At 48.4% G+C, this 133,090-nt stretch overlaps 22 protein-coding genes and 2 pseudogenes across 39 annotated transcripts in view; 14 read left to right on the forward strand and 10 right to left on the reverse strand.

Annotated features, from left to right (window-relative positions):
- The first annotated feature begins 25,944 nt into the window (after positions 1-25,944).
- On the forward strand, positions 25,945-26,502 carry LOC112881207 (annotated as a pseudogene).
- A 3,156-nt stretch (positions 26,503-29,658) lies between these two features.
- On the forward strand, positions 29,659-33,639 carry LOC112879361 (NEP1-interacting protein-like 1). Its single transcript, XM_025943598.1, has 5 exons — positions 29,659-30,122; positions 30,725-30,903; positions 31,200-31,283; positions 33,003-33,170; positions 33,272-33,639. Exons 1-5 carry the CDS (start codon positions 29,963-29,965, stop codon positions 33,413-33,415), a joined length of 735 nt encoding a protein of 244 aa, XP_025799383.1. The 5' UTR covers positions 29,659-29,962; the 3' UTR covers positions 33,416-33,639.
- A 1,939-nt stretch (positions 33,640-35,578) lies between these two features.
- LOC112883056 (mannose-P-dolichol utilization defect 1 protein homolog 2) lies at positions 35,579-39,576 on the forward strand. Its single transcript, XM_025948274.1, has 8 exons — positions 35,579-35,824; positions 37,398-37,551; positions 37,671-37,743; positions 37,904-37,970; positions 38,061-38,120; positions 38,521-38,581; positions 38,829-38,870; positions 39,210-39,576. The coding sequence occupies exons 1-8, from the start codon at positions 35,663-35,665 to the stop codon at positions 39,311-39,313; spliced, it is 723 nt and encodes a 240-aa protein (XP_025804059.1). The 5' UTR covers positions 35,579-35,662; the 3' UTR covers positions 39,314-39,576.
- Positions 39,577-39,991: 415 nt separating this feature from the next.
- Positions 39,992-43,701, reverse strand: LOC112882098 (serine carboxypeptidase-like). The gene is made up of 9 exons (XM_025947082.1): positions 43,290-43,701; positions 43,014-43,182; positions 42,746-42,865; positions 42,200-42,343; positions 41,953-42,103; positions 41,630-41,718; positions 41,292-41,550; positions 40,684-40,817; positions 39,992-40,416 (listed from the first exon to the last, which is right to left on the reverse strand). The coding sequence occupies exons 1-9, from the start codon at positions 43,643-43,645 to the stop codon at positions 40,288-40,290; spliced, it is 1,551 nt and encodes a 516-aa protein (XP_025802867.1). The 5' UTR covers positions 43,646-43,701; the 3' UTR covers positions 39,992-40,287.
- Positions 43,702-44,415: 714 nt separating this feature from the next.
- On the forward strand, positions 44,416-47,616 carry LOC112879591. 14 transcript variants are annotated; one of them, XR_003226112.1, is made up of 4 exons: positions 45,201-46,121; positions 46,210-46,266; positions 46,361-46,401; positions 46,713-47,550. XR_003226112.1 is itself a non-coding variant. In XM_025943927.1 (3 exons), exons 1-3 carry the CDS (start codon positions 46,606-46,608, stop codon positions 47,350-47,352), a joined length of 474 nt encoding a protein of 157 aa, XP_025799712.1. In that variant the 5' UTR covers positions 45,260-46,605; the 3' UTR covers positions 47,353-47,550. The 14 variants fall into 14 exon arrangements, 2 of the variants coding, with proteins under 2 accessions (XP_025799712.1, XP_025799711.1); XR_003226114.1 differs by lacking the exons at positions 45,201-46,121; positions 46,210-46,266; positions 46,361-46,401 and adding exons at positions 44,416-44,824; positions 45,026-45,190; XR_003226111.1 differs by lacking the exons at positions 45,201-46,121; positions 46,210-46,266; positions 46,361-46,401 and adding exons at positions 44,416-44,824; positions 45,055-45,190.
- Positions 47,617-47,923: 307 nt separating this feature from the next.
- On the reverse strand, positions 47,924-51,797 carry LOC112883190 (protein FAR1-RELATED SEQUENCE 5-like). Its single transcript, XM_025948451.1, has 6 exons — positions 51,692-51,797; positions 50,711-51,161; positions 50,353-50,575; positions 50,199-50,266; positions 48,441-50,119; positions 47,924-48,353 (listed from the first exon to the last, which is right to left on the reverse strand). The coding sequence occupies exons 3-5, from the start codon at positions 50,573-50,575 to the stop codon at positions 48,956-48,958; spliced, it is 1,455 nt and encodes a 484-aa protein (XP_025804236.1). The 5' UTR covers positions 50,711-51,161; positions 51,692-51,797; the 3' UTR covers positions 47,924-48,353; positions 48,441-48,955.
- Positions 51,798-51,868: 71 nt separating this feature from the next.
- On the reverse strand, positions 51,869-55,415 carry LOC112883191 (vacuolar protein sorting-associated protein 24 homolog 1). The gene is made up of 6 exons (XM_025948453.1): positions 55,092-55,415; positions 54,676-54,752; positions 53,339-53,441; positions 52,623-52,744; positions 52,275-52,466; positions 51,869-52,190 (listed from the first exon to the last, which is right to left on the reverse strand). The coding sequence occupies exons 1-6, from the start codon at positions 55,201-55,203 to the stop codon at positions 52,107-52,109; spliced, it is 690 nt and encodes a 229-aa protein (XP_025804238.1). The 5' UTR covers positions 55,204-55,415; the 3' UTR covers positions 51,869-52,106.
- A 647-nt stretch (positions 55,416-56,062) lies between these two features.
- Positions 56,063-60,233, reverse strand: LOC112882734. Of its 2 annotated transcripts, none has more exons than XM_025947861.1 (6): positions 59,935-60,233; positions 58,164-58,290; positions 57,746-58,001; positions 57,097-57,184; positions 56,537-56,603; positions 56,063-56,461 (listed from the first exon to the last, which is right to left on the reverse strand). In XM_025947861.1, exons 2-6 carry the CDS (start codon positions 58,188-58,190, stop codon positions 56,408-56,410), a joined length of 492 nt encoding a protein of 163 aa, XP_025803646.1. In that variant the 5' UTR covers positions 58,191-58,290; positions 59,935-60,233; the 3' UTR covers positions 56,063-56,407. The 2 variants fall into 2 exon arrangements, with proteins under 2 accessions (XP_025803646.1, XP_025803647.1); XM_025947862.1 differs by having other exon boundaries at positions 57,746-57,996; positions 59,935-60,232.
- Positions 60,234-60,484: 251 nt separating this feature from the next.
- Positions 60,485-62,945, reverse strand: LOC112881457 (probable amidase At4g34880). The gene is made up of 5 exons (XM_025946154.1): positions 62,369-62,945; positions 62,003-62,217; positions 61,685-61,921; positions 61,149-61,338; positions 60,485-60,989 (listed from the first exon to the last, which is right to left on the reverse strand). The coding sequence occupies exons 1-5, from the start codon at positions 62,885-62,887 to the stop codon at positions 60,633-60,635; spliced, it is 1,518 nt and encodes a 505-aa protein (XP_025801939.1). The 5' UTR covers positions 62,888-62,945; the 3' UTR covers positions 60,485-60,632.
- Positions 62,946-64,336: 1,391 nt separating this feature from the next.
- On the forward strand, positions 64,337-65,185 carry LOC112881208 (FBD-associated F-box protein At4g10400-like). The gene has a single exon (XM_025945890.1). The coding sequence runs from the start codon at positions 64,337-64,339 to the stop codon at positions 65,183-65,185; it is 849 nt and encodes a 282-aa protein (XP_025801675.1).
- A 2,566-nt stretch (positions 65,186-67,751) lies between these two features.
- LOC112879497 (probable amidase At4g34880) lies at positions 67,752-70,019 on the forward strand. Of its 2 annotated transcripts, XR_003226087.1 has the most exons (6): positions 67,752-68,312; positions 68,400-68,614; positions 68,695-68,931; positions 69,077-69,266; positions 69,392-69,799; positions 69,883-70,019. XR_003226087.1 is itself a non-coding variant. In XM_025943759.1 (5 exons), exons 1-5 carry the CDS (start codon positions 67,794-67,796, stop codon positions 69,746-69,748), a joined length of 1,518 nt encoding a protein of 505 aa, XP_025799544.1. In that variant the 5' UTR covers positions 67,754-67,793; the 3' UTR covers positions 69,749-69,909. The 2 variants fall into 2 exon arrangements, 1 of the variants encoding a protein (XP_025799544.1); XM_025943759.1 differs by having other exon boundaries at positions 67,754-68,312; positions 69,392-69,909.
- Positions 70,020-70,086: 67 nt separating this feature from the next.
- LOC112879498 lies at positions 70,087-70,914 on the forward strand. Its single transcript, XM_025943761.1, has 2 exons — positions 70,087-70,380; positions 70,460-70,914. The coding sequence occupies exons 1-2, from the start codon at positions 70,115-70,117 to the stop codon at positions 70,587-70,589; spliced, it is 396 nt and encodes a 131-aa protein (XP_025799546.1). The 5' UTR covers positions 70,087-70,114; the 3' UTR covers positions 70,590-70,914.
- A 7,098-nt stretch (positions 70,915-78,012) lies between these two features.
- On the forward strand, positions 78,013-80,135 carry LOC112881655 (xyloglucan endotransglucosylase/hydrolase protein 31-like). Its single transcript, XM_025946444.1, has 3 exons — positions 78,013-78,423; positions 78,856-78,956; positions 79,078-80,135. Exons 1-3 carry the CDS (start codon positions 78,159-78,161, stop codon positions 79,651-79,653), a joined length of 942 nt encoding a protein of 313 aa, XP_025802229.1. The 5' UTR covers positions 78,013-78,158; the 3' UTR covers positions 79,654-80,135.
- A 218-nt stretch (positions 80,136-80,353) lies between these two features.
- On the forward strand, positions 80,354-85,559 carry LOC112881209 (translation initiation factor IF-2-like). Its single transcript, XM_025945891.1, has 6 exons — positions 80,354-80,370; positions 81,386-82,391; positions 82,473-83,166; positions 83,259-83,444; positions 83,567-85,099; positions 85,206-85,559. The coding sequence occupies exons 1-2, from the start codon at positions 80,354-80,356 to the stop codon at positions 82,311-82,313; spliced, it is 945 nt and encodes a 314-aa protein (XP_025801676.1). The 3' UTR covers positions 82,314-82,391; positions 82,473-83,166; positions 83,259-83,444; positions 83,567-85,099; positions 85,206-85,559.
- A 2,416-nt stretch (positions 85,560-87,975) lies between these two features.
- On the forward strand, positions 87,976-93,386 carry LOC112881210 (putative F-box/LRR-repeat protein At5g02700). The gene is made up of 5 exons (XM_025945892.1): positions 87,976-88,298; positions 91,434-91,512; positions 91,614-92,573; positions 92,676-92,855; positions 92,957-93,386. Exons 1-5 carry the CDS (start codon positions 87,976-87,978, stop codon positions 93,254-93,256), a joined length of 1,842 nt encoding a protein of 613 aa, XP_025801677.1. The 3' UTR covers positions 93,257-93,386.
- Positions 93,387-94,521: 1,135 nt separating this feature from the next.
- LOC112882935 (probable cysteine protease RD19D) lies at positions 94,522-95,705 on the forward strand. The gene is made up of 2 exons (XM_025948134.1): positions 94,522-95,103; positions 95,184-95,705. The coding sequence occupies exons 1-2, from the start codon at positions 94,522-94,524 to the stop codon at positions 95,703-95,705; spliced, it is 1,104 nt and encodes a 367-aa protein (XP_025803919.1).
- Positions 95,706-97,512: 1,807 nt separating this feature from the next.
- On the reverse strand, positions 97,513-99,443 carry LOC112882155 (F-box only protein 7-like). The gene is made up of 2 exons (XM_025947142.1): positions 99,344-99,443; positions 97,513-99,080 (listed from the first exon to the last, which is right to left on the reverse strand). The coding sequence occupies exon 2, from the start codon at positions 99,068-99,070 to the stop codon at positions 97,859-97,861; it is 1,212 nt and encodes a 403-aa protein (XP_025802927.1). The 5' UTR covers positions 99,071-99,080; positions 99,344-99,443; the 3' UTR covers positions 97,513-97,858.
- A 3,681-nt stretch (positions 99,444-103,124) lies between these two features.
- LOC112881990 (G-type lectin S-receptor-like serine/threonine-protein kinase At2g19130) lies at positions 103,125-106,083 on the forward strand. The gene has a single exon (XM_025946930.1). It carries the CDS (start codon positions 103,238-103,240, stop codon positions 105,650-105,652), a length of 2,415 nt encoding a protein of 804 aa, XP_025802715.1. The 5' UTR covers positions 103,125-103,237; the 3' UTR covers positions 105,653-106,083.
- Positions 106,084-108,494: 2,411 nt separating this feature from the next.
- On the reverse strand, positions 108,495-110,213 carry LOC112882557 (F-box protein At2g26160-like). Its single transcript, XM_025947638.1, has 2 exons — positions 110,181-110,213; positions 108,495-109,914 (listed from the first exon to the last, which is right to left on the reverse strand). The coding sequence occupies exon 2, from the start codon at positions 109,891-109,893 to the stop codon at positions 108,679-108,681; it is 1,215 nt and encodes a 404-aa protein (XP_025803423.1). The 5' UTR covers positions 109,894-109,914; positions 110,181-110,213; the 3' UTR covers positions 108,495-108,678.
- A 937-nt stretch (positions 110,214-111,150) lies between these two features.
- On the reverse strand, positions 111,151-114,242 carry LOC112883441. 2 transcript variants are annotated; one of them, XM_025948739.1, is made up of 6 exons: positions 113,850-114,242; positions 112,690-112,747; positions 112,488-112,605; positions 112,249-112,366; positions 111,552-111,624; positions 111,151-111,464 (listed from the first exon to the last, which is right to left on the reverse strand). In XM_025948739.1, the coding sequence occupies exons 1-5, from the start codon at positions 114,240-114,242 to the stop codon at positions 111,589-111,591; spliced, it is 723 nt and encodes a 240-aa protein (XP_025804524.1). In that variant the 3' UTR covers positions 111,151-111,464; positions 111,552-111,588. The 2 variants fall into 2 exon arrangements, with proteins under 2 accessions (XP_025804524.1, XP_025804523.1); XM_025948738.1 differs by having other exon boundaries at positions 111,151-111,624.
- A 1,480-nt stretch (positions 114,243-115,722) lies between these two features.
- On the forward strand, positions 115,723-118,577 carry LOC112881211 (annotated as a pseudogene).
- A 4,086-nt stretch (positions 118,578-122,663) lies between these two features.
- Positions 122,664-124,354, reverse strand: LOC112882345. The gene is made up of 3 exons (XM_025947373.1): positions 123,559-124,354; positions 123,273-123,455; positions 122,664-123,142 (listed from the first exon to the last, which is right to left on the reverse strand). Exons 1-3 carry the CDS (start codon positions 123,838-123,840, stop codon positions 122,912-122,914), a joined length of 696 nt encoding a protein of 231 aa, XP_025803158.1. The 5' UTR covers positions 123,841-124,354; the 3' UTR covers positions 122,664-122,911.
- A 294-nt stretch (positions 124,355-124,648) lies between these two features.
- LOC112882344 (zinc finger MYND domain-containing protein 15) lies at positions 124,649-130,837 on the forward strand. Its single transcript, XM_025947372.1, has 11 exons — positions 124,649-124,832; positions 125,742-125,852; positions 126,131-126,249; positions 127,116-127,162; positions 127,239-127,339; positions 127,411-127,498; positions 128,466-128,574; positions 128,923-129,079; positions 129,655-129,726; positions 130,086-130,199; positions 130,290-130,837. The coding sequence occupies exons 1-11, from the start codon at positions 124,725-124,727 to the stop codon at positions 130,380-130,382; spliced, it is 1,119 nt and encodes a 372-aa protein (XP_025803157.1). The 5' UTR covers positions 124,649-124,724; the 3' UTR covers positions 130,383-130,837.
- A 261-nt stretch (positions 130,838-131,098) lies between these two features.
- Positions 131,099-133,090, reverse strand: part of LOC112882343 (rop guanine nucleotide exchange factor 3-like) — a 2,293-nt gene continuing 301 nt past the window's right edge. Inside the window, exons 2-7 of one of the 2 annotated variants that reach the window (XM_025947370.1) lie at positions 132,935-133,051; positions 132,685-132,839; positions 132,509-132,583; positions 132,147-132,422; positions 131,704-132,039; positions 131,099-131,457 (exon numbers count right to left, since the gene is read on the reverse strand). In XM_025947370.1, the coding sequence (XP_025803155.1) occupies positions 131,290-131,457; positions 131,704-132,039; positions 132,147-132,422; positions 132,509-132,583; positions 132,685-132,839; positions 132,935-133,051 (1,127 nt within the window). In that variant the 3' untranslated portion in view covers positions 131,099-131,289. Of the gene's footprint in view, positions 131,458-131,703; positions 132,040-132,146; positions 132,423-132,508; positions 132,584-132,684; positions 132,859-132,934; positions 133,052-133,090 lie in introns of those variants that run through there. The other variant, XM_025947371.1, reaches the window with a different exon arrangement.

The following is a 133,090-nucleotide window of genomic DNA, read 5'->3' on the forward strand; positions in this document are numbered from 1 at the left end:
GCGGAAATGGAGGCGTCGGCGGCGGCTGCCGCAGCTATGCCTGAACCCTGGAGTGGAAGGCGCGGTCTTTCAATTTTTTCTGACCGTATGGGCCCACTGAGTGCTGGTTCTCTCTGCTGCCTGAGCGTGCAAAAATTACAGTTTCAACGGTCAAATCATTTTTACCGTAAAGGAAAGAAGATCATTGAAGCTTCTTCTTCTAGAGATTTGATTTGATTTTTTTAGCATAATCGACACGCATAACTTTGAAATACCAAAACTTTGAATGGGTAGTGACATACTCAACGAGTGCGTTTCTATTGATATAGCAGAAAAATACAATTTGGGAGGTCATTTCTAGGCAAAAAAAATGAAAATTATAGAACCAACACCGGTGGATTGAATTGGGGCATCAACACGCGCTGAACTCAAACACTACTCAATAACTCAGGCCGATCGAACTGGGGCATCGATACAAGCCGCACAACTCGTCTCCAAAGGCAACTCTGCCCGGTTGTAGAATACTCCACGCGACAACCGTAGCAGAAACCGGAGCTCGCGGCACCCACCAACTCATTTAGTCGCCCAGAACCTCCAAGCGTGACCCTGCGTCGATAGGGACCCGAAAGATGCAAAACGCACCGCACCGGGAAGACCACCGACATGCGGAACCCTCCGCCGCCGTGCCGCTGCAACACCACCCTCCACCTGACGGAGTGCTACCACCGAAACTGAACCTCTAGAAGGCTGCCTCGTAGTCGCCACCACGATAACACAACACGCGGGGGCCTTGCCACTTCCGCCGTTGGACCTCGCTCTCGTCGCCTCAAAGAATCACCACACGCGGAGGCCTCGCCACGCCCGCCACGGTACTCCACGCCACGGTTCCGTTTCTTTTGTCGCCATCGGGGTAGTGAGCAATGTTGCCCCACGTCCCTAGATCTCCATCAATGCCGAGCCACCACTGCAGGCCGACCTCACCTACATGCTTCACCCGCACACATTACCTCCACCGCCGTGCCAGCAAGCCGAAGAAGTCACTTGCGCCGTCTTCCAACAATGTACCGCACTGGAAAGCCCAGCCAAGCTGAGCAGCCCACCGCGGTCCGCTACAAGCCAAGTCGCCCCATGATGCTGATGCCGCAAGCACTGTCCTTTGACGCAGTCTCGCGCTGCACTGACAGTTGCCAAGCAACACCAGCCCCCGCAGTCCGCTGCAAGCCAAGTCGCCCCATGATGCCGATACCGCAAGCGCCGTCCTTTGACGCAGTCTCGCACTACACTGACAGTTGCCAAGCAACACCAGCCCCCGCGGTCCGCTGCAAGCAGCCACAATCGATAGACATGCGACAACCTTCGGCCGCCACCATGGCTGGGAATGGCATCGCGAGTGCTCGGCAACACCCGTTCAGCTTGCCCGACGGAATAGCCAAACCACCTGATGCCGCCCATGACCAATAGACCAGAAATACCTCAAGCTAGATGGGTCTCAAGAGATGACGCCTCCAAGGAGGACATAATGCTAAAAGGCGCCACCGTCGCTCGTCCAGGATCTGGACAGGGTTTTTACCTAGAGAGCCCCGTGCAACAAGGTTTTAGATGCAAGATGATGCCCCCAACAGGAAAGCGACGCCCTAGAGCGCCGCCGTCAACTCTACCAGCAAGAATGCTAGCAAGGGCTTTCACCCAACCCCTCGCTACACGCACACAGCTTGGCACCCCTGGACCACAGCAACGGTAGCCCATCCAGCAGTCCAGCTATACCAGAATTATCACCATGTTTCACCTGGATAAAAACAGCTACTGCTATTTTGTAGAACCCAAACAATAATATATAAAAGCCCTTGGCCGGATGGATTCACAAAGTAGTTGTGACAAGACATTCATTAGCATTCTAAAGTCTCATTATATTGGTGCGTATTTTTCCGAGCGTGAACTGTAAAAAATTGACCGATTTTCCACTTCACAACAGCATTCCAAAATATCTCACCAAAGTATTGACGAGGGGGCTAAGTACAATGTTGTAAATAGCGAGTTATAAAGTTTAACGGCAGCCTTCTCTAAAAGCTTAAAGCTATAGAAAGCTATAGCGGACTATAGCGAAAGCTAAATTATTTAGCGGAATAATAAAATAATCAATAATCAAATATAAAATTATAAGCATTATCGGTCTAACATAAAAAAATAAACTCTAACATGTCTCTTAACTGCCCAACGATGCCTATGCTACGTTTTCTAGGGTCCACACTACATTTATTTAGTTGTATCGATTCTTTGGACTGCGTCTTTGAGCGAATGACACCACTAAAATCTACTAGCAAGTTGACATTTAGCGCTGCTAAATCTCGCAAAAGCTACTTTAGCGGACATTTAAGGGCTGTTTGGATCCCTGCCTTGCACGCCGTGCCACGCCACGCCACACGCGCCGCAGGTGTGGCGGCCAAATCGGCCGCCGCACCTTAGACGCGGTGTGGCGGCGTCGGCGGGCAAACAGCCCTTTAGAACTGCAAAATCTCGTAAAACCCCTTTAGCGGACGTAGCGGATAAATGTTGTATAGCGTAGCGGTAGATCTCCTTAAAAGCTAACAGCGGGCTATAGCTAAACTATAGCTGGCTATTTCCAACATCGGCTAACAGAAGATTACTATCCATGTGATTCCATGCGATAATTACCATTGACAACTTAGAAAACCAGCAAAGCAACATAGCAATCCAGCATGATAGTACGTATGCAACATGATCAATGCTTAACAAAGAAAATAAGAAATACATTTAAAGCAATGCTTTTGATGTTTCTTCAACATGAATTTTTCAAATTCATAAAGTAGATAAAAAGAGAGTTTCGGCCTCCGTACATGCTGGTTCTCGACCATTGCAAATCAATATCATTGCAGATTCCTAAATAGTACTGCAGGGGGACTGTATCACAGAGGCACTGTCGACAGAAGCATGAAATATCTCAACTTTTTTTTTCTAGCAACATTCGAACAGCGGTGCTGATATGATGGCATCTTGTTACTTGAGTTCCTAAGCATTCCTTTTCAGAGGTCCAGGGCGATGTCCATCCAAATAATTTTGCATCACCTGATGAGCTGCCCCCAAAACTGAAGTGAATAGCATCAAACAATTAGTCTAGCGCACATATAATATCCTGTGTACAAATGACACATTTCAAAAAGAGTATACTGCAAAAATAATTATGAAAATGAACCAGTAAATTACACGAGCCATCTTATACCTACCTCAATGTTCTTACGCGTCCTCGCCGGTGGTAAGGTCAACAATGTCGCGGTGCTCGGAACTCTGCGCAGGGCTGCCTCCTCGCAGAGGGCTTGGCGCTCCTTGTTGGCCATCGGTGTCATGGTTCTCGGTTGCATTCATGGCGCGGGCCTTGGCTACCCTGCCTCTCAATTCTACGATCCAGGGCTCGTCGTCCGCTTCGATTCCACGGCGAAGGCTAGCCACAACGTCGTCGTCCTCGGTGGTCGCACATTCACCTGCTGCGCTAACACTGCTGGCCATACCTTTGCGCCTGCTGATCGCATCGCTCAGGCGCTCCCTGGTTTCAGCAAGGATGCGCTGGAGGGCCGCAACCTGAGCCCGATGGCCGGCCTCGACCCCGGCAGCCACACGCGCTCCCTCGCTAGCAATGGCCTCCAGGCGATCCTGGAAGTCTCTGGCCATGCGATCACGATGGCCAATCTCATCCCCAAGGTTGAACTCGAGTTCAGTGACTCTACGCTCTAGGGACTCGATCTGAAGGCGATGGCTGATCTCTAGCTTCACAGCCGCGTACTCTGCGTCATTAATGGTGGCCCCTAGGTGTACCTGGAAATGCGCGGCCATTTTGTGGCGCCTGATGATCTCGCCGCTGAGGTCCGCCTCGGCTCTGGCAGCGCCGCGCTTGAGGGCCTCAGTCTCAGCCCGGTGGTTGGCCTCGACCACGGCGGCCTTGCGCTCCAACTCCTGGATCTTGTTCTGCAGCAGCGCCTCCATCCCGGAAGCCCGATGGGACTGAGCTTCAGTCCGGAGAGCTTCCAGCGCAGCCTGATGGCTGGCCTTGGCCCCGGCCGCCTTGTGCTTCAGCACACTGATCTCCGCCCGCAGCCGGGCGTCGGTCTCCAACGCCCGGCGGGATTCCGCGTGAGCCGCGGTGGCGCTGCGCTCGAGAACCTTGATCCTGTCCCGCATGGTGCGCGCGACCTCGTCGGCCGCGCGGTGCCGGTCCTCGGCCTCGTCCAGCCTGCGCTCGAGCTCCGCGAGCACGGGGGCGCCCGCGTCCCCCGAGCCGGACGTGCCGAGGAGGCGCCTGAGGCGCGCCAGCAGGTCCGCCGCCGGCAGGTTCGCGAGCCGGGGGTCGGGCACGGGGAGGGCGACGTCGTCGTCGTCGTCTGGAGGGGCCCCGCCGGCTCGCATGCGCAAGCTGCGAGGGCGGTAGCCGCGGCCGCGGGATCCGGAGGCCATGGTCACTCGGCGGGGTGCGGCGCGCGCGGCGAGAAGCTAGCCGACCCTAGCTGCTGCGCCTGCGGCGGCGCAGGCGGCGACTGGGTAGGTGGGTAGGGAGCGGGCGCGGTACTCAGGCGGGGTAGACATGTAGAGTATATAGCCGGCTGGAGGGGGGATGGGGAGTTGAAACCAGAGACGGGCTAGGGTTTGCCTGCAGGAGTGGGGATTTGGCCATTTCGGGCAAGCCGGAGGAGCGCAACGGCTGAAATGGAGGCGGCGCACGAGGGGCCGAGCTAGGGTTCCTCCGCTGCGGCGCCTTTCGCCGTTTTGCTCTGGTCTGCTGCCTGAGCCCTGGACAGCGTGTCCTAGGAGTGAGCGCCGTCTCTGTCTGTTCCATTTTTCCTTGGGCCGATGGGCCTGCCCTTGGGCCGTTCATTTTTTTCATCCTTTAAGGCCCAGAACAGATAAGCTGCCGACCTGCCTGTCGTCCGCCCAGTGTACAATGACGGCCGGCATTCCCTGCTTAGAAGTCGACCATGTCAAGGCCACGCATTGAGGCCGGCCGGCTCTAGCAGTAGCACGTGTACATATATGTACGCGCTGAATCCCGAGTAAAGGCAACGATCGGAACACGCACATGTACCTGTCAGTTTAGCAGTTTTGTATGTTGTGTTTTTTTTGTGTGTGTGTGAATAGGAAGAATACATATCATCGTCCGTTTTCTTATGACGTTCAGATATACAGAGCTAAGATAGATCATAGGAACATGGCGTATAGTTTTAGTTGCAGCGACCAGCGAAGGACGCCTCCATCACAAAGACAGAACTGCAACACTAGCCGTAAACCCGTGTGAGAATGCGAGGGCTAGTTTACTCTTTACAAGCTCAGTGATTCCATGTATATGTAGTGGAACATGAAATGTAAATGACACATTGCAAAAAGATATCAATAATAGCTGGAATAAGCGTTTCCTTTTTTCTAAAAAACTTTATATTCATGATATATATGAAAACAATGGCACGGGACAAAGAGATGAGAGAACTATAATTAAACAGGTACATCCTAGCAATGCTTGAGTAGAATACATACAAATACAATCTATTCAACATTGCATGCACGCACGCACACGCCAAAATATAGTTTTCTGTGAATCATGGAACACACACAAAAAGTTTTCCCTAAATCACCTAACATGTGTGCGTGACATGCATAAAGTTCTGCCTCAATTATTGAACACAATCACGAACACACATAAATATGGTACTTGAATCCAATATTCTAAATTTTTTATTTTAGCAGCCATATTATAATACATTTCATTAATTATGAAAATTAATCAGTAAATTACATGTATCATATTTAAGAGATAAACAATTTATATACCTCAATGTTTTTACACATACTCACCGGTCGCAAGATTAACAAAGTCGCCATACGGTGCTAAGAAGTTTGTGCAGGACTGCCCCTCAGCGTGCCTTGCAAGGGGCTTGGCATTTGTTGTGCCCATCCTCCAAGTCGGACGAGCTCAAGAGGCACGTGAGGTGCGCCAGCAGGTCCGCGGCTGCCAGATTCACAAGCTAGGGGTGGGCTCAGGGAGATTGTCTTTGTCATATGAGCACCAGTGCGTCGGCTCAGATGCGCAAGGTGCAAGGGTGATAGCCGCAACCACACAATCCAGAGGCCATGCTTTCATGGCTATAGCTATGGCCACACGATCCGGAGACCATGCTCTCACAGACTCCATTGTGAGAAGCTAATCAACTCTAGCTGTTGCGGCAGCACAGGCGATGACTGGGTAGGTGGGTGAACGGTCGCGACGCTCAGGCAGGGTGGAAATGTAGAGTATATAGCCGGACGTAGTCGATCGATGACGGTTGGAGGGGAATGAGGACTTGGAAACTAGAGACGGGCTAGGGTTTGCCAGCTGGGTTGGGGATATGGCCATTTGGGAAAGCTGGAGGAGCGCGACAGCTGAAATGGAGGCGGCACGTAAGAGGGGCAGAGCTAGGATTTCTCCACTGCGGCGCCTTTCGACCGTTTCGCTCTTATCTGCTGCCAGGAGCCCACCGCATGCGCGCACACCACACACACTTACTTGTTGGCCTCTATTGCTGAAACTCCAAGGCCATAGCTTTGCGCTTGTTGATCTCATCATTCAGGCGTTCCTTGGTTTCAGTAACTATGTGCTGGAGGGCCTCAATCTGAACACGATGGCCGGCCTCGACCCTTAGCCACAAGCGCTCCTTCATTAACGATGGCCTCTAGGCGCGATCATGGAAGTCTCTGGCCATGCGATCACTATAGCTAATCTCATCCCCAAGGTGTCTCTCTCTCCCTCTCTCTCTAAATGCCTGAGTAGAATAAATACAAATACAATATATTCAAATACATACAAATATGATATATTCAACATTGCGTAGGCGCCCGCGCACAAAAACACAATTTTCTATGAATCATGGAACACACACAAAAAGTTTTCTCCAAACCATCGAACGTGTGTGCGTGACACACACAAAGTTCTCCCTAAATCATTGAACACAATCGCACACACATAAATATGGTATTTGAATCCAATATTATAAATCTTTTATTTTAGCAGCCATATTGTACTGCATCATTAATTATGAAAATTAATCAGTAAATTACATGAACCGTATTTAAGAGATGAACAATACATATACCTTAGTATTCTTACACATCCTCACCGGTGTCAAGATTAACAAAGTCGCCATACGGTGCTAAGAAGTCTGTGCAGGACCGCCTCTTAATTAGCTGCCTTGCAAGGGGCTCGGCGCTTGTTGCTTCCCATCCTCCGAGTCGGACCAGCTCAGAAGTCGCCTGAGGAGCGCCAGCAGGTCTGCGGCCGGCAGATCCACGAGCTTGGGGGTTGGGCTCATGGAGATTGCCTTCATCATCTGAGCACTTGTGCGTCGGCTCACATGTTGCAAGGGTGATAGCCGCGAGCACACAATCCGGAGACCATGCTTTAGCGGCTATAGCCACGGCCACATGATCCGGAGGCCATGCTCTCACAGCGGGGACTGACGTGGCGAGAAGCTAGCCGACCCTAGCTGTCATGGAAGCACAGGCGGTGACAGGGTAGGTGAGTGGGGAACGGGCGTGGCGCTTAGGCCGGGTGGAAATATAGAGTATATAGCCAGACATATTCGATCGACGACAGCTGGAGGGGAATGAGAAGTTGGAAACAAGAGATGGGCTAGGGTTTGCCTGCTAGCTTGGGAATTTGGCCATTTAGGAAAAGCTGGAGGAGCGCGACGGCTGAAATGGAGGCGGCGCGTAAGAGGGGCAGAGCTAGGATTTCTCCACTGCGGCGCCTTTCGACCATTTCGCTCTTATCTGCTGCCTGGAGTCCACCGCGTGTGCGCACACCACACACACACACACACATACTTGTTGGCCTCTATTGCGGAAACTCCAAGGCTATAGCTTTGCACTTGCTGATCTCATCATTCAGGCTCTCCTTGGTTTCAGTAACTATATGCTGGAGGGCCTCAATCTCAACCCGATGGTCGGCCTCGACCCTTAGCCACAAGCGCTCCTTCATTAATGATGGCCTCTAGGCGCGATCATGGAAGTCTCTGGCTATGCGATCACTATGGCTAATCTCATCCCCAAGGTGTCTCTCTCTCTCCCCCTCTCTCACTCTCTAAATGCTTGAGTAGAATACATACAAATACGATATATTCAACATTGCGTAGGCGCGCGCGCACAAAAACACAATTTTCTGTGAATCATGGTACACACACTCTCCAAACCATCGAACATGTGTGCGTGACACACACAAAGTTCTCTCTAAATCATTGAACACAATCGCACACACATAAATATGGTATTTGAATCCAAAATTCTAAATCTTTTATTTTAGCAGCCATATTATGCTGCATCATTAATTATGAAAGTTAATCAGTAAATTACATGAGCTGTATTTAAGAGATAAACAATACATATGCCTTAGTATTCTTACACATCCTCACCGGTGTCAAGATCAACAAAGTCGCCATACGGTGCTAAGAAGTTTGTGCAGGACCGCCTCTTAATTAGCTGCCTTGCAAGGGGCTTGGCGCTTGTTGCTTCCCATCCTCCGAGTCGGACCAGCTCAGAAGGCACCTGAGGAGCGCCACCAGGTCTGCGGCCGGCAGATCCACGAGCTTGGGGGTTGGGCTCATGGAGACTGCCTTCATCATCTGAGCACTTGTGCGTCGGCTCACATGCTGCAAGGGTGATAGCCACAAGCACACAATCCGGAGACCATGCTTTAGCGGCTATAGCCACGGCCACATGATTTGGAGGCCATGCTCTCACAGCGGGGACTGACGTGGTGAGAAGCTAGCCGACCCTAGCTGTCACGGAAGCGCAGGCGGTGACTGGGTAGGTGGGTGGGGAACAGGCGTGGCGCTTAGGCCGGGTGGAAATGTAGAGTATATAGCCGGACATAGTCGATCGATGACAGCTGGAGGGGAATGAGGAGTTGGAAACAAGAGATGGGCTAGGGTTTGCCTGCTGGGTTGGGAATCTAGCCATTTGGGGAAAGTTGGAGAAGCGCGACGGCTGAAATGGAGGTGGCACCTTTCGACCATTTCGCTCTTATCTGCTGCTTGGAGCCCACCGCGTGTGCGCACACACCACACACACACACACACACACACACACCCCACACACTTACTTGTTGGCCTCTATTGCTGAAACTCCAAGACCATAGCTTTGCGCTTGCTAATCTTATCATTCAAGCGCTTCTTGATTTCGGTAACTATGCGCTGGGGCCTCAATCTGAACCCGATGGCCGGCCTCGACCCTTAGCCACAAGCGCTCCTTTATTAGCAATGGCCTCTAGGCGCGATCATGGAAGTCTCTGGCCATGCGATCACTATGGCTAATCTCATCCCCAAGGTGTCCCCCCCCCCTCTCTCTAAATGCTTGAGTAGAATACATACAAATACGATATATTCAACAGTGCGTAGGCGCATGCACAAAAACACAATTTTCTGTGAATCATGGTACACACACTCTCCAAACCACCGAACATGTGTGCCTGACACACGCAAAGTTCTTTAAATCATTGACAATCGCACACACATAAATATGGTATTTGAATCCAATATTCTAAATCTTTTATTTTAGCAGCCATATTATGCTGCATCATTAATTATGAAAATTAATCAGTAAATTATATGAGCCGTATTTAAGAGATAAACAATACATATACCTTAGTATTCTTACACATCCTCACCAGTGTCAAGATCAACAAAGTCGCATACGGTGCTAAGAAGTCTGTGCAAGACTGCCTCTTAATTACCTGCCTTGCAAGGGGCTTGGCGCTTGTTGCTTCCCATCATCCGAGTCGCACCAGCTTAGAAGGCACCTAAGGAGCGCCCTGCGGCCAGCAGATCCATGAGTTAGGGGTTGGGCTCTTGGAGATTGCCTTCATCATCTAAGCACCGGTGCATCGGCTCACATGCTGCAATGAGCACACAATCCGGAGACCATGCTTTCACGGCTATAGTCACAGCCACATGATTTGGAGGCCATGCTCTCACAGCAGGGATTGACGTGGCAAGAAGCTACCCGACCATAGCTGTCGCGGAAGCGCAGGCGGTGACTGGGTAGGTGGGTGGAGAACGGGTGCGGCGCTTAGGCGGGGTGGAAATGTAGAGTATATAGCTGGACGGAGTCGATCGACGGTGGCCGAAGGGGAATGAGGAGTTGGAAACCAGAGAAGGTCTAGGGTTTGCCTACTGGGTTGGGGATTTGGCCATTTGAGGAAAGCCGGAGCAACGCGACGGCTGAAATGGAGACAGCGCGCAAGAGGGGCAGAGCTAGGGTTTCTCCACTACGGTGCTTTTCGACCGTTTCGCTCTTATCTACCGCCTGGAGCCCACCGCGCACACCACACACACACACTTACTTGTTGGCCTCTATTGCTGAAACTCCAAGGCCATAGCTCTGCACTTGCTGATCTCATCATTCAGGAGCTCCTTGGTTTAAGTAACTATGCGCTGGAGGGCCATCTGAACCTGATGGCCGACCTCGACCCTGGTAGCCACACGCGCTCCTTCATTTAACAATGGCCTCTAGGCGATCCTCGAAAGTCTCTGGCCATGCGATCATGATGGCTAGTCTCATCCCCGAGGTCTCTCTCTCTCTCATGAAAACACAAATAAAATTTTCTCTAAATTATGGAACACACACATATACACACAAAGTTTTCTATAAATCATGGGACACACACAAAAAATACATTTCTCTAATGGAACACACGTGCGCGCGCGCACACGTAAGGATTTTCTCTAAATCATGGAACATACATGCACACACACAAAGTTTTCTCTAAATCATGAAATACAGGCACACAAGGTTTTCTCTAAACTCATGGCGGCTCAAAGTTAGACATGCCGCGGTGGCACTTGAGGTTAGTTTCAAGAGCAGCAAGCTTGTCACAAAGACTATTAAGTTGCAAATTTCTTTATTGCGATGGAAGCATGAAACATCTTAACTCCAGCAACTGCTGATGGCATCATGTTTCCCGAGCTATTAAGCAGCCCTTTTTTAGAAGTCCAGGAGAATTGCATCCAAAAATTTTTTTCCACCAACTGAGCTGCCCAAAATTAAAATATAATGAACAATATCAAATAATTACGGACATCTAGTGCACATATAATACTGTATTAGATTGGCACTGCAAAAAATAACAACTAGAAACTCTAGCGCGGCTTTGCCACGCCGCGCCCTTCCTGAGTTGTGGCCAGTGTAATGGCTACCTTCTGCGTATTGTTCCCTGGTTATTTAGTTGCAATCTTCCAGAGGATACGGAGTTGCCAATGCATTTGAGAGTAGCTAATGCAACTGCAGGAGATATAAGAGTTTGAATTAAAGATATATAACTTAACAAATCACCTTTTTATATGTACAATCCCTGCTCACACAAATAAAATTGCACAATTGAAGAAGTTGCTTCATAAGTTAGCACAATGCCCGTGCGTTGCTACGGGTAATAGAAATTTTACTCCGACCTACGTCAGACCACCAATTTTACGCTCTTTCACTCAGTGTACAGGCTGTACCGTGACCACGTGAGGCATTGATCGTCCGGGTTCCGATCCCGTTTACGATTGGGATTCCAATTAATTTGTCCGGATTCCGATTAGGATTCCGATTGATTTGTCCGGATTCTGATTAGGATTTCAATTGACGGACCAAGGAATCATTGCTTATTTTAAAAATAGTAGAGATATTGTATAAATTATCAAAGAGCAACGTAGATCATTGATAAATGTTGTCTTGCATACGTTAGCTCTTATTAAATATTACCACACCAGACAAAAAATAGGTCCGGTAAGCAAAGATGTACGGGTACTTTGTCGATGTTTTACCGCTACGCCCACCGAGGGATACCTCCAAAGTGGTAAGTTTGTAGGTAGAGTGTCACCAAGATCAGGAACTTGAAGGTGAAAAAACACAAAGTTTAGACAGATTCGGGCCGCCGAGAGCGTAATACCCTACGTCCTGTGTGTGGTTTGTATCGCCTTAAGTGTTGATTGGGTTTATCTTATTTGGAGGGGGTCCCTGCCACCCTTATATAGTTTGGGGGGTCAGGGTTACATGAAAATCCTAGCCAAATACGAGCTCAGGAGTCCTTTTCGGGTAGTTTCTTTCCGTTCCAATTTTCTGTTCCGACTAGTTCTACTGCAGTGCGAGTAGTTCTATATAGTACGAGTAGTTACCACTGAGGGCATGGGCTATGTCCAGTCCCTTATCCTAGAATATATACGCCCTGTGCGCAGTCCCGGGGCCATGGGTCTGATATAGTTGATGATAAAGCTGAAGTTGATTTAAAGCTAAAATATCAATCACATTAGGTAATGATATATTGATAATGTATTTTTTTAACAATACAAATATGAAGTTATGAGCTATTAGCATGTTAATCTAATACTAAATGTATTGTTGGATAATCACCGTCTATTAAATTTGAGGGCAAATAAAAATGGTTTGATTATTCTTTGCTATTTTACCTGTGATGATGGTTGGGTACGATGACAATGTGTTAATGTGATATGCAAATGCATAGATGTTAATTTAAATCCAGAACTATCTTATAGCTATATGTCTCATTAATAATTATTTCAGATACAGCTTCTTTGGTCTGTAACTAAACAGCAATGGCACAAACTGTCATTAAGAAATTCTCATTGCAAACATATCCATATGATGAATGGGTTTAGTTATGCATCTTCTCAACTCATGCTTAGCAAATTGATCAAGGTAATAACATGGTAGAAAAGAAGTGATTATATATAGCAATAATTTCTCTTGATTATATAGACTCTAGTATCTGTCCTTCTATAGTGAAAAGTAAAACCACGCATGATTTCAATTCGATGTTCTGTCAAGATGAACAAAGCTTCATTGCAATATGATCAGCAATAATTTCTCTTGGTTCATTCCAAGAAGCACATTTCAATTGTATAGACTCTACTCTCTGTCCTTCTATAGTGAAAAGTAAAATCAAATATGATTTCAAGTCAATGTTATGTCAAGATGAGCAAAGCTTCATTGCAACATGATTACACATGAAAAAACTGAGCTATGCAATTAATAGGAACATTATTACCTCTAGGATAGAAGCAAGGAAAAATTATCAGCGTGACTGGTCACACTGCTTATGCATTCGAACAGATGAGTGGCTAGTGTGATTAGAGAAAATATGCTACCATAACATGAATGACCATATAGAGGAAGCAGGTCACGCTCATCTTGTCCGGTGGTTACCCTAGGAAATCCCAAAATAACTATTGTTACTTTTAATATATACCCATCAACGAGCTAGTATAGAGAACTCCATCTCTTACACCAGGCTCGCAAAAATGAACTTTTGTTGACATCATTTGCGAAACAGGAATAGAAGAAGACAGGTATCTTCATGAAGGACCAGAATCTCATGCTAGTAGTACCAATGGTGGTGAATGTTACGCTACGCTTAAATTAGAGTTGCTATACGTATGGGAGCTTGTAATTTATGAAGTGCAGTGCCAGCATATTTGTGATTATCAGATGGCACTGTAAAATACGTTAGAATAGGTTGGGCATTTTATCGAGCACGTTGCACAGGAGCCATGGCTGGAGCTGCTGCTCATACCACCGTCACGTCGACTTGCAGCGGTGCGAGCTGCTCGTGAGGTCACCTTCCGTCGCTGCAGGCTGCAGCTGCACTACAGGAAATTCGACAATTTGGCAGCGAGGCTGGCAGAGGAAGGTGAGGAGATCTTACTTAGCGCCGTCATCGCGTCGATCTGCAGCCCGCGTGGCTCCGTGGCCGCGGGATGGAGAGACAGAGCTGCCTGGGAGGCGGAGCGGCACACCGGCGTCCCGTCCGTGAGACGGGATCCATGGAAAGCACGGCTCGAGCTTCGGCAGGCGGCGAGCTACCAGCCTAACCAAGGCCCGGCGTTGCCCCAAGTGCAGGCCCGCGACCTCCAACCACTGTAAAGCGGCTCTTACCTGTCAACCACTGTAAAGCGGCTCTTACCATACGTATGCAGTATCACTACTAGCCTACTACTAATGTGTCAAAAATCTTGTCTTGATCCTTAGAGACAGATCACGAAACTCGCCCAATAAAAAGATGCCTCTGCTCTTAAGAAGGTAAAAATACGCTGCCTTACTTAGACAATTGATATTGTGCATGAGGAATTTACTAAACAATTTAGCAAAAAAAAAGAATATACGAAATAATCAATGGCTGAGAAAATATTATTTGAGCATAAATCCCTTTTACAGCACATGGATATGACAGATTGCACCAATTCAACGACTTTCATTATTTCTTCATAAAAGTCAAAACCATTTGGTTTAAATCCTAAAATACATGGGAGAAAAAAAACAATTGCAAACGGTTTGCAGCCAGCCACAGCTGTAAACAAAAACAACACGCCATATACCGATACGAATCACTGTTGCGGTGCGTCCTTGTGATCATCATCGTCAGGACCCTCCTCCACGGCCACCGACTCTTTGGGCAGAGGCGCGTGCAGCCAGCACCTGAGGCTCGGCTCCGAGGCCGCGGCTGGCTTGGCAAGAGCTGCCTGCCTCTCTTTCTCCTTGAGAGCTTTGAAAACCATCTTGTAAAACATTCCCTTCTTGCGCGTTGGCCCGTTCGCGGCTATCGCAGTCACTGTGCTTTTCTCGCTTGCTTCAAGTTCAGGGATAAGACCTCCAATGGCTCCAGTGTGGGTAGCGGCAGGATCAGGAGAGCCTCCCATGTCGAGGACTCCGTTCTCCGGCTCGTCACCACTGTCTCCCCTGGCCTGTGCATAGGCTGATGCTGCCGTCCTGGCCACCTCAGGCTTCTGCCCGCCTGCTTCCTGCACTCCTCTTGCTTCAACGCCACCGTCCGGTGGCAGCTCATGTCCTGGAGCCACAACAGCAAGCGCGACTAGGTTTTCAGGTTCATGGTTCCCTTCCACAGACATGTCGGTGCCACAATGCTTGGGTTCAGTGCGGGTTCCTGGGGCATCCCCAATCTCCGGTGAAACTTCCGGCAGGTCACACCCGTCAGGTACAATGGTAAGCGCATATTGATCGTCCCACGCATCTTCAGCTTCAGATTCAGATTCAGATTCATCTCTGGTGTTGGCTTCCGATTCCGATACCGCATTTGAGCACCTACCTCTCCCGGCCCGCAGCTTGAGCTTCTTCGAGCGCTTGCCCTCAGACGAAGCCGCTGCGGACTCCTTCCTCTTGCCGGAGGCGACGTGTAAAGGGGCCTCCTCTCGGCGGCGACCCTTTTTCTTCGCCTGTGCTTCCTCCTCGTGGCCGGTGAGATCGGCAATGCCTACGATCCCCCCCTCTGTTCCCTCGCCGTGCAGCTCGGCCTGGAGCACAGGAGGCGGGAGTGCCGGGCCAGCGATACTCTTCGATGAGCTAGGCGCTCCGATCCCGGCGCCCTCGAGCCCATGCTGCTCGTCCTCCCTGACCACCTCGCGGTGGTCGTCGCGCCCGCCGGCAAAGGCCTTGAGGCGCGCCTCGGCCTCGGTGGCCCTGCGTTGCAACGCGCGGATCTCGGCCTGCAGCCGCGCCTCCGTAGTGGCGACGAGGCGGCGGATCTCGGCCTCCGCCTCGGCAGCGGCCCGCGACCGCGCCGCGGCCTCGTCCCGCAGGCGGGCTGCGGCCTGCTCGGCCTCGGCGAGCCGGCGCTCGCGCGCGGCGAGCACGAGCGCCACGTCCACGAAGTCGGACGCGCGGCGGTTGCGGCGGATAAGGTGGCCCACGAGGTCCGCGGCCGGCAGCCCCGCGAGCCGGCGGGCGCCGGGGACGCCGTCCTCCGGAGCCGGAGCCGGAGCCGCGGCGCTGGCTGCGGCTCCACCGCCGCCGCGGGCGCGCGAGCCGCGGCCACGGGATCCGTAGTAGGCCATGCTCTCGTGCCGACGCGCGCGGCGAGGGGAGAACGGGACCCTAGCTACGTACCCGGGCGGCCGGAGCCGGACAGAGAGACGGTCAGACGGCGATCGTCGATCGAGCACGTGTAGCCGGGCCAGCGCGCTCGGCGGATGGATCGATGGATGGGCCGCGCCGGAGGGGGAAGCTCAGCTCTGAGAACCTGGCTGCGGGGTAGCTTGGGGGTGGTGGGCGGCGGCTGGGGATTTGGGCAGGGAGGGCAGCGGGAGTGCGAAATGGAGGCGGCACGGACGGCGAGAGGCTTGCGGCCGCGGCGACGTCAGGAGTGAACTGAAGTCAAGGTCAGTCTTGCTATAAGCGTGACCGGCGGGGCCCGCAGGATGACCTGCGTTTGGCAACCGTTTTCCCTGTCTGGGTCTCTGCTGGCCTGCACGGCGTGACCGAGTGAGCTGGCCCGGCCAGGTGTCCCGTGCTCCCTCCTGGAGACCACCTGTTTTCCTTTTTTTTCCCCGCTCCTGTTTCACAAAACAAGAGATCCAAACAACCCCGACGGGACTATGCCTAGTTCAGATAATAATTTTTTAAAAAAAAATTGAAGATACCAAATTTTCATTCCCGTTTTCCATGGATCCATTATATTGTCATCATGTTTGAAATAGCTTGCTATAACCAGGTGCGCCCAAAAAATCTATGCTAACAATGGGCCTTACCTTCTTCTTGAAAGAAATCTTTAAGTTGGTAATCGTACATGCTGAATTTTGTTGATGAGCTCCATTGGCGGAAGTTACAGACTCGCGGTTTGAATGAATTCATCTGGGCACGCCATGTACCTTACTGCTAGTCACTGATTCCCGGGTGCTTTCTCATCAAAGAGTATGCTAGAAATCCGGAGGCACTACAGCATGCTGAATATTAGGGGAGAAAAAATATAAAAATGGAATGGGGAAATCACATCCAATCCATTTTGTTACCTCTTTATGCTTGCCATTTCAATCAAAATCGAAAATCACTCAAAATCTAAACCCAGATCGCAATCCTAGAATCGGCACTGGAAATAATTTCCTCTCAGAATCAGCGTCGAAAATGATTTCAGGCTTTCACGATGACAGTTTCCACATTTATTTCGGAATAATCCATGTCTCTAGCTACTGCCAGCCCAGAATTAGGAATGAAGCGAAACGGCCCACAAAATTACACAGGCCTCCCCCCAGGCGGCTGTGCTTTGCTGATTGGGCCGATGTAGCATCCGAAGTCCAGATCAGATGGAAAAGGAGGATTGCGCACTGGCTGCTTGCGGCCCGCCCCGTCCAGAAACAACGACGCACAGCATTGATGAGTCTTTTGCCAGGTGGGCCGACTTTGGCTGTTTTCTTACTGTTGTTGCATAGTTTAATTTCTTTTTGAGTAAATTGCACCCACCGGTATAACAACTTGTATAGTTGTATTATTTTAGTCCAACAAATTGCAAAACATGCAAATTGGTACATAATCTTGTCATATTTGTGCGTGTACAGTCACATATACGCTTATGAGAGTATTCTGCCACAGTAGGTTAGATAATTGCACTAAATCATAAGTATTAATTTTGAGAAGAAGGAAGGCAAAAATATAAAATGTTAATAAACACATATTTCAAATCAATCAACATGGAGCGATATCAGCACACTATAGAAATAATTCGGTGTGGCAGGTATCGTATCGGTATGTAGTGTATGATAAGCTCTACACCTTTCTGAAAAATATTTTTCAAATTTAGTGTATGGTTCACATGGAGCATCTTGGAAATATCACGTGAGCTAGCTGCTCTTCGAGCCGTGAACCCAACTGGTTAACATATACATGTGCAGCATTAGAGCGTTATAAAATTTTAAAAATTAGTCAGAATCTGTTAATTATTGTGGACAACAACAATTTTTTGCCCTTCTTCAAATTAATATTTGCATCTTAAGTTAAAGCCACGTAGCCTTGTAAACATGATAAAATACGCTCGATGACGTATATGTGACCATACATGCACATATCTAATAAGTTTATGTATCTATTTGCTTGTTTTGCCACTTGTTTGACTAAAATGATACAGCCATACAAGTTATTGCATGGTGGGTTAATTTACTTTTTTTTTTCTTCTAGAGTGTCGAACTACTGAAGTAGTATGCTTTTTGATAATTTATCTTTGGCCTTCCATGTATGCCATTTTCCTTTTGCATACGTCTTTCTTCAACCACAATTTTTAGCAGCACTTGGATCATGCTCAGCAGCTCATGGGCTGAATAATGTCTGATAGATAGACGTGCCTTTCCACAATCATTTTCCAGAAATTGATACATGACGCACATTGCAAGTTTGCAACACTTACATGCGGATACCTAGTGGTCCTGCCCCATCAGTCTAATCAGGTCATCAACTCATCTTGCATTTAGTACATCCCCTGGGTGTATATGCTTGCATAGTTGCATTCCCTTCCCTCCCCCGTGTGCTCATAATCATATAATCCTGAACAGATATTATGACCCCGAGTCTCCGACCATGGGAGTGTGGTATGCCTATTTGAAACTTGTGAATTTCAGGTTGAACTGGAACATTCGGCACGCTTTGCGCGTCCTATCACAACCTTAAAATTTTGGGCTATGTAGAATATGTCAAAGAGCAAGGAAATAAATAGATATTCTATATTCTAAAATGATGTTAAGTTGATGCATGATCACCTATGAAAGGATCCACTTAACTTCATATATTATTCCACCGGTTAATTCAAGATTGTATATAAACAACATTGTTTAGGTTGGGTATATAACATAGATAAATAAAAAGAAGCTGCACAACCTAAAGCACACTCATCTATCAGGTCTGGTGGACGGTGAAAACTGAAGACACAATGAGAGAAAGGCCGATCACATTTATCTTCCTTATAGACACAAAACCTTCACAATAGCATCATAGGTGGATGCAAATGTGTTGGCTACACGCTATGGCCACTCAGAAGTCAGAACACTCTATTTGGCTTTCTCGATATACATGCATTTCACCTGCAAAAAATAAACATCAAAGCACAAATCAACCTTTCTGGGAAATGATCTTCTGCTTATTAGTTCATATTACACATCATAAGAAGCAACCAAAGAGACATGGGGGAGAGGATACGTAAATCAGGATTGGCGTTGTACTAGTTCATCGGCAATGGAAGCAGAAACATTTCAGAAGCAGAAATTTACATAGCTCTGATTTTAATTGCCCAACCTTGCTTCTAAATTTATATTTTATCAGTAAGTTGAACTTCAGAAACAGAATCATTATTTGCTAAACAGCTTACTGCATGAATCTAGAGCACTTTCATATCTTAGGGGTCAATATAAACTTCACTGTACAGCATATGTATACTCCATACAAATTTGTCTACATACATATCAACGTGCAACATAAAGTGATGCATGCCAAGACATATCTACCACAACCATAGAAATTAACTTAGTTCTATGGAATTCATCAGACTGATAAGATATTGTTCCTACACATTATTTAGGTCCTGCCATACAAGTTTAGAAAAATGATTAAATCAATAAACTTTACTCATTGCAGGGGGGCAAGTGAAAAGAAATCTATTCACTATAAGAACATGTTGGCAATTTCTAGTTTTGAAGTTCCAATAAGCATGTAAAAATAAAACTATTATACAGGAAAGAAACAACTGTGAAGAAAAACTTTAAGATAAGCATGCAGGTAATGTCTAAGGAATTACCATAATACATGCATGTTTGAAGAAATATTTACAACACAATATATAGGAGGGCTCTCATCTCTACAGTGGAATACTAAGCTTCACAGCTTCGTAAAAAGTAATATAATCCATCAGTACAGAAAAAAGGAAATATAAAATCTAAAGCAAAATAGCAAGAGAGAGATTTTATCTTTTCAATGTACATAGTAAAAAGGAACACTCAGACCAAAACCAAGCTGGACTAGAGAAAGGAAAGTTCTAAGCAATACAATTGTCAGTGTAAGTTTATCACTACATGAGTAGAACAAATTGCCTCTATAAAAATTATTCAGTAAAAATCAGTCAAAGGTAGAACAAATTGCTTCCAGGATCACACTATAAATATGAATGAACTACTACTCTTGATCTCTCTAACTCCAAACAACTGGACATATACATGAATTTCATTCTTCACCTCAATCTGATAAGAACTCAAAGGTGCAAAATTAGATGTTGTGTTGATATTGATAAGCACTTGATTTTGTGAGCAACCAGCTGTGCAAGTTTGGTTAATTCAGTTAGCAGCAATTAACTAAGGTGCAGAGTATGCCAACATTGACGTTTTGTTCTAACAAGTCATACCAACTATATCTAGTGAGTTTCAGTAGAAATCAAATGGTGTCGTTGAGTAACCATAAATGGTTCACTCCAATAAAAATATCATGAACTTTTCTGTTATGAAAACTTCAACTCATACACAGACATGATTTATTAAGTATACCAAACAAATTTCAGTAGTTGAGACCTTAATGATCAGACTATTCAAAAAGCTTACGCTTTGTTACTGCAATCACCATAGCTCTGGATCAGGCATCATCAATCATGAAAGTATTTGTGGGTGGGCAGACTGCAGCATGTAATATGTTCGAAACAATCAACAGGAACATAGAGATTGATGCATACGGAGTACAGTAGGAAGCTGGATGACATTTAGTGGGACATTGAGTTCAAAGATGAGGCTTCTCCTCCCTTGCCATACAGACCTGGAGGAGACGGCTCCAGGAGGATTGAAGGGAGGCCGGCCACGGCTGCCCATTGCGAAGGGGGAGCACGGTCCCATCCTCATGGGAGCACCCTCACCAGCGCTCCGCAGCGGCCATGGTCTGCGGTGAAGGAGGAAGCGCCTGTCCTCATCACCATTCTCCCTGTTCGTGCCTCCCTCAAGGTGGGCACACAAGTGTTGCACCCCGCTAGCGCGCCGGGGCTGAGGGAGCGGAGGGCAGCTCGGGGCTTTACCCTCAACGCATGTCCCATGGGTGCTACGAAGGCCAGCGAGCTCCGCTTGATCATCACGCCGCCAGATGTCACAGCGAGTTGCGCCTCCTCCTCCACATCCAAGGTGATCGGGACACGGCCTGCGGCTTAGCGGGGCCAGCCTAGGCACATGGCGGCCGTCGCTTTGCTCCATGCGCTGGAGCAGCCGCGCCGTGGCCGGCCGACTCGCACCCCCTCCCTCCGAGCCGCACCTTGCGCTGGATTCGGATCCCGCGGGAGCGAGCGGTAGCGGCGGCGAGTAGGAGGAGCGGCGGCAGGGAGGGGCGACGGAGGCAGGTGGAGAGGGAGAAAGGGAGGGAAGGCGGTGATGGGGAGGCAGAGAGCAGAGAGGGAGAGAGATGGCAGCTGCGGGGAGCAGGAGAGGGAGGGAGGGGGCGGTGAGGAGATGGAGAGGAGGGAGAGGGGTTAGGGTTCTGGACTGCTGGAGGGGGTTATTAAAAAATTGTATAGTATGGTTTTTTTAAACACGACGACATTATCGATTTTTTCATTCTTTGTGTCGAAATAAACATTAGTCTGAGGATCTACTTGGAAAACATATGAACGGGTTGTGCGGTCCGGATGGGCTGGATTTAGTTGGATTTAGTTGTAATTATTAGAAAATATGAGGATTTTTTTCAAAAATAGCAAGGGCTCACGGGGATCGACACGCGTCCAGTTTTTGCCGTCGAACGCGGAGAGAAGCCCAAATAGAGGGTCTTTTAATCAATCTGATCTTTAGAAACACAAGAAGATGATAGTTCATTCAACTTTCAATCTCGTATTAAAAATGCAGGAATTTCTGGTGTTCTGAACAAGGATTTATTTCCTTGCATAAAAATATATACGAAACGAATACAGAGTAAAACTGAGGAAGAATTAATATCTTTTCCTGTTCAAGCATGTAGTGCACTGACCAGAAATTATTTGTCGCCATAAACAGTTGCACGTCACGCGTCCGTGTAGCTAAGAACTCCGCGCTTCCCTCTCTGAACCCTGATGGGCTCTCTGCTCGTTGATGTGTACATGTTCTTCCCGGAGCCGCCGAACTGGGAGATTCTTAATGCTGATGGTTGGACTTCAATGGATCTAGTTGCCATCACCACTTTGGAAAACCTTCAGCTACTACCATAATGATGATTTCGCGATCAAGGCCCATGAAAGCCTATTAGCTTGCCCGTTATTAACTCTAACTCACGCGTTGGTTGGATGATGTGTCCATCTCCCCTGGCCTTTTTTTCACATATCGACAGAACGCTTATTGACTAAGGTTTCTCCAGGAGATCGGCCGGCCCGGCCATGATGGTATTGAGCTAATAAGCAAAGGCTTCAATGCCCAGCTGCAGGACATCACTATCACGTCGAGCTCAATCTTCAGTGCTGGGTATGCACGCGGTTGTGCCCATCTTGATTATACATCCACACATATGCTGGTGTGAGCTACTCAGCTCTGAGTTGCTGAATGATGCCGATGCATGGTTGGCGAAACTTGCTTCCCGGCTAAGGTCTCTTCACTCTTGAGGAGGATGACAACAATACCGACGGTTTTGTACTAAGCAAAGATACTTGAATGCCAACCGCTGAAGTGCAGGGCTTCGTTGTCACTTAACGGATCAGTATGTATCTCCAAGTCCGATTCAATACTCATTGTGACAAGGGTATTCATCAAGTTCTTGGTTGTTTATGGTGCCGGTTCAACATCATAGAGACACATAGCTTCAGATATTCTTGCATTGCCTTTCACAAGCATGCATGTTGCTGCTCAACATTTCGCCATTTCGGCATATATGGAAAGTAGTTGTCCATCCACATCACTGTGGCTCTACATCTAGAGTTCTAGACACTGCACCAAATTTCGAGCTACTTTTTTATAAAAATAATGGCCTTAGTGCCTGTAGCCCCTGTAAACCCGGAGCCTTGCAGTGAGCAGCGTAGAAGGACCGGCGATCAGGGGCTGCTTTTCCTGTGCGGGCAACAGGGGCGTTCGACGTTCCTTTCAGCTGATTGCACTTCAAATCCAGCAGCTAGCTGTGGTCCTAAACAGTGCTCGTGATTGCTTAGCCGTGTGTACAAGGAGGATTGCTTTGGGGCACATTCTATATGTGTACATGCTCGGAACCCCACTTGAATTTAATGCTCACAAAACATGTTGTCTGAATATTTATTTGATGATTTTGATGTATGAGATTGTTACTAAAGAAATGTTTGTAATTAAGAAATATTGTCGCATGTTACGCTTTGTAATTTCTCCTAAATATATGGGACGAAACTACTTCACTATATATTCAAGGTGCAGTGGTTTATAGTATGAAGAATGAAACATTTCTTTTTTTTTCTTTTAGGAGCCAAGCGAGCATAAAATTCTTGATTCCTGCACTGTACGAGGTTATTCTTTTTCTTTAAGTGGAAGTCAAATTTCTGATCCATTGGATCAACATCCAATCTAAAAATATTAACTTAAAGACTCAAGAAACTTGAAAAAATTGCAAATCAACCTCCAGTAAAAATACAGGAACTTGTTTTTTAAAATGAACCAGGCAGGAGAGCTGCCGATTATATTAAAAATAAATAAATCCAGACCGGGTAGAACAACCAACAACACCAGGCGGTTGGATTGGGACATCACCAAGCGCCGCTACACTCAACTCTACAACACCTGCCAGTTAGATTGGGATATTAATATGTGCCACACAACACATGCCACTCAATTCCACTCCACAGATACTATCGTACAGTTGGATTGAGACATCAACAAGCGTCGCTACACTCAATTCTACAACATCGGCCGGTTGAATTGGAATATCAACGTATGCCGCACAACATATACCACTCAATTCCACTCTAGGTATATTGTCGGACGGTTGGATTAAAATATCAACATGTACCGTACAACGCTCACGCTCTGTCACGGCTCCACCGGAATGCCACCATCGCAGCACTGCCACTCGCAACCAACACCACCAACAATACAGGAACTTCATTTCACCCTAGAAAAAATATTTTTTTTCACTTTCTCGTGGATTTATCTCGATCGAATCATGTACCATTACATTTAGACTGAACACAAATATCGTAATCAATCGAATCTCTCTTTTTGGTAGCCATTTTAAAGGTCACAAACACTAGTGTACTCAGCGTGCAAACATTTGTTTCTGGAGTTGCCTTCGGCGGCTAGTCAAAATCTTGAAAATAGTGATGCTGACAGAACTGATTGTTCCGATGATATCATGCACAGTGATTGATTCAGAAACGTCTGGCGAATTCGTTAGAAGAAGCTACCTGATGATGTACGGGTTCGTTCGATCATCCCTGGCTCCCACACAAGATTTGCTCTTCCCTTTTCCTCCTTTTTTTTTCTCTTCAGGTCACCAAACGATCCGAAAATCGAGCGACCTGCCTTCTGTGAGGGGGGCAAATATTCCAGCCCGATTTGCCCATTCTGTTCAGAACTCCTGACGGCTCCTCTCCTTGGCTTTCTGATTAAACCAGGGTAATTAAATTCCAACCGGTAAGTTTGCTGTAGGTGCACCTTATGGGAAACTAACACATAGTCCATTTTTTTCTTACTCGTTCAGTCTGAAAACCCTCTTTCAACTCCAAATTGTCCATTTTTAGGTGTACTTTGGGATGCAAGTGGATACCCAAAGATGTTTTATGGGTCAACTAGATAATTACGATAGCATGCTATCCTAATTAATTTCTCATCCTAAATTAATTGTGTATAGTGCCATTCTAGTTTATATTATCAAGTTTTGGATCGATCGAATGATTCAAAATAAATATAACTTGCATCCCTAGGTGCACAGTACCATCCTATCTCACCATATTATAAATGTTCATTTATGGATAGTTCGGCCAGGATTAAATTTAGATAAAAAATCGACCTACTGTATATATATTAAAGTGAGAAAATATGCTTGGATCTTAGAAAATGGTGAGACAGGTACAACTGCTGACGATTAGATGCAAATTGTCCAACCGGACAGTATTTTGTTATAGTAACCGTGCTCAAAGCGTAGGACAATAGCTCTCTTGGAAACTCAAGTAGGTTATGGATTGATCGAGAAGAAATCCAAGAATTCTAATTTGGTGCGTGGTTCATACTCTAACCTCTTTTGGCAAACATAAGAGCAAATACTATGAGATGATATAGACGGGCTAAATAAAGTGACATATTATATTTATGCTGAGTTTGAGGTGAGAGAATGGGACAGAGAAGAGAAGCAGGTTGCAAGTTTACAGTCTGCTCTCAGCTGGCTGTAACACATACTCCAGTAAATCCTATGAGAGAATGAGAGAAGAAAGATGAATTAAGTATTAATGGTGCAGTCCAACTATATAGCCAATTTATTATATGAGTTGACTATTAGATTGGCTTAAGGTGTGTTCGTTTCCTGAGGTCTAAAATTTAGAGGGGTCACATCAAAGAGAATCTTGTCATTTAGAAGTATTAAATAAAGTCTAATTACAAAACTAATTGCAGAACCCCAGTGCTAATTCGCGAGACGAATCTAATGAGGTATATTAGTCCATGATTAGCGGATGATTACTGTAGCATCACTGTGGCAAATTATGGATTAATTAGGCTCATTAAATTTGTCTCGCGAATTAGCACCCAGCTGTGCAAAAAGTTTTATAAACAGATTTTATTTAATACTTTTAAATAGCAACATTCTCTTTGATGTGAGGCCCTTAAGATGGCATGGCAACAATATATAGCCAACAGCTAGCTAAATTATTAACCTTGCTCTTACGACACTCCAAGACATCTCGAAATGGAAGTGCGTCTGTTCACTCTGCATTACTAAGGGCCCGTTCGTTTCCGGCCTCTAAAGCCCGAAACCTCTAAACTTTAGAGGCCGGGATCCGAACGGCCTACTAGACGCGCTCCGATGGCCAGTTTAGAGGTGGAGAAACTTTAGAGCCCGCGAGCACTCTAACGGCCTCTAATCCGCTTGCTGCAGCTTGCCTTTCCCAGCGCTGCCCCCCACCCCCCCCCCCGCGCCGCCGCCCCTGCTCCTCCCCGCGTGCTCCTCCCCCCCGCGCCGCCGCCCCCTGCTCCTCCCCGCGCGCCGCCGCCCTTGCTCCCTCCGCGTGAAGCTACCACTAGTCCGTCCCCAACCGGATCCCCCGATTCCCCCCGCAACCGCGTCGGCGATGGCATCCACGGCGTCCACCGGCGCCGGCGCCGGCGACGGCGAGAAGCCCTACCCGCACCTCGCGAGCCCGCTCCTCGCGCCGCCCCAGCCCCCGCAGCAGCCGCCTCCGCCGGTGCTCGTCCGCCTCCGCCGCCTGCGCCCGCGCCGCGCGCGGGGCCTCTGTCGCGCCTGCGCCCGGACCCTCCTGCTCCTCCTCGCCCTCGCGCTCCTAGCCAGCGCCGCCTTCCTCCTCTACCCCTCGGCCCCCGCCGCGCGCGTCGAGGGCCTCCGCGTCGACCGCTTCCGCGCCGACCCGCCCGCGCTCGACCTTGGCCTCGCGCTGCGGCTCCGCGTCCGCAACACGGGCTTCGTCCTCCCGCTCCGCTACCGCGCGGTCTCCGCCGCCGTCTCGTACCGCGGCCACCTGCTCGGGTCCGCCCAGGCGCGGCCAGGTCCGGCGAGCTCACGGGCAGGGGCGAGGTGTACGCGGATGCCGAGGTGTGGGTGGATAGGGGGTAAAACTGTAAATTTACTCACTTTATAGGGCTGTAATGAACACCCCTCTAAATATTAGACCTCTAAAATATTTAGACCTAATTTATAGATATGTGTTTTGGACCCCTCTAATACGAAACGAACACCTCCTAAATAGGCAAATCTCAAGCGGATGCTGGCTCGGCCAATTTTCCTTCCATTCCGCTCGCTGTCCAATCGTGTAACAGCACCAGCAGCATGGAACTAACTGCATCGGGATCGAGGATTTCTCCTGATTGGATGAGGTAAATTAGGTCAGAATTCAGGTCAAATCGTCAGCAGTGATCGATGTCGCACATCCAGAAATACCATACCAAAAAACAAATAGAATTATATACTAGTTTCGGTTTCAGGAATAATCTGAACCGTGCACTGTGCCGGTACAGTGGACGTACTCGCAGATTCTTCGGGCCTCCTCATCCGTTGACCATTGATTCACGAGCTCAACTTTCTGGACCCGGCCAAGACCTGTGTAGAAATCGACCGATGCGTCGGGGACGACGATGGGCGGCGGCGCCGGTGTCTGGTTCCGGCTGGCTTAGCAGCCTCCGGAAGAAGAGGAGAGACCCTGCTGCTAGCCGGAGCCGGGGACCCCCTTCTCCCGTGTATACTAGTAGGCTGGAACTGGAACAGAGCAGAGCATGAGCATATGCACTCCATCTAAAACCTGGGCTGGGCTCCCGGACAGATCCAACCGCAGCTACGCCAGCCGTCCGATCGAGAACGGACGGACGGTTTGGCTGGTCATCGCTTGAGCAGGACACGGCGTCGGTTGCTGCTGTTTCGTTCAGCGACGGTGACTTATCAGTGATGGATCAGTGAGTGATGGAGAAGTACTTCCGGCCTCTTGGCCATCCCATCTGAGACGTGCATGCCGTGGCTTGATGAAGGATCGCTCTCGTACGTATGAGAGAGAGAGAGAGAGAGAGAGAGAGAGAGAGAGAGAGAGACCTATCTAGCTTATTAGATATCGCCGCCTCAACCATTAGTTAGTATCTGGGGAAACAGTACGGTGAGCCATCGTCATGTCTTTTTCGTGTAGTGTAAGGCTCCCAATTGGGATACAGAATTTTCCCAGGAACTCCATAGCAAGCAGTTCAGTTGGAGTATTTGGGGAAAATGCATGCCACTGGTTTCGTTCAACAGCATAGCATAGCAAGACATCAGCAGGCAGCACAAGAACACGCTCCCTGCCCAGTGGCGGATAAGAACTCTCCGGCCGGTTCCCAAGGAGGTGGCGGCTAGCATATGAGATGAGGTTGGCGCACGCACGCATGATCGCGTCGCATCCTGGGCATGGATTCCTGGCGTATACGGGGGAGGTCGAGGAGCACGTATATGCATCTGCCGATCCATCGGACGGCGGCGGCGATCCAACGAGATGTGACGCGCGCGGGGCCAAGAAAATCCGTTGCCCGGATGGATGCCGTGGATCGGACGTACAGGGGCGCGCGTGAAGCCATGTGCGCCTGCTGCTCCGATCCCACCGCTCGCTTGCGTACCGTGCCCCGACGACGACCGGCACGCCATGCCAGCCGCATCAGGCACAGCACGCAAGCTTCAGGATGAGATAAGATGAGATGAGAGATGACCATTGCAGACGGCAGCCGGCGGCTCCATCTGCCGTCGCGTCGTGCGAGCTCGTCGTCGTCGAGCGATCCAGGCGCGTGAGCCGGCTGGCCTGGCACACGTCGTCGGCGTGCGTCCGCATGTCGTTTATCCAACGCAATTTATAATGCGAGCTTGCATTGTCAAAATCTGGACTTCTCCCTCCGTCACCACTGCATGATGATGGTTGTAGGCTGGCTATAAACACCGGCGAAGCCCAAGGCTGCAGCTGTCGTTCACTTCACCGTCAACGGTCACCTAATTTTGCATGCGGCGGCGGCGCACGTCCCTCCGATCCGCCGGCCGGACGTGTCCGAGGAGGATGCAGAGCAGAGGATGGCATGGCTGCATTGGATTCTCTTGCGCTTCCATCTTTAGGGAATGCTAGTTAGCTGCTAGCTCTTGAAGGGCCAACCGCCAACGCCAACGGCCAACCTAGATACCCACCACATTCCATACGGTTCCATTTTTTTGTTTCCTTGGCCACGGGAGCAAAATGTTCAACAAACATCGTATAAAACATTTATTCTAGAGGGTGTTCCAAAGGATTTGTGGGTTGACATGAAAAAACGTGGAGGGGGAAGGGAGCAGAGATTGGCAAAAGATCGTGGAGATCGCAAAACCATCCATCAATGATTGACTATCATTTACTTTCATGTTTCGTCACACGCCCATGAAATCAATCCTGCCACGCTGTAACTGTTGCAGTGTCACCCTTTCAAAAAAAAAACTGTTGCAGTGTCTGCCATCGTATCAGCAGTGGATTTCACGTTGCAGCAAACAATGACGGCATGGCATTGGAGAGGGAGGGCTCCATTTCCTCAAATAATTAATTAAGGCGGGAGTAAGCAAGATTCCTGATAATAAATGAAATCGTGAGAAAAGATTGGAATGACATAGAAAAGTTCACCGCCATCCTCTTTATTAGAAAAAATTCGCAGAGAAAAATCGTCGATGATGTTCAATTCAAACAAAACATGCGGATCCATCCTCTTTATTACTATTTGACTTGTTCTTTTCAAGCTTCTTCGGTCGCGCCAAAATTTCCTGACCCAGGAAAAATAAGCGAGCATCCAAAAGGTTTCAGACTTTCAGCTTCAACGTGAAGCTGTACACCATACTCTGTTTTCTCTTTTATCGCCGTGCATGAGCCTAGACAGGCTAGTATCTGAAGCCGGAGGGAGTAAGGGATGAGAGCGTTAGAGTAGAGCTAATTTAATAAAAAAATGCCATGCATACAATTATTTGCGTACAGTTCAAGCATAATGAAGAACTAACCACCTCAATATATCTTATTTTTGGCGCGAACCAACTCATTCCTTCTCGAGTAGCACATACTTCGTAAATGAAAAGGTTGGATTTTTTTTAAAAAAAAGAAAAGAAAAGAAAAGAAAAGAGAGAGAGAAAAGGTTGGACCAGGAGCGGGTCGGGCCCTGAGCCCCTGAGGCCCTGACCCAGCCCACCCGTGGTTACGGCATTCCCCTCCGCGTCGTCGAATCCAGCGAGTCCACGCGCCTCGGGTAAACGGCGGCCCGCTCCTCCGCCTCCGCCTGCTTTCCCGTGACGACGTCACCCTCCCTTGATCCCTTCCCTTCCTTTCCCCTCGCATTAATGGCCGCCTCCCCTCCCTATCCCCTTCGTCGTCTCGCCCCAGGACTCCCTCCTCCCCCTCCTGCTGCTCCCGCTGCTTGACCCACAAGGTTTCTCCACCCTTCCCTTAACCCCGCGTCTCCTCCTCCTCCTCCTGCTGCTGCTGCTATATATATCCACGCGCGATCCCGACCCATTCGTAGCATGCTCGCTTCGCCTCCCGGATTGATCGAGCTTGGCCGTGGCAATGGATTCGGTGCCTTCTTCCTCCTCTCCCTGGGCCGCCGCCGGCGCTCCCTGCTGCCGCTTTGACGCGCTGCGGAGGGCGTGCGCCAGGCACGCCGCCGCCGCCGCCAGGGCCGCCGGCTGGGCGCTCGGCGCGCTGGTTACATGCGTCTTCGCCGTCGGTACGTGCCCAAGCCGCCTCCTTTTCATCTCTCTTGGCCATTGGGGGCTGCTCCGCATGATCGATTGGGGACGAATCAATCCTCCCCTGATTCCAGTCCTTGAGGGGGCAGTGTCGGCGTGCTCATTGATCAAATCCGGCGGTTCATCGCTGCGGAATCTGTGGATTCCTCGGCAACCAGGGGTCAATCGGGTAGCCTTGATTTAAGGCCTCTTGAGGACTGCCCGATTGTTCCGTGCCGCCCACACCCGCGGCGCACGCCCCCTTCTCCTCCCTGGGCCCTCTTGCCCTGTGCTGCCTGTATTCCTCGAATTGGTAACGAATTCAATCCTGCAAGCCAGAATCTTGGAGGCTCTTTACCACTTGCGTCTCGCACGGGGCATGCTTGCCTTGTACGCAAGCTTGTAGCGGCGCCTGTTTCTTGCTCTAGGTGTCATAAGAGTCATTGGCTCCAGTATTTCATCATTTTTCCTGCCCCTGTTGTTCCACGGGATTGTTCTGTGAAGACAAATTGATCTTGTATGGGATATGCTACAATCTATTACAAATTGTGAATTTCAGTCTGCTCTTATTCTGATTTTCCTTCATTTGTGCTTACTGCAGTGGGTTCACTCGTGGGAATCTTCATTGGTGCCTTCATGGGGATGTCCACAGAAAGCGGCATGTTGCGCGGGGCTGGCGTCGGAGCAGTCTCCGGTGCAGTATTCTCCATCGAGGCTGTTGAATCCTGCATTGAGATTTGGAGGTCCAGCCATTCAGGAAAATACAGCATTCTCTTTGTGGTAAGTGGAAGAATCTAGTGCCTGCTTTCTCTCTTTTACATTACAGGGGAGGTGAAAGATCATTTTCATATACCTACTCGAGCATGCAGCATACTTCCTTGTTTGTCGGCTGGCATAAACTTAGATGAGCATGTGAACAGAGTAGCAACTTTTTCTGCTCTACCAAACTATGTCATTCTGCTAAGCTGGCTGCTGCTCTAATGACAAAGCCAACATGATGCTCGTCTAGTGTGTACATTAATGGTTTATTTCACCAGTATTTTGTTCTGATTTATGTTCTGCTCTGGTTCTTTTAGCTGGACATCATCTCTAGCCTCTTCAGCGGAAGAATTGTGTGGGAGAAAGTCAGTCCAGCACTACAGCGTGCAGTGCAAAGCCAGGTACAGAGCTCTTCTTATCTCTCACAAGCTGTCATCCTCTGAAATGTGGTGTGGTAGTTTACAATATTTGCTATTGTACCGTTGCTCTTCTTTGTACCTCAACCTGTAGGTGACCCCACTAGTATTCTTTTAGGAAAACAAATATTGTGAACAATTAATGCAAGACTCATTTTCGGACCGTAGGATTAATGGTGTATGGGTTTCTCAGCATTAAATGGTTATGTGAATAATAATACGCCCCACGCACCTGCTACAAGAAGTTTCTAGTCAGAGAAATATCTAGGTCTGCATCTTAGTGCTACAGATCAACCCTGGAAGCATTTTTATTACAGCACCTAAAATGCATGTGGGGGGTGGGGTGACACATCTAGGAAGTAGTATCTAAAAATGACTTTTCACGCGATCAAAATTTTTTTGTACTAGTCATCTGATTCTCAGGTATAATTGGTGGCCATGTGTAACTTAAGCTTGGAGATCTTGCAAAATACATCTATGAACTTCCAAAAATTGAAAATTTTGAACTGAAGTAACACAAAACCTGGTTTTGCTTGTATTTTTATGCATTGGAAAGAATGACTTGGAGGCTGGCACTCCCCCCCCCCCCCAAAAAAAAATGGTACAATTGTAGGTGAATAGTTTCTTTTAGGAAAAAGATTAGTTGTGTTATTTCATATTACATGGAAGTGGTCGTTGCACAAAAACCATATGTGTCTATAGGACTGGATAGCGTTTCTTTTGATGCACACACTCTTATGAGAATTCATAGAAGCAGACAATATTTTTCTTGTGCACATACTCCACATCTAGGGATGGCAACGGGTACTAACCCGCTGGGTTTTGCTATCCCAAACCCATGCCCGCGAAAATTATTTAGACCCATTAAAAAACCCATACCCATGACGGGTATAAAATTTTGCCCAAACCCAAACCCGTCGGGTTAACGGGTACCCACGGGTCGCCCACGGGTCATCTGCGACCGAGGACATTCCTTTACGCATTGGTTGCACCCTTGCCATGATAGAAGCTTGTCAATGCTCAATACGTGTATATTCTTCTCATTATCAACTATGCTTCAATTTAAACAACTAAGAGAGACAATACATTTATCTAAGCAACAAGTTATAGTTTGCATGAATATAGAATGAGCAATAAGTTCATAATTTATTGTATAAAGATACTAGAGGGAATAAAATTACATGTAACATGTTTAGTACTTCAAGTGGCAATGGTATTAACAAGTTTGTTATAAGTCTAGAATAAAATAGTGGTATTGAAATCAAGTTTGTTACAAATTTATAATAAAATGATGGTATTAACATCAAATTTGTTACAAGTTCACAATAAAATGGTAGTATGTACTAGATTGCATTGGGTTTAAAAAACCCATGGGTTTACGGGTTTGGGTACTATAGGAACAAACCCGTGCCCATAAACCCAATGGGTAGAACTTCTTGCCCATTAATGAACCCATGGGTCTAAAAGTTGACACAAACCCGGATCCTAGTGGAGTAAAAATCCATCGGGTTTCGGGTACCCATTTCCATCGCTATCCACATCTCCTCCTGCTTTCATAGGAGCAGATAGTGGAACAAATAACTAGTAGTTTCAACAACCATAATTGCATTTCATGTGGATTTGCAAGGTAGCAAAGTTATATTTTATTGCAACTCAAGTTACTTATCCTAATACTAGGTTTGACCCATGGATTGTGTCATGCAGATGAGTCTACTGAGCACACCATTCATCGACAACAATGACCTTTTCGAAACTGGCAGCACAGGGGGCATGTCAAGGGATTTGATTGACAGGATCCCAAAGATGAGGTTCAGTGCTGCAAGCAATTGTGATCAGGAAACTGATAGCAGCTGCTGCTCAGTCTGCCTTCAGGTTAGTGTGATTTTAACATGCTGCATTCCATCTATCTCTTGATACATAAAGAGTATCAGCTCCTTGTCTTGTACTGATGACACGGTAAATTAATGTACCAGGATTTTGGAGCGCAACAATTTGTGAGGGTCCTGCCTCAGTGCCAACACGTATTCCATGTGCGGTGCATCGACAATTGGCTCCTTAGGCACGCGTCTTGCCCACTATGTCGGGCCGGTGTTCATATAGACAATATACATATGTAAATAAACTTGCAGGGTGGCACCTGGTGTATTTTCATAGTGAATACCCGTGCACCTGTTTGATATCATAAATATAGTTGTATACATAGGTTTTCACTTTTTGTTGCTTCTCCAGTCTTATGTGGGGCTATGCTTTCAGCTGCACGTTTTTGTCAAAGTAATAACACGATATGTACATCTCGAAAATGGACCGACTAACAAGCTCCCTAAATAGCCTTGTGCCTCAAGAACTCCGATTGTTTTTGCTCTTGTTAACTGCTGATGATGACTTGCTAATGCAATCGTTTGCTACTTGGCAACTAATGTCAGGACCATTGGAGTGTAACCTTGCAACTGAAGGTTGGTGCTCATGGTTGAAATTGAAATGCTCAACAGTCTGCTATTTGTTCAGAGAGCAGAGACTTTCAACTCCTGCCGCACCATTGATTTTCAGATGGCGAAGTTCTTGCGAGAAATCATAGGGGCAAAAGCTTCTCTCTGAATTATCGTTTGGGAAAGGCGTGAGGCAACACTGCAGGCCCTGTCACGTTGGATGGCGAGTTGCAACGCATGGAAGAAATGGTGACCCTGGGAGGGGCCAAGCCATGGACCAACTGAAAGTAAGTTTTCTCCATCATGCTGTTTGTAGAGAAAGGGACCTGTCTTCTTGAAGAAGGCTGGAAAATGCAACCTGAGCCTCACACTGATGGATACGAGATAGCTACACTGCTACCACCATTAACTTTAAGCAAGTACTTTAATGGGTGTCCTCAGGGTTGTAAACAGACCACACCAAGCTGTAACACTCGTGCAGGTTTTGAGACCGCGACCGGGCAACTCACGCTTTGTGTAAAAGGGTTAACGTCCAAACCTCGCGTCAAAGAGAAAAGCGCAAGGACAAGTAAATATGCGGAAAAAAAAATCTCTAGACAAATAAATATCATAACGTTGCGTTGAGAGTTGAGCGATTGACAAATTTGCTGTGCTGGCCAGAGTTTATGACTTTTGTCCTACACGTAGTGTTGAATTGGAGGTGAATGTGGAATATGTTCCCTGCGAAAATAGTATGTGCAGCACCAGGCTTTCTCCATCGGGTTGTTTCCGTAGAAAGGGACATCCCTGCTTACCCAGAAGAGTCGAGGAAGCAACGCCATCCCAAAACTGATGGATACAAGATAGCTAAAACCATTTAAGTGCGTAATGAGTACGTTTATGGATGCTGTTGGAGGGGTCCTAGGCCTCACCAAACTGCAAATTAGCACATTCTTAGAGACTATCACAGCCTAACCACTCTTGCTGCACTGAGACTTCGGCGGGTTTCAAGCAGTATCAGTGGAGCTGACAGCTTCAAGTGCATACAAATCTCTAGATTGCTACTACACGGTCAAAGGACATGTTCAGGATTGAGAATAGGTGAGCCACACATTGTACTGCTATACATACCTAACACTCAAAATATTCATGTACATTTCACAATAAACCAAGCTAAACGAGGACCATTATTGGTAGACCGTACATGCAGCCGACATTGGTAGTCCAAATTTAATAGAAAGAGCGCCCAAAAGATTGAAATTTGGCACATACTATAAAAGTAAGAGCCATTTTTCATGCTCAGGATCAAGCTATCATTTACTGTCATTCAAAATATATGTTGCTTCAGGATTTCTGTACATTAAACCTTTTTAGCTTTTAACTTCCAATGTCATTTCTTCTTAATATATAGATCTCCTGCGAGTTCGAGAACTAGATTGACCATGATAATTATTTTTTATAACCCAAAACTCAAGAAAAGTGTCCAGCCCCTGCTTCTTGGGTAGCCTGGGAGTCTGGGACACAATTCGTTGCGCTGGGAGGTGAGCACAAATGTGGCATCCAGGATTCCAACCCTAGATAGGCGGCATGTTGGATAGTTCGTTTGCTCTCTAATTTCATCTCAGATTCTCAGCTATCAATCTTCTATAGCACTAATTTTTAAGAAAATGGACAGATATTCCACCGAGTTCCTTCCCGGTTTGAGTGTGTCTGTGTGTGTGAGAGCGGAGTTGCAGCCCAACTTGCATCCCGAAACCGCTTTAGAATTCTCTAGGCCCACAGTACGAATATCGACAGATTCCTTGCGTCGGCCCATCAACAACACGCCTCGCGGTATGCGGCCCAGCTCGCTAAAAAATCCGCGCCGGTTCGCGTGGCGTGTGGGCTTCTTCGCAGTTCGTCGTCGTCTCCACCGTCGACGCCGCGGCAAACCTGCGCCACCACGGGAGGAGACCGGCCATGGTGGCGATGGAACTGGAGATCCTGGGCATGAACTTCGGGTGCGTCCTCGCGGCGCTGAGCGACGCCAAGATCCCCGACAAGGGCTGCCTCCTCCCGCTCATCTCCAAGCTGCTCGGCTACGCCATCGTCGCCGCATCCACCACCGTCAAGCTCCCCCAGGTTCCCCCACCTTCCTATCGCCACTCGTTAAAGGTTCTTCTGTGCGTCAAGATATGCGTGCCTTTATGTGTCTCGATCTGTCGGGGAGCTCGCCTGGATGGTGTGAGAGGGGATCTCAAATCTTATGTTCTTTGCGTGAGCATCGCGTGCGGAACTTTGCATAAAGGGTCCGCTGTTGGTAGCTTTGCTGTGAGCTTGGCGCGGCGCGGCAAAAGAGCAGGGAAATCAAGGGGGTAGCCGCCTGAATTCTTCGTTCTTTTTTGGGATGGTGGTGGATTGGCGTGATACTTTCTGGTGCTTGAGTGGTGGAGCATAAACTCTTTCAGTTACTTCCTCTCTCAAGAGCTTCCCCTGCTCAGAAACATCAGTAATTTGAACTTCTTAGTTCTGGCCTCAAGTCGAGACATTGATCAGTGAATATGATCTCAGCAGTCCCTGTGCTCTGCTCTGGGATCACCGTTGGCACATTGCAGGCCCAGTCAGTCCACCAGATAACATCCTCTAAAAGCCCCACATTGACCTCCTTCAAACTATCAAGGGAACCTTCATCCTTGAATGTTTGTAGCCCACGAAAGCCTGCAATTAGAATCCAGTCACTGCCGGGTCCCCAAAATTTGGAGGCCTCGGAGATGAGCAAAGGGAAGAGGCTGGCCTCCGGGATGCAGCTGGATACGATGGGCATGAACATGTGGTGCTTCCTATCGTTTCCTTTGGATGCAAACATCCTGCTGCCTTTCTTGTCTAAGGTCCTCGGGTATTCCATCATTGCTGCATCCACCGTAGCCAAGCTCCCTCAGGTGCTTTCATCTAGTGTTATATTAATTAACAATTAAGAACTTTGACGAACATAAGAAATAAGAATTAGTTTGACAGTTGTGGAGGAGTTTGCTCCTTTATATTCTACCTAGATATGTGTGCAATTTTTGTATGATGTGGTATTGGGTAGCGTTATTTGCCTTTGGTACTATTGTTCCAACATCCGGAAAGGAATTTAAAAACAATGGTGCATGTGGTTTCCTTCTTTGTTATAGGGCTCGGTTTTCATGATTTTTGCTGCACTTTTCTGTGTTACATTGACCCTTGCAATGTCCGGAATCTCAGGGCAACCATGCCATGAGTGTGTAATGTGGTAATTGACAATAAGAAGGTTAAGAAGGGGGGTAGTTTGCAACTACCTCAGATGGTTGAGTGGAGGAGTTTCTGGTATATGCCTATTGGCTTTTTGTAGTGGCACATAATTAATGGGTTGCAAAAGTTGTGAAAGGAATGCTGAAGCAGGTAACTTCTTACCTGCATGGACTGGCACTTGGATTAGGGATAATAACCTGCAGACTCTTGCCTCTGTTAGCGAAAGAGTTCATTTACTATTAAGAATTAGGAAGAAGTTAATCCAAGATCACACATGGCTTTTGATTAAGTTAGAATACTTGTTTAAATGCATAATAGAAAAAGGACATAATTCAGTCCCAAGATTTACCTATCGATCATGTGCCCAGAATCTTGCTTGTACTTTGGGATTGATTACCTTCTCATTTTGAGTGTCCACCATGATTACAAATATTTCCTACTGCAGATACTGAAAATTTTGAAGCATGGAAGTGTTAGAGGACTTAGTGTAGCATCCTTTGAGCTTGAGGTCGTTGGCTACACGATTGCTTTGGCATATTGTATTCATAAAGGACTTCCCTTTTCAGCTTATGGAGAGCTAGCTTTTCTGTTAATCCAAGGTTTGTTTTTGGCTTTGAGTGGACACCATATGTTTATCTAAGCTTTCCTTTTCTATTGTTAAAGCAGCTGTAGTTCTCTTTGCTGATCTTCTTAACTGATATTTATATCTGATATGCAGCAATTATCTTGGTTGCAATCATTTACTATTACTCCCCGCCAATGGGAAGCAAAACATGGATGAAAGCTTTATTGTATCCTTAATTTTGTTGGTGTTTTTTTAACTTATCTTCTCTGCTGGCAATAAAGATGTGCCAAGTCCCTTGGAGAAGTTTAATGAAGATCACCAAACTTCATTAGTATTTTGTCTGATTACAATGTTTGACCTGCTTTCCCTAAACAGCGGTCACTTAGATATTGTGGACTGGCTCCAACTGTTTTGGCTGGAAAAATTGATCCTGGTCTTTTTGAAGTCCTTTATGTAAGTTGTGAGTAATGTTTGATGTGTTACACATGATCTAGGTGTATATACTCGACCTGTTGACTTATTATTGTCTAATATTATGTGTAGGCTTCACAGCATGCTATCTTCTTTTTTGCTAGAGTTCCACAGATATGGAAGAATTTTACGGTACGTTGTTACATTTTTGTTACACCTTATTACACAATGTTATATATCTTATAGAGCAATTGATATTAGCTCCGATATTTGACTGCAGTATGGACAATACATGTTTGAGAACCCAGCTGCATTAATGAACTCTACTATCAATCAGCATATTGTGAAAAATTTATGAGTGGTAGCTTGTAAAGAGTGATTCAGCCAACACTTGCCATTTGTGCTTTCTCTATCTTGGACAGCAATCTGCTTGAGTTGCGTAGGCTTTTATTGCCATTTGCAGCATTCTGGATCTGAACTACTTGAATTGGATGTTTTCTGGCACTTTATTGGAGCACTATTTCAGAACCTGGTTCATGTGAAGTGACAATTTCAAATATAAAATAGCTGTTGTTTTGCCCATACTTTGCAGAATAAGGGCACTGGCGAGCTCAGCTTCCTTACCTGTTTCATGAACTTTGCTGGTTCTATTGGTAAGTTTAAGTACATGCCAAATATAAACTATTATATTTTTAACTTCTGGCTTGGCTTGTTTGCTAATATTACTGTTTCCCAACACCGTTTTAAGTTAAACAGTCTAGCATTCAACACGTGTGGAGTTCATATACTGAATTGTAAATATTTAACATGACTCAAGTTAATCACATTCTTAATTGGTCACTTCTTTCCCCGATGATAGTGCTGAAAGCTCACTAATCTCTGATATCACTTGTCTTGCAGTAAGAGTTTTTACCAGCATCCAGGAGAAGACTCCCTTAAGTGGTATCCTTGATTCTAATTACGGTTTATTACAACATACCGATGGATTCTAGTTCTAGATGCGCCCAACTGCCATTATGTAGGTAGTTAATAGAATCATGAACTTGATAGAATAACTCTACTTGCCCAAACTATATTAGGTCAATATCCTCATGGTTAAAGTTTTGACTTGGTTGCCGCATCCACATGTCCCAATATGCTCCCAAAAGATTATGGTACCAATGGGCTCAGCAAAAATTCCGATAAACGATTTATGGCTCTGCTAGTGTCAATTTTTCCTACAAGCTTGCTTTTCTGTGTCACTGTCGTCACTATACTCGGTGACCCTTAACTCTTGGAAAGTGATCATGGGCTCTGCAATTGGCATCGTCATGAACGGTACACTCTTGGGTCAGATACTACTGTACCAGAAGCCCACCCCGAAGAAACAGAAGAAAGAAGACTAAGCAACAAGCAAGAGAGGCAACAGAAAGTTCTTGTTCATGGTTATTTAGGATTCTGTTTTAGCACTCTTCGTCTGAGCAAAAGGCACCGGTATACGAACTTGTTGGTTAACTTGTTTTATGAGGAAAACAATAGGCAGAATACAGTCTTGCTATGTATGGAGATTTCTGTGCTGTTGGTTTTAGCACTTGGCAGTGTACCATGACTGATATAGTTCATACAACTGTCGTTAGCTTGTGTCTGCGTAAGCTGCTGTTGATGGATATCTGTTTGCCGTGCATGGGTTTTGCTTAAGATTATAAAGATGCTTTTTTTTAGAGGAAGATTATAAAGATGCTAGCTGCGAGGAAAATACAAAAAACCTGTGAACCGTTATGATGTTCGATTCTCCTTATTTGGGGAATGGGAACTTTTAAAATTCATCTTCCAAGTCCTCCTCAGGCCGTCGAGAGCTTATATTTAGTGATATATTTACGTTCCTGGAGATATTTGTTCAAAAATTTCCACCGGATTTTCACAGGAAGTCAAGAAATTTCTTCAGAATCCTCTAACCGGCAAAAACAAAGAATTTTGATTGAAACTTGGGCCTCCTTTCAACCAGTAGCTGGACGCAAGTTATAAAATTTTATCGTTGGCGCTTTCCCGCAAGCCATCACAAAAATTCTCAGGACAGGAAGTCATCAGAAAAGATGCTTCTCAGGGCAAGTCTCCATACATGCCTTGGCATAACAATTCTCTTGAAAACTTTATTACATGCTAATCGAGTTGTAAGAGTAAGACCACGTCCCATCAGCACGCGGGGCGCCCGTACAAGGCAAATAACATCTGTACGGTCGCAAGATAAGCTTGTCAGAGCCGAAGATCATCCTGAAGTACACAGTAAATTACATACGGTAGTCTGAGGAGACTAGTGCAGGGCAGCGTTGCAGCACCAAGTTGCACACCACGAAGGATCATAGGACAAACAGCTTGTTGGTCACATATCGAAATCAAGCTTTTGGGAGACTGAAAACGGGCCCGAAAGGTTTCCGGAAGTCCACCTCTTCAGCATCTCCAGAGCAGCCTTCGGTTGATCCATCGGTACCATGTGACCAGCATCATGCACCTATTACACAAACCACCTTTAGTAGGTTTTCAAAGAGAGCGCACATCACTAAGGTAATGATTCGAAATCCAATAAGCCATCAACTTTAGCTCTTACTGCAGATACAAAGTTTTTTGCATTTATTTAATGATTTCCATGAAAAATTGTGAATATAGGCATATATCTCTTATCTCTACCACCAATTACTGTGTGACTACTACTGTTTAAAAATAAAGATTGTTGGTCATATAAAGGGTGCTGCACTTTTGTGCATAGTATATATCTAACCTTCAAGAAACTCAAAGGACCATGGCTCTTTAAAACGCCGGCTTCTTTTCCATCGACAGTGAAGGGCTTATCAGACGATGAGACAAAAGCTTCCTTTCCAGACCATTCCATAGAGTTTACCCATCTCGAGTTCCCTGCCCAGATCAGGATAAGATTATGTACACATCCAGCGAAGCAAGAATACAATAGTAAAAAACACAATAATGGCAAAGGAAAGAACAGATCTTCAGCAGTGTTGTCTTCCTATATTATTATCCATTCGCAGCTTTCATCATTATGTACCCAAAAAAATTGAAAGTAGTGTGCATTGTTATCCCTCTCTGAGATTAGGAAAGTTCATACAAAATTATGTCTTAGTTAAATGAGCTGCAGCAAGTTACAAAGCTATGCTTCCACCACAAATTTTCATACTACCAAACAAACAGAGATTTAATATCTATAACACCTGCCACTAATTTTCTTGTAAAGAACTTGAATAAAACCTAATAATTAAGGAGCAACTCACGAGTCTCAGATGGCAAAAGCTTATAGTGAATTCATCATTATCAGTGTCGCGCGATATGGCAGTGTCACGAATGTTTACTACTAATAAGTTGCAAGGTACTCACCGAGCCAGTTGCATATGAGATCATACTCTCCAGCATAAATCAACACTTTGATGTCATTCTCAAGAAGTTCAGGGATTCCAACTTCAAGGTTCCTCATCCAATCTAATAACATGGCCTCATAGACACTTGGGCTGCATGAAACAAAATCTATGTCTCCAACTCCAAGGTTCTCTCTAACAGATTTTTGGTTCAGGAATTTCTCCAAATTTGAGAAATCATAGCACAGGCTTCCAACACATGGCTTCCTGATGTCATAGTACTGCGAAGACAAGATGAACACTGATTAGAATGTTCCAAAACATGGGGTTGAAAAATACAGTTTCTGTTTTGCACCCTACATTTTTGCTCCCTATGATTGTCCTGATGGCACTGAATATTGTATTACAAACAAAGTAAGCGGCAAGGCAAGATATAGTGCCAGAGGTACCTGCAAAAGAAGAAGGGATTAAGTTTCATCAACTCATACTGCATGGCATCAGGGATGCTGTGGAAGTTTTTCTTTGAAAAGAACCAATTGGCATAAATGAGCTAGTATGCAACGATGCTATGAACTAATTGCTGAAGAAACATTGAAGACTGCTGATATTGCTGCAAGGCCAAGACCCAAGAGGCAAAATTTACCAATACTAGCAGAGATTTACACACTCAAAGCAGGACTTACCACAAAGCTTGACAGCAAATTCACAAGTTGGAACTATTTTATTGATCCTGTTAAATTGTGATTTTGTGATCAACCCCATATCCAATGCATAATCAGGGTATGCCTTGTACTGTATTGCTGGATCTGTTAACCCGTTGCCAATCGCGAAACCCTGAAAATCACATAAAGTGAGGATTTAACCATGACAATAATGTCTTTAACAAAAAAAACAGCATAGATACTTTGAGAAAGAGAGAAAGAATAAAACCTTCAGATTAATGTGAATGCCCTCATTGTTCTTGTTTCCACGATATACACGACTTGCAAAGGCAGGAATGTAATGCCCAGCATATGATTCCCCGGTTATGAAGAAATCATTTTTAGCATACTTTGGGTGCTCAGCGAAAAAGGCCTGCAAGTATCACATGGTTAGAAGCATGAAACCAAATTCATGATAAAAATGCAAAAAGACACATTTCCTTGTAGATTGCTGCTAACGTTAAGGATTGACACTCTAGCTCAGATAAACTCTAGCCTTACTAATAAAAACTCTAATCTATTTTTGGTTTAGGCACATAGCACATCTGAAATGTACTGTTGTAATTCATGTCACTAATATCCTACTAGAAATTGGCTACTTTACTATATTTAGCCACATAACTAAGCAAGCATGGCAAGTCAACCTGTGCAGGTGATATATCATGAATGATAAATACCATGAATGTTCCCCCTGGACTCAGGCCACAATATACAATGAAATTCCACTTTCACATATAACTGAATGCATTGTATCCAAAAAAAGGATAGTCACTACCTGCAGAAAGTCATATAAATCATTGCTGATGGCAGCTTCGTTGTGGCGAGTGTCCCGTGAGTCCGAGCTGTAGCTGAAACCAGTTCCGGTGGGCTGATCAACATAGATAAGGTTGGATGCCTGTGAAAGACAGAACAGAAGCAAGATTACACAGAGCTTCCAATCAATAAATAATACAGGAACACATCTGGAAGTCGCAGACCCTGAAAAAACATAATAGAAAGTTCTCCCACCAGATCACTAAGAGCAGGAGCAGTAGAATATGTACCTTGTCCCAGCCAAAATCATTCCAGACGAGCGACAAGTTGTCCGCTATGTGGAAGGGGCCGTTCTCGTAGAAGAGCGCGAGCTCGCTGCTGCACCCGGGCCCGCCCGTGAGCCAGATCACCACGGGGTCGTCCTTGTGCCCCCTCGACTCGAAGAAGAAGTAGAACATCCTGCACAGCGCGATCCGGCGCGCGCGAGCAAGCGACATGGTCGGTGTGTGCGTGTGAAGCCATGTGTGGGGTGAGTAGGAGACGGAGGCAGAGACGGAGGAGCTCACCTGGCGTCGTGGGTGTTGGGGAGGCGGTAGTACCCAGCGTGGTGGCCGAGGTCCTTCACCGACGTGCCCTCGGCCGCGAGGGACGCGAGGTGGATGGGCCTCTCGACGAGGGTCCCCGCGGGGGCGGGGGCGCCGCCGGCGGTGGCGGGACGCGGGGAGGCGTCGGCGGGGTGGAGGTTGAGGGCGCGGATCAGGTCGACGGCGGCGGAGCGGGGGAAGCGCGGGGCCAGGTGACGCGGCGCGGAGGAGGGGAGGCGGAGGACGCTCCCGCCATCCGGCGAGCCGCGGGCGGCGGAGACGGCGAGCAGGAGGAGGCCGAGGAGCACGAGCGCGGGGCTCCTACCGGCGGGCCCCATGGGTGGTCCGGCGGTGGCGGTGGCGTGAATCGGCGTGACCAGAAGTGGGGGCGAGAGGAGTGGGGGAAAGAAGACGACTTCGGAGGTTAGAGCGAGAAGAAGAGTCAACAACTACTAGATTTTTTCGGCGCCCACCTGTCAGTGACGGTAGGCGGTGAGACAGTGCCCGGCACACGTGTGCCTCGATGGCCCAAGTGGCGCAAAGCAGGAGTAGCGAAGCGTGCTCCTCGATGCGACCAGAACCTCGAAATTTTCTTTTCGCAATGGGACAAAACGTTTTCTTTTCGTGCCGAACTATGCAACCCGTCGAGACGTGCTCTTTGTAATCCCTCATCAGTCATTAGAGCTTCCCAAGAAGGCTGATTGTACAGACGAGTTTGGTTTTTTATACATTCACTGATGACCTTTTCCAATGGCTATTTTTTAGGAGATTTCATGCATGATGCCATATTGCCATTGATATGTAGCGTTGCAAAATCACAACCTGACAGATTGCTTAGCTATTTTAAGAGAATGTGGATTGGTGAATCTTAATCCAAGCTGACACTCGAAGCAGACACTCGCCGGTAATTAGCTTGTGCAACCATCCAGGTAGATGAAGAGCCATTGTAGCACTGGCACTTGGTGTTGATGCTGAGCAGGTTCCTCCACAACGACGTTTTACATGTAGGATCGACGTCAAGGTGCCGTCGCCATCGGTCTGTACAACCAGAGCAAAATTTTCACCGAAGGAACCTTACGGCCGAAGGGTGAGAGAGCTATCACAACGCCCCCAGAAGAGTAACGACGCCGCAGTCGAAAGCACCAACAGTATGTCGGGCACGGCTTTCGTCTAGAGCTCCACGGGATCCTCAGCCGCATGGCACCTGAGAAGCAAGCACCTGCCACCATCAGATAATGAAGCAGCAGCAAGGCCACCGACCACCAAGCGCACGCTGGTGGAGTAGCGACCCAGCAGCGCCCAAGCGGTCAGCCAAGCCGCGGCCCGGAGCCTGAGCCGCTGCAGCCGCAACCACGCGGCGTAGAAGTGGGCCTCGGAAAGGCCCTCGCCGCTGTCCGGCGAAAGGACACGCAGATCGGCCGAGGGACGCACAGATCCGGCCGTGAGAGGACCGGATCCGGCCCGGGGACGCCCTACCAAGCTCCACCCGAGGGAGCCATGGCTGCCCACTTTTCTGTGTAAGCTACTGAACCAGCATTTTAGATGGTGCAATGTGCTGATAGCAATTCCCCACAATGTCTTGAATGCATACAAGTCATCAGGCGTCACACTGATTTGCTTCAAACTCTTGGTCTTTTTTTGAATGGTCCTTAATACCAATCGATGGGTTGTAGCTGCCTGTGACCTACTTCTTCCTTCTTGCTGTGTATTGTTGACAGTTACCTGCACCTGCTCTGCTCTTGTGCAGTGGCGGATTTGCAGTTCGTGTTCTTCTTCACTTCACAACCGGTGCAAACCTGGAGAAACAAGAGGACATCATGTGCTGCGTCTTCAGCTGTGTTCTGTGATATGATCCTATCGAGCTGAAGGCCTGATGTTTCGAGGTACTGCAGTTTCAGCTTTCACGATGGTGCTGATGTTTTGTACTGATGCCTCGATTCAGTCTCCTCGATGGCGCCACCACGACCCCACGATCTCCGGCGCTAGGGTGCAGGGACGCACCACCGTCTGCATCGGGCGGCCGCTGCCTCGGTAGTCACTGATCCAGTGATCCCGGTCTCCGGCGGCGCTGTCGCCCCGTCAGAGGCAACGAATGGCGGCGCGTTCCCAACAGTACCGTCCCGCGGTACCCCGACCTGATTTGGAATCGAGCCGCACCCCGATCTATGCGAGTCCCCTGTCCCCATCACCCACCCTACTGATCTCCGACGTGCTAGTCGGCGTGAAGCGCTGCTCGCGGCCCTCTCCCATCGACCGCAACGGCCGCTCCCTTTCCTCTTCGTCGTCGTCCTCCTGTAGACATGTACCTTGAATTCGCGAAGGTGATTGGCCAACTCAGCGTCGTCCGAACACCGACGGAAGCCGCGTTATGTCTTCTCGGAGCTCCGCCCCCTTCCGCCGGCGTCGAGCTTTTCTCCGCCGTCGCCATCACCGGCCAACGGACACAGAAGATGATCTAATTCAGAACTAGGGGGTATTTGTAAAATATCGGATCGCGGTTATTAATCGCGATCCAATTTACGGGGTATTTGTAAAATATCGGATCGCGATTAGTAATATCGATCCGACTTAGGGGTTTTTGTGCAAATATCCAGGGTGCATATGCAAACTGTTTATCCTCGACCTCGCCGCGACCGCCATAGCCCCCGCCCCTTCCAGCCCCCAACGCGCCAGCTTCGAGGGCGACAGCCGACTCTTCGCCGCGGCTAGGCTCGTCGTACCCTAACGCCGCGCTCCCCATGGCCCTCGTCCCCTACAACCGCACCCCTGCCGCGGCAGGCCCATCAACGCCGCAGCCTCTGCTGTTAGCGCAAGGTGAGCCATTCGATTCCCCTAGCCGAATCTCTACCCCGTTCAAGTATCTGTTCATCCTCTCTCATCTCCTCCTCTTCTCCCTGGCAAGCGAAGGACCGGTAGCGCGAGATCCCCCGTCTCCGCGAGGAGCTCAAGCTGATCCGAGGTGCGTGCGTGCTTGCTCGATTGGAAGGTTCCCATGGCCCGATTCGTGTAGCCTGAGTGTGATGTGAACTTAGATGTGCATGCTACATTGACAGGCCTGCAAACCGTCTCAAGCTGGAATATCCCTAAACCTAATGTGAGTTTTTTCTATTTTGACTTACTCCCCCACCGCGATCGAACGGGAATGGATAAGAGGCTTGTGGGATTGACGTGATAGGGTAGGGTTGGCTATACTGCTGGTGAAATTGGCTCCCTTGGCTGGGTCTGCACTGACAGAAAGAGTAGGCAGTGTGGGCGGGGGTGACGAACTAGCTGCAGTGGGACATGGAATGGATCGCGGATGCTGTGGGAACTTCTGAAAGGCAGCGACTGCTATGCAAACAGAGTATAAATGCAATCATGCAATCATCTAATCACTGTCATCAGATCTTAATCCAACGTCATTAGGCTGTTTTGCAGATCAACCCTCCCACCATCCGGACTGTTTTGCAACTGGTCTTGGCCCAGAGCCGATCGGGGGCCTCACGAGCCGAGCCGATCCGATCGATCGGGGGGCAGAGCCTGCGCCTTCCTCCGGGATCGAGCTCCGGCCCGGCCGCCATCCAGGGGCGCCGCTGCTCCCAGGCGTTGGTTCGATGCGAGCTCCGGCCCGGCCACCATCCAGGGGCGCCGCTGCTCCCAGGCGCTGGTTCGATGCGAGCTCCGGCCCGGCCGCCATCCAGGGGCGCTGCTCCCAAGCACCAGCAAAGGGCGAGGTCCCCGCAAGGCGAGCTCCAGCACCAGTACCGCGCCAGACGAGGGCGCCCAGGCCACCGCCGCTCTAGGGGCCTGAAGCGCGCAGGGAGGATACGAAGCCGCATCCCCTCCGTTCCAGGGTGAGGGATAGGGCGCCCAGGCCGCCGCCTCTCAATGGCTAGCGTGCCCAGGGCGAGCTCCCAGCCGCATCCCCTCCATTTCAGCCACTGAAGAAGGCTTCTTGATTTTTTTAGGGCCTCTGTTCTTGGTTAGGGCGTCCAGAGACGCTTGTTTGCAATTGTGAATACATGAGCACTGAATTTCGTTGTTGCATTGCAGGGCAGGGACCTAGTATCATCGAGCAGCAATTGACAGAAGTCTGTTTGTGCTTGTAATTTGTAATAGCAGAAGCCTGTTTGTGCTTGTAATTTGTAATGGCAGAAGCCTGAAACTGCTTGTAATTTATAATGTCCTAGCATCAGGACCTAGTGCACTCTTGTCCATGGCTGTCTCTGTTCTTCAGACCTGGTTTGAGTAGCTTGTCTTGTGATATACTAAATGAGTAGCTTTCAACCTGCCTAATCTCCAATAGAAAGATGTGAGCTTAACTGTCTCCTTCTGAGCTTGTCTTGTACGAGATATGTGCATTTGTCTTGCTGGTCATAAGATGAGTAGAACCCAGAACATCAGACAAGAGATGAACAGGCCGCTTAACTAAAATGGAGTACTGAATAAGAATTACAATTATTTGGGCAAAACCACAACAAACCAGGTCTAGCTTCTTGAATTAACTATCAAAACACTCTGAATTAACTATCAAAAATGAACCATGAAGGCAATGTGACAGCCATGAAGGCAATGTGCGAGCAGTAGAAAGTATATATTAGTCCACTACTCTTGAAAAGAAAATTACAACGTTTTAAGAACTCATGGTGGGGCTGCATCTTTATTTGGGAAATTGCGCCTACCGTGTCCAATGTCTTTGCATGATGTGCATTTACGCGGACCTGAACTTTGAGTCCTTTTGTGTTTATCAGCATAGCCTACTATTCTCTTACACCTCCCCTTCGAACGAATGTCACTAGGTGGATGTACTTGTACATTTTCCGGAATGGATATCCAATAAAACTTTCTTGTTCCTCCTGTCCTGTACGAGATATAGGCTCAAATAATAAGGAGGGCCTCTCCAAATTCTGTATAAGAATGTCCAGACCTTCCTCAGAAGTTTTGGCCATTTGGAAAATATCTTCAAATTTTTTATGGGCAGTTGCCATCTTTCTTCTCGTACTATCTTCCATGGACGTAATGGACTTCTCAATTAATAAATTTCCTTCACTATCAAATGCTGCTTCTCTGAAAGTTAGTTCATGTGAGGATGTTAGTTTATAAGAAATATTTGTGACGCTACAAAAGTACATGATTTATATTAGTAGAAGGTACCTTTTGCAATTTTTGGTCCATCTCTTGGTGATGTAGTGCATGGGTAGTTCACTTATCCTTGCAGATCTTAGCATCCGTATAATATGGCGACATGGTATTCCTATGGACTCGAATAACATGCATGAACACTTATGTACCTGATCGGCATTAAAGAAAATCACCTCTCTTGGTCTGTTGAAGTTGTCGACCACTTTAACAATTGTTCTATCCTCCATTTCAGTTGTGCTCTGTACATCACATTGCTCTCTTGCTGCTAGCAACTCATTCTGGAATCTTCTAAAAACCTCGTGTGTGAAAATGGCACCACCATGTCTCTCTAATTCCCACGATGTCAAAAGCTTTGGGTTGGTATGCATAGAAGTGTTATCATCGATCAATTCATCCCGCCTCTGACATTTTAATGCTGTATCAAACCTTATTCAAAATTCTACAAGTGCAAGCTTGCGACCAATAAAGCGACTGAAAAATGAATTAGCACTTTCTGATCTAGAGGTTGTTCGGAGTATACCTCCAAGCTATATTTCCCTGAAGTATGCAGGTATCCATGATTTGCGGATTTCATACCTTCCAACTAACCATTCATTGTTCTCAAAGTGATACTTTGCAATCCATGCTTGCCATCTGCTCTCAAACTCTTCTATAGTTTCTGAACCCCATACATATAAGTTGATCGTCTTCCTAAACTCATCATCTTTCAGAAGGTTGGCATCAATTTTCTCAGGCAACTTTTTCATAATGTGCCACATGCACAACCTGTATATAGTGTAAGGAAGAACGATGGCAATGGCAGTCTTGATGCTAGCATCCTCATATTTTACAATAAATGATGGAGCCTTCCCTCCCATAGCTCGAAGAAAGGTGTTAAACAACCATACATAGCTCTCAATCTTCTCATCAGCTAAAAAAGCAGCACCAAAGAAAATGGAACGCATATGATGATTGACCCCAGTAAAAGGAGCGAATTTCATGTCATACTGGTTTGTGCTGTAGGTAGTATCAAAAGACAACATATCACCAAAATGGACATAATTCTTCCTACTAGTTGTATCAGCCCAAAACACTCGAAACAACCGACCATCCTTTACCTCATATTCAAAGAAGAAATTGTGGTCCAACTTGTTGAGTGTATGTAAATTCTCAATAAACATCTGAGCGTCTGCGTCCTTTATTTTGTGTCTGAAATCATTGTAGTAGTTCTGCAAATCCTTTTTTGTGCATCCAACGTACTCAAAACCCCCTGCACCAATCTGAAGTAACCTAAATGCTTGTGATGTTCCTATGCTAGCCTTGTGACAATTGAAAAGAGTAGTTTTTGCCTTCTCGTTGGCAGAACGGTTGGATCGAAGGAGGTGACGTTTGCTAGGTGTCACAAAGGCATGGTTATGTTCCTCATATAGTGCTGCAATGACATACTTGCCTTCAGGAGTGCGTTTAACATAAATATAAGCTGGACATCCACATCTCGACTCCCTACTTCTGCGACCCTTTGATGATGAACCACTAGCACCTTCTTCTTTTTCTGTTTTATACCCTTCTCTTGCACACAAGAACCGCTTCCAGATAACCACTCCATTAGCATCTAATTTCTGTTGACCTATACGAACAGAAAAAGCAATACTATGTGCATATTCCATATAAAATTTATGAGCCGCTTCCACATCATCAAACAACATCCCTTTCTGAAAAAATGCAGCATATTAGCCTTTAAACATTTGAACAAATTTGTAATGAATGATTTTCTGGATACAAATATGTCACCTCAAGAACATGTTTTTTCTTCGTTGGTGTTCTAAATGCATCATTCATTTTGACAGTAGTCTCGTTATCTAATGAAAGACACGACGTCAAATTAGATCAGCTTATACACATATACACATACGTAAAAAACTTGTTCATCGAAGCCAACAATTACCTTCACACAAGAAGTTCTCTTCACGAACAGGCGATGATTCACTGTTAAAATCGGCATTCACGAGTCCCAGTGCATCTACCTCTTCTACGGAGATCACGTTGTGAGGCATGGAAAGAGACACGTCAACGTGGTCGACCTCCTCAATGTTCGTCGGTTCAACGACGACGGCGGCGACCTCCTGGCCTCGTCGATCATCGAGTTCCATGGGATCATCGAGAGCCATCTTCCTTGTATCACCAAATTAACACGCACATACGGCGGCCATTAATACAAAAAAATTCAGTTGAAGCCATCCCACACGTGACTTCTCGCAGCGAAACAAGAACGCCAATAACGAGGACGCGGTGTGCGTACGTACCTCTGTACGTGGGCGTGAAAGGAGACGACGTTGAACGGCGTTGAACTAGGCCAGCTACAACCCAAGGGCGGCCAGCGGTGGAGCGGCGGCCTACCTTGGAGCGCGGCGCCCTGACGTGGAGCCGCGGCCTGCCTTGCAACACCGCCCTGACGTGTCGCTGCCTTGGAGCAACGGAGGAAGGACGCAGATCGATCACCCTAGCTTCGGGAGCGGCGGCCTGCCGGCGAGCTCCCTGGTTCCCTGACGTGGAGCCGCGGCCTGTCTTGCAGCGCCGCCCTGACGTGTGCGCAGATCGAACGCCCTGGCTTCAGGATCGCCGGAGGCCACGAGCTCCATGGCTGCGCAGGCTCTGGATCGGGAACGGCTCGGCTCGTGAGGCCCCCGATCGGCTCTGGACCAAGACGAGTTGCAAAACAGTCCGGATGGTGGGAGGGTTGATCTGCAAAACAGCCTAATGATGTTGGATTAAGATCTAATGGCGGTGATTAGTTGATTGCATGATTGCATTTAGAGTCTGTTTGCATAGCAGTCGCTGCCCTTCTGAAAACTGTGGCTTCCTACTTCTCTGTGTAAGCCGGTATCAGATGGTCCCTGGATGTATTGAAGTAATGGCCTTCATCTGCTGCAGGCATTCATACAACTATACAAGTCATCTGCCATCATCTGTCCTTTGTTGTTGCTCTCCCAGTTCACCTCGCACACAGTTGTTGCTCTGTTGAGCCGTCTTAAGCACTGAAAGGGTGTGTGCTATTTTGTAATAGGCACGTTATTGTGTGCATTGTTGACAGTTACTGTGATCTCCTTAATATCCCATTTCACTTTTTACTCGTGATGAAAATCTGGTTTCCTTTATCCTCTGAACACAGCGCGCGCAAGCAAGCAAGCAAGCAAACAAGAATTCACCAAGATCCCTCATCCTCCGGAAGTAAACACACGTCACCAGCCGAAAGCCAAAGACAACAAGTTGGCAGAGAAGCTCACCGTGTCAAGAATAGGGCATATGTTCTTCTGTAGGACACCACACGTCCACACTCGGAATACTGTGACAGTTAACAGCATATCACAACTTTCCCTGAACCAGATGCTGGGTACCGAAGCTTGTCAGCTCGTTACTGTGTTCGCATGGTCTCTGTACACGTGAGAACGTGACATACTGAAGAGTAGACAAACCATTATTCAGTTTTTTTTTTCTGTGCTAAATCTTAAATCGCAGATCAACAGTGACGACAAGTCACTGTCCACATCACATTGCTTACTGTACAACAATACCTTGCCGGGTCAAGCGAGGGGGAAACAACCATCATCACTCATCAACCCAATTTACCATACAACGGTTTGGATGTCATGTATCGTAGACCATGGACTCTGCAAGTTAGACGCCACAGGGATGCATGGTTTACGACCTCACTTTGGCAAGCCGGGCCCTGATCTCCTCTAGGTCTTCCTCATCGTCATCAACACCCTCAGCAACAGCTTGTCGCTGCAAAACGTGCCCAACCAGGGTCATCAAATTCAGAGTACTGGTAACTTACATGCAAAGAAACTGCAAGGCAAAAGTATTTACCTCTTCTGGAGCCTTGCTTGTTGAAGCTTGCTGTATCTTCTGTGTCCTGGCAGCATCTGGTAGCTGGGATGCAGTCTCCCCTGCTACCGAAGCAAGAACCTTGTCGACCTCCTCCTCAATTTCCTCCTCCATGTCCTCAGAGTCCAAAGCTGAATCAACAGCATCATTCACCATCTCTTCCATCACACCAGCCTAGAGTCGGAATGCTAACATGTCAGCAGATGTTTAAAGATATTTTGATTTGACGGAAGGTTTGAAGTCTTTGAACAGGGCACACAAAATGGAAGCAATTGCTTTATATTTAGGACAACATACGCAACTACTGATAATTTACAAGTAGTATATTACCTTTGTCATTTCTTTGCTAAATTCTTGCATCGTGGCAGCCAACTCCGGAGCTTTCATTAGATTATTAACAATTTTCATCACTTCAGCGCTCTTGGACAGATGGCCCACTGTTCTTGCAGTTGCTGAAAAATTGCATGTACATGAATTACTTGTATATGTATTGTAAAATAAGGAAATAGTAGACATAAACTGAGAGCACTAATCCCTTTACAAAAGAAAGGTGAATGAAAGTGTCAGACTAGTATGTTGTCAACAGTGATTTTGCTAAACTACAGGTCCTGAATTCAATCTGTGTGTTCACTGGCTATTGGACCAACTAAACTTACAGATGAATGTGCCCAAATTCAAATAACATACTAGTATGTGATTTGATTTTGTGAAGTAATGCAATCACAGGAAGAACTGTCAAAGATAATCTGGAATGAGATACCTAGAAGCAGAAAAGGGGGTGACACTTTTAGTGGCATGTACAAATTTCAGTTTGCAAAACATGTCAATGCTTCCCAGTATTAGTGCCAACAGAAAAATTGTGCACAAAGAGGTTTTCGTCTGTATTTGATACTTGATACTACAGAAATTGTCAACAACAAGGATCTGCCATTGAAAATAATTAACTAACAGAATCACTCTTCAATAAGTTCATGGGCATGGTTTTAATGGACAATTAAGACACTAAACCAACAAAAAATCACAAAAACAAATAAAAAAGGCCATACCAACAATTTCTCCTAGGTGCATTGATACTGAATTCAGTTGAGCCTTGTTTTCATAAAGACGATTAACAGCGCGTCTTGATCTTACAAGTTCCTTAGCGAGCGCCTGACATGAAAAAGAAATCATAATATCAACAGCAAGTCAAACTGCTGGTCTTGTAATGACAGATAAGGTCAGCCATGAAAATGTTACACTGTATTATGTCTGTTGAAACTTGAAACATTATATGTGAAGGGCATAAACACAGAGAAGAGCTGGTATATGTATATGAGATGTGTAATGTGCTCAGGATAATTGAATTCTCTGGAAAGTAACAAATAAGACAGAGTGCAACATAACTGAATGTACTAGTGACCTTCAGTGAACAATACAGCTTTTGCTTTTGTCCCCCAGAATGATGTTGCTACTGATGACACAATTCCTGAAAACTGCTATAACGGCATTGCTGGTGGGAATAATTTTAATTTTCTAACTCCTTTGGAGAATATAAAGTAGTTTGTTCTTCTAATTCTACTATCCTGGAAACAACCAACACCAACATGATAATTTGGTAGCCAAGCAACCTTCCCTATTTTCTTCTTGTTTGGCACCCATTTTTTTCATCAACCTCTTAACTACTTCAAATCTCTGAGTACTCAGGGACTATATTCCAGTGGCATGAGTGTGCTTATTTGTTATCTGCTATTATAACCCCCAACTACCAGATTGTCAATAATAATGACGACATTCTTTAGAACAAGGATGAAAAAGACCAGATACTAGAACCACTAATAGCGAGCTACAATTATTTAGGGACAGGAAAATAACTAAAACTTATGATCTGACATAAGCAACAATCCGTCAATAGTTTTCATTTCCTTCTGATAATTAACCAACCAAAGATCAAGAACAAATAAATGACTTTCAAATGATAACTCTGACATAATAATGCAGAGTCAAAGATGAGGTTAATCATAAAAAGTGCTAAAGTTATGGTATTCTTTCTTTCGGTGCAAGCATTCCTGCTACCATGTCTGTTATTCCTATGCTAAGACCTAAAGCAAAGCTATTTGAGAAAAGGCAGATCATGTAGCTCAAATAATTGAAATTAAATAATCTGTAAGTTTGCTTTTATTGACAAATAGCAATCAACAGTCAACACACGTTAATAGAAGAAACTGAATATCAATTCATAAAATCTTGCAGGTTTAGTGGCAGAAGCTTAATTTGGTTTGTGTTTGAATTGCTCCTACATCCACACTAAGAATCTGCGATACTCTCAGCAGCCCAACGATCATCCTACAAGCGACTAACCACGGAGGAAAGCTTACACAAAACAGCGAGATTAAACTGGGCACACCTTTGCGGATCCCATGTCGTTGCGCTTGGCAGCCTCCCTGATAGCTTTCTCCACATTCTTCTCCTCCCTCTGCACATCTGCGAAAACAAGGCAACGAGAAGTAAGAACAAATGATGCACAAAATCATATTGTCCCGGAACGATCGCGAAAACCACAACAGCGCTACGGGTAAGGGTTGAAGGGCCTGGCGCCCAACACAACGATCGCAGGAAGCGCGTGGCTAATCGCGTCACCATGCTGCCAGTTTCTGAGGCGGACCTAGGGCGGGCACGAAGCAACACCCAACCACGAATCTGAGAAATCCCCCATACCATTCCACGCCACGCGAAGGCTTGATGGCGCGTCCCCTCGGGGCCCCGGGGGAAGGCAAAGTGGGGGAAACAGAAGGGAAGGGAGGAGAGGCGGGGGAGTAGGACCTCGGATCTGGCGGTCGAGGACGCGGCACTCGTTGCGGAGGCGGCGCTGCCACTCGCGCAGCTGCTGCTGCGGCGTCGGCCGCGGCTTCAGCAGGTTCTTCACCTTCTCCATCGGCGCCGCGGGCACGGGGAACGGAACGGATCGGAGGCCCCTCCCCGGATAGGCGCGTGTGCTTGACGCGGGCTGGGCTGATTCCCTCGCCGGAGAAGAGGGCGGGGCGCAGAGAGGGGAGAAAGCGAGGAGCGAGAGGCGCGTCGCTGTGGTCGGTCGCCGGGCGAATAAACCGTAAACCGGCGCTGGCTTCTGACCGTGTTTCTACTTTCGAGTTTCGACCTTCGAGGGCTTCCACACGTGCTCCTATCGGCTAAGGCAGCATCACTGTTCATTTCTTTCGGGTTTTTTTTGTTCGGCGAAAGCGATAAACCAAAGCATCCAATCTATAAGAAAGCAATTGGCCATTAGAGGTCCAGTGTGAATATCATCATGAACATTCTACTTAAATTGGTTCCCTGATTACCGAAAGTGATGTTGTAGTCGTAACAGATCCAGAGACATATTGAAGCATCACTTGAAAGCTTCAGACTTTTGACAATAAAAAAGCCGTGAATAATACCGTATCAATTCAACCATAAGCATTACCATCTCTAGCTTCCACCGTAGATGGGGTTGAGAGGCTACATCCAGATCAGGTAGCATTCAAATAGTAAACAGAAAAGAACTCACTAGATACGATATCGGACATCTTGCACCAAGATTTATGTTCCACAAACAAATTATTTCAGAATCGGTTCCCTTGCTTCCATGTTTACTCTCTTTTGGCATTGAAAATGATTTATCTGTTTCTTTTTCGTTTTTTTAGTTGAATACTATCGCATAGTCAACACCATCTACTAGTACATTTGCATCTATGCCCCCTTCTTTTAGCAAATTTTTGTTAGTAATATTGCAAAATGTTAAAGCAGATGACAAATGTTGACAAAACATCAACTCTTCAATAACATCACAATGATCGTCTTACAGAAAATTACAATGGCCCTTCCCCTTTCTACCCGTATAAACAACCATTCATTTCGGATTGACAGGCCATAGAGTGTGTCCTTCAGCAAGAAGCGACAAAGCTGACAGCGAATGTCCAAATATCAGAAAGTATACCAACCCAACTGTAGTTCCTTTTCAATTCAGTCTTCCAATTCCAAATGTTGGAACTAATTAAGCAACAAGTCCGTAGTTGCTAGCTTCTTATGGAGATTACATCTTGTGGGGAGAAAGGTGATGGATTTTCTAACAGCAAGGTTAAAAGAAAGCCAAGGGTCAGCTAATCATAGAGCCCTTCTTCATGCCATATGTCGACCAAAAAATCAACCATCTCCTAAAAGGATTCTGCAAGTCAGAAGCTGAAAACATGACCCATAGATGAAAAGGAGCTTCTGCTCAGGGATCTTACAGATAGTGGGATTGGCTGTGGAAAACGTTCGCTTGTCGACAAGAGATCATCATATGTTGTGCACCAACTGCAATGAGAAAGATACAGTGGAATTGAGACTGGGGAATTCTGAACCCAGCAAGATAAGTTAGGAAATCTAACTGATTTCTTACAAGTATAGGTTGCAGCCTATCATGAATCAAGAAACTATATAACTAGCATTAAACAACAATTAGAAGCTTTCCTCAATATGAACTAACATCGTTAATTTGCTACATGTTCCTGACAGCAGGTTCAAGTATTTTTTTTGCCAGAACAAGTACATCAAGCGCTAATCATATCAACTAGCTAGGATATTAGCTACAATACCTATAGTTTTGGTTAAAACAACTATAGAAAATCAAGGAGTTAATTTGCAGATGCATTTATGAAATTTCACAAAATCATTAGAAATTTCACAGAATCTTTAAAGTCGCCAATTTACCAAATACCTGTGAGACTAATCTATATCTATGGATTTCTTGGAATCAATATAACACCATCTGACAGACAAGGTAAATGGAAGAGGATCAGACATAAACCTTATTACTGGCTCTCGAGGTGTCTTTTTGGGAACTTCTGCCTGATGTCCAACCCATTGCCTTCTCATATCAGCCCATGTTATAGCAGCTGTAGAAACAAAATTTATAATCAGTCTCCAAATGATTTTCCTATCAAGTCTTATTTATTCATCCATACCCCAAAAAACAGGTATCGTTGACTAGGCTATTAGGTACAAAAATATGTTATTGTCTGAATAACTGATCACAGAAGAGTGTCAAAAAAAAATACAGGATCACAGAAGTTCATAGCTAACACAAGCCTTCCCCTGGAAAAAGGAAAGTACATGAGAAGCAATGTTCTGTAAAATGACTTGACACTACAACAGCCCTTTGTATCATGAGGTTTTCATTATATTAAAAGAAAATCAAGCCTGTGTGTAAAGTTTTTGTTCAAAGTGCCAACTAATTTAGTTACAGCTTTGGTATTGGTAAAAGCACAATTAACTATTTTATTTCACCAGACTGCAAATCAAAGATGCTTTACAGTCTAATGGATGAAACAACTACAGACATATTTAGCTCATAATCAAGCTACCTTTATTTATCTACTTACGTAGTGAGCATCCAAACATAGATATAGTTTATTAAACAGATCTCAGGATACTAAGATTTCAAAATAAAATAATACCATGGTTGATAAATGATGTATCTACCCCGTTTTCCATAGAGATTTTAGAATCGTTGACTATTGAGTTCGGAATCGACGAGATATTCCCCTCAAGAGAAACTGATATGCTAACATTGTTCTCCATTGCATTTTGACCCGATTGCCATCGCCTTCTGTTTCCAGTAGATGAATACCGAGACCTCTTTCTTAAAGATCCTTTCAGCTTAGAATCTTGAAGTGACTGAGATTTGCTTAAATTACCAATACAACCACTGCTCTGCATAAATTAAACATCAGATATGCTTTGAGGCAGGAATTGCTCAAAAGATGGCGTTGAAGTGTTCCCTATAATTATATTTGCATTGTAAAAATAAGAGTTATGGTGTAATTGCCTCATAGGATCATAATAAATTTCTTAAGTATAAATGAGAACACCTACCCCATATAAGCTCAAAGAGGATGTCATGCAAACACCTCAGCCATCAGTGTGCTAATGAAACTGTATAACAGAGTGAGATGGTATATCTTTACTTGCTTCAGATATCTATTGCACAGCGCATTTATTTCTGAAAATAAAAGGGAGAGCGTTATAGAACTATAGCTTAAAAAAGGTATTAATCCTGAAAAAAATAAGAAGTGATGACACAAAATCTGATGAGAGTTCTGTAGTCAAATGTCATTCTCAACATTTAGGTATGAAAAAGCATGTCGAGCAGACCGTGCATGATAATAATTTTGTCAACAATTCAAGAGATGGATAAATCTAGTTGAGCAACTTAAGATTCACATGGACACCATCTACAAGACATTCCCAAATCACGCACTTGTTGGGATGCTTGTTTCAACATCAAAGTGTTTCAGTAGATCAACATGCCATGTTGCACTGTCTTTCCCACTTCAAACTTTGTAATAGTTAAGTAAGGGTAAGCTGCGGAGTACATAGCTAAAGTCATTGACCCTGCTAAAATGGGGGGCATCAATGGTCAGAATACTATCCTTTTCTTTTCCACTTCAACTTTGGTTATTACCAATGCCCACCTAGCTAAATAGACATAATAAGGACGCAATCCATTGTAAGAAGAAAGGAAGATAGATAGATCTCTCATTAGGTGTTGGTGAAAAAGAAAACAGAATTTAATGAATGCTATTTCCATTAGACTCCTCTCTTATTCGTAAGCAAACCAAAAATTGCAAAGGATCTGAACCTCGAGCAGTGGTTCGCTGTAATCATTGTTTCAGCAAACCAAAAGGAGGAAATCACACACACAATCAGCATAGCCTTCTATATTCTTTTTATCCAGTTTTCCTAGATTCACTCAGAAAACAAATTCTATCATCTAGAATCCAAGCTTCATGTCCAGTTTAGTCTCTTAATCACTAACATTGGAATCCGTATCAGCCTAAGTATAGAGACAACATACAAAAGCATAGTTGTAAGATAGGTAAGGTCAGACAGAATACAAATATAAATCAAATCATTACTTTCAATGTATATGACATGCAAAGCCCACGAATTCAGGTATATGATAAGTAGAATGTTCATCAGGAGGCTTATCAGTGAATACTGCGGTGGACACTTAGATGAATGCGACAGACTCAATATAACCGAATTGCTCGGAAGGTAAGCGAACTCCCCCTATAGTGCCACAGCATTCCAAGTTGATACCGGGGAAAACGTGGCACTAGGTGATACCAAAGGTGAAGTATTTGAAACAGTGCAGTTGTTAAGGTACAGGATTAACTAAAGTCGCAAAAAAAAATCAGCAGTTTTGGAAAATGGCCAATGAACTCTAAGCAAAACTCATTCCCGAATCACGATCATAGTATTGGCCATTGAGTCATTGACCCATCATCACGCATTACTCAAACCCCACTATCCGTTTCCTCCCAATTGATAAAGAGATTTCACGGTCCCGTACATCCTCCTCTAACACTTCTGCACCAATCCGCCAGCGGTTCACATGGTCCGTCCAGCCGCCCCCGATTGTACAAGAATCTAACAGCACGGTACCACCAGGATCAGAACTACACAAACATGCGGCTGCCGGCGCACCAGAGATAACCAGGAGCAACCGCGCGAACCCTCCCTCTTCGCCTCCAGGATGCCCACGGATCCCACCCAGTTCAGCAACACCCGCAGGTTAAAAAAAATCGGACTAACTAAACGCATTCATCAGGAACAGAGAAGATTGGGAGCGTCGAAACCGAACCTCGCGATCAATCCGGAACGGGGGAAGGAGCCAGCCCGCTTTCCCTCGCCCGCTTCCCTTTCCTCCCCTTGGTTGCTCCGTTTTTGGCGAGCGAGAGAGAGGAAAAGGAATCGCGCGAGCGAGGACGGGACGGGGGGGAGGAGAGAGAACGGAGGAATTTGGTCGCGTTTGGCCGCCGCCGGAAAGGGTGAGAGGAAAGGTGGAAGGAATGTGTTAGGTCGGGCCGTGCCGTCCGTCCGTGCACCGCGTCCACTGACCTAACCCCACCCGCCGGCGCCCGCGGAGGCCGCCGCAGGGGTGCGGACGCCGCCGGGCGCGTGGACCGGGCGTACGTGCGGTGGGGGGGCGCCGGAATGGCAGGGACAGGGAGGCTGGGGCTGGCGCGGGGGCAAAAACGGAAAGGACAGGGAGGTTTGACCGAGTCGTGCAGCGCGTGCCTTTCCAATAACGACCACGAGTCGACGGCACGACAAGTGCGGAGGCCGTCAACGCAGCGCGTCTACACGCCATGCAACACGCCTAGCCTTCAATTTTCTACGTTCGGGGTGGAATTAAGAAAGTGTTCTCATTCCCATGTTTCTTTGAGATACCAGAATAATAACCTCGTGACGACATTGAAGTTACAAGGCGCTTATTTCCATTCCACGGAGTCCTATCCATAAAATTCGCTGCAATACGCCGTCATGCTAATCACTTAGCTAGCGCTTGAAAGTGGGTGGCCTCCTGACTCTGGTAGACTGCTCGAACGCGTAGGCCATCTCGATCAACCTCGGCTCGTAGCCCCTGAGCCCGCCGAAGCAGATCGCGAACGGGACTCCCTCCGTGTCGTACCCCGCCGGCACGGCGATGCCCGGGTAGCCGCCGACGGCGAGGACGGAGGCGGCGTCGCTGTTGGGCGCCACGATCGCGTCCAGCCCGTGCTCCCTCATCAGCTTCTCCAGCCCGTCGGTGGAAATCTCGTCCAGCCGTCGGATCGCAGCTCTCTCCTTGGCGCCAATACCGTTGGTTTCCTCGGCGGCGATGAGGTCGGGCTGCCCAAAGTCTTTGAGCCTCTCCTGCAACGAGCCATCAAGGTCGTCAGCATCTGATCATCTCATGCTTCATGCTGGATTCAGAAAGGGTCAGCAATTCTTATCAGCCACAATTATCTTCAGAAATTAACTGCAGCCAATCTGGTTGTTCAAAAGACAGGAAGATTTTTTTCAGTTTGTTACCTCCACAGGGTGTGCGTTGTTGAACGCTATGACATCTGCAAGGGAGCGGACCGGGGAGCGCAACAGGTCTGACAAGTAAGCATTCAGGCTTAACTTGAACTCTGCTTTCATCAGAAGCGTCTCCTGGTCATACAGATCACTGAAATTTGTCGCGATGTCGAGGTCCTTGATCACAGTAGCGCCGTGTTTCCTGCCATGAAGAGCAGAAATTAGACAATTGCCTCGTCGGCTTGTCACTTCGTCTAGAAGATTTTTATCACAAAAGGAGATGTGAATGCAGAAATTAAAATACATACTTATTGTAATATTGTTTCATCTCAAAATTTCACCGTTTGGTGAAGAAAAAAAAACTGTAGCAGTCAATGGTTTAAGTGATGGTTCTGAACATCAGAGTTTGAATGAACTTCGAATGTAATACTGAATGTCTCGAGCAAACCATCGGCCGGTTTTCATCTAATATAATCATGTAATACTGTACAGATATTAGGTCTAAACAAGCTAAAGCTTGATTGTGATTTAGTGGATCAAGCTATTACCTCATTGTATTGAGGTGCTTCTGATATGCCGCCGCACGCACGTCATCGTACCCTTCAAAAAACACAGCAGGGACACCGATTCTCTTGCCCCTTAGTCCATCGATCCTCAGGAACTGCGTGTAACCCCCACGCGGGATGTACTTGGAAGCTGCTCCTGTAGCTTCAGCGTCAAGCTCGTCGTAGCCGACAATGGCGTCCAGGACATGGACGGCGTCGGATACTGTCCGGCACATTGGTCTGCAAGGACAAACAAGAACTGATCAGTTACCCAATCTGAACTTTCAGCAGAGTGATTCACAAGACCTGGGAGAGGCTTACCCTATGGTGTCTTGCCTGGGCGTGATCGGGATGACGCCTGACCGGCTGGTCAGCCCGACTGTTGGCTTGATGCCAACCACGGAGTTGGACGACGATGGGCAGAGTATTGAGCCGTCGGTCTCTGACCCCAGCGTCACGGCGGCCATGTTCGCCGCCGCGGCCACGCCCGGCCCGGCGCTCGACCCGCACGGCGTGGCCGAAAGAACATACGGATTCTTCACAAATTCATGAGAACCCACGTTTCAGATTCAAACAAGGTCACTGAAAATATCACATTTATATATTTATAACGATCCAGACAGTTTGCATTTTGCATTTGTTAACGGAAGTGATATAATATGTATGGGTGAAAGTGAGATTGGTTACCAGCGTCTGGCCGCCGCGGGCGCTCCAGCCGGACTCGACGGGCCGGAAGTTGGACCACTCGGAGGGGTTGGCCTTGCCGAGGATGACGGCGCCGGCGCGGCGGAGGCGCGCCACCACGCCGGCGTCGCGCGGGACCACGGAGCCGAGCAGCGCGAGGGAGCCGGCCGTGGTGTTGAGGCGGTCGCGCGTGGCGATGTTGTCCTTGAGGAGGACGGGGACGCCGTGCAGCCCGCCGGCGCAGCGGCCCCCGGAGGCCGAGCGCTCGGCGTCGGCGCGCGCCGCCTGCGCGAGCGCGTCCGGGTTCACCTCGATGACGGCGCGGAGCAGCGGGTTGAGGCGGGCTATCTGGTCCAGGTAGAACCGGACGAGCGCCGTCGACGTGAGGCTGCCGCTCCTGAACCCCAGCTGGATGGCGTCCACGGTGGCCTCCTGGAACTCGAACTGGCCGCTGCCGGCGGCGGCGGCGGCGAGGGCCGCGCTCATGACGGCGGCGACGACCTGGAGACGCGGGTCAACCATAGCCGCGGAGTGGGGACTGGTGCGCGTACTCACTTGAGTGCGTGGAGTGTGTTCTTGCTCCCAAATACTGATTAGTTTTTCTTTTTCAGAGATGCTTGGTATGTGGCAGGCCACCACGAGCGTATGAGCATCGCCATCGTCTTTCGAGGGAAAAAAAACACATATGACTAGGGAGAAGCGCAAGCTTTGCGCTTGTATTGGCTATTGCATCCGCTGTTAAGACACTGATACTCCAGTACCTTTGTGTTTGTGATATGCTCCAACTAGTACAAGCTCAAACACACACGTGGAAAAGTGATGAAGCAGATACCATATAAAAGTAGATAAGTTCTTCAGGTCGAACCTTGAATAAAGGCGTCAAACATGACAAAACCCATAAAAACATACTTACAAGTATTAAAAAAATAAAATAGCGCACATTCATAGTGCATCCATATATATTTATTGTGATAAAACTTAGGATGCAAACTTACACTAGTACAGAATCTCCTGGTTGGAAATCGTTATTTGTCCTGTTTTCCAAATTCCCGGCCTTTAGTCCCGAGACTAAAAGGTGTGAGAGTTGAAAAAAATAATTGGCAACCACCATCAATAATCTGTTGCCTCGTGTACAGCTTCCTTACCACCTCACGCAGATAACACATGTGATTTTTCATAGGATGTTATCCTTTTAAACTAACCTGTTTTAAACTAACCTGTGGAGTACCTTTAATCCGAGTTGGTGTTACCAATCAGAACTAAAAGTTTTAACTTTTAGTCCTAGTTGGTGGCTCTAACAGCGACTAAATATCCCTACACCCACCGGCCACCTAGCTAACTGTTGGACTTAGGAGTCGAAACTAAAGCCTCCTTCAGATTCAACAGCAGTCGAGACTAATGTTAAACATCAAAGACCATTTCTATACTATTGTTAATTTAAAAAATTTCATATGAAGATGCAAATTTCAATGAATGGTTTGGTTGCAGAGTCATTCTGTAAACATATTTGTTCTGGACTTAGTTTGCACCCTAACTATATCCTTGGATGTACTATGCATGTACCATTTCAATTCTTTTGATACTTATAAGTATGTTTTTTAAGACGTTTTCAAGTTTCCAAGGTTTCAGCCTAATATTTTCCCAACAACGCACGAGTTGCTGATAATGCAAGGGCTCCACATGGAATCCCTCTCAGTAAAAGGAAAATCTAATACCATATCGTTTGCTCAAGTTTCATTAGCATATCCTCTCAAAAGAAAAAAAAATGATAAGCATTTTAGCATATCCTAAATTCCATTGCCCGCCGAACCGCGCCGCCGCCACCGCTGGCCGCCAGCCCTATTCCATCCGCTTCCGGCCACCGTCTCTCACCTGCAATACACCGCCGATGATCCTACATCCCCCGCCCACTCAGGCGCTCACTCCTCCCCAGTCCCCAACAGCGCAATCTTTGCCTAGGGGTAAGGTTTCATGGAGTTGCGCTCGGATCTCACCCTCCGTTCGGAGCCACCCCTCGAATCTCGCCGCCTCTGCAGGCCGCGGACCGGCCCGTACGGCAACACTGACGGGGTGGACAACATCAGCGGCCTTCCCGACGACCTCCTCCTCCAGGTCCTCTTCCACCTCCGCTGCGCCCGCGCCGTCGCCCACACCAGCCTGCTCTCGCGCCGCTTGCGCGGCCTCTGGAGGCACCTCCCTGAGCTCTCCTTCCGCGACCTCGCGCTGGGCGCTCTCGAGACCGCCCTCGCCCAGGTCTCCCGCACAGAACTGTGCCTCCTCGATATCGATGTCCCCGAGCACCACAGGTACTCCGCCGCGGGCGTTGGTTCTCTGCTGCGCACCGCCGCGCGTCTGGCGCCCGTGGTGCTAAGCCTAGTATTTCGCGGTGACATGGTGGGTCGCGACATTCCCTTTGAGCTGCCCATCTTCCACCGTGCAACATCGATCAATCTGAATGTGATCAATCGTGTGACCTGGCTCCGCCAGTTCTCTGTGCTCGAGAGGCTCTCTATCTCAGGCTGCCACTTGGACATAGACATCGGTGTCCTGGTCCTGCAGTGTCCGCGCCTGCGTGTGCTGGAGCTGCGCCGTTTCTGGCATTTTGGCGCGGGCATGGTCCATCTCCATTCGACGACGATTGAGGAGCTTGTTGTGGCTCCTGACTGGTGGATTGGGGGTATTGACATTGTAGCCCCTGCACTAAAAAAGTTCACCATGGATACTTACATGAGCAAGGATTTCAATGTCATTTTTAGCACCTATGGTGAAGGATATCCATTGGCGCTGAAAGTGTGCCTTCAGGAATGTAGCAATCAGTGAGATGTGGTGCCTGCATGAGCTGATGGAGGAGAGCGTCTGCCGCCTGGATTTGACAATTGAAATGCGGGTGCATCTCATCTCCTGCTTTGTTTTTTTGTCAAAAAATTATTAAGTGCAGCTTGTCTTGTGACAAATGTTGGCTATTTTAGAAAAGTATAATTCTGCTTAGAGGAGGTAAAGGTAACAAAATCGTTGGCGCTTCCAAAATTCTCCAAAAAAGAAGGAAAGGATTAATGGAAGTGTAGTCTCCAAGGTCTCTGCATACCATGTAAGCTTTGACCAGGATAAATCAATTCGACCTGAGAAAAACAGCTAGTGTTGATGTGCATACATATTACGTACTTAACTTTAATTCAGTCTGCAACTCCAAATGACAATCCATTTTAATCAGAAGGTCCATGCAATAAGTTGCAGCACTTCCTAACCTTATCCAGCGACCCAAATACGTAGAAACTATTTCATAATTGTATACATCAATTACAAATACTGTTTTCGTATGACTACAACAGGGAACTTCCCAACACAATCTAGCACTTCTTACCTGCCCTTTTTCCTTTTGCCCTACATTTTCAAAGCAAATTCGCTTCCTTGTTAAGCTTGCAATTTGCAACACATCCTTATTTGCCCTTGTATTATTCTGTTCTAGTGTTTCCATTACATCTATCTATATTTACATTCGTCCTCTATGAAAAGATTCACTAGGAGAGCCTTCCATCTCATGTATGAATGCTGTCACATTGCTTGCTTAGATGACGGCGACATAACCTTTTCGATGTTGTATTAACATGGTTACTCAAAACTTCTGCGTTCTTTGGCCACTTATAAGTCTATAGCAAATGATCCAAGTGACAACCCATCCAGGAACAGCAGGCTTTAGTGTTGAGACAATCAGAGGAGCATTATGCTATAGCTTTGCATTGTTTATGCTCGTAGCTTTGTTATTCAAGTTCGCCAAATGCATGATTTGTTATGCTGGGGTGTGTGGTCACTTGACAATTCTCATTTTCTGCCACTATACTTGTCTTTTATTTCCTTTCACATAAGAGTTTTATAAATTTCCAGAGCATCCCACCAGGTGATGCGGAGCAGGACTTGAAGCAACAAATAGCCCAGCTTCCTAACTTTTCTGTTTTGAGGCTAGATTTGTTAACGTGGGGACATGTTTTTGGTGCTATGGTGTTGAATCTACTTGGGATTTGTGCTGGCATACAAAGTCTTAAGTTGGTCATAAAACGACTTAAGGTAATTCTTCACTTGAACTGGCTGCGTTTTCAAGAAATATGTGTAACTGCATTTCAGCATTTGATGCTGGAATAGTTGTCCTTGTGATGAACCGAAAGACTGGAGAAATCAGAATATTTCCTTGATGGCTCTCGAAGAAGCAGCAATAGAAAATCTGGAAGGAAGCGGGCATGAATAAAAGTTGACTTTGTGAAGCTTGTATTCAGATGCGCGCCCCTGATGAAAAGAATGACCGTGAAACTGTCCCCTAAGGTCTTACCAGGTAACAGTGGATGCAAGGAAATCTGTGACATATTCAAGGCGAAGCCGTCTGTAGAATGCTCTGTCTATAGCAGTTGCGGTGAGCAGGTTGTGTATGCATGATTTGCTTCAGTGCTTATGCTTGTGGGCGTAATACAAGAATGATCCTGAAGCTTTTGTCCTTTTGGAGCTCGAGCTTGTACTTTGTCGTTGACTCGTCGTTAAAGCTCGCCTTCACGTTCTACTGATTCACTGTAGTTCGAGAACCATGCTTCTTCTTGCCACCGCGTTGTCGGTCTGGTCTGATGAAATCATCGGATAGATGCTTGTATCCCAATGTGCATCGTGTATCTGTATATGCAGGATGGACTGCTGCCAAAGCTGTTTGTCTGGTCGGTTGAATATAAAGCAGAAATTATGTATGTGATTAGCAACTGCGGTTGCAGATGTTGCAGGCTCGGCGAGCTGTTGCAGATGTTGCAACCACGTGCAGCGTGCTTGCTGGTGACTTCTTTCCGGCACCTTGAGGCAAGCAGGGGTGGCATCAGCTCCTGTGAAGATGGATGGATTGGGAAGAGCTGGTCAGCCTTCAGAACCAACGCCCGTAGGTCACGCCGCTCGATCTGCTGCTGCTCGTGCGGCGCTGATGGACGGACACAAGGCTCTCATCCGCATCTCCGCATCATGCGGGTCTGTGTAGGAGTAGGATGCTTCAGTGGACGGAGCACGACGGAGTATGGTGGAGTTGAGTTGAAGTTGACATCAAAGGTGGAGCACAGGTAACGAGTTTCGCAAGTGGATGCCATGATCCTGGAGCTTCAGAGCAGTGCCCCCATTTTCTTGCTCCTCGTCCCTCACCTGCCCAACGGCACCTTGCCTCTCACCATCCCCCCGTTGTCAGAGCGAGCATCCATTTGCACAAATGCGTGGCCCAGATAAACCTCTGGTCCTCTGCCGCTCTGCCGATGCCCGACATGAAGCATCCCAACAAAGCAGCAAAAAGAAGGGGCCCCGTAGCCAAGGACCAAGCACAATTCTCACGAGCAAGCCAGTTTTTGACAGCAACAATATCAATATGTGTACACTGCACTGAGAGTGCAGCAGCACTGAGCTACCTGGACATAGCATGGCTCAGCCGCGGCTCCAGGTGCTCGCCGCCGCCGTGGCCCTGACCCTGGCGCTGGTGGCCGGCGGCGGCGGCGCGTTCGAGTTCCAGGAGGCCACCGTGGACGCCATTCAGCTGGGGTTCAGGAACGGCAGCCTCACCTCGGCGGCGCTCGTCCGGTTCTACCTGGACCGGATCGCCCGCCTCAACCCGCTACTCCGCGCCGTCATCGAGGTCAACCCGGACACGCTCGCGCAGGCGGCGCGCGCCGACGCCGAGCGCTCGGCATCGGGGGGCCGCTGCGCCGCGGGGCTGCACGGCGTCCCCGTCCTGCTCAAGGACAACATCGCCACGCGCGACCGCCTCAACACCACGGCCGGCTCCCTCGCGCTGCTCGGCTCCGTGGTCCGCCGCGACGCCGGCGTGGCAGCCCGCCTCCGCCGCGCCGGCGCCGTCATCCTCGGCAAGGCCAACCCCACCGAGTGGTCCAACTTCCGCCAAGTCGATCCCGGCTGGAGCGCCCGCGGCGGCCAGACCCAGGTATATATTATTATTAGCGCCCAAAACCTTTTACTGCTATAATTGCATTTCAAAACTTTTTACTATCACAAATTTGATAATGCGTAGAATCCGTACGTCCTGTCGGTGACACCGTGCGGGTCGAGCGCCGGGCCTGGCGTCGCCGCTGCGGCGAACATGGCTGCCGTGACGCTGGGATCGGAGACGGCCGGCTCCATAATCTGCCCGTCGGTGCTCAACTCCGTGGTTGGGATCAAACCAACAGTTGGGCTGACCAGCCGGTCAGGCGTCATCCCGATCACGCCCAGGCAAGACACCATAGGGTAAGTCTCTACCAACAAGTCCTGTAAAAAATCACTCTGAAAGTTCAGATGGGTAACTGAGTTCTTGTTTGTCCTGGCAGGCCAATGTGTCGTACAGTATCCGATGCCGTCCATGTCCTGGACGCCATTGTCGGCTATGATGAGCTTGACGCTGAAGCGACTGGAGCAGCTTCCAAGTACATCCCGCATGGTGGTTACAGGCAGTTCCTGAGGATCGACGGACTAAGGGGCAAGAGGATTGGTGTCCTCAGGGGTTTCTTTGAGCAGTATGCTCCTGAGCCCCGGAGGGTCTACGAGAAGCATCTCAGCACAATGAGGTAATAAATGCGTCCTGAACCTCGTCCTGTTGATTCAGCGCTATTTGATAAGTTCAGGATTAGTTAGAATTTCCTTAGCACGCGTCTCGTCGTCTTCTGGTAAAGTATTTTAATTTAACTTAATTCCTACACCTGGTCATGGCAGGCATCACGGCGCCATCCTGATAAAGGATCTTGACCTCGCAGGGAATTGGACCGATCTCGGGGACCAAATGGGCCTTCTGATGAATGCAGAGTTCAAGTTGAGCCTGAATGCTTATCTGAAGGACCTGCTGTACTCTCCGGTCCGCTCCCTCGCACAAGTCATAGCATTCAACAATGCACATCCAAAAGAGGTGGTAACTAACCGAGCCTTTCATCTTGGGTGCTTGCAGCCGATATTCAAAATTAGTACTCTTGAACATCGATGGTAGCTGAAGCAGACCGCTAGGATTTGATGGTGAGTTAACGATCCTTGCAGGAGAGGCTTAAAGATTTTGGGCAGGCCGATCTCATTGCGGCCGAGAAGACCACCGGCATCGGCGCAGCGGAGAGAGCTGCTCTCCGGCGGCTCAACGAGCTGTCCACGGGTGGCCTGGAGAAGACGGTGAAAGAGCACCGGCTGGACGCCGTCGTGGTGGCCAACAACGACATCTCCGCCGTCCTCGCCATCGGCGGTTGTCCCGGCATCGCCGTGCCGGCCGGGTACAGCGAGGAGGGAGTCCCCTTCGGGATAGTCTTCGGCGGGCTCAGGGGCTACGAGCCGAGGCTGATCGAGATGGCCTACGCGTTCGAGCAGGCTACCAAAGTCAGAAGGCCGCCTGCTTTCAGGCATTAGCCTAGCCAGTAGTTGGTACTCTGCATGGTAATAATCGGCCGCATTCTTAAGGTGAAAACCTTGCTTCTGTATCCTGGAGCTCTTGTCCTTTCAGTCCGAGCTGAATATTGGTTGTTGTGAATTTCATGTTGTAGTGATGACCGATGACCTATGGAAGTTCAGATCGTGCATATTGTTGGTGGTGGATTCATATAGGGGTTATTCGGAATTGGGATGACGGGTTTTGTGAAGATTATTTCCGCCCCTAAAATCCAGTTCAAGTCCGGTAAAAAAATATAGTTTTGTCGTATCTCTAACAGATGTTTTTAAAGCAAATAAAGTAGCTACCAGATTTACTAGCTACATATAGATCCAAACAACCCCTATATGAACCTGCGTTCAAGCCGGAGAACTGGCGGCGGCCACCGCGTCGACGACCGGCGCCGAAGCAGCCGCACGGCGCTACTCTATGGCCGACTTCCCGCTGCTCGCGCAGTTTTACCCCATGCCTGCGGCTCTGCCGCCTCGGCCTTTTCCTGTCGGTGTCACCCCGCCGAACTTATGGGACCCTCCAACGCCATCAGCTGCGCCACCGGCAAGCAGCTCCCACAGCTCATCACCGGCGGGAGCTCCGACCCCATCGCCGCCTCTTGGTAACTATAGTCCTAGCTGTTCGTACGTGGATTGTGGCATGCTTCGTGTTTCTGATCTCGTATTGCTTTCCTTCCGCAGGTTCATCAAGGACCGGGACCGCAGCATCATCATCTCGCTCTCGGCCAAGACTAATGAAGAAGTGACACACAGGGGGCCAAGAGGGGAAAGCCCGGCCTGCTACAGACCGGCCCATTATTTGGCCCGCTAAACTCCTTTCAGCTTCCCGTCCCACACACACACACACACACACACACACACACACAGAGTTTTGCATCAGCGGAATTCATGTAGTTGCATGTCCTAATAACTTGATGGTTGGTTCTTCTATTGACCAGCAGACAAAATTTCGGATACTACATAGAATTTCCACCATAATTGAATTGAAGGAGGAAAAGATCAGTTTTTTTTTAGGGGTGTCCACTTGATCAGGTGATTGTGATTGATCGAGAGACGGGGTGAAAACAAAAGGTTGCTTTGTCTCCCCCTGGTGGGAGTCCAATAGGCCCGCAGCGCTGGAAAAGTGTGCTGTGCAATCTCAGGGTGGCCAGGGGAAAGCAAAGAACAGCTCGGCCTGTTACTAATTACAATTTACATGTCCAACACAAAGCTCGAATTACACACAAAGCCATTTTTTATTTTCTTTCCTTCCCCTCACCCCCCTTGCGTTTTATTTTTCTTTTTATTCTTTTTTATTTTCCTTTAAATCCTCTGGCACATACCTTTTCCCATGTCATCGAAATTAACATCATTTGCTTATTTCTTATAAAAGGATCTAAACAAGCCTATACTGATCGTTCCAGTTGTGAAAATTCATCGTTCTAAGGTTTATTTTGGATTGTTCCAGCTGTAAGGTTTCATTATTTAGATATTATCGGTACGTACAGACAGGGATACCTCCTACTAGAGTGTCCAGCTCGAGGGGCGCGAGGTTATCTGTAACCTCGCCCTAAGCTCTTGGGTGACGGGGCGTACGGCCCGGGCCTGACAGCTGGGGACATGGTCTCCGGACCTCTCCCACGCTCTAGCAGGTCCGGCACCTCCACGTGCCCGCGAGGATAAGGTGCTCAGAAACGTCTACCACGGGTCCGGACCACCGCGGGATGGTCTTGGGCTCCTACGTGTGGAAGCCGGACCCCCAGGGGGTCTGAGCGCCTGGACCGGCCAGGGGGACCTGGACCTCCCTTCCCACCGGGGAGGAGGTTCGGTCCCGCTACGTGCCCCTGGGGAAGAGGCCGCTAAACCAGCACCACCACGTGTCCGATGGCAGCCAGCCTTCTACGAGAAGCTAGTCCAACTACCGCATTTAATGCGGGTAGAATGCGGGTGGTTGGGGTGCGCGTACCCGAGACAGGGTATGGGTTGCCCACTGATACGTTGGGCAGGTATGCTGACACCACGGTAAGCCCGCCAGTTACCGAGGCGGCGCGTCGCATCACCGCACCGTGCAGACGAAGGGCGTGTAGTCACATCACAGCGCCGCGCGCGAGAGCGAAGGTTATTACGACCTGCTGTAGGAGGGCCGCGGTGTGCGCTGCTGCAGTGCGCGGAGGCAGGTCACAGCAGGTCAACATAGCTCCTTTGTCTATCAGCGGGAACTGACCCTACAGTGACAGCACGTCTTCTAATACGCATGCCACTGACAGCATACCCTGTGCTAGTGAGACGGCACATGACCATACCCTGGCAGAGGATACGCACGGGGGGCCAAAGAGTAAGATTTCAAAATCTGTGGTATTTAAAACTCCGATGTGTATGTTATTTAATATGTCACCGGGTCCACCTGTCGGGACCCCGCTCAGTGTACGCGCTCCCCTTGAGTCTATAAAAGGGTGAGCGCATACGTTAGAAGACAAGGTCGCAAGCTCTCAAGTTCCACGAACACCACAAGATTCACAAGTTCAGGCAATACATCTCACAATAGACGTAGGGTTTTACGCTCCGGCGGTCTGAACCACTCTAAACCCTTGTATGCTTTCCGTGTTCATACGCCTCTCGATATAGCATTTCTTGATTCCCCTCAAACTCATCCTAAACTAGGATTAGGCGGGTGCACTCCACCACCCGGCTGGAGAAATCCTCGGACAAATTTTTTTTTCATTTTCCGAGACAGGAGCATTTCTTGAGCAGATGTGCATGCAGGATCATTAATCTGAGCCGGGGGTTGGGCGCCGACGGCGCGAAGGAGGCAAAGGCCTGCGCCCTCCCAAAACTCCAAAAGCGGCGGCACATGCCGGGGGGCACCGCCGCGCATGTGGAGGTCGCGTACCCGCGCAAGCCTACTCGCCCATTCGCCCGTGCACAGTAGGCGGCGCGGACACATGTGTCGCGCGCCGGGCGTTCCGTCATCGTGGCCACAGCGCTCTCCTTTCCTGCTCTGGCGCCGTGCGACGCGACGACCACCGCCCACGAGGGCCTCCCCATGCTCCCGTCCGACGCGGCGCCGGACAGGAGTCAGCAAGAGATTCGAGTGACCGCCGGCACATGCGCAGCGTCGTGCGCGAGCCGTGTCGACGGGCGCGGACGACGACGCGCGGCGCGGCCGCCCGCTCACATTAATTCATTACTCCTACTGCCCAGTCACCATGTCGAGCACGCGCGCTTGGTGTGAGAAGACGATTGCGTCCGGGCCAGTTGCGTTGCAGCAAGGCCGTAACGCGACCACTTGTCGCGGGCGCGACTCCCTCTGCCCCACGGCGCATGGCATCAGCAGGGTCCGTGCCCCGTGGGGGAGGGCCGGCCGGCGTCCGCCGTAGGGCCAGCCGCACCAAACGCGCTGCTCCGTAAAGAGCTCCTGCGGGAGGTTTTAGGAGAGCCGGAACTTTTTTTATGGGCGGACAAGCGGAGCCGGTGGAACTTGAAAATGTAGCTTCATTATCGCGCGGAGCCCTCCCAAACGGCCCCGTAATCACGGAACGGCTGGCCGGCCGGCCATGAAGTCCGGGGGTTCATAACTTGCCACTTGAACTTGACAGTGCTCGGCGTGTCATATCAGGTGCCACTGGCGCAGGACGTGGACGCAGCAGTTCACGGGGTCCGATTGGGGAAAATCCAGTCGACGAGAACTACAGCAGCGTGCCGGTCTGGTTAGGTTCCTTCCCTTGGTCTGTGCATCGATCTCTGGTCAAACATGACACAGACGGCCGGCGACATCGCCGGCAAAATCAAACTTTAATCGATGAATAGCGCAAAACCGGCATCGCTGGTGCTCCACTCCTCGCCTAGTGCGAACGCTCTCCGATAGATCTCCTCGTCACACGCATGCATCCCGAGCCACCTGCTGCTACTGTGCCGGCCTCCTCTCTCCGCGTTGCTGGCGAAATCGTCAGTGCATTTGGAGGAGGCACCTATAATAGTACTAGTCCGACCTGGACGGACCTTTTTTTTTAAAAAAAAAAACAAAACAAAACTGGATGGCTGGGCTTTGCTTTACTGTCGGTGCGTGCGTGTCATAGTTAGGGGAGTAGATAATAGATTCCATCCCTTCGTGCTACCCGGGAAAAGACACTGGCTGGCACCGACACCTGTGTCTCCCAGCTCGCCGCGGCGTGCTGGGCTTCGCTACATGCACGTACGTACAGTACAGGACCAGGAGAAGTGAGCAGGCGAGGGGAGACACATATAATGCGGCACGACGCGTGCCGCACATAGCACATGGATCCACCAACCGCACAGGCTGAAAAGCACGCAGCTAGCTAGCTAGCTAGCTAGCTCGTCGTGGTGGTAGTAGTAGAACGGAACAAGCAAGCACCGCCGGGCGCATAGACGATCCGAGGAGAGAGCAAGGGGCAGAGCAGGGTGTCGGTGCCGCAGGGCCGAGCGGGAGAACGTGACCGTCCAAGCGCGCGCACGACGGCGGCGGCGCGCCTGCGTCCGCCCGCATGATCACACGGCCCGTCCGCGCGCGCGCACCGTCGGTGGACGGCCGGCGCATGTGGCCGCATCATTGCGCGGTTGAACCCGGCGCGGCGCGCGGCAGCGACAGGGAATGGGGAATGTTTTTTTCCTCACGCGACGACGCCATCGGCCGGCGCGCGCTCCTTGCGACCGATCGGTTCCATCGCGGCGAGCCCGAGGCCGGCCGGGGAGTGTAGTACAGCGCTGCCGGTCGATCGCTGGCCGGTGGGCGGTGGCTGTCGATCCGAGCTCTCGGTGGTTGTTGCTGTTGTTTCGCCGGCCGTACGTGGATGGGCGACGGCTAACGGTCTGACCAACCGGCCGGCGGCGGTTGCGATCTCCTAGGTAGGAGTACCTGCGTGAACGGCCGTTGGGTTGGATTATGTTGGGTTGCGGTAGACCTCGTCCTGAAGGAGAAAGTCTGAAAGTGCCATGATGGGAGGCGCATGTTACGGAGCCCAGAACCAACCGGACAGGGGAACATGGCCGCGCCTGCTTTGGGGGGGGGGGGGGGGGGGGGGGGAGGGATCGGACCGGCCTCTTTTCGGACGCATCGGTGGAGAGCGAGCGCCGAGCGGGCGAGCGAGGGTCAACCTCCATGCTCCATCCACCAAGGGTAGGCAGGCACCAAACCAACGACCTGCCGCGCTGCCGCTCGACGCTCGTGGTGCCGCCCTGCTCCCCAAGACGGTCTAAGAGCATGTTCAGTGGCACAGTACGCTCGGTGTTCGTACCACTACTACTACTACGGTTCTGTCTGTCGACCCCAGATTGGCACATAATCAGAACACCAGAGGTTTTCTTTTGACGAAACAGAGCACCAGAGGATTTGTAGAACCTGTGAGGCAGGCACCAGTGCGAGCCGAAGCCGATGGTGACGCCACATATACATCAGCGTATATATGCATAGATCGGATCGATCCGGGTTATATTGATCGCTCGGCGTCGAAATAAAGATCTCGCCGGGGAATTATATCCAGGGATTGTCCATGCACGACGTCCCGTCGCGATTCCACCAGATAAACGCGCGGTGGGCGCCGCCCGGCGATCGCCGCCGCCATCATTGCGGCCGGCCTTGTCATCAACTCAGCAACAAGTCAGGACTGGGCCGGCCGGCGTGCCCGCGCGCACATCAAGCGCAGCAACGACGCGAGGGGCGGGCTCGATCAACGGCGCCGGAAAGCGACGGCCGCGGCGACTGCCGGTGACACCTCACATGCGGAGCACGCGCCGCCCCGCCGGCCGGTACCTCGATTCGGGGCGGCGATCCCGACGGGCGAGCAAACCGCCGCCGCTAGACCCCGGTCGTCGTAGACCTAGGTAGCGACATGGGGCGCGCATTTCCCGCGCCCTTTGCAACTCTTCCTTCTCCATTTTTCGAATCAAAGGAACTCCCTTTAATGATTACTGCTAGTAGTTAGTGGAAAAGATCTTTACCAATAATAATCAGCGGACTATTAATATTCCAGGAGGGCTCTCGACGACGAGGCCCGGCCTCGGCCGGCCATTGGTTCGATCGAGCGGAAAGCTCTGCGCATGTGCGCCGACGGCGCCGGTGAGGCCCTGGCCGGGGTTGCTGATTGGGTTGCCGGGAATGGCGCGCTTGGCCTCATCCGCTCCATACACACCAGCTCCTGTGCATTTAAGGGTGCGTTTGGTTAGGGTGCGGTTTTTGGAAAAGATGCTGTGAGTTGTGGGCTGTGGAAAAACTGCTGTGAAAAATCTGCTGTGGGAAAAGCAGAAGATCGTTTGGTTAGAGCAACTGTGAGCTGCGGAAAATTGTGTGCTGTGGGAAACTGTGTGCTGTGTGCGACGTCGGGGCGGCCGGGTTGGCGCGGCCTTGGGCGGGCGGCGTTGGGTTGGGGCGGCCGGGGTACTCTGGATCCGCGGCGTCGGGCCGGGGGGGCAGGCGGCGCCGAGCGGGGGGCGGGTTGCGAGATGGGAACGGAAGCGGGATAGAGCGGATATGGATGGTAGGTGGGATAGAATGAACTGTTTTTTTCATAATCAATGGCAGGTGGGTAATTTTTTGCCCCAAAAACTACTGAAAGTAGGGGGTAGGTGCTTTTACATTTGTACTACGGCGAAAGCTGCTTTTGGGCAAAAGCATCTAGAGCGTTTAAAACCTTTGAATGGCTTTTGGTTTTTGCAAAAGCAAAAAGCAAATGTAAAAGTACAACCGTAAGTATCGAGCCAATGGATCGACCACACCCTTTTTGGCCGGACATGCATATATATATACATATATATACACACATGTATGCATGTACACGTGTACGCTAGTAGACGCGAGGAGAAGTACATCTCGAATCTTTTAATTTTCATGCATGGGCACGCATAGTTCGTTCGCCCGCGTTTGGGATCTCTACTACTTGTGAGCACGCACAGTGCCACAGTGGTGGTTGGCGAGACGCGTATGGCTGCTCCCAACAAGTTTAGGTTAGGTTAGGCGCCTCTCATGCAGCGGGCATGTGGGATGTCCCGTCCCCGTGCCGAATAATGTATGGTATCCTCAAGTGCGCCTACACCGGGTAGCTAGCGCCTAACGCTGATGGCAACTTGAGCCTACCCTCTGTACACTGTGGAGCTGCCCTGCTGCTGCCGTACGCTCCCAAAAGCGGCGGCTGTAGCTTGCATCGGAAGCGTCCGTCGTCGTCGATCGGCCACAGCACGATGACGCGGCAGGCAGGCGGCACGGTGTACATACGTACGTGTACGTGTACTGGCCTGAGGTGACGTGGATCTGCAAGACTGCAACTGAATCGTGCGTGCGTGAGCGGAGTGGGAATAGGGAGGAGGTGATGAGGTGGCGAGGTCGAGCGGGGTTAGCGACGCGGACATCCGTGTAAGACGAGAGGGGGAGGGGTAGTAGGGTAACATGGCGCGCATGTGTTTCGCGGCGACATTCCGCACCGGTCTCGTGCTGGCGACGCCGTTTCTGATTTCGAACGGCGATGCCGACCGACACTGTCAATCATGGCGGGGGACGCTCGGAAATTACCGGTCGCGCGCGCGCAGGAGCTCCATCTGCTGTCCGGCCGGCCGTCCGCTGTCTGCTCCGAAATTATTGGAGCGGTCGGTCGCCGCTCCGATGCAAGTTTCACTGCAAGCATGCGGAGATGTTACTGGGCCAACCGGCCAAGACCAAGATGGATAGAGCGCGTCACTGGATCATCAGGCTGGGATTCGGAAGGACCCAGGAGCACGAGCTCAAACTGCCAACAGTGCCGCCGATCTGGGACGGGAAGCTTCCGGCGCCAGATTTAGCAAAGATCACGCTGCGCATCTCCTCCCTCACCGAACAGTGTCGGTTGGTTGGGCAGTTGGTTGGAGGCTGGAGCAAGCAACCAAGCAAAGAGAGCAGCTACGCACGGTAGCCTACACTCTAGCCCGGCCAGTAGAGCAACTGTACTGTGCAAGAGGCTACGCGAGGATCAGCTTTGCCCTCTGCGGCTACGGGGCGGTCGCGGCAGCTTGGCGCTTTGCCGAGCCCTGGCCAGGCGCCGCACCGGCAGCCGGCAGGCGGGGCGAGGTCAGAGTTCTGCCGCGCCACTGCGCCAGTGCCGCACCGGCCTGTTGTTCCCCTCTCCCTCCGTCTTAACTTCCATCAACCCCCTGGTGGCCCTCCCTCATTTACTCGCTCCTACCGCACTTGCCAACTCCGCCTTGTGAGCGGGCCCCACCCCTCTCCCTCTCTCTACCTGCGATCTCTCCCATCATCCTTTCTATATAAACTCGAATGGTGGACGACACACACCCGCGGTCGCAGCAGTGTGTGTGTAGCTACCAGGGTGCGCGGCCTCTTCCCTCGCTCGCTCTCCCAGCAGCCACACTAGCTAGCTATCACTATCCAGAGCTCCGAGAGAGCTGAAGCTAGCTAGCAATGGCTGCACCTCCTCCTCTTCCTCCTCCTAGCAGCAGCAGCGTGTCCCGGCGCGCCGCCGCCGTGCCGGCATTGCTGCTGCTGGTGGCGATGGCGATGGCGGCCTTCCCCGGCGCCGGCGCGCAGCCGTCCCCGGGGTACTACCCGAGCTCGAGGTTCCGGCCCATCCCGTTCAACCGCGGGTACACCAACAAGTGGGGCCCGCAGCACCAGACGCTCTCCGGCGACCACTCCGCCCTCACCATCTGGCTCGACAAGACCTGCGGTATGTTTATTTCTATATCCACCAAAAAAATAATCCTTGCTTTTGTTTCGCCACAAGTGCGTGCTCTCTAGCTAGTGCAGCCGTACGTACTGTCAACTGTGGCCATGGACCCCTTGCATTGCATGTGGTGTGGGCCGTTGACGTGTTCAGACCTTGTGTTACTGTCTCGGTGCTGACAGAGACATCGCTGCTGCTGCTTGCTGCCAGTGTGAGTGTGATACTAGTAGCTGATAAGGGGCACATGCATTGCTTGTCCTTTTCAAGTGTCTGCACTAGCTCTCGCTGATACCTCGCGTCTTGGATCCTGCAATGATAGTAAACGATATCGAGATCTTAATCTATCTGAATAAGTACGGTGCTAATTTTTATCATTCAGAAAAGTCTCTGCACAAAAGCGAGTAATTTGAAGATAATGATGATGATGATGTGCAGGGAGTGGTTTCAAGTCGAAGCACGCGTACCGGAACGGCTACTTCTCCACCCGCATCAAGCTCCCCGCCGGCTACACCGCCGGCACCAACACCGCCTTCTACGTAAGCTCGCTCTCTGAAGTCTGAAACGGCTTTGTTTGGTTCAGCATACCTGCAGTATCTGTGTGCCCAATCATGCTGAACCTGACTGACAGAATCCAATGCGATACAAAATCCTCTGCAGCTGTCGAACAACGAGGCGCACCCTGGGTTCCACGACGAGATCGACATGGAGTTCCTGGGCACCATCCCGGGGGAGCCCTACACGCTGCAGACCAACGTGTACGTCCGGGGCAGCGGCGACGGCCGCATCGTCGGCCGGGAGATGCGCTTCCACCTCTGGTTCGACCCCACGGCGGCCTTCCACACCTACGCCATCCTCTGGAACCCCGACGCCATCACCTTCTTCGTCGACGACGTGCCCGTCCGCCGCTACGAGCGCCGCACCGAGCTCACCTTCCCGGACCGCCCCATGTGGGTGTACGGCTCCATCTGGGACGCCTCCGACTGGGCCACCGACGACGGCCGCCACCGCGCCGACTACCGCTACCAGCCCTTCGTCGCGCGCCTCGACCGCTTCGTCATCGCCGGCTGCTCCACCGCCGCCCCGGCCTCCTGCCGCCCGGTGCCGGCGTCGCCCCGGGGCGCCGGGCTCACGCCGCAGCAGTACGCCGCCATGCGGTGGGCGCAGCAGGGCCACATGGTCTACTACTACTGCAACGACTTCCGCAGGGACCACTCGCTCACGCCCGAGTGCTAGCCCGGCCGGCCGGCTGGCGGCCATGGATAGATCTTGGCCGGTTGTGCTCCTGGGATGATCGGCGATCTGGCGGTTGGCGCGTGCTCCGATCTCTTTCCTGGTGTTGCTTGTTTCCTCGCCTTGGATGTTTGTTTGGTTGTTTGTTTTTCCTAGCATTGATCTCCCGTGAACGAAAGGCTAGTGAGATCGATCGATCGGTCGACGGATGATGATGTGGCTGCCCTACCACCACCGCCGCTTAGCTGCTTGTGAGGCGGAGCCGGGCGGGGTGGTTGAGGCGTTGGTCGTTGGCGTATTTTGCCAACAAAAGGGGTGTCGTCGTCGTCTGCCGTTTGCTTGTTTTGTTGCCTTTTTCCCATTTGGTCTCACATGCGTGCCGCCCCAAAGGGGCAAGCTTGCATGATTCATGGCATCATGCATGCCCACTGTAATACGGATCTGCTATACCATATATATCATATATAAGTATTTAATATGTATAATAATGCTACTGAAGTTGCATGGTTTTCAAATTCACTGTACGGACGGCAATATGCGCTATACATATGATACATTTTTTATATGCCTGCAACTTGCAAGAGCTGTGGACTTTTCATTTTTTCTCCTCAAGCTAAACTATAGCAGGCTGTAGAGGTGGACCAGGAGAAGAAGCGGCGTGTGCGTACAAGCAAACATTGACCTCTCCACTCTCTCAGTGGCCATGCCACAGGCTGCAGGGTACCTCCGCAGGCCACTCGGAAGCCTGTAGGACCGGCTGACCGGCATGATGTTTGCATGACGTGGAAGAGTGGTGATAGAGGTAGGTGTTGTCAGATACATACGCGTAATATGTGACATGTCGGTGGAACATCGCCAAAAAGAGTTGTTGTTGCCCTGGGCCTCCTCTCCTGCTCTTCAAGAAACCACATTTACTTGGCCCACAGAGAGGCCCAATATGTTTACAAACTCATCCGTCGTTTGACTGGGCCTGGACTGGAACCCAATGGAGGGGACTGCTGCTGATGAAAGAAGTTTGACTTACGCTAAACCTAAGTAGACTTAGATTAAGCATGAAAAAGGGATCCGGAATCCGAATGCTTCAATTTCACTTTTACGGAGACCGAAGTCGAGTATCACGTCTCAACTAGCATTTCCAATCTTCACCGCATTCCACCATGCGTCAGCCACATAACAGTGAGTCTGAAAAGCCAATGTGCATAGCAAAACTGAAAACAGATCTAACTCCAAAGGTTTCCACCAAAAGACTAAGAATCTCCCCGCCAGTTTGGTAGAGCTCCAACTGATCCTGATTCTCTGTGGGAGCTGATTCTCTAAGAGAAGTGATTCTGTGGCTGAATGTGATTCTCTTTGATTCTCTACAGCTCCCAGCCTTTTAGTTCATTTCAGATAATCACTCCACAGAATCAACAGAGAATCACTTCTCTCTGAAAAACTATTTGGCAGAGCTCTTGCTGGATTCAGCAGAGAATCAGCTCTGAGAGCTCTGCTAAATTGGCCCTTAAACGAGCTGATTGACCAGACAGACCTTCTCCTTCAAAATCCAGAAATAGTTTGACTTCATCAGGTTGACTGTATACGCCACAGTCCACACCACCGCGCAGACGCCATCCCTTGCTAGCACCGAACAGATCAGCTGCAACCACCTGTGGCAACTTCGCTCTCCATTGCACCACCCCCCGGTTTTGCTCCTTCGTCTGCAGAATTGAAAGTTGGTTAACCGATGAGAAAACAGAGAAACAGACATACAGGATCAAGTATCGGCACTTTATGACAAAAAAAGGCACAACTTTGGTCTGCGTATCCCAAATAGCTCACAGAAATGCAGAAAATCCCAATCATTACCAGCATATTTGGCATTACTTGAAAACTCTGAACTGCAGATAAAAAGAAACTCCCAGACGTTACTCTTCCCCCGCATTTTGATTTTCTCCCTCCCCACGTCGCTCTCCCAGACGACTCGGGGATGCCATGCGCCGCTGCCCACCACCCCACCCCGGGCCACCGGAGGTGGCCGCTGCCGCCGCCAAGCCAAAGCCGGCTCTGCTCGCAGTCTCCCCCTTCCCTCTCTCTTCCCTCCTGCCTCCCTCCCCCCGGCCTTCAACCTTCCCTCGTCGGCGCTCCACTGCCGGCCGCCGGGCCGGATCCGGCCCCTCCTCGCTGGATCCAGAGTTCCCCGGGCCTTCGCCCTTCTCATCCGGTCGGCTAGCGTGCTGTGCCCTGGGGGCTCGGTTCGGCGGGGGCGCGTAGCCGTGCTGCCGTCGCCGGCGCTCGCTCCGATCAGGCCGCCCTTCCTGGCCGGCCCCGCTCCGGTCTCGTGGCATGCTGTGCCTTCGGGTGGCCGGGGGCCTGTGACCACTGTGCCGCCGCCGTTGCTTGCCCCGGGACGGGTTGCCAGGCGCTTGCGCCGCCTCTGGGCGGGCTCTCCTCGTGGGGGCCGGGGCCGGGGCCAGCGCTCCTTTGCCCCGGGTCACCTGGTGTCGGCGCTCCCTCGGCCCGGTTGCTGGCCGGCGGCCTCCGGCCTCCCTCTGGCCCCCACTCGCTCCACCCCTCCGCTGGCGTCTGGGCGGTTGGCTCTGCCCCCTGCTGGCCGCCTTTTCCTGGTGGCCTCCTGGGGCGGGGGGCCGGCGGGCTCTCCTATGATGTGGTGGCGTCGGTTCTAGGGAGGGATTAGGGTGGAGGCGAAAGCCTTAAGTCACTGATGACGGTGACGTCCTTGGGTGCTGCTCACCTTCTTGAAGGTGTCATCCCCCCCCCCCCCCCCCCCTCTCCAGTGAGCTTTCCGGATGAAAACCTTAACCACGTTGGTCGGACGATGATAGCGCCTGCGGCGTTGCTCCCTCCCTTGAGGCGTCATCTTATACGACGACCTGCTGCTCCAGATCCTCGCGCGCCTCGGCTGCGCCGCTGCCACCGCCCGGACGGGCCTGCTGTCGCGCCGGTGGCGCGGCCTCTGGACCCGCCCCCCCAAGCTCGTCCTCCGCGGGTTAACGCTCAGATCGCTCCACGCCGCGCTCGCGCGGCTCGTTGCTGCGTTCGAGTTCGACCCCCGACCTCGGCTGCAGCTCCTCGACGTCCGCGCCCGCTGGTACTGCAGCTTCAAGCGCGCCCAGTTCGCCTCGCTGTTCGACGCCGCCGCGAGGCTGCAGCCGGAGAACCTCGCCGTCGAAGCTAGAGCGCCCTTCCCCGTCACGGTGATGCTGCCCCGCCTCGATGGCACCAGGTCGCTCACGCTGGACGTGCATGGCGATGGCTTCAATCTAATCAGCCACCAGGAGCTCGAGGAAGCTGAGATTTCGGGCCATAGAGGGTGTCCTGGATGATTTCTCCCTGTGCTACATGGCACCAGAGGTGGAGGATCTCTCATGGCAATGCGCTAGCTACGCGTCACATGTTCGCTTTGGTGATATTTGGTCCCCAGGGGTCGTGACCATGAAGACATCGGAGCCCCAAGGGCAGCTGCAGCAGAGCCCTCGCTCCAATACCCTGTCGCTCAGCATATGTGAACGGCAAGTGGTGAGTCAAGTCTCCTCTCCTGCTTAATTTCTCTGCTGTGCTGACTAAGTTGGCATCATGCTGGTACCTCAAGCTGCCAAATTGCTGTGCAGTTTGTTCAGGAAGGTGCAGCCCGGAGCTTTGAGCATTACATATCTTCCCTCTTTCCCATTGCCAACATTTCTGCTCTAGAGCTGTGCATCAACTCCTGCGGACATGTCTAAGGGGCAATGGTCCTGCACCTGCTGGAGGTTCATTCCTTGATAAAGAGGCTTAAGCTTGACATTCATAAGTCTCAGGTAATCAGTCCGTCTTTCTGCCTGATTTACATTTTGAGCTTTCGTCAGTCATGCTGGAGATCGGGCCTTTAGTATGAAATATCAATGACTAATCACGCATTTACACTTCAATTTTCGTTTAGGTGAGAAGAGAATGCAGTGCCAACTGCCCCTGTATTCACTTGAATAACTGGAGAAGTCAGACTGTCTCCTTGACTCATCTGAATGAAATGGAAATTGAAGGCGTTAGAGGTGAGGATCATGAAATTGAATATTGAAGGTGATACTAAGAAGTGCAGCGATGCTTGAAAGAGTGACCATCACGTTCAAGACGGAGTCTAAACAGCACATTCGCCGCTTTTCCAGTAAAACACAAAGAATCTTAAAAGCACATCCCTCTGTGAAGTGCGGAATTTATCGCTATTCTGGTGAGCAGGTGTTGTCTGCATGACTAGCTTGCTCGTAGATGTGACAGGGTATGGTATGCTTTTTATCCCAACCTTGTTGAAATTAGAAGCCATGCTTTATTAATCACTATTCTGCCATTCCCTTATAGTTTTGCTTTTATATGTTGAAGCGAGGTATGGTATACTGGTTAGCGTGGCAACTTTTGGATGCACCGGTGTTGTTTTCCTAGGTTTCCTTGTAACCAGCTATTCCGTCACTTAGGCATGTAGTGAAGTGGAAGACATTCTCTGAATGCTACGGTCATGTAGTGCCCATTATGTTTGGCTAACTTAATGTGCTAATGAGGGACTAATAGGCGAGAGTTGACCAGTTATTTATGCTACTACTGATTCTGCAGTCTGTTGAAATGTTGGTAGGAAGTCTGTCTACTGCTGCAGTTGTCGATCAAAAATCAGGATGGGGTCTGGTATTGTGTACTTGGCTACTTGCAACTGCAATTGAGAGATATTTTGTGTAGCACTGCCACATTGTTCTGACACTGTTTTTTGCCTATTTCTCTGTTAGGGTTTGTGTGCTATTTCATAATTTCAACATAGTTTTTAATTGTTTTGTTGAACATGTACTTCTCCTGCTTTTATTTTCTCAGCTCTTTTAAGGATCAGTTTCAGTCCTTGGTCCTATTTCAGTTTTGTGATGCAAGAACTGTGATATTTTTCTTAAAGCATGGTTTTCGCTTTGCTCGTACTACTGCACTTTCCAAGTGTGCTGCTGAATTTCGTCCAATGACCATGTTTTCTAAATGATACTTCGTCGTTGTGACTTGCGATACTTAATCGAAACGATACATTTCATATCTCATGTTGAATTTACCAGGTTCTACTGCAGTTAATTTTGATGGATCTTAAACCACCTGGAGTGAGTAGCAATTTCAGTATAGTTTTCAATTATTTTGTTGAATTAGTACTTGTGCTACTTTTAATTTTCTCAGCTCTTTTAAGGACCATTTTCAGTCCTTGATCCTATTTCAGTTCTGTGATGCCAGAAATGTGATATTTTTCATAAAGTATGTTTTGAACTGCGCTCAGAATACTGCACTTTCCAAATCTGCTACTGAACTTAGTCTCGTGACCATGTTTTCTAGATGATACTTATTTGTTGTGAGTTGCTTTACTTGATCGAAAAGATACATTTCAATTATCTCATGTAGTTTGTTTTGAATTTACCAGGTTCCACTGCAGTTAGTTTTTATGGAGCCTAAACAGCCTGAAGTGAGTAGCAATTTCCTCTTCTTTGTCGTAGGGTTTGCTTCTTTCTCGTGTCCAGCTTCCGCCCTGATTGCAGTATTTAACAATGCACGTGATATGATGTGTCCAGGCTATTAAAGTGGTTGGAGTTTAGCCAGCATCCAGCATCCATTTCCTAAATTCCAAGTGTCTCAAGTGGCATCCCAGTTCCTAGAAGAGGTTTTATATCAAGGGGGGCAGAGATGCTGCTGTTACCGTGCATTTGGGATGAACTTATCTAATGAAAAAGATTAATTTAATCTCCTTGGCAATGTACTATCCCTGGAGCATTATTTTAGGGGAACCATGTAGCGTAATATCTTTGGCAATATACTAGCCTGCTGGATCATGCTCTTATTAGTAGATATTGTGGACTTATCTGACAGATATTTATATCTGCATTTTAGTGCTATGGGCTGAGAACTCTAGGTATATCCATGCTTGATCCTCCCGACTGGTTGGCTGTGATGATTTTTTCCATGCTTTGGTCAGAGGCGATGCTCTTTGTATCTTAGTCTCGACCTCTACTGTGTTCCTCAGCTTCTTGCATCAGTCATGCTTTATGTGAGGCCGTCCATAGAACGATCCAAGTTCAAACTTGGCTGGGACTGGAAAAAGCTAGCTACAATCCTTTTCTCCCTTCTATCTTCTGCTATGCCACCGATGCTTCTCATGGCTACACCTAGTAGCCATACAAGAGTAGCAAGCTAACGGGCTAACAGCGACTGTCTAGCACAAGGGAATCAGGAAAACTCTATAAACTAAGTAAGCTAAGGAAGAAGTTTACAAGACCATTTTTGTTGGGTTGATACCCAGGTTGCAGACCTACGCATGGTAAAGAAACTGGCCTCATGTCCAGACGATCAATTGCATGCGTACCCATATCCTTGTTCCGTACACATGCAGCCGTCAGATATAACAAAGTAAAAATGTGATAGCGACTTCCGGTCCAAGCAACTCTTCTTTGGTAATTCCCCTTTCTCTGAAGATGCACCAGACTGACCAACATCCCACCATGAATCAATGGAATCTAAGAAACGACTTGTTTTCTGCTGACAATATAATGCATTGATCTGAAGGCTAAAACCTGTATGTTGATCTGAATGCATAGAGGGACAACACTAGTAGAAGTCTAGAATCTACAAATGAGAGGTAGCTTGAAGAGATTTGCAAATAAACAGAATGATCTCCAGATATTACAGTATAGCTCACCTCTGCCTGAATTTTGCAACATCGAGATAGGTGTGAAAAACAATCCTGCCACATTTGGGGGGAAACAATTCCAGGACTGCATGTACAAGTATTTAACCAGTATTCTAGCATAAAAAGCTACATCACTGGAGAAGGTCAAGGACACTGTTCATCTGAATCTGATCCGGACTGCTGCGAGGCCTATGGCCTGCTGCTAGAACATTATTCACTGGAGAAGGTGTATTCTGATGGTGCAGATGTTCTCTATTTTCTAGGGTCCGAGTGCCGCGACTGCTAGTACGAGAGAGCAGAAACGCTGCTGCTCCGGGGGGATTCGCCACCGCCCGCCACGCTGGCGCCGGCGCGTCCAACGCGTGGACCGCATCAGCGCCCTACCCGAGACGACCTGCTCCTCGAGGTCCATGTACGTCCGCCTCCGCAGCGCCAGCGCCGTCGCCCGGACCAGCCTGCTCGGGCGCCGCGGGCGCGGCCTCTTGACCCGTCCCCCGAGCTCGCCTTCCACGCCGACCCGCTCGACGCCGCACTCGCCCGGGCCGAGCTGCTCCGCCCGCGCACCTCGCCGACGTCCCTCCTCAGAGTTCACAAATCCTGCCCCCACACGCTGACGGCCGATCGACGCCGCCCGCGCTCCTCGTGGCTCCGGACCGCTGCGAGGTTAGCGCCACAGGAGCTCCTCGTCGGCGTGAGCCTCAGAGGAAACTGCTGGGGCGACGCGGACATTGCGATTTGCGAGCTCCCCTGCCTCGATCAAGTGGTCCACCACCGCCGTGCTCCACCGGCTTATAATAAAGAGCTGGTGAAGGAACAGAAATAAACCACGGTGTTCTGGTCATTTTTACTGCTATACTGTGATCTTTTTCGAAATGTTTACATATGCACCCCCTCAAAATTTTTATAAAACCCCCTACACCGGATCGCGATTACTAATCGCGATCCTATTTAGGGGTGTATATGTAAACTAATGGATCGCAATTTTACAAATAGCCCCCTACTTGCGAATTAGACTTTCCCCTGCGCCCCGGTGGCCGGTAATGTCGACGGAGGGGAAAAGCTTGCAACCGGCGGAGCGAGACGGAGCTCCGAGGATGCGGATTCCAGCCCCCAACGCCGAACGGAGTGAGATGATGTGGCCGCCGCCTCCGCGAACTCGAGGAAGAGGAGGAGGAAGAAGGGGAGCGCGGCTGCGTTGCGGTGGACCGTGGACGGAGGGCCGCGACCCGCGAGAAGTGCTCCGCGTCGACGAGCACGCCGGAGTGCGGTTACCAGTACAAATCGTCTCGGAGCAGAACAGGTCGGGCTGCCGGAGCACACCGCCATCCATTGCCTCTGACGCCGCAGACGGCGGCTGCCGAGATGCGGATGGCGGCGCGCCACCGCCCCTGCACCCTCGCGCTGGAGATCGTGGGGTCGTCGTGGCGCCGTCGAGGAGGCTGGATGGAGACACCAGTGCGAAACTTCAGAACCGTTGTGATGCCTGAAGGCTGAAGCATCAGGCCTTCAGCTCAAACAGGGCTTGCATCGGTTGTTTATATATGTTCCAAATCCAATTTTCCAACCAGAAGAACGCAGACAGGACACGACTGCAATCCGCCAATGCAGAAGCGCACTGACGACGAACTGAAGCGGCAGACTAACAGATTCGGTGTCAGATGGCGCCTGTACCATCTGCAATTGGAGACGGAAAAGCCACTGCTCTGGTCACACTGGGTGACGGAGCCAAAGCCTCATTCTGGCAGTCTGCTTGGCTTGACGGCCTCGCCCCCATGGACATTTTCCCGGATCTCTTCAAACTTGCTTGGAGAAAGAACCGATCAGTGAAGGAGGAGTTGGAAAATCAGAGCTGGACTCGCGGCCTATGGAGAATGCAAAGCGTAAATGAGATGGCGAGCTTCGTGAGGTTGTGGGATTTGGTGCAGACCGTGGTGCTGTCAGCTGAACCGGACTTCATCCGATGGAAGTGGACGGGCACATGGTGACTACACAGCAAAGTCGGCCTACAACATTCAGTTCGTAGGGTCTCACAGTCATTTTGTTGGATCACACATCTGGCAGGCTGAAGCGGAAGGGAAGCACGAATTCTTCGCGTGGTTGCTGGTCCAATCCAAGCTCCTCACCGCTGATAATCTCAGCAAGCGGCAATGGCCGTGCGACCCCATTTGCTCCTTTTGCAGTCAAGAGCAGGAAACAACCGAGCATCTGATCTTGCATTGTTGCTTCGCGAAGGAGGTGTGGCACAAGGTGTAGCTCGGGACGCAGGGACTCATCAAGGTGCCGGAGTCGAGTTCTTCCGTTGACGTCTGGTGGCAACAAAAGTTGGCAGGATTACAAAAGAAAATGAGAAGGACAAAAGCGGCGATCATGATGTACGCTGCTTGGAACATCTGGAAGGAGAGAAACAGGCGTATTTTTGAGCATACTCGCGCAGATGCGGTCCAAATTCTGCAAGAAATCAAGGCGGAGATCTCGGTTCGGAAGCTCGCTTGTGGCGGGCCTGAGTTTTCGGTTGTTTCATGATGTTAGCGTCTCTTTTTCTTGTAAGAGGGTCGTTGAGCCCCGAGTTGTTTTCTTTTTATGTAATATCACCCTTGTCCTGAACTCGCTTGCTGCTTCTTTTTATATGACATAGTAGTGCTCCTGCTTTAACTTTCAAAAAAAAAAAGCCACTGCTCGCCAGCAGCAGGGAGAACTCATGCTCGCAGCTGCGTCGCCATCCTCGCATCCACACCCTGCCATTGCAACTGGGGGTGAACGATGCTGTTTGTATCCTTCCCTGCCTGTCCTTGATACATCGGTTTCTTATTTGGATAATATCCCTCTAACCTTTTCTGCAGTATGAACCTATGGAACATGAACTCGAGCAGGAGATGTCCCTAATCACCCCTGTCACCGACTTTCAAATTTTGGAGCTAAGCATCTTGGCATTTTTGGGCACGTATGCATGGAGCAGTGGTCTTGAGCTTTGTACCTTTATGCAAAAAATAGCAGCGCTCATGGGCTGTAACCATGGATGCCTGATGTGTACCCTAGCTATATGGGCTTATCTAAGGAGCACCACTTGGGTGTTTTAGGCACATATTCCACTCAACATTTTTGTTAGTTGGATCAAAAAATAAATACATAATGTCTACTCCATCCAAATATAACTTTAGGCATCTTCTACTTTTTCATTCCCTTCCTTCCTCCTAACGAGAAACGCCACCGCCAAAGAAACATTGCTGCTATGCGAACCTACTTTTTTTTATACTTTTATCTTGCATTTTCAATTTTCATTCTTAGCCCAAGTCCACTCAGTTTCACCTAGGACCGATCTAGCCTTTTTTTTCTACCTACTCATTGGAAACCAATTGTCCTTATTCACACAATCATATATTTTGGCCCATCTAGGCAGCAATTGGGTGTTAGGCCCATATCACACTCAAAACTTTTATTAGTTGGATCCAAAAGTAGCTGCATCATATCTACTACATCCATATATAACCCTAGCCCATCATACCTAATACATTCATATATAACCCTAGCCATCTTCTGCTTCGAATTCCCTTTCTCTTAAACAGATCCGCCGCCGCCAAATTAAAAAAAGACCACCGCCGGCAAAGAATCGCTACTCATTCCAGCACCCGGCTAGACATCTTCGGTGAGGTAGGCCCCCTTCCTCATCTCCGGTATTCTTTCGTAACACTGTGGCCCATACGTATCCTTTTTGCTCATTTTTAGTGGCGCAAGACAATCAGATCTGGATCCATGTGACCCACCTTCATAGGAATCATCGATGGGCCGGTCTACCACCGGGAACTTTTCTTCGTTTTGAATGTTGGACGATCCCGACCCCCAAGCTGCCCAAAAGGTCATCAAATTTGGAGAAGAAGGGGAACTGGGTATGATTTTGAGTCTCCCTTGCGTCCGATTTTCCTCTTTCAATCTCGTCTCCTTTCTCTGTTTCCGGTGAGCTTTTATGATTGTTAGTTTCGAAGGCGGTCTTATGAGTGTGTGGTAGATCTAGAGGGAGCTCTAGGATTGCAAGGTAGCAAGTGGTGGTAGTGGGAGAGATGGAGGAAAGGTTGGACGGTTGGGGCACTATCCGCGAGGGTGGCGGTGGATCCTTGGTCTGGCGGTGGTGGCAATCATCAAGGTGGATTTTCACAGGAGTGGTTGCGGGGCGCGGATCCAGCGTCAAGGATAATGCCGGAGCCGGACAGCGTGGCGATGACGATGATAGTTGGGGGGGGGGGAGTACTCACAGAGGAGAGCGCGGACGTCATGACTTGGAGGAAGCAAAGGGAGGGAGAGAAGATTAGGGCCGTCTATTTTTATCAAAAGGTCCAAATTTTGAATGCGCAGAAGAGTAAAATACCAAGTGTGAGGTACACTGTCTTTTTCTTGAAAAATTGAGGTCCAAATCTTGAATGTGCGGAAGAGTAAAATACCAATATGTATGGTATACTGTTTTTTCTTGGAGAAATTGATTATGTGATACCGAAAGGACACAGCTTGATATATTTTAATACCATTGAAAGATCGCGCCTTTTAAAATTTACCATTTCACGCTCACGCCCGTTGACGTCTCCTCCGTTGCATCCTTTGCCGTCTCTGCCTTCCCCTCCGATGCAGCACGCGACTCCCTCACTGTTCACTGCTGGCCGTGGACAAACACCCGCTGCCTCTTGCTGTGGATCCGACGGCGTTGGCTTCCTCTGCAGCTCAAAGCTTTGCTGCTGGTTTGACGACATTGTTCATTGTTGTTGCATGTGTGATGAAGATCGGTACTTGACCGGTTAGCACGATGATAAATTTGTGTCAGCAGAACGAGATGAACAGTTCCGGCATCTTTTGCAACCGGACTTTGGTTCATGGCTAGTGGCAGCTGTGTCGTGGAGCTTTATGCCGAGCAGCCGAGCTTCACAGGAGCACCGGCTGGCAGCGCCCCAGCCCAGCCATCGTTCGTGCGGCGTGCCACAACCTGTTTCGGCAATCGAAATTTTATTTGAATGCTTAACTTAGAAATTATGATTTTCGACATTGCAACGCGCATGTGTCGTGAATTTTGTTTTCGAGTCCTGCTCGCATCTGCTCCTACCCTTCATTTACTAGCTTCTACTGTACTCTACAGGTCGCCGCCGCCGCCGCCGCCACCGATCACCCTCCGGCCGGACTCCGTCGCTTCCATGCCTTGCTCTTCCGGCCCCGAGGTGAGTTGCCAAGATCGTGGCGCTCTGGATCGGGTACCTTCGTTCGTCGAAGCAAAGCAAATTAAATGGGCCTCTGATCCTGGAAATTGCGGCGGATGCAGCTAGGTCGGGACGCGGAGATGGACCGCCGCCGGGGCCGCGGCTCGCCGCCGCGCGGACCTTGCGCTGTCACACGTTCCCAGAGCCTCGTGGACCGCATCAGCGCCCTCCCGGACGACGTGCTGCACCGGATCCTCGCCGGCGTCGGCTGCGTCCGCTCCGCCGCGCGCACCAGCATCCTCTCCCGCCGGTGGCGCGGGCTCTGGACCGGCCTCGAGACGGTCACCATCCGCGACCTCGCGCCCGACGCGATCCACGCCGCGCTCGCCCGGCTCGCCCGCCCCGCGGTGGCGGCCCTCGACATCCACGTCTCCGTGCCGCGGCAGGGGCTTCAAGCGGCTGACGTGGACTCCTTGCTCGCCGCCGCCGCGGGCCTGTCGCCGGTCAAGCTCGCCGTCGCCATCCCGGCGTGCTCATTCGACGTCGACGGGGACGACGACGTCTCCCTGTCCCTGGCCCGCCTCGACGCGACCGAATCGCTCGGTCTCGAAGTACATGGGGTTTTCTTCGTCTCGCCGCCGGGGCTGGAGTTCCCGAAGCTGGAGACGCTGTCCCTCTCGGCCTGCGGCATGGACCTCGCCGCCATGATCCCGCGCTGCCCCAAGCTGCGCGTTCTCAGGGTGACCAAGCAGCCATCCTCCGTCACCAAGATCGAGGTCCACTCGGCGTCGCTGGAAGAGTTCGTCGTGAGCACGCTGGCGCAGTCCGCCATCGACATCGCGGCCCCCGCGCTGAAGAAACTGACGCTGGCCTGCAACATGGGCACGGACGGCAGCTTGTCGGTCGTGACACCAATGGTGGAGGAGATCTCCATCAAGTGCTGGTATTTCTCCATGTACGTTGATCTCTTCAGCGAGTTGTGGCGCGTCGTCTTCCTGGGCATACGGACGGTGGAGGGCGGCGGCGACGCACCAGCTCTCGTGCTCCCTCGCGCCCACGTCATGTCGCTGCAAATCATTATGGTACGGTACCTCTCGGTCTCCTCGTGCTCAGAAATTCCCTGGCTCTCTGGTCTGAATAAATCAGTTTCTGAATGCTACACATGCTGCCCAATTGTTTTGCAGAGCACTCGTTTTTCGGAGAGGAGATTTGCTGAAGAAATGGAGAAGATTCCTGTTCCCGTCGTCTCTGTTCTAGAGCTCAAGATCGGATCACGGGGCCATGTCTTTGGACCATTGGTGCTGTACCTGCTTCAGATTTATCCTGCTGTGCAAAAGCTCGACATCATTCTACTGGAATCCCGGGTATTTTTTTTTCTCTGACAAGTTTTTCTTCTACTACTGTTTAGTGCTTGCGTATTTCACTGCAAATAATCCATTATATGCTACATTTTTTTTCTCTCTAGCCCAAAGTGGAAGACTCTTGCTTTAGTTGCTTCAGAAGGAGGTGCCTCTGCGAGAGGTCTAACAGGGACTGGAGAGATGAAACTGTCTCCCTGATCAGCCTCACGGAGGTGGAAATCAAGGGGCTCAGAGGAGGATACCATGAGGTCGATTTCCTCCGGCTGATCTTCAGAGGCGCGCCGCTGCTTCAGAGAGTGGCCGTGAAGCTGTGCGCTGCAATCATTCCAGGTGACGACTGGTACAACACAGTCCTCGACACCTTCGAGGAGTACCCTGGCGTGAACTGCACTGTCTATCTGTAGGGCGGCAGGTTCTGGATGCATGATTAGCATGATCCTACTAGCTGCAGCAAGAATTGGTACCAAACCATCGTTAGCCTTTTATTCTGTGGACTCGTCGAAAACCTGAAACTTGGAGTTTTGTCGTCGTTAACCTGGTTCCGACATTATGCTGAAAACTTAAACAGTTCTGTCGGTGTTTTTCCATGACATTTGGGGTTTTCTGGGGGGTTCGAATGTGCCATTTTTGCCGGATGTTCTAGGGTTGGTTTTTGCTCTCTGTCGCTGGAGACTGTTCAGCGCGATCCTTATTATGTGTGAGCAGCGTGTTTGCTTTTTTTTTTCCCCTGCTAGTCTTTTGTATCTGGGTGCTGCCTGCTGCTAGTCTTTTATGTGGCGTGATCCTCATAGGTAGAAGCGTCGCGTGGAACAATGGCTTGATCCTGTGCAACATGTTTTGTTTGCCATGTCGCGTATTTCCAACATATATGATGACAATGTAGAGAGAAAAAAAGGTTCATCAGGTGTGAATTATGGAGAAATTAAGATGATCGTGTTGACCACTGAAGCTGGCAAGAAGTGATGTGTTGGTATTCTTGAGAAAAAAAGTGATACGTTGACTGTTATCAGCGTATCAGGGGATAGGGGATACCAATGTGGTACCGTAGACTAGCCAAGGTCTCATTTTGAAAAGAGGAGCTTTTTGCAGCGTACCGAGCCTGGCAGAAGGACCAAATCTTTGGAAACATTCAGACTTGGCAGGATTTCCTTTGATACCGCTTGACGGTGTAATCAAACACTCGAACATTTTTTTTTTCGGAAACAAGAGAGCTTCATTGATTACTTCTGAAGAGGATTACAATCAAACACTCAAACCTTGTGGTAGTAAGTAGCATAGATGAAAACATTTCCTAAAGTTTTAGCCGGTTACAAATTTTAAATGCCAAATTTTGGTTTGTAGAAAAAGATTACAGTATTCTCACTGATATCCACACTTGACGATCAGTTCCAGTAAGCAAACTTGCTGCGCATCATGCAAGAAGATTAGTACTAGTATGAACTTAGCAGTAGACCTCGTACTCCTACATGGCTTCCTCACGGTCGCTAAAAGAGACCAGACAAAGGACAACGCACGCGCACGTGTCGCGCGCCGCCGTTCAACGAGGAGACAGGCGTCCACCTCTCCCCTCCCGCCTGCATGGCCGCCACTTCGCCGCCGTCCTCGTCCTCCCTCTTCTTATTGACGACGCGTGCCTCAGAAAGACACCGCCAAAGCATCTCGCGCCACCATGGCTGCCCAGCTTGTCGCCGCCCTCGTCCTGCTCCTGCCGCTCGCCGGCGCGTCCGACTACGATGGCTTCATCCGGCAGGTGACCGACGGAGGCTCCCGAGCCTGGCCGGGGCTGCTCACGGAGGCGCAGTTCGCGGCGTTCGTGAGGCGGCACGGGCGGCGGTACTCCGGGCCCGAGGAGTACGCGCGGCGGCTGCGCGTGTTCGCGGCCAACCTGGCCCGCGCCGCGGCGCACCAGGCGCTGGACCCCTCGGCGCGGCACGGGGTCACGCCCTTCTCCGACCTCACGCGGGAGGAGTTCGAGGCGCGCTTCACGGGAGTCCGCGCCGGCGGAGACGTCCAGCGGCTTGTGCGGGGGAGCATGCCCGCCGCCGCGCCGGCGCCGGAGGAGGAGGTGGCGCGCCTGCCGGCCAGCTTCGACTGGCGCGAGAAGGGCGCCGTCACCGGCGTCAAGACGCAGGGCGCGTGCGGGTCGTGCTGGGCGTTCAGCACGACGGGCGCCGTGGAGGGCGCCAACTTCCTCGCCACCGGGAAGCTCCTCAACCTAAGCGAGCAGCAGCTCGTCGACTGCGACCACACGGCGCGTGCTCCCTCCCTCCCTCCCTCCCTCCCTCTTTCTCTCTCTCATATTGAAGGAGCTGTGTGTGTGTGTGTGTCCAGTGCAGCGCGGTGGCGCGGAACGAGTGCAACAACGGCTGCGCCGGCGGGCTGATGACGAACGCGTACGCGTACCTGATGGAGTCCGGCGGGCTGATGGAGCAGCGCGAGTACCCGTACACGGGCGCGCCGGGGCCCTGCCGCTTCGACCCGGCCCGCGCTGCCGTCCGCGTCGCCAACTTCACCGCCGTCCCCGCCGGCGACGAGCGCCAGACCCGCGCGGCGCTCGTCCGCCGCGGCCCGCTGGCGGTGGGGCTGAACGCGGCGTTCATGCAGACGTACGTAGGCGGGGTGTCGTGCCCGCTCGTCTGCCCGCGGGCGTGGGTCAACCACGGCGTGCTTCTCGTCGGCTACGGCGCGCGCGGCTTCGCGGCGCTGCGCCTGGGCTACCGCCCCTACTGGATCATCAAGAACTCGTGGGGGGAGCAGTGGGGGGAGCGAGGGTACTACCGCCTCTGCCGCGGCAGCAACGTCTGCGGCGTCGACAGCATGGTCTCCGCCGTCGCCGTCGCGCCGCCGCCGTGAGCTATTATCGATCCACCGCGGCCGGCCCCGCCGACGGCGTGTGCGAGGAAAATGGGGGAATCATGACGTGACAAAATGTCGTGAGTACGTGGCAGTGTGTGTGTGTGTGTGTGTGTGTGTGATACAGTATATACAGATGAAATAACTGGATGCCGATACGTGTAGGCATGTGCCTTGCGATGATCTTAATGAACCGTAGCTATATGTATATCAGGAACGCTAGCTTCTACTGTTTATTGTACTGATGATGAATGTGTTCATTTGCTCCGATCCAAAATTCTTGCATTGCGCAAATGATAGAAATGTGGTCAAATTGTGTTGTGCCAAGAGGGTACTGTAACCGCCCTAAAAAAACTGGGAGCCGAAAACAAACTGATTAATGAAAGATCACTGATCCGTTTCAAAAAAAAGGAAAAAAAAAAGGAAAGATCACTGAACACTTTACACAGTAGCACAAGCAGCGTAGCGGTCGTTCTCCAGCTCGCCTCGGCCGAGTCGTCGGTGCGGGGCAAGTGGTCGCTCTGAATTCTGAAGTTCTGAACTGAACCAGGCAGACGCTTTCGGCTTTCCCGTTTCAGTCTGCGTGGTCCGGCCATGGATGACAAAAGAGAGCCCATGGGCGGGCTGGCTGGCTGGCTTCAGAAGCCCGATTGTTCTGTAAAAGCCCACCAACTAGTCAGAAATCAAGGGCAAAGAAGGCTACCTACTTGTCTTGATTGTCACACACTAGTATGGTAGTTAAACTGCAAAACTTACTATGCAGCAGGGCAGGAACATCTTGCTCTCTCAAATAACTGAATTGATCTACTAGAAGTGTACAAACCCCACAAATTTAGATAGCGGCCAACGATAAATTCGGTATTATTGTAGCAATGCATCAGAAATGACGTGCTCTCCGATGACCCAAAACCATGGAGTTCCAGATTCTACGTGGCCAGTGGCCACACACTGTGGTGAAACTGGTAGCACGAGGTCAATCACATATTCACAAATCACAAGTTCACTACACGAGCAACAGATACAACATAGGCAGATACAGTTAGGTAGTCGAGTGTTACGTTGTTCAAAAGGTTGCATAGGGCCATAGGCATAGCAGCCATCAAATTGCTTCAAATGAGACTAGCCACCAGACTAGGGCTAGACAAATATACTGATGAAGTTAACATCTACCTTAGGTGTAATTAATCGCCGTACAATAGTCAGAGACAACACCTCCATTTAGGGTGTGTTCGTTTCCTGGGGTCTAAATTTTAGAGGGGTCACATCAAAGAGAATCTTATCATTTAGAAGTATTAAATAAAGTCTAATTACAAAACTAATTGCAGAACCCAGTGCTAATTCACGAGACGAATCTAATGAGGTATATTAGTCCATGATTAGCGGATGATTACTGTAGCATCACTGTGGCAGATTATGGATTAATTAGGCTCATTAAATTTGTCTCGCGAATTAGCACCCAGCTGTGCAAAAAGTTTTATAAACAGATTTTATTTAATATTTCTAAATAGCAAGATTCTCTTTGATATGATGGGTCTAAAGTTTAGAGGGTAGGAAACGAACGGGACCTTAGTCCGTTTTTTCAGTAGCATCCTGGAATATGATATGGAGAACATCAATGATTAACGTGTCACAAGTGACAGAGACTACTGATATAACACATCACGCCAATCAGCCACACCGTCACATGCAAAGGTTACTACAGATACACATTAATCAACTTGGAGCTTGACCCAACGAGAGCTAAGTACTATAATTCTATAATGCATGCATGTATACATCTAAAAACACACAATCAACCAGCACAATGAAGCAGTGATGCATACAACCATAAGTCAAATAAGTCCAACTGGCAGCACAAAGGTTCGTCACAACTAAGCTCACAACACCAGCACTGTGCGATCCAGGAATGTTCTTACAGGTACCAATCATGGACCGGACTACGGTCAGATAATTTAGTGTTTGATGTGTACTTCATAGTTTGCATAAGCACACGACTAGTAACCACCATATTTTCCCGAAAGAGAAGTAGCCAACACACTAAGGCCACAAACAAACTGATGAAGTTAACAGATAGCACAGAAGCAATTAAGCAGCGCAGAATGGGCAGAGACAACTAGTAATCACTGCCAGGGCTGCATGGTAACATCTTAACTTTAGTCCTGAGGGAACAGCCATGTCGCAAGAATCTCGTGCTTCCAGGCCATCAGCAAAGGAGAAGAGACCTCGCCGTCCCTCATGTCATAGACATTGACAGAAGTGTTCTCCTCATCAAAGGCGTAGATGACTGCATTCTCCATTACATCATCTAAGAAGAAGATTTGGTCGCTGAATATCCCATACTGAGACGCGGACACAGCCTTGGAGCATGGTCGTCCGAGGAAAAGCATCTGGTCATCCCCAAGAGTTGTCACATTCACCCACCGTGAGTGCTCAAAGTCAGCCTCCAACACCTCAAACTCGCTGATCCCTCCAGCGACAATCGTGTCCCCTACCACTCTGCAGCAAACCTTCCTGCGTACCATCAGCAGTGCACCACGTGATTCGACTAGGTAGAGCTTCTTTCTGGCTGTAGTGTCGTCCGGTAACCAAGCTTCAAACAGAGGGTCAGGATCACCCTTGATGACCTGTCCAATTCGCGAGACCTGTGGGTCACCGGTGTTCGGATCTTGGCTGATGTTGACGACAAGGAGGTTCTCATCAATAGCAAGGGCGTAGAGCTTTCCCTGATAGAAAGCCATGTCTTCAAACCCGTAACATGGATCATACGCACGTACAGACCATGAGGAAGCCCCTGGCTGGCACATTAGAATCTGACTTATATGTCCAGTGCCAACGAATGCAGCGACGAGGTTTGGTGAGCACACAATCAGTTTGTTTAATGTGGGCACATTATTGGAGTCCCTGATATCCAGCCATGTAAGGTAGTGTTTCCCATTTGGTGTAACATGGTCCTGATACTTCACATACTTATCAGCTGCATTTGGTGGACGGAGCCGGACGGAAGACAGAGCAGGGAGCTTCACGGTGGCCCCGGCGAAAGGGTCGACCAAGAAGCAGCCGTTGTCCCGCGGGAAGACGAGCCAGCTGCCAAAGGCGGCGCCCTTGTAGCCGACACATCCGAAGCCAGGGAAGCGGAAGGGCTTGCCGTAGGGGAGGCTGTAGAAGGTGCCGTCCGGGAGCGCGAGCAGAGGCAGCGGCGGGGGCAGGTGGAAACGCCGCGCGGCGGCGCGCCACTGCGGGCACACGGCGGCGAAGCGGGCGCGGTCCTCGTAGGCGGGTAGGAGGCGGAGCACCATGCCGGCCAGGTCCCACGGGATCTCCGACCACGACGGCGGCTGCCCGGCGGGCGGCGTGGCCTCGGCCATCCGAGTAGATCTGGCGAAGAGGAGCCAGCAAGACGCAAAATTAGAATGTGCGAGCGCTCCATCGTCACGGTAAAATAACGCGTCAGGATCCAAGAAACCAGAAGCGACACATCAAGGCCGGTGCGCGCAGAGGCAATACGTCGAACACCTCGCGTGCACGCCACTGCACACGGCTAGAGCGGCATTGATGCGGTCATGGGGGATGAGGGGGAACAGTCAGCATGCGCTAGAGGAGGAGGAGAAGGGCGAGGTGAGGCGAGGTAGTCAGAGTACCAGAGGTCGCCGCGGTGGCGGTAGCGCGGCTGGACCTCTGGAGAGGCGAGGTGCTGCCTGCTGCAGCTCGGGCAGGACAGGAGTGTGGAGTTAACACGACTACAGGAGTGAGGAAGGGGAGGGTGGGTGAGCGCTGTGCTACCTTCTAGACAAGGGAACATGACACTCTTGTTTTTTTTTTCTAAGGGACTCTGGTGAGTGGTGAAAGAAAACGGGCCAAGGAGGGTCCGAGGAATTTTTTTTAAAAAAGGTTAAATTCGAAAAGGGGTGCCGATTTGGAAAATTTCCAAAAATAGGTACCTGCCGTCCGATTAACGGGCGGGAGGCGTGGGGTCGGATACCACCCGCCATCCAACGGATGGGAGGTGCCAAATCTTTTTCCAGACCCCTCCCGAGGGCCTCTTCATGAATAATCAACTTTTTTTATTCGCGAAGAGGCTCCTCCGCGGCGGCAAAGGCATCCCGGCCACCCAACGGGCGGGAGGTGCCCCGGATTTATATCTTTCTTATTTTTTGTTCGAATTTATATTTTACAAACTATTTTAAATTCATACTTTTTTTAAATATAAGATTTATTCATCATACTCTTTTGTATACATATAAAATTTTAGTTCGATTTTATGAAGAAGAATACGGTATCTAAAACTCGTATGAAGATGGTTAAGCGATAATATTTTGCAACGTAGAATCCAAATATTACGATAGTATGATATATCAAACCGTTAAAAATAAAATAGTATGATACAAAAACCAGTTTAAATATACAGAGTCCACCGAATCAAGAGTATCTACTCCGCCTGTCCCGGTCCTCGCGCTCTCTTGTTCCTCCCCCTAGTCCTAGGCCGTCGGCGTATGTGCCCCTCCGAGTACGTGAGTACATCTGGAGCACGGTGAGGACGAGGCGGAGGAGGCGCCGGCGTGAACGGGTCATTCTGGGTTTGTAGAGGTGGAGCGTCATACGTCTGGGAGGGGCCAATGATGTCTGGCCCGGCGCCGCCGCCCTCCAACTCCGACAAACTGACGCAGCCGCCGTCACAGTCCGGAACACCGAATAGACAATCGTGTGCAGGAGCTCCCATCGACCACGCATGCTGAGTAAAGCCCTGAGAATAGCAGCTGGCGTCGAACCCGGTGGGAGAGACGTCCCTGGAGCATAGGCGCCAAACGTCTGAGGCTCCATTCTTGCAGGAGGAGGCCCATTGCCGTCGAGTGTATCACTATAAAAATAAACGAAATTAGTCGTGTAAATCAAAGTTGATCGAAATGGCAATTGAAAATACTAAAAACTATTCAAAATATAACTACCCTAAGAAATATTTCCTAGATTATAGTTATTTTCAAGTAATTATACGACTAGAACGAGAATATACCTCCAAACCGACGTGTGAACAGGGCTTCGCCGCTTCCTCTTCTCTCTTCCTCTCCTCACTTTCTTTATTTCTGGTTTTTGCTGAATAAAATAGGAATTTAGGGGGCAGATGGGAGCTTATATAGGGGGAGAGGAACCTCCCGCCCGCCCAACGGGCGGGATGCCCCTCCGCATTGTCAGGGCCCCGCACCTCCCACCCGTTGGGCGAGCGGGATGCCCCCACGGCCGCGTCAGGGTCTCTTCGCGAATAAGAAAAGTTTCTTTCTTATTCGCGAAGAGGCCCTCAGGAGGGGCCTAGAAAAAGATTTGGCACCTCCCGCCCGTTGGATGGGCGGGAGGTGTCCGACCCCACGCCTCCTATTCGTTGGTCGGGCGGAAGGTACCCATTTTTGAAAATTTTCCAAATCAGCACCCCTTTTTCGAATTTAATTTTTTAACTTTTTTTTTAAAAAAACTGAGCTGGGGGGGGGGGGGGGAGGGGGTGTGCTGCAGTTCGGCCCAATACATGCACTCAGCCCACAGGAGAAAAAGGACCTGCACAACTTCGTTCTTTTCCATTTGAAAAAAAATATACTCCCTCGGTCCAAGATTCAAAATTTATTCTCAAAACAAGCCATCTTACCCTATTTAGAAAGTGCATGTGCATGTAAGAATCAATTAGTGCTAAATATGGTAATAAATAGAGTCATGATCATTTTACCATTTTATTAATTTGTCCTAAAATTTCTAGAATGACTTTTTTTTAGAATGGGGGAGCAGGCAAGATAACAAGACAGATTTAAATGGAGATTGATCTACAGTAAAAGGAATAAAAATGTACTCAAAATAGAACAGATCAGACTGGGAGCCTGGGGCTTACTTTCACTTTCACACCAACTATAGACCTAGCAATTCAAGAAATAAGGAGTCATCAAAGAAATACATGTACCACTACCACAAACTGCTTCTTCGGCGAATTCAGTTCTACCGTACACCACTGGCAAATACGTATACCGGAAATTTCGGTTTTCATTCGGATGCAACCTCTTCAAATTTTCAGATTTCAGTCAAAATTGTCGAATATTTCAGCTGGTTTTCAGTCAACTGGTTCTACCGGCACACTCAAAATTTTGACTGATACCATGAGCATTTCACAGTTTGCCCCCAAAGAACAGAAGTAGCAGACGAACTAAGTTCAGACAGATGCTGATTCAGTTATCACCTTGCGTAGGAGTAACCACCGTCCCATGGTCCAACAACTAGCAACCCACTGATCAAGGGGAGACGAGCTAAAATGTCGTCGTGCCGGCTGAAACAGCGGGGGCATGATCATCACCCTGTCGCGCGCGTCACGCCAGGAAGACTGGCGCTGCAGCTACGCTAACCTCTGGTATCCCTTTTCCATTTTGTCCCTCTAATTAATTTATTATTTCCTTCCTCCTACTTCTATTCCTCTACTGCCAGGCTGCCGCCCACCGCGTCGTCGTCATCGGTTCGGTGCGGCGCTGCCTCCCGTACGGAAGCTCCTCGGATCCCTGAGAGGAGGGCGACGACTTGGACGGGGACGACTCCGATCGAAGGCACTGACCGTACCCGTCTTACGCGCAGGGAGTGAAGGTCAACCTCTCGCCCGGCGCAGCCGCACTAACACTATCTATGGTGCCGTCTTCGTGCATGTGCTCGTGTTTTTCTTTCACTCCCTCGCTCGCAACCCTCTCCGCACTCCCGCGCGCTACCATTTGCGACTCGTCCCACCCCCCGCGTCCTTCTCGGGCTCCTCTTTCCTTGACCTGCAAAGATTGTGTGTTTGTGTGCCACTCCCTGTGCCTTGCCGTGTGGAAGGGGGTTCTCCGTTTGCGGCGACGCCGGCCGGCTGGCTCATCCTCAGCTGACCAAGAGAGTGATCCAAATCTGCGGTCAGCGTACCGCGGATTCGGAAGGATTTTGTACGGTTTTTATTCTAACAAGAGTTCAATTTTGAGATCCAGTCCTGAGGCTAGATGTCACGGTAAAAAAAAAATGGCCCTCGCTGCGTGTTCTATGAAAGTACGGGTTAAGACTTGGCATGCAGCGACTGTGTCACTGAATGGATGTCTTTTCTCCATCTTTCAAACAACGCCTTGGAGCTGTCTCTCAGCCAATCTTTCTTTCTTTCTTTCTTTCTTTCAGACAGTTGGGCATATATCAATCCAAAGAGGCTCCATGCCTTCGACACCTGTTGTTAAAGAACAGGCAGCCTTCCTTGCTCCCCAAGCGTTGATGTTTTGCCTCGTGAAGTCATGAGAACAATATATACATTCAGATAAGCTACAATATTTATCCAAGTTGTTCCAGCGTCAGACGAGCACACATCATGTGTTGACACTGGCCGATCGGGACGCGCGCCACCCCCACTTGCCGCGGCCCACCGGAGCGTCGCGTTGACCTGCGACCTGGACTCATCTCAGTGGCGCCAGCCATCTCTAAACAGCTGGGCCTGTCCGTTTGGTTCCTCATTCCTCCACCACCACGCTCTTCCCCTCCTGCTCATTCCCCGGCTCACCATCATGCGTCCCCCTCATCACCTTCTCCTCGGACTCCTCCTCCTCTGCCTGCACGCGCCGCCGCGCCCCGCCGCCGCCGCGGACACGGTGTCCCCCGGCAACGGGCTCGCCGGCACGGCCGCCAGGCTCGTCTCCAACAACAGCAAGTTCGCGCTCGGCTTCTTCAAGGCGGACAGCGAGTCCCCGAACACCTACCTTGGCATATGGTTCCACAGGGTCCCCAAGCTGACCCCGCTCTGGAGCGCCAACGGCGACAGCCCCGTCGTCGACCCCGCCTCGCCGGAGCTCGCCATCTCCGGCGACGGGAACCTGGTCATCCTGGACCGGGCCACCCGGTCCGTCGTCTGGTCCACCCGCGCCAACGCCACCACCAGCCGCACCGTCGCCGTGCTCCTCGACGACGGCAACCTCGTCCTGCGGAGCGCCTTCAACGCGTCCGACGTCTTCTGGCAGAGCTTCGACCACCCGACGGACACCCTCTTCGCCGGCGCCAAGATCGGCTGGAGCAAGCGCACCGGCCTGAACCGCCGCCTGGTCTCCAGGAAGAACTCGGTCGACCAGGCCCCCGGCCTGTACTCCCTGGAGCTGGACCTCAACGGGGTCGGTCACCTCCTCTGGAACTCGACCGTGGAGTACTGGTCCAGCGGGAGCTGGAACGGCAACTACTTCGGCCTGGCGCCGGAGATGATCGGCGCCGTCATGCCGAGCTTCAAGTTCGTCAACAATGAGGAAGAGGCCTATTTCATCTACACCCTGCACAATGACACGGCCATCGTGCACACGGCGATAGACGTCTCCGGCCGGGGCCTCGTGGGCATATGGCTGGACAGCCTGCAGGATTGGCTGGTGAACTACAGGCAGCCTGTTGCTCAGTGCGATGTCCACGCGACCTGCGGGCCTTTCACGGTCTGCAACGACGCGGCGCATGAAACCTGCAGCTGCATGAGGGGTTTCTCCGTGAGGTCGCCCATGGACTGGGACCTGGGGGACCGAACGGATGGGTGCATGAGGAACACTCCACTGGGCTGTGCAGGTGAGGGAAACCGGACAGGTCTCGGAGATAGGTTCTACCCCGTGCCAAGTGTCACGTTGCCCTATGGCCCGGAGAAAGTGCAGGCTGCTACAGGTGAAGGTGACTGCGAGCAGGCGTGCCTGGGCAACTGCTCTTGCACTGCGTATTCCTTCGGGGGAGGGATCTGCTCTGTCTGGCGTGGCAAATTGTACAATGTGAAACAACAATCGGGTGCTTCTTCTGATGGAAATGGGGAGGTGCTTTACATCCGCCTTGCCACAGCGGAGGTGGCAGGTGTGGAGACAAAGAAGAGTGGCCGGATTAGCACCGGTGTTGCCATTGGTGCTGCCGTTGGTGCTAGCGCTGCCGCTGCGATCCTGATGATCATCCTTGGTCTGATGGTTTGGAGGAGAAAAGGGAAGTGGTTTGATAGCAAACTCGGAAATGCTCAGGGTGGCATTGGGATCATTGCGTTTCGATATGTTGATTTGCAGCGTGCAACCAAGAACTTCTCAGAGAAGTTGGGGGGAGGCAGCTTCGGTTCTGTATTCAAGGGGTACCTGAACGATTCTGTTACTTTGGCAGTGAAAAGGCTGGACGGTGCCCATCAGGGAGAGAAGCAGTTCAGAGCAGAAGTGAATTCAGTTGGAATCATCCAGCACATCAATTTGGTCAAACTGATTGGGTTTTGCTGCGAGGGCGATAAGAGGTTACTTGTGTATGAATACATGCCCAATCACTCTCTTGATGTGCATTTATTCAAGGCAGATGAGGCAGTTTTGGATTGGAATGTCAGGTACCAAATAGCTATTGGAGTTGCCAGAGGCCTAGCCTACTTGCACACTAGTTGCCGGGATTGCATTATACATTGTGATATCAAGCCAGAGAACATACTTCTCGACGTGTCTTTTGTACCTAAGATTGCAGATTTTGGAATGGCAAAGGTTTTGGGGAGGGAATTCAGCCATGCCATGACTACAATGAGAGGAACTATTGGATACCTAGCGCCTGAATGGATTGGCGGAACAGTTGTTACATCTAAAGTTGATGTTTACAGCTACGGCATGGTTTTGTTTGAAATCATATCAGGAAGGAGGAATTCGTGTCCAGAGTACTTTAAGGATGGTGATTATTCAACCTTTTTCCCTATGCAAGCTGCACGCAAGCTTCTCACTGGAGAGATTGGAAGTCTGTTGGATGCAAAATTGCATGGTGACGTGAACCTCAAGGAGGTCGAAAGAATCTGCAAAGTAGCATGTTGGTGCATTCAAGAAAATGAGCTTGCTCGACCGACCATGGCCGAGGTGGTGCAGGTTCTTGAGGGTCTTTCTGAGCTCGACATGCCACCATTGCCAAGGCTACTAAATGCAGTCACAGGAGGGTCACCAACATCACTGCGACATTAGTTTTACCTCAAACTTATGTGTACTTAAGAAAGGTTTTTAGCAATCCATGATAACATTGTAGTTTGTCCTATATAAACTTCACCTCTTGTAGCATGCTAGATCTCTATGCAACAGAGAAACAGCCATTGTCTTACATAGCAAATATATAAGGTGCCTGTAACTTTTGGTACCCAAGGAGGAGGAAATCTTTCCTAGCAATTTAGCAAATAACCCTGGTGACATTTCATTCTCATTTTGCAAAAAGGCTGTTATTCAGTAGAGTTGTACCTTAGTGTTCTCATCAGAAGATGGTACAGCTGCTCGTGCCCAGCGCGCCATCCGAGTCAAATCCGGCAGCACAGAGAGACGCAGGAACATCATGCGCGCGTTAGTGCTGCATCATAACGGCGCGTTGCGCGCAGAGGCAATACGTCGAGCTACTGGCACGCACTGCGCACTGCACATGGCGAGACAGGATTCAGGACAAGAATGGCATTTGAAGGGGAGGGAGGAAGCAGCAAGCGTTCAAGGAGAAGGGAGAGGTCGGGACAGCTCGCATACCAGAGATCGCCGCCGCGGCAGAAGTTTGATGCGGCGGCCACGCGGGTGGAGTTGTGGATGGGCGAGCCACGCCGCCGCCACCGCTCTAGCGTATTGGGGAGTGGGACTCACAAGGGAACGGACGCCGTCTGGGAGCCCTTGGCAAGGTTCGGGCGTTTCCTCCGTGCGAAAGAACACAAATCCGCTCGGCCGCGGCATCTCCACAGGCTCGCCGCCGCCGCCGCCCGGGCTCGCCCGGAGAAAGCCCTCTATTTTCATTTAACCCCCTGGTTTGGATCTCGATTAATAACCGCGATCCAACTTTTTACATTTAGCCCCCTAAACTTTTCGTTTACACCCCTGATTTGGATCGCGATTGAACTTTTGCACTTTACTCCCTACATTTTGCAGATTGGCCCCGCGCTTTCTCTTGCTAGCGCCGCCGCCCGTCCGTTCGCCGCCTTCCGAGGCGCTCGTCGAGGAGTTCGGAGCTACTGCGTCGCCATCGATGGGTGAACGAGGATTCGTTTTGCTGATGAGCCGCCACGGGCGGATGGTTTGCTCTGCCAGATTGTCCCCTCCAGTCTCTCCCGCTGTCCCTTCCTCCTTCCCTACATTGCTTAGCTCTGAATCATCATAAACTTTGTACGCGGTGGCAGATAATCGAATTGCGCTGGTCAACGTTTACCCAGCATGCAGATGATGTCAGAACTAAAACGTGATCAGTGATTCAACGTACCCATTGCTTCCCAATGTGCTGAGTGAAGGACGGAGGAAACTGGGTGACTCTGGAATGCAAGGATTGTTTGTTTGGATTGATCTCGTCCGACGTGGTCCAACGATCGAGTCGGAGTCCTTCGCGTCCTGATCGGGGACATCCAACTCAGACGTGGTTGTTGGGCTCCCATCGCGCAGCGCTATATAAGAAGAGGTGGGGGCCGCGGGGGTATGTATGCCAAAGTTCATCGTGCCCCAAAATCCCACCGACAAAACTCTAACCGATCTACGGGGAGCGCTGAAGTGGCGGGAAGCTCGCCGCCTACTGCACTACGCTGCCACCGTCATCCACGACCATGCCGCCACTCCTGCGTCCTCGACGTCAGCGTCCTCGACCACCGATGTCGTCCACGCTGCCACTCCTGCGTCCCCAACGTCGGCGTCCTCGACCACCGACGTTGCTCCCACCACCGCAACACCGTCACCGTCACCATGGCAAGCTCCTCCACCAAGCCCGAAGGTCTACCTCTCTCTATCTTTCTCTCTCCCGTATATGTGTACCTTAGATGTAATCCATGCTTTATTCTCAAGATTAATGAAAAGACCCGATGGATCTATTCCTAGAGATCCTGTAAACTCTATCAAGGATGTGAGCCAACATGAAGAAAACTGAATAAAACTCATCCTACAGTCTACAGTCTACAGTAGAACATATGAACAAGGATCATCGGTCATCAGCACCAAACATCACAAGCTCACAACTTGAGCATTGCAGGATCAGCTCGAGTCATACCAGAAACACAATCATACAGTCCGGCAGTAGTAACCAGCTCAAGTCATACAATTCGGCATTGAGGCATCCAGCAGCTTGCATATATAGGAAAGAACATACACTAGAAGAATCAGTACGAGAATTATGTGCTGGTAATCGGAATATGTCGGTGATGCTCATCCTGGATTGTTGAAGTAGTAGTAAGTAATGTCTTGCCGGTTCAGTTTCAAGAAAAAGGGCAGTTCTTCTTTAACAAGAGACAGTATCTTGAAGAAACTGACATTGTCTTTGAGAAAAGGAAGCAAAGTGTCGCTGTGTAACACAAAAACATGCAGTTGCATCAAATCAAACAGAATTAAACGTTGGTAGCTGCGGAGGCGAAGCCTTATCCAGCTTAGCTTGCGGAAGAACACAGGTATCAGCTTCCATGAGCAAGAAGAACACACGATTCCAGACAAAAAGACTCAAGAAGACGTCTAGGAATTTTGAGCTCAAAAGGAAAGCATCCTAACCACAGTTGCATCCTGGAATGTGATATGGAGAACATCAGTGGTTAACATTGTGATAGACCGTCCGCGGGTACACCACGCGCCAATCAGGACTACCGTTACTCGCAAGGTTACTACCGGCAAACATCAAGCCGAAGCTTGGCCCCTCAAGTACAATCTATAATGCATGCATCAAAGCGCACAATCAACCTGCACAATGAAGCACCGGTGCATACATACATCACAAGTAGAAAGCCCAACTGGTAGCACATCACAGTTTAGTTCACTACATGAGCATTGCACGGTCAACTCCAATGTCTTACAGGTACCAGTCATGGGTCTATGGTCAGACAATAGTGTGTTCAATGTATTTCACAGGTTGCATAGGCACATAACTAGTGACCAGCAAATTTCTCCAAAAGAGAAAGTAGACAACACAGAAATACAAGGCCACACCAATACTGATGAAGTTAAAATCTAGTGTAGGAGCAATTAATCACCGCACAACGTTCAGAGACAACACCTTTACCTTAGTCCCAAGGGAACAGCCATGTCGCAAGCATCATCTCGTGCTTCCAGATCATTCGCAGAGGGGAAGAGACCACACCACTTCTCATGTTATACACACTGACAGAAGTGGTCTCCTCATCATAGGAGTACTGCTTGCAGTTCTCCATAACATCATCCAAGAAGAAGATTTGGTCGCCTGGCATTCCGTACTGAGATGCGGACATAGCCCTAGAGCATGGTCGTCCAAGGAAAAGCATGTGGTCGTCGCCCAGTGTTGTCACATTCACCCACTGTGAGTGCTCCAAGTCAGCCCTGAACACCTCAAACTCACTCTGTCCAGCCACAAGTGTCTCGCCTGCCCTTCTGCAGCAAACCTTCCTGTGTATCATCAGCAACGCGCCACCCAATTCGACTAGGTAGAGCTTCTTTTTCCCTTTAGCATCGTCTGACATATTGGTCGAATACGACAGATCGCCCATGATGACCCTCCCAATTCGGGAGATCTGTGGATCGCCGGTGGTTGGGTCTTGGCTGATGTTGACGACAAGGAGGTTCTCATCATTAGCAAGGGCGTAGAGCTTTCCCTGATAGAATGCCATGTCTTCAAACAACTCGCATTTGTCATTAGCGCGTACCGACCATGAAGAAGCCCCTGGCTGGCACACTATAATCTGACTGTTGTTTCCAGCACCGACGAGTGTAGAGCCGGCGAATGCAGCGACAAGGTTTGGCGAGCACAAGATCATCTTATTTATCACGGGCATCTTCTCGGGGTCCTGGATATGCATCCAAGTGGCGTAAGGGTGGAACATACGTACCCCCGGAAGCTGAACATACTTAGCCACTGCATTAGGGGGCCGGAGCCGGACGCGAGACAGAGGAGGCAGCGCCACGGTGGCCCCGGCGAAGGGGTCAACCAAGAAGCAACCATCGTCGCGCGGGAAGACAAGCCATCTACCACCGCAGGCGCTCTTGTAGCCGGCGTAGCCGAAACCAGGGAAGCGGAAGGGCTTGCCATGGGGGAGGCTGTAGAAGGTGCCGTCCGGGAGCGCGAGCAGCGGCAGCGGCGGGGGCAGGGGTCGCTCCCGCGCGGCGGCGCGCCACTGCGGGCACACGGCAGCGAAGCGGGCGCGGTCCGCGCAGGCTGGGAGGAGGCGGAGCACCATGCCGGCCAGGTCCCGCGGGATGTCCGCCCACGACGGCGGCTGCCTGGAGCGCGGCGTCGCGTCCGCCATCGTGCGCCCGCCGAGCCGAATCTTGCAAAGAGCAGAGAAAGACACACCAGAACAGCACGCGAGCGTTAGCGCTACATCATCACCGTGAATGGACGCGTCAGGATCTAAAGAAACCGGGAGCGATACGGCGCCCCGCGCGCTGGGGTGATGCGTCGAACACCTCGCGTGCACTGGCGATGCCAAGGCACGCGTCGATGCAACATGGCAGCAAGAACTGCATGGCCGGCGATGGGGGCCAAGCACCAAGCAGCATGCGTTGGAGCAGGAGGGAGGGGCGGGGGAAATACCAGAAGTCGACGCGCCGGAAGGTTGCGGCGAACGCGCGCGCGGAACGACGGCGAGGCGCCCGGCGCCCGGCAAGCCCCGCTCCTGCTGCTGCTCGGGTGGGAGTGGCCGGGCGGAGTGAGAGAGGTACTGTGGGACAGTGGGAGTGTGGGTTTTGCAGCGCTGGACAACAGGACAAGGTCACAAGGACAAGAGGCTGTCAGATGGCCAAAGAGAGGTGTTTGACCGAGTCATCCAGGCAATCATGGTACGGACTACGGAAGTACGGAGTAGTAGAACTGTGCCAGCAACAGCATTACAGCAGTGACAAGAATATTATACGAAGTGATCATTGATCAAGCCCTGAGCACCAGACTTTTCCTGTTCAAGGAAAAGTCAAATCTTTTCTTGTTTTTCTTTTTGGACTGTGTACAAGGCACCAGACATCGGACTTTTCCCGGCCCAACCATCACCATTGAATCATAGGTCTCCCATATTTCTTCTTGTTGCCACCAAAGCTTGCATTGGACAAAGAACATACAAAACAACCGGCTACCTACAACTACAAAGAAAGAACACAGAAGTACTGGGAAATGATCAGACAAACTAGTAGCTAGGCGAAGTATGTACTATCACTGGGAAAGGTGATTTTGTGCACCGCATTTTACTTAAGCAGATAGTAAAATCTTCCTGATGCCATTTCAAGAAAAAAGGATGCATCTTATTCAAGATTTTGCAGTGATAGTGTATTCAAGTGTCGAGAGATGACATAGCAGTACATAAGCTGCGTCTTTGTGGTGTTGAAGCAGACAAAATAGATGAATAACTAATCCCAAATTCCCAATCTTCTCTGCATCTTTTGTTCTCCAAACTGGCCCCAAATTATGTGCTCCAATCCACCTGATGCCCCATAGGTCCGTTAGTATGGTAAATGCACATGCTCCACTGACTGATTTAGTATATAACACGCAAATACGTAGACTGCACGCCGAATATTCATCATACGAATATATACATTTCTGATACTCTCAAAATATCCCACTACACCACATGCTGCCGCTAGTATTCAAGAAACCTGAATCAACTCCTGCAACATGCAAGACAAAATGCCCAAAAGTGCCTCTATATAGCATATACCAACTTCTCAAGGCAATGCCAGATTGCTAGTAAAATGCAGTTGCAGTGTATATGCCATACAGATGATCAAACATAGAAACCGATGTACCAGACAGCACAAATCATTTACATATTACTCTACTATCAGTACAATCCATTTGCTTGCATCGGCGCAACTTTAGTGTTCTGTACTGCGAGGGAAATGCAGCCTTCAGTTTAGCTTGCAATAATTCCTTTGGCACGCTGTTTTAGTCTTTGATTTATGGAAGAGGTCCTACCTGAACAAACACTTTTGTCACTGTCCTTCCATGTCTTTCATCCGGGACGGTTATTTCCAATGCCTAGAAGATCCTAGGAAACATATTTACAGCAAGAATGGTTAAACCTTCACATATCACTTGATTTCATATAATAAAACATAAACTGTGCATTTGATTTTTGAACTTAGAATATGATGTGCATGGTTCAAACCTACTTCCAAGAACTTTTGTGACCATAGACATCATGTTTCTTTACATGTAAATTGAAAAATCTAGAGAGGATACAGTGAAACAATGTAGCACATGCACACATTCGAAAAGTCGAAATTTAACCAGTAAGAGTTCATATTAATCCATCCCGTCAACAGATAACGTTAGAGATTGCACACAATGTTCCTTTCTGCAAGATTTCAGTGACTCAGTTCATAACGATTCTACCAAAGATCTATAGGCAAAACATTACCAGGTCTTCCAAAATGTGGAATTATCTCATAATGATGTTTTGGTTGTAAACACACGTCAATCCCACATATTGAAACACAACATTTATCCATGACATAAGATTGAGCGCTTTACAAGACACAGTGACACTATTTCTGGGATGATTGGAAATAGACCAGCTGCTCACCCTTTGTACTTCGTTACATCTTAGGATCAGTAGTTATGCAACATTTAGATGTGACAAAAGATGGAGAAGTGCTGAAGTCTTCCATACCTGGCAAGCCTTGTTCTTAGCTCTGGTTTCAGCTGTGCTGGGGATATCATGGTTAGGTTTGTTAAACCTTTTCTCTCGTCGATCACATGAGCCCCAACCATCTGAGAACCTGCCACCTCTTTAAATACAAAAAGAAAGAAGAGTTATTAGCGCTTAATAAGTAACATACTAACAGAAGCAGCAAAAAGCAGGCAAACTTCATAGAAAATAATTATTGATTTCAATTAGAAGTAACATACAGCATTGACGCTCGAACAAGAAATTCAGCACGCTTGACATTGCGGTCATCATCGAACTCGATGGAGCGATCCTTGATTTCAAATGAGATATTGAAGAAGCAAGATATTTTTCTCCACCCTGAAAAGGGTTAGAGAAGTGTGCACCGTGATGATTCCATGAACAAATCGTAACTCATAGCCACAGTAGTGTAAAGTTAAGGACCTGATTTCTTTATGTATGGATTCCCACTGATAGTGGTGTAGTCACTTTTCTCCAAAATCTGTAAACGAGCAGGGAAGTTATGAATACAAGATCCTGATATTTGTTGTTATACGTTTAGACAAAAAGATAAAGCAGCTAAACTAGCGTGTGCTATTGAGAAAACAATTGTCCAGAACAGAAACATGACCAGAATGTTTCTGTTACACAAGTATATTATAGAATACCATAATTTCGAAGATGGGAATTGTATGCTGGAATTTTCAGAAGTAGCAAGGACTCTGGGTTCCAAGCTGTCCACACCCATACGCAATCAAGATTTGTATCCATCAAGGAACAATTTTACAGAAAGGTTACAAACAAGTTTCTTGTTCCTTTTCCGCACTGCGTCGTACCGAGGCGTTAAACACAACATCTTAAATGACACAGTAATGCAAAAATTGGTGCAGAAATCACATACTCATTGCATATATGAGGAGACAATGAGAGCATACTTTTGTTTAATTTTGAGACAATGAAGCAAAAACAAGCCAAAATTTAATGTTACTGAACTTAACAAAGTTATTATTATTGTGTCAGGACACATAAGTTTGACATGTGGTTTTTCCTAATGCGTGAACAAATAGGCTAGACCATCCGCACAATAACATCTAACTGTGTCTACCATAATAAAAAATAGCTAACGTAACCACAAAACTAGCGGGAGGGAGCCACTCCTGTTTTGTGGTAGTCAATTGAGTCTACTGGATGATGTTTCGATAGGGCAAGATGCAGAAACAACTCAAGCTTGACCATTAACTTGCGGATTGTGTGTGATCATCAGTAAACACACTGCTCATTTCGATCCATACGCCGATGCAATGGTAGTGATGCAAATTCCAATTCCACTTACCGGCTCCGATCTCAGTAGTTACGCAATTACGATTTACTGTTTATATAACATGGGTCTGATGAAGCTTAGTCGGTAACTAAATCTCAAAAGTAGACTCCATGGCTTGCAAGTTGTAAGTAAACGAGAGAAGTAGTGCGATTTAACGGGTTAATTTAACGATGAACCAATCACGCAGGCACGGGCGCACGGCACAGGAACGGGATTGTGCGTGCGCTCGCGCGCGTGTCTGTGTGTGAGAGAGGGAGTGAGGGAGGGAGGGAGGGAGACGCACCGAGAGGGCTACCTCCTGGTACTTTCTGAAGTTGGCCACGGAGAGGGAGGGCAGCAAGCACCCGTCGGCGGCGATGGGACTCCCCTTGGGAACTCCCCAGGGCGCAGGGGGCGGGCTCTCGACGACCACAAGCCGGCTCCTGGCCTCCGCCGCGGCGTCGAGTGTGGTGTAGGGAGAGGCATGAGTCGGAGGCGGGTGTAGAGGCAGGGGCGGCGGCGGCGGCGTGGCGTAGGAGGGGGAGGCGAGTCGCGGAGACTTGAACGGGCGGGCGGGCTGCAGCACCTCGCCGCGGTGGTCGTCGTCGCCGGAGGCGCAGCGGACGCGGGAGGCCTGGGCGGCGGCGGAGTCGACGGCGGCCCAGAGTGCGGCGGAGTCGAGGTCGCCGTCGTCCATGTCGACGTGCTGGTGCTGCTGTGCCGTAGCCGTCGAGGAATGGAATTGGTTGGGGTTGGGGGATTTGAATTCGGAAAAGAGAGGAAGGGAATGGTTGGAATTGGAACTAATCAATCGTTTGGCTGGGCCTATATATTCAGCCCATATAAGCCCGTAAATGAAACAAGTAGCCCATGATCCGGCCCACTAACACCAGAAGGAACAGATCTCACTTGGGAAAAAAAATTGAGAAGGGTGTTGTTATAATTTTAAGGTCACAGTAAAAATCTAGGAACCTAAAAGAACAAACATGTCAACATGAGAAAGTCTGATAAATCTCTATGTTTGTTGGCCAATAGACATGCCACCGTGTTTTAGTATAGCACAAGTGGTTTCCTCCAAGGCTCCAATTAATTGCTCCATCCATCCCAAAAATTTCTCTAACTTTAATCAAATTTATAAAAATTATATTAATCTGTACAATACAAAGTAAATATACTATGAAGACATAGGTCATAGTAAAAAACTAGGAACCTAAAAGAACAAACATGTCAACATGAGAAAATCTGATAAATCTCTATGTTTGTTGGCCAATAGACATGCCACCGTGTTTTAGTATAGCACAAGTGGTTCCCTCCAAGGCTCCAATTAATTTCTCCATCCGTCCCAAAAATTTCTCTAACTTAATCAAATTTATAAAAATTATATTAATCTGTACAATACAAAGTAAATATACTATGAAGACATAGGTTCGATGAAGCCAATTTGATGTTATAGATGTGATGCTTTCTTCTCGATAAAACTCTCGGTCGAAGTTTGAAAAATTTAACTTAGAACAAACCCAAAATGAACTATAATTTATAAAGGAGGGAGCAAGTAATAATGTCATTACCATCCTACTTGAATATATCTAACTCCATAGTGCGTTCACTGTCACTCAAGGTCGAAGCTTCTGTATTAACGTTGATTTATGTAAACTTGGCATCTACGTGGCTTTTCTGTCACCCAATTCTTTGCAACTCATTATTCATATCATTGTTGGCTCACATGACAATCAATGAAAATAAAACAAAAGTTTGTTATGATTCACATGTCATGCCCAAGCATCTTTCTCAACTCTAATTACTACTTTTCTGAACCTCGAGTGGCACACAATAAACAGGATTAGAGAACTCTATCCGCAAATTAATGATTCGATTGAGGATAAGTTTAAAGACCATCCCTGCACTCCACTCTTGATTCTTGAATAAATACAATAGCTAGCCTCGAGGTGCGTGCTGAACAAAAATTGGTGTCGGCAATGGTACCAATCTCTTGTTCAAATTCACATCCTAAATTCACTCGAACTCGTCAAGTTCCCGGGTCTTGACCTTTACGGGGGATCGCCGCGAGTCAAATACTCGAATCCGATTTCTCGATTGGGCCGGGCCGAACACGAACAGCAAAAGGTTGGTGCTAGCTCACACAAAATCCAAATCCTCCTCTCCGCAACCTCCCATCGATGATCGATCGTGGGGTCGCGGGACGCACGGAACTTGCATGAGAGCGCGACGACCGACCAGGGTTTAAGCTCGGGCCGGCGTCGGGTTTTAGAGCGGCCGGCCGCCGGCGGGGAATCAGTTCGCGGATGGAGGCGGCCGACGCCGCGGCAGCAGCTGCGCGAGTGGCAGGGCCGCCTCCGCAACGAGCGCCTCGGCCTCGACCGCCGCGTCCAAGCTCCTCCGATCCTCTCCTGGCCCTTCCCTTTTTCGTGTATTATTCCCCCCTTCGATCTCATGCGCGCGCTCGGCCGGGATCGGATCTGCGGTTGGGAGTCGAGGATCGTCGATCGGGGGTTCGTTCGGCTCACTCTCGCCGCACGCACCGATTGTTCCGAGCACGTGCTGCTTGTGTCTCCGCAGAGGTGCGCAGGGAGGAGAAGAAGGTAGAGAAGGCCATCAGGGAGGCCGCGAAGCGCAACGACATGGCCTCTGCCAAGGTGCGTTGAGTCTCATCTTCGTTCTTCTTGTTCAAGCAAACACTGTACTGGTATGAATGCCAAATGTTCAAGTTCCTCGCTTTCCACTTCTCAGTTATCATGGGAACCCATGCTTCCTGGTGCCCCGCATTTATATTGTTCCTGCATATATGCACTATAAGGATCTGAGTTCAGAGTTCTGTACTTCTGATTGAAGAAAATGTGTACTACGGCATTTTATTATTACTTTGTCTCTTCCTAAAATAGACTAGTTTGCTAAGTAGATGCTGCCACCCATAAACACATTTGAAATTTGTATAGAGCCCAATGTTTGATTTCTTACATTGCATGTGCCAGACTCTTGCTAGGGAATTGGTAAGATCAAGACGTGCTGTGAACCGCCTTTTTGAAAACAAGGCTCAAATATGTTCAGTGTCCATGCGGCTTGGAGGAACTATTGGTATGAATTAATTTTTTTTTATGAGCTTCTGGAAGGTTAAGTACCTGAATGTATCAACTGATTTCTATAGATAATATCCAATTGGATGAATTTCCCAGTTATCAAAAAGTACTTCAGTTGTTAGTAAATATGACTGCTCTTCAGCCACTATAACTGAATTATTAAGTCTGTTTCTTGAATCTAGTTTGCCTCATCAGTATTTTGGCTTCTGCTTGAGGGTTTACTTTTACAAGCTTGAGTCTACTGTGAGAAGCTTCTGGATGGAATGAGTGAATGGCTGTGTACAGGATCTGCTTTAAGTATCATGTGTTTACTTCACCATAGAAACTCTTGCATTACTATTTGATTATGAGTGCATAGTTTTCCAATCAGTTTTGGTGTTATAAGTGAGTGCAAGATTGTTGGATTATACAGATTTTTTATTGCTAGAATTAAATTACTATTAAATTATTAAACTTCAATCCATCAGCCAATCTAATACCAAGGCACTTCATGTCTCCATTAGTATTTAAATCTTCATTTGGGTTGGTCAAAATATTTTTGTAGTTTATCAGAATACTTCTAAGTGGATTGATTCTTAAATGTTAAATGTCTTTCATCTGTTACTGAAGCTTGTTATCTCTAAACTCAAATGTAATTTCTCTTACAGTTTGTATGAACTCAAAATTAAGTTAATGTGAATTTCAGGAATTGAAAGAACTGCCGATTGTCTGTCAAAGAGTGCTGAAGTTATGTAAATTGTTAACGATCTAATGAAAGCTCCAGAACTGGCTCATACAATGCAGCAATTAAGCAAAGAAATGCTGAAGGTAAGTGTAGTGATATTTGTGGTGCTTAAACATCTGCAGCCAATACTTTTATTTGCATGTTTAGTTCAAAATCCATGAATTCTGTATTCATGAAATCTTTGTGTTCATGAGATGGTTGCCATACTGATCACCTAGAAACTTCTATTTCTGTGCAAGAAAGAAAGACTAAAAGCGCGTCCGAGGGACTATTGCTGTCGAATTTATAAATTGCATTCAAGGCTACACTCCGATATCTTCTCTAGCCTTTTAGCTGACTCTGCCGGGCCTACGGTGGTTCCTTTGGTCACCTCTAAAATTATAGGATTGGCAGGTTAAAACCATTATAATCTTGAAATTCTATGAAAATGGAAACAGCAACTTTAGTCGCCACCTTCTTTTTAGACTGTAGGATTTCTATTTGGGACTTTTCGGCGATGTGTCATATCTATCTTCAACAAATTTGATTGAGAAAATTATGGAGGAGGGTGGAGTAATTCTTTTTTCTAAAGATTTTAGTTTAGACCTTGGAATTTATATTCTAACCATGCTTAATTAATTAATTTGTATCATTTAAGCGGAGGTGATGGAAGATATGGTTAATGAAACAGTTGATTCAGCTTTAGATTCTGAGGATGTAGAAGATGATATTGAAGAGGAGGTTGACAAGGTTCTTGCGGCACTTGGAGCTGAGACTGCCTCACGGCTTCCAGTTCCAGCAGCTCAGAGGATAAAGAAAGATTCAATGAGCAGGGTTCCAGGACACGTAGGTGTTTTGCCCTTGTATTTGTTTGCATGTTCAGATTCTGTAAATCATAAACAGTAGAATAAGGTTAGCAATGGCTTTCAAGGGGCTCTTATTGGTTTTCTGGATCTATGTTGTCCCATACAATTAATATTCAAGGAAATAAACTTACGAAACGCCTGGTAAAAAGTTGATTCACATGTTCATCATAAAGTTCAATCAACATGATTGACCTTATAACCCAAAATTTACTTCCTAATTTATGGATAGTGATTACCGTGAATTTCGTTACTTTATCTGTAAGTAAACCATTTATATATTGTGCAGCTACAAACTGTTGATGAGGGTATCGAGGATGATCAGAAAGATCTAGAAGAGGAGAGCAAGGCTTGCTAAAGTGAGGTCATGAAGATGACCATGCAACCTTCTAACCCAAAGAATTCAATACTAAAGATGTTAACAGAGCCTCGTATGATTATATGCGTCAGATTATGACAAATACTAACTACTAAGAACTTATTGATGCTTGATATGTGGATCGAGCAGCTATTATAAAGCATTTTTGATGTGGCATGTGTGGATCTTGATTACAGAGTTCTTGATTGTGCATGATCATGATGGTGGAAAACTATAAAATAACTTGTATTTCCCATATTTCTATCAATATTTTCGAGGTTCAAGATTCAAGTCGTTTCTGTCCTCATATACTGATGTGAGCATATAAGTAGGCAGCATGTAGCTGACGACAGATAGTAACAAAAATATTTGCCACCAAAACTGGAAGGTTAAGTTATTCTGCATTATCCTACAGTCAATTTGGCAAGCATCAATAACTGAGTTTCAAACAAATGTTGGTCAGTATGGTAGAGTTTATAGAAAGAACTGAGAAAACTACATGCAATGTGAAGTATTTGCATTTCATGTTGGATGCGGTACGGTCATTCCATGGCATCCATTAGAACAAATGTTGGTCAATGCGATGCTTGTCTTCTCCATGACCGGCAGGAAGAATTCATAATCTCAGAACCATCACATCCAACCAATCACAGGATAAAGAGTGGAAATCGCAACAGTTTTCAACTCATAACAAATCCAGATCTACACTATCATCCGACAAACATGGGTTTCCGATAATTCACAAAAGAAAACTGCAGAGCAGCAACAAAACACAATACTCACGTTCATGGGCTCATTGGACTTAGCAGCATGGAATTGCCGAGGCAACCATACCTGGACTCAGCATGCATGCAATTGCCTTGGCAACCACACAAGCAAAGTTCACAGTTCCCATCATAACTCACAAGTTCGTTGAAAAAAAGAAACATTTGATGCTCGCTTTCGATACATGAAATATGATGATCAACAAAAAAAAAAAAATCTTTGGGGCGTCAGCACCTCATACTTACTACATCGATCTACTAACAAAACTACAAAGCTAGCCTCACTCAACTGCACCCATCATCTCCAAAGATACAAAATCATATAGTATCTACTGGAATTGTCACATCCAACCAATCACAGAATCATGCAAGGAAATAACTATACTTTTCCACCAATGACACTGAATCCAGATATTATCGTACTTTAAGGATGTTACCAAAGAGACTATTATGTTTGTTTCAAGACAATGTTCCTCTCAAACGCAGTGGTAGCAGCTATACGTTTCTACTTCTAGATACAGATAAACTGTTAAATACTGCAAGCCAAGAATAGCTCAAGCCGAAAGTGTAACATGAAAAGGAAGCACATCGTATAACTGAGGAGACAATTTGCTGATGTGCAACTCACTTTCCGGATTTTCTTCAGCTCAGGCCAACTTCCATAGGCGAACCATCTGAGATACTAGTATATACTACCAGTACAAAAATAGCTACAAGATACTGTAAACTGGATAACAAACCGTACGAAACAGGATTCCACCGGTGTATTGAGTATATTGCAGAATTAGATACGAGTCGCAACCGAAAAAGCATACTCATGGTCACGAGATGAAACTTGGTGCCCAGTGGCAGACCTGAAAAGTCTTATGTGAGCAAAGGTGGAAACATGCTTTTAAGAAAAGAATCATAATTCTTGTGTTTTATATCACTGTTGCAGGGGCACGGATTGCCACTGACCCAAAGAACAACTGGGCAAATAAAAGCAGCACAATATCTATTCAACAACGCGTCAAAAAAGAGGTATCTACTCAACAAAATCATCAGAAATATATATTGGAATATCTATATCATGATTGAAAGAGAAATTAGCAGGAAAGATTATCAAAGAACTGAATCATGTGCAGTTTTCATTTGATGGCAACTATAAAAACAGATAGAGACTTCCCAGGACCATTTCAATTTTCAACAAAAAGAGTCAATACGAGGATACCAAGACATCAACGGCAACCCACTCAGCAAAATGTTGTGACTAATTCCTTATAAGCATATTGGGTTAATGAAACATTTACTATAATGAGCCAATTCCCTCAGTGCAATCAAAATTTACAAGATTTCCCTCAGTGCCACAGAATTTCATAAAATTCCTTCGGTGCCAATGAATATAAGATTTATCCCCTCAGTGCCATTCCGTTCATATTTCCATCCATGTGCTGTTAAGTACGGTTGAAAAAGACAATTTTGCCCATATGATCTGTGGTCCCACCTGTCAGTGCTCATCTCAGTTTAATCTCTCTCTTTTTTCTCTCTCTTCCTTCCCTCTTCCTTCGGCCGGCCTGCGCTTGCGCCACCATGCCTGCACCGCTGCTTGCCGCCGGCAGCCGGCCAGCATCTCCCCTCGTGATGGACCCCAAAATGCCGCTGCCGCTGTCTTGGCCTTCGTCGTCCAGTCTCAGGAGGGGCGGCGACAGTGGGCCGGATGTGCCGCGGCGGGCCGCACGCGCCGTGTCGACATGGGCGGGGAGGGGCGGTGACGACGGGCCGGACGCGCCGCGCTGGCATGGGTGTGGAGAGGCGGCGAAGGCTGGTCAGGATACGCGGTGCGGTGTGGGTGTGGAGGGGCAGTGATGAGGGGACGCGGGTCACCAGCCTTGGGGGGAGGGTCGGGGACGGGCGCCGGCGCTTGCCGGGTCGGCGTCGCTCTGCCGAGCGCTTGGGCGGGCCGCACGCGCCGTGTCGACATGGGCGGGGAGGGGCGGTGACGACGGGCCGGACGCGCCGCGCTGGCATGGGTGTGGAGAGGCGGCGAAGGCTGGTCAGGATACGCGGTGCGGTGTGGGTGTGGAGGGGCAGTGATGAGGGGACGCGGGTCACCAGCCTTGGGGGGAGGGTCGGGGACGGGCGCCGGCGCTTGCCGGGTCGGCGTCGCTCTGCCGAGCGCTTGGGCGGGCCGCACGCGCCACGCCAGCGGTGGCGAGGAGTGATGCCTGGCTGCCGAGTGGCGCCTGGCCTGTTGCAGGAGAGGAGATTGTGGCCGGTAGGAGCTAGAGACGGTAGATCGGAGCGGAGGAAGGGGGAATCGCCGGGAGTTGGAGCGTCAGGTAGATTGAGAGGAGAATGACAGGTGGGGCCATGACTCAGGAGGGGTAAAATTATCTTTTCCATGCACACTTAACAACTCATGGATGGAAATATGGACGGAATGGTACTAAGGGGATTAGTCTTAAATTGAATGGCACTGAAGGAATTTCATGGAATTCTATGGCACTAAGGGAAGTCTTGTAAATTTTGATGGCACTGGAGGAATTGGCTCTACTATAATAGCACAGCTCTGTTACAGCAGCATACTAAATTTAAAGATTGCTTTAACACACACACAGACCATATTCTGTTCCAAAAAAAAAACAAAAACATCTGCATCAACACAAGTGGAAGAATAGTATGACGAGGATTCTCTCGTAGTTGCGTCGTTGTAATTCTCTTCTTCTTAATGAAAAACGTGCTTAGACACGGTTGCGAAAAAAAAAACACAAGTGGAAGAATACTCTTCCTCTGCCATAAAGAAATCTAGAGCAAAGAAATGAATGCATATTCTAAAACTTCCTATGGCTAAACATGGGCCACGGAGAGGGACAGGTTTGAATGCAGCAGAATTTTTTTTTTTGAAAACTTGCAGCAGAATATTGGGATGCACGCTTAGGTCAAACACTGACATTGTAGAGTTGGTCTGAACTACACATGCCATTTTTTTTTTGCAAATTCAGATATTTAGGTTACATCATGTTGAGATGTTACGGCGCTCAAGTTAAAGATCAGAAAATGGGCAGTTCCAGATACCCGTATATAAATTCTTGTCTTATTTAGGCCATTATGTTTAATGTCTCAAAGCAAATATTCTATTCATAAAAAAATGGCAGTTGCCTACCTTCCCGATCAGGACAAAGATAATTAAAAACGAACTAGGGAAGATCATGAAAACCTAAACTGATTCCTCCATAAGTAGAAGGCACAATTACTGGAAGCTGCTCAACTTTAGAAAGGAAAACGAAGCTGATTTTGATATAAAGAAGGGATGGACACAAGTATGACCCACTTCATTAGGCTAGATCATCACAACATATCATGAAAAACAGCTATCACTATACTATGAAATCAGTACACACAACACTCATAGAGCTAATACGAATCTAATTCAGGCAGGAACATACAGGGTAAACATCAAACTACAATAAAAGCACATATTACAGTTACAACGAGATTAAGCATACTTTGTTACATTTAGGAGCACTCTAATCATTCAAACAAGACCTGCTCACCACACCAGCGATAAATATTGAATTTCACTGAAAGATGTGCCTTTTAAATGCTAGGGAGTTCCAAGTATGCAGCAACTTCGTGGGACATTTATAGACAAGTTGATGGTCACTCTTTCAAGCATTTCAGCACATGTCAACAATACTTTCAGTAAACCAATCTCGTGCTCTTCTCCTTTGCAGCCATCAATTTCTACTTCTGTAAGACCAGTCAGGGATATAATTTGATCTTTCCAGTTGTTAGGCTGATCACAATGACCATTTACGGAGCATTCTTTTCTCTCCTAAGATAAAAATTGAAGTACAATGTGTTAACTGATGTAATGATGTTTCACACTGACTTGCAATCTCAAGCGTATTGCCAGAGCAACCAGTTTAAATTCGATATGTCAACAAAAAGACACGAGTAACTACCTCATGTCGATTTAATTCCACCTTAAGTTTTTGTATAGAGGTGCAAAGTCGAAGTAGATCCAGCACCATTGCTCCATAAAAATGCCCTCTTGTTGCAATTTTCAGCTCTAAAACAGAGAGGTTTCTCACTGGAATTCGGGAAATCTCTCGCTCAAAGGTCCAGGCAACATTACCCAAATTATCCTGCAACAATTTCGGATCAATCCTTCAAATATGAAACTATTCCTTATATAAAAAATGAAACTATTTATAGTCAGAACAGAAAGGAATTAAGCAGGAGACGCACAGTAGCCCCTATGTCCAGCAAGAGGATGTCGCCATGAGAGTGGTGCTGTGGCTGCAAACGTGTATTTTCCCTGCTGTTGGTGACCAGTGTGTATTCAAGGTGCTCTGGCGTCTTTGATTTCAGGTTCCACATGCGCCATAAGACACCAAACCTATCACTTGTGGACCGAGCATGGCACCGCCATGAGAGATCATCCACCAGTGGTGCTGACAGTGATAAGCTGAATGCATTTTTGGTACCGTTAATGGCGGTAAACTTCAGTTTCTTAAGCATAGGGGCCATGATGTCGACACGCTGAAGCTGCACAAGGGCAAAGACATCTAGCTCCTGCAGTGACGGCGAGTGGATTGTGACAGAGTCGAACAGCCAATTGGAAAGACGAAGCTTGCGCAGGCAGGGGCAACGAGGCAGCAGGTCACCCAGCCTCAAGCGTGGAGCAAAATGCAGTCTTAACGAGGCGGTGCGGTCGAAGCAGGGAGGCTCGACGGCATCTGCATCGCCGGGGAGAGCATGTGGTGGCCGGGGAGAAAGATGCGGAGAGAGCCCGCCGGGCGGACGATCCGGCCGAGCGCCGCGTGGAGCTGGTCAGGCGTGATCATGTGGAAGGTGAGCTCGGGGGAGCGGGTCCAGAGGCCGCGCCACCGGCGAGAGAGGAGGCTCGTGTTGGCGGCGGCGCAGGCGCAGCCGAGACGGGAGAGGATCTGGAGCAGGAGGTCGTCGGGAAGGGCGCTGATGCGGTCCTCGTCGTCGGCGCGGCGCCGGAGCCGGGTGCCGCGACGGAGAAGCCCCACGCGGCAGCAAGTCGAATTCAACTGCCATCTGCGGCAGTCCCCGCACGCACCCCGGGCAGAGCGTGCGCGGCGAAGCGATCGGAAGAAGATCCGGCGCCGGAAGGATTTGCGGCGGCAATGGCGGAATTCGAGGAGGCGGGCGGAGAGTGAGAGGGCACTGGCGCACTGCCAACCGGCACGAATCCACGATGATGATGGAATTGATATCCCCGCCTGATTGGGCTTTATGAGCCTCAAGAACTCCGTTTGGGTCGATCTCGGCAGAGCTCGCCTTTATTGGGCCTCTCTAGGCCGGGCTGCCTTCTCCACTCCGCAGAAAAGAAAGGAGCTCGTGTGTGTCCCCACACGGGGGACTGTGGGCTGCCGGTTGCGGCGATGGAGTGCGCGGCGAAGGGGCTGGCCGCGGAGCCGTGCGCCGGCGGCGTCGCCGACCGGCGGTGCGGCAGCTGCGGGGCCGTCGCCTACTGCTCCCGCGCCCACCAGGTACTTAATTCCCTTTACTCTACTCTCCCGTTTGAGATTCTAGCGTGGGTTTTGGGGGCCCGAAGGAAGTTGGAATGGGACGGGCGGACGGCTTGAGCTCCAACGATGGTGACTAACGTGTCGTTGGAAACCTAATAGTAGGACGATATGTGGAGCGGGGATTGCTCGGAGTCTTGGAATTCCTCCTTTGAAACTTGAAATTCTGCAGAAGACTGTTGGAATTGAATGGATTCTGCTTAGTGTAACTAGGCGTCATGTAATGTTTCAGCCCACAAGAAAACATTGGACGAGTAGCCCTTGATTCTTATGCTCACGGGCACCACTCTGAATTATGATTACCTTCGTTTTGAATTCCAAGCAGATTGGATGTGTGAAGTTTTTGAGTTCACTTCGCATTTTACAGTGATTATTTTCAGTAGTCACTGAAGTTTCATGGAGGGTGGGGTGTTGGTAACTTTGCATTTTATAAAGGTTCTGTAGGCTATTCGTATGGCATATAGTAACTCTGGGTACTTGCAAGTTGCAACATAACCTGAAATATGCTGTTTTTTCAAAAATGTTGAATCAAGATATAGTCTGATAAATTGTAGAAGGTAGATGGGCCATGAATTAATTTATCTGTTTTTCTTTTTTTGGATTCATAAATGATCCGATGTAATTGCCAACAGCAACAATGAAAAATGTTAATTTTCGCATAAGTTAACTGATCAGGGTCAATTCTAATTTGTATTGAAGTTCTAATCCACATAAAAGTCCCCGTGATGAGGACTTCACTGACTGGGTCCAGAGAAGTCTTAGCGCTTGAGGGAAAAATTTGAACTATGTTATTTGTCAATACTCATGCTATATTTTTTATTAGTCTTTCACATTGGTCTTTCTTACTGGCATATACTATTCAAATCCTTTCAGATTATACATTGGAGAGTTCACAAAGAAGAATGTGAAAGGTTTGCAGAGCAAATGAGGCGTGTCAATCTGCTGAGCCAGTTTCCGTTCACATTCTTGGAACCTCCTGCTCTGGTACTTCTCTGTACTCCATTTTTTTCCTTTCAATTAAAATCTTTTCTCAAGCATTGCTATTTTTAGCTCCCTGGAAATGACATGGTGCCACCTACTATAAATTTCATTGCCCCGCATCCTAAACTACTCTTTACCCGCATGTGCTATCTATTTTTTTCCTAATTTGTTTTAATGTAAGCTAATTATATACAATATGAATCAGATGTTTGATACAGATTAAAGAACTTATGTTTGCTTAATGAGTCTCTACTTCTCTCACAAGTTGCTCCCTGCTTTAGAACCATGAATTCCCAAGTGCAAGGTGCTTCTTTTTGCAAATGTTCAAACTTCACCAGAAAGGGCTCTGGAAATCAGAATGTATATGTGGCTCAGATGTTGCTTCTGCGAAGGACTTAAGGTTACTTTTCTCTTAAGTCTATTACAAAAATCAAATTGAGGCACTTGACAGCTTTAGTTTTCTTTTTTTTTCATTTTATTTTTCTTTTTGCGGTGGAAGCATTTTGATATTCATCCTGTTTGATAATATCAACTTCTGAGCTTCCATGTTTTCAGAAGTACTATTAATTTACTTTGCATTTCACCATGACTAACTTAAAGAAAATGTGGTATCTATCATTATAGTCAGAGTAGGAGGGAACTCCCATGACAAGATGAGGTGCCCCGGGCACCCCCATATAGAAAGAAGGGTCGAAGGTTTTGGGCCTGTAGCTTTCCCCGCCCCCCTCCCCCCCCCCCCCCCCTCGTCGAGTGGTGCTTGTTTGGGGGGTGTGCCACCTGAAATCGATGATCTATGTACTTGTTTCAAGTATATTTAAAAGCAAAAAATTTTAATGCTGTTCTGGAGCTTTTCCTCCTTATATGATTGGAAGTTCTCTGTAGATATCTTCAATGCATTTTTTACATGCACAGCTTAACTGCTTTTTATGTGATCAAATATGAACCAGAAACATGATGCATTGTTCAGCTTGCTTTGACTCCAGAAACACAGGGCACGAGCTTGTTTTCCACCTCAATTTTTTTTAATCACTTTGTCAGTTTTATCTTCATATGTATCGAATCTGAATATTCTTGGTTTGTGGCTGCATGCTGCTCTCTTCTTCACTCCATTAGGACCTGCGGTCTTAGAAATTTATCTCGTGTATGTCAATATTTCCATTTTTTATTGTTATGAAACAAACCATTTCATAATTTTAGTTTATCTTTTCTCTTATGTTAGACTCAGCAAGTATTGCAATTTCTGATGCTATTTCTGTTATTACACAGCATAGCAGCTGAATGGAACTTGCAAAGCTCCCTCTGCCCATGTACAGGTGCATCTCTAACTGTACTATGTTGGCTAGCAGTATGCTTATCTCATTGTACCATTCCATTTTTTTAATATATCAGAACCTGAAAATCCTGTGCCTGCGGTCCTGGCAAGCTGGGAAGACTATTATCAGTGGAGATCCCTTCCCCTGCATTCACCTGTTGCTGTTTTACTTCATTGGGTATGTACATTGCAACATGTTATGGACATTGCTTGAACTCTGTATCATTTGCCTGAGGTTCAATTTTGCAGCCACTTACTCTATACCATTGCCTTCAACTCTATCGCCTCCAAACCTCAAAATATGATGGCCAGGACACCCTGTGCATTCACTATTTAGGTAATGTCATTTCGTCTTTCATGTTGGAGTACTTGTTTGCATGTGCAGCAGAATCAGTAGATGACTCTTCTCCTTTTTTTTTCAATGCTATCAATGTTAGGAAAAACAAAACTCTCAAACTGACCTGGAGGTTAATAGTTAGAACTTAGAAGCATTAGTACTTAATGGAGTGATATCTAACCAAAGAGGGATGTGTAAATCCAGCTGTAGCCTGTTTCATGAGAACTTTTAGGATGCTAATGCTAGGACTGGTTGTGGATGATTACTTTTCTTGCAGAGTTTTGAAGTGCGGTTAAACACATCATTTTAATGCATTTGTTGAGAGAACCTTTAGAAAAGTCAAACTTCTTCATCCCTACAGAATTTCACTGGAAAAGCAAGCCTCTGTTGAATGAACTACATACCCTCACTGCATGTTTTGGCTGGTTCATGGTTGCTATTAGTGGCCACAATACTGACCATTGACTAGTAAGCAGTGTGTTATTCAATTTAAAACATGAACATGCCTGAATGCACTTATTTACTGGTTGGTTTGTTTGAGCTTCCTTAGATTGTTTTTCTTGAACAACTACTTAGACTGTTATTATGCATATTGCAGCAGACATTTGTAACTCTAGAGTCTGTTCAATGAGATAAATCTTACTGTTATCCTCTCTTCTGTAAAAGAACAGGAAGTTGATTTAGGTTGTTTAGGTTGTTATGTTGTCTTAGAAACTTGGGACATACATGGTGGTGAAGCTTGTATTTGTATTGCTTAGGAACGAGGCTGACATGTATGCACTTAACAACACATCATGAGTTAGTCACACCATCATTGACGCGTTTTACTGTAAACCATCACAGGAGATGGTCAAATTTATCCATTGAAATGTCTGTTTTGATTACATTGATTCATAGCTCATCCGCTATGATAGCAGCTACTGATTTTTGCTATCTTCATGCCCACTTGCAACCTTGAACTCTAAAGGGCCTGAGAAGGAGCTCCTACAACTTGCAACATTTGGGGAGCTACGTGCATTATTTCCAGGTGTGCAGATTCACATTGAACTTGTGGGGCCAGAAGTTCCAAAATCTAGGTAAGCAACACAATGGTCCAATGTTATAGGAGAAACTTAATACATAGTTTGGTGTTTACTGGTGTTTGCCTGGCATCCATTGTTTGGTGTTTGCCTGACAATTTGATGTCACAACCATTTCCACTTTATCAACATCTATACCATTTTATATAAAGAATTAAAATATTAAAAAAGTGATTTGGTTGTTGCTAATGCAGCGTAGTAATTTTGTTTCCTATCATCTTTTATTTGATTATTTTGTGCTTTATCCATTAAGATTGACATTTTCATTTAGCTATTATATGTTCAATAAATATGATTTTGAGTTCATGTTCTTTTTCCTGGTTTTGGTATCATACCTGTTGACAGGGATGGTGAGGTTGTAAACATTTCCAGATATGCTCGTTGTTCTGATGAGAGCTGCTGTTGTAAATCTTCTATTGGTTCTGAAGACTCGAGTTGCACTGCAGTGAGACTCAAACTGTGGAAAGGTTTCTATCATGAGAGATGCAGTGATATAATGAAGGTTCTCTCTAGAATTACTCCTATTGCTTAAAAAAATGTTAAGTTCCTCATTATATTATAGAGTAAAGCATGTCCTTAGTTAAGTAAGTCTAGAAACTTTGCTAACAAGACAAACTTTAATATGCATCATACACATATCTGTATTCACTGGTGGTACACATTGTTTTAGATCCAAGCTAGTTCTAGAAGTGCTAAGTTCTTTAAATTTTTCTGCTTATGTTATGGCTTGAATTTCTTATTCACTGTGTTAGTATCTTAAATTCTCCAATAATCACTAGAATATGTAGAACTCATTTTGCTCTAGCAGCTGTATTTCTCCTTGCAAAAAAAAGCAGCTGCAATAATTTACAAACACAGTTGATATTTTAGAGACAAAGGATCTATTCATGAAATAAAAGTGATAAACTAACACCCCTAGGAAGAAAAGAAAAGAGCAGCACCCACCCATGGGCCTGCTGTTTGCTGCCTTATTAAAAGCAATTTGCTTACCAGATAATTCAATTGACACCTACTGATGAAATATATTTTCCCCTTCATGCAGAAATGACTACCTGCTAATACTTTCCCTCTTCGTAGGACTCAAATCCTCATCTTATTGTTGCCCCAAATGCTGGTGTGGCTGCATACCCTAGTTGGATGCCAACTATTGTAAGTATCTTGTTCTTAAATCTTAACTAACAACCTCGTGTTTTTTCCTGGAGCACAACAACATCCTTTTTGGTTAAAATATTACTGGCTGTGAGATTCCATGTGATAACATTTTTTTTCCTACTTTACTAATGCTATTTTACACAATGGATTAACATATTTTGCATCTGTAATCCCAGCAATTTCATTCGCCCATATTACTTGTACTTTATGAAAACACGTGATGTCAATATATTATCATTACATTGGCAGTATATTTAGAATCCATTATTATGCTGCTGCAGCTTACCAGATAATATCATGTATCGTTTTGCCTAATTACTGGTGCTCGTTATCATTTGTGTTTCATTTCACATAAGGAAATAATAAGGCAGACTGGGATTCCTGCAATTTTTACGGACTTCTGTGAAGAAGCTGCATATTTAGCTTCCTGCTGCATAAGCTCCATAACTGGTCAACCCCTCAAAATTCCAGTATGTATTATGCTTTTTCATTGTCGTTTATTTCCAATTGTGGCTATTGAGCAATCAAATAATGCTTTCAATATATCATCTTTTTTCCAGATCCAGGTAAATCCTTTCAGGCAACCAGTTGCAGCGGATAACAGTGCACTATACCTACCATGTTATTCAAATTGCTTTATTTTTGGGATGTAAAATTGCCACTGTCACAAGGAAATATTCAGAGATTAATTTGTTGAGAAATGAAATTGTAACTTTCTGAGGAAGACAACGGTGCCATAAAATATAATAAATTTTACATGGATGGAATTACCCCCTCAGTTGTGCCAGTATATAAGAAATACAAAAACTGCTTGTATTGGGGTTAGCAAGGACACTCGGTGACTAGAAGATGGGAGGTTGCCTTTTTTGAGAGATGATGGAATGGGGATTTGAATTTTGATTTATGTTGGAACATGGGATTCGAGAAGATGGGAGTCATGAATGATGAGGAACATTGGAAGGACTAGGAATCGCATGTGTACCAGCCCATACTAGGAGGAAATCTACTCTGTTTGAACCTCTCTGAGAATATATCAGATGCTGCAATTGTATGATATTCAAATCAATTGATTCTTGAAATATAGTTGCTGAACAATTGGAAGGTGCCATTAATGTTTTCTTATGGTGGAGCTGCTCAACTATTTAATTTTGTTTCTAGCATCAATCTGGTGGACATAGATTGTAAAGAACTGACTTGAATTCATAAGACGGTCAGTGTCTATGTCCATATCAGAATAGTTTCTTGATAATCTTTAGTCTGACTCTACCAGGGCTTGGTATTCGCAAGGGAGGTAAAATGATTATTGTGTAGACTATGGAGAATACATTGTTGTTCCATGAAACAACAACAGAATGAAACTGCAACTTTCTGGCTGCAACCCTTTCTCATCTCCATTATGATCTACATATGTAATAAAGCTGTCAATACATCATTATATCTACCACACCACCTTATCTCAAACAATAAAGCTGCACACGCCACTCCAGGAAAAGTAATGAGGCAAACCACAAAGAAGCTATTCAACATGATATATATGTATTTATATGTTAGTTTGCATGTTCAGCGTTGTGGGGAAATCTGGGTGAACACCTGCTTCTGCATCCTGATTTTGTGCCCTTTTTTCGCATTTTCATCGGCAATTAGAATATTATCTATCCATGAGACTATATTATGGGCCAAACTTTCCAGCACCCTTGAGTAGCTCTCCAGTATTGCCTGTCCAATGTCCTGTAAGCAGGTAAAACGAAGATACAAGAACGTTACTTATGGTGCATTATGGTTCTTGAATGCAAAAGCTGTTTTTTTTCTTTCTGGAGCACATGTAGTTACCAAAACAGTTAGTACATGTAGTTCTTTTTGCATAAGCATCAATTAGTATACTTGTATAGGTGAATGAGCTTTTCTGGTAAGAAGCAAAATGTAGATGAACATTGAACGACCTGAAAATTGCATGCTTCTTATATTAAACATTACCTTGTTGTACTGGATCTTGCTTGTATCCAGGGTAGTCTGTGACAGGCCTGGGAACCTCTGCTTCAAGCACAGGAGCAGGCTCCTGGCCCTACTTGCAAGGACCAGATTCTTGTCTCCATCAGCATTCAGCTCGGTAACATTCTCCCATTTGGATACCACGTGTGTCGTGCTTGCTTTTCTTCGCCACACATACATAGCGGCTTCAACGCGGTCTGCAATCTCAAGCGCCTCATGTTCTGAGCTCAAATTGAGGAAGTTGAGGAGGTGCTCTGGAGAAAACTGATCCCCTGAAGACATATACCGGTAGATGGCATCGCCTACACCCACCCTTCCACTCTGTGGAGTAACATCACATCTATCAAAAGGGAGCAAATGGAGCTTCTTGACAGAATGAGACAGTTTGGAGACCTGTCTATGATGATCAGATTATGCTATTGACATACCTTTGGAAGAGTCTCCAAGTATGACGATGGAACTTGCATTTCAGAGAGGATACTGCTGTTGATCTCCATGGCCATCTTGTGGATCTGGCTTGCTTGGTCTCTCTTCTGCTGCAGTTCACGGTGCATGCGATCAGACAGGCCAGAGTCTGGGACACATGGCTCAGGTAGCCACCATTTGTCCTCGCTGCGCTGGAATGACTTCTTGCTTTCGTTGAAGGATTGGTTCCTCTGATCTGCATACCAGAACTCTCGCTTGTCAAAGCTGTCCAATATACCCTGCAAGAAAAAGGAAATTCAGTCATACATTTTGATTCCAAAATTGATTGCTTGGAGCTTCCAGGATCATGCGAATCGAGACTAACCAGGAGCATGGTTTCTAGCTTCTCAAGTGCGGGAAGGTTCATCAGAATGTCTGATCTTGGTGAGGTTGCCATAACCTGTTGGAATTGGGAACGTGAATCTCAGCAGACATATGCCATGAGAATTGAGATGAAGCTTTCCAAGAAGGTTTGAGATGATGGATGATCTGATGGCTTACGTCGTGTGTGCTACCATCTGGCATGGCCTGCACAGTCGGTGAGAATTCGACAATGTATTCGCAGATGGAGAGGAGGCAGTCCATCTCCCTGTTCCACATTGATCTCTTCTCAGGTGGCAGTGGCTCCAACCTGTGGCAGGTCCCGAACACAGTTGCTGCAGCCAAGAACATCCAAAGAAGTTAGAACGCTTTTTCTGCATCAACATGAGTTTAAAGGATGAATCCATCTGGAGTTTTTACAGATAGATACCATAGAGGTTTGTGATGGCATTGGAGATGGCCACAGCAGTGCAGACACCTTTGCCGCTCCCTGACATGTCCTCCCCAAGCAGCAACTTGGTGTACTTCTCCTTCATCAGCTCCATCTCTGAACAGAAGCCATCAAGCTTTATAAGAAAAACACCTC

Source organism: Panicum hallii, chromosome 2 (assembly GCF_002211085.1).
Source record: "Panicum hallii strain FIL2 chromosome 2, PHallii_v3.1, whole genome shotgun sequence".
NCBI lineage: Eukaryota > Viridiplantae > Streptophyta > Magnoliopsida > Poales > Poaceae > Panicum > Panicum hallii.

Excerpts from the sequence above, each read along its gene's own strand:
- LOC112879361 (XM_025943598.1), top strand. The coding sequence starts at position 29,963 with ATGGATTCGGTGCCTTCTTCCTCCTCTCCCTGGGCCGCCGCCGGCGCT. Across the intron at positions 30,904-31,199 it reads AATACAGCATTCTCTTTGTG|CTGGACATCATCTCTAGCCT; the intron begins GTAAGTGGAAGA and ends TGGTTCTTTTAG. Across the intron at positions 33,171-33,271 it reads GCTGCTCAGTCTGCCTTCAG|GATTTTGGAGCGCAACAATT; the intron begins GTTAGTGTGATT and ends TTAATGTACCAG.
- LOC112883056 (XM_025948274.1), top strand. The coding sequence starts at position 35,663 with ATGGTGGCGATGGAACTGGAGATCCTGGGCATGAACTTCGGGTGCGTC. Across the intron at positions 35,825-37,397 it reads CCACCGTCAAGCTCCCCCAG|ATACTGAAAATTTTGAAGCA; the intron begins GTTCCCCCACCT and ends TTCCTACTGCAG. Across the intron at positions 37,552-37,670 it reads AGCTTTTCTGTTAATCCAAG|CAATTATCTTGGTTGCAATC; the intron begins GTTTGTTTTTGG and ends TCTGATATGCAG.
- LOC112882098 (XM_025947082.1), bottom strand. The coding sequence starts at position 43,645 with ATGGGGCCCGCCGGTAGGAGCCCCGCGCTCGTGCTCCTCGGCCTCCTC. Across the intron at positions 43,183-43,289 it reads CCCAACACCCACGACGCCAG|GATGTTCTACTTCTTCTTCG; the intron begins GTGAGCTCCTCC and ends CGCGCTGTGCAG. Across the intron at positions 40,818-41,291 it reads TCTCATATGCAACTGGCTCG|GGAACTCGAGATGGGTAAAC; the intron begins GTGAGTACCTTG and ends TGATCTGGGCAG.
- LOC112879591 (XM_025943926.1), top strand. The coding sequence starts at position 46,606 with ATGCTGTGGGAACTTCTGAAAGGCAGCGACTGCTATGCAAACAGA. Across the intron at positions 46,651-46,712 it reads GCGACTGCTATGCAAACAGA|GCTGTTTTGCAGATCAACCC; the intron begins GTATAAATGCAA and ends CAACGTCATTAG.
- LOC112883190 (XM_025948451.1), bottom strand. The coding sequence starts at position 50,575 with ATGGCTCTCGATGATCCCATGGAACTCGATGATCGACGAGGCCAGGAG. Across the intron at positions 50,267-50,352 it reads AGAGAACTTCTTGTGTGAAG|ATAACGAGACTACTGTCAAA; the intron begins GTAATTGTTGGC and ends GTCTTTCATTAG. Across the intron at positions 50,120-50,198 it reads AGAAAAAACATGTTCTTGAG|AAAGGGATGTTGTTTGATGA; the intron begins GTGACATATTTG and ends GCATTTTTTCAG.
- LOC112883191 (XM_025948453.1), bottom strand. The coding sequence starts at position 55,203 with ATGGAGAAGGTGAAGAACCTGCTGAAGCCGCGGCCGACGCCGCAGCAG. Across the intron at positions 54,753-55,091 it reads CCTCGACCGCCAGATCCGAG|ATGTGCAGAGGGAGGAGAAG; the intron begins GTCCTACTCCCC and ends TTGTTTTCGCAG. Across the intron at positions 52,467-52,622 it reads TTAGCAAAGAAATGACAAAG|GCTGGTGTGATGGAAGAGAT; the intron begins GTAATATACTAC and ends TTCCGACTCTAG.
- LOC112882734 (XM_025947861.1), bottom strand. The coding sequence starts at position 58,190 with ATGACATCCTCTTTGAGCTTATATGGG. Across the intron at positions 58,002-58,163 it reads CCTCTTTGAGCTTATATGGG|AGCAGTGGTTGTATTGGTAA; the intron begins GTAGGTGTTCTC and ends TAATTTATGCAG. Across the intron at positions 56,462-56,536 it reads CACAGCCAATCCCACTATCT|GAGATGGTTGATTTTTTGGT; the intron begins GTAAGATCCCTG and ends GAATCCTTTTAG.
- LOC112881457 (XM_025946154.1), bottom strand. The coding sequence starts at position 62,887 with ATGGTTGACCCGCGTCTCCAGGTCGTCGCCGCCGTCATGAGCGCGGCC. Across the intron at positions 62,218-62,368 it reads CCCGCGGCGGCCAGACGCTG|AATCCGTATGTTCTTTCGGC; the intron begins GTAACCAATCTC and ends GAATTTGTGAAG. Across the intron at positions 61,339-61,684 it reads AAGCACCTCAATACAATGAG|GAAACACGGCGCTACTGTGA; the intron begins GTAATAGCTTGA and ends TCTTCATGGCAG.
- LOC112881208 (XM_025945890.1), top strand. The coding sequence starts at position 64,337 with ATGGAGTTGCGCTCGGATCTCACCCTCCGTTCGGAGCCACCCCTCGAA.
- LOC112879497 (XM_025943759.1), top strand. The coding sequence starts at position 67,794 with ATGGCTCAGCCGCGGCTCCAGGTGCTCGCCGCCGCCGTGGCCCTGACC. Across the intron at positions 68,313-68,399 it reads CCCGCGGCGGCCAGACCCAG|AATCCGTACGTCCTGTCGGT; the intron begins GTATATATTATT and ends GATAATGCGTAG. Across the intron at positions 68,932-69,076 it reads AAGCATCTCAGCACAATGAG|GCATCACGGCGCCATCCTGA; the intron begins GTAATAAATGCG and ends TGGTCATGGCAG.
- LOC112879498 (XM_025943761.1), top strand. The coding sequence starts at position 70,115 with ATGAACCTGCGTTCAAGCCGGAGAACTGGCGGCGGCCACCGCGTCGAC. Across the intron at positions 70,381-70,459 it reads GACCCCATCGCCGCCTCTTG|GTTCATCAAGGACCGGGACC; the intron begins GTAACTATAGTC and ends TTCCTTCCGCAG.
- LOC112881655 (XM_025946444.1), top strand. The coding sequence starts at position 78,159 with ATGGCTGCACCTCCTCCTCTTCCTCCTCCTAGCAGCAGCAGCGTGTCC. Across the intron at positions 78,424-78,855 it reads CTGGCTCGACAAGACCTGCG|GGAGTGGTTTCAAGTCGAAG; the intron begins GTATGTTTATTT and ends GATGATGTGCAG. Across the intron at positions 78,957-79,077 it reads GCACCAACACCGCCTTCTAC|CTGTCGAACAACGAGGCGCA; the intron begins GTAAGCTCGCTC and ends AATCCTCTGCAG.
- LOC112881210 (XM_025945892.1), top strand. The coding sequence starts at position 87,976 with ATGGCGCCTGTACCATCTGCAATTGGAGACGGAAAAGCCACTGCTCTG. Across the intron at positions 91,513-91,613 it reads CTTGCTCTTCCGGCCCCGAG|CTAGGTCGGGACGCGGAGAT; the intron begins GTGAGTTGCCAA and ends CGGCGGATGCAG. Across the intron at positions 92,574-92,675 it reads TGTCGCTGCAAATCATTATG|AGCACTCGTTTTTCGGAGAG; the intron begins GTACGGTACCTC and ends ATTGTTTTGCAG.
- LOC112882935 (XM_025948134.1), top strand. The coding sequence starts at position 94,522 with ATGGCTGCCCAGCTTGTCGCCGCCCTCGTCCTGCTCCTGCCGCTCGCC. Across the intron at positions 95,104-95,183 it reads TCGTCGACTGCGACCACACG|TGCAGCGCGGTGGCGCGGAA; the intron begins GCGCGTGCTCCC and ends GTGTGTGTCCAG.
- LOC112882155 (XM_025947142.1), bottom strand. The coding sequence starts at position 99,070 with ATGGCCGAGGCCACGCCGCCCGCCGGGCAGCCGCCGTCGTGGTCGGAG.
- LOC112881990 (XM_025946930.1), top strand. The coding sequence starts at position 103,238 with ATGCGTCCCCCTCATCACCTTCTCCTCGGACTCCTCCTCCTCTGCCTG.
- LOC112882557 (XM_025947638.1), bottom strand. The coding sequence starts at position 109,893 with ATGGCGGACGCGACGCCGCGCTCCAGGCAGCCGCCGTCGTGGGCGGAC.
- LOC112883441 (XM_025948739.1), bottom strand. The coding sequence starts at position 114,242 with ATGGACGACGGCGACCTCGACTCCGCCGCACTCTGGGCCGCCGTCGAC. Across the intron at positions 112,748-113,849 it reads ACCAGGAGGTAGCCCTCTCG|ATTTTGGAGAAAAGTGACTA; the intron begins GTGCGTCTCCCT and ends GCTCGTTTACAG. Across the intron at positions 111,625-112,248 it reads CTAAGAACAAGGCTTGCCAG|GATCTTCTAGGCATTGGAAA; the intron begins GTATGGAAGACT and ends TATGTTTCCTAG.
- LOC112882345 (XM_025947373.1), bottom strand. The coding sequence starts at position 123,840 with ATGGCCCCTATGCTTAAGAAACTGAAGTTTACCGCCATTAACGGTACC. Across the intron at positions 123,456-123,558 it reads TGCTGGACATAGGGGCTACT|GATAATTTGGGTAATGTTGC; the intron begins GTGCGTCTCCTG and ends AAATTGTTGCAG. Across the intron at positions 123,143-123,272 it reads TGGAATTAAATCGACATGAG|GAGAGAAAAGAATGCTCCGT; the intron begins GTAGTTACTCGT and ends TTTTTATCTTAG.
- LOC112882344 (XM_025947372.1), top strand. The coding sequence starts at position 124,725 with ATGGAGTGCGCGGCGAAGGGGCTGGCCGCGGAGCCGTGCGCCGGCGGC. Across the intron at positions 127,163-127,238 it reads CTCCCTCTGCCCATGTACAG|AACCTGAAAATCCTGTGCCT; the intron begins GTGCATCTCTAA and ends TTAATATATCAG. Across the intron at positions 127,499-128,465 it reads CCTGTGCATTCACTATTTAG|GGCCTGAGAAGGAGCTCCTA; the intron begins GTAATGTCATTT and ends TGAACTCTAAAG.